At 45.9% G+C, this 114285-nt stretch overlaps 1 protein-coding gene across 4 annotated transcripts; it reads right to left on the bottom strand.

Annotated features, from left to right (window-relative positions):
• Positions 1–11599: 11599 nt before the first annotated feature.
• Positions 11600–100839, bottom strand: GPATCH8 (G-patch domain containing 8). 4 transcript variants are annotated; one of them, XM_054014162.1, is made up of 9 exons: positions 70945–71017; positions 63803–63820; positions 59583–59655; positions 45318–45362; positions 43265–43332; positions 42706–42792; positions 29183–29326; positions 18194–18324; positions 11600–17694 (listed from the first exon to the last, which is right to left on the bottom strand). In XM_054014162.1, the coding sequence occupies exons 5-9, from the start codon at positions 43289–43291 to the stop codon at positions 13818–13820; spliced, it is 4266 nt and encodes a 1421-aa protein (XP_053870137.1). In that variant the 5' UTR covers positions 43292–43332; positions 45318–45362; positions 59583–59655; positions 63803–63820; positions 70945–71017; the 3' UTR covers positions 11600–13817. The 4 variants fall into 4 exon arrangements, with proteins under 4 accessions (XP_053870137.1, XP_053870134.1, XP_053870135.1 ...); XM_054014159.1 differs by lacking the exons at positions 45318–45362; positions 63803–63820 and adding an exon at positions 100732–100839 and having other exon boundaries at positions 70945–71019; XM_054014160.1 differs by lacking the exon at positions 45318–45362.
• Positions 100840–114285: the final 13446 nt, after the last annotated feature.

The raw sequence follows: 114285 nt of genomic DNA, 5'->3' as shown, positions 1-114285 counted from the left end.
CACCAGGCGCAGCCTCACCCTCACCACGGTGTCGCCACCGCACTGGCAGGTGGAGAAAAGGGCCAAAGTGGCCCAAAGCCAGGAGTGATTTGGGGTTCCCAGCTTGAGGCACCCCCAGGGACCCGCGCTGGCCAAGGGGGCTGGTCAGCAGGCCTGTCTCCTTGTCCCCCTGGGACTCGCCCAGCAGGCTCACAGGGTGGGTGTCCCCAGGGGGCAGATGGGGAGCTGAGGCAGAGGGTGACTTGCTCCAGGTCACACCTGGGTGAGCTGGGAATCGCTCCCCTTCACCCAAGCTGGGCCAGCTGCCCTAGCCCTGGCCACGCCCCCAGAACTCAGCCAGGCACGGAGCAACACTGGCACGGAAAGTAGCACCAGGAGGCCAGCAAGGGGTGGCCTGGGGACCCTTCCTCAGAGCAGCAGGGGGCCCGGCTCCAGGACCAGGCAAAACTGCCGGGGAGGGTCAGGGTGCAGTGGTGCCCTGGGATTCCTGCTCAGAGCGGGAGCTCGCACGGCAGAAGTCACAAGACCCTGGGGTGGGGGGAGCCGTTGTGCCTGCTGCTAGAGTCCCAGTGGGCCCCAGAGCCACGTCGTCGGGCAGCTGCAAGGCAAAGCCAGACGCTGGAGTCGGGGGCTCTCCCTGTCCCCTCATCGCACCCCCAGGAAGCTGCTTTGCTGCCAGCACGGAAGCTCCTGCAGCACCTCGTCTGAGGTGAATGGTGCAGCTGGAGCTGTGCTGAGCTCAGGCTGCCAGGTTCTCCTTCCCCTCCTAGCCCAAACGCTGTGTCGGGGGGTGCTCTCACCCAGGGGTGGCTGTGTCTGGTGGGTGGTGTGGGGCTAGGTGTCGGGGGGTGCTCTCACCCAGGGGTGTCTGTGTCTGGTGGGTGGGGTGGGGCTGTCTGGGGTGGGGCTAGGTGTCGGGGGGTGCTCTCACCCAGGGGTGGCTGTGTCTGGTGGGTGGTGTGGGGCTGTCTGGGGTGGGGCTAGGTGTCGGGGGGTGCTCTCACCCAGGGGTGGCTGTGTCTGGTGGGTGGTGTGGGGCTGTCTGGGGTGGGGGTCTGTGTCGGGGGTGCTCTCACCCAGGGGTGGCTGTGTCTGGTGGGTGGTGTGGGGCTAGGTGTCGGAGGGTGCTCTCACCCAGGGGTGTCTGTGTCTGGTGGGTGGTGTGGGGCTGTCTGGGGTGGGGCTAGGTGTCGGGGGGTGCTCTCACCCAGGGGTGGCTGTGTCTGGTGGGTGGTGTGGGGCTGTCTGGGGTGGGGCTAGGTGTCGGGGGGTGCTCTCACCCAGGGGTGTCTGTGTCTGGTGGGTGGTGTGGGGCTGTCTGGGGTGGGGCTAAGTGTCGGGGGGTGCTCTCACCCAGGGGTGGCTGTGTCTGGTGGGTGGTGTGGGGGTCTGTGTCGGGGGGTGCTCTCACCCAGGGGTGTCTGTGTCTGGTGGGTGGTGTGGGGCTGTCTGGGGTGGGGCTAAGTGTCGGGGGGTGCTCTCACCCAGGGGTGGCTGTGTCTGGTGGGTGGTGTGGGGCTGTCTGGGGTGGGGGTCTGTGTCGGGGGTGCTCTCACCCAGGGGTGGCTGTGTCTGGTGGGTGGTGTGGGGCTAGGTGTCGGGGGGTGCTCTCACCCAGGGGTGTCTGTGTCTGGTGGGTGGGGTGGGGCTGTCTGGGGTGGGGCTAGGTGTCGGGGGGTGCTCTCACCCAGGGGTGGCTGTGTCTGGTGGGTGGTGTGGGGGTCTGTGTTGGGGGGTGCTCTCACCCAGGGGTGGCTGTGTCTGGTGGGTGGTGTGGGGCTGTCTGGGGTGGGGCTAGGTGTCGGGGGGTGCTCTCACCCAGGGGTGGCTGTGTCTGGTGGGTGGTGTGGGGGTCTGTGTCGGGGGGTGCTCTCACCCAGGGGTGGCTGTGTCTGGTGGGTGGTGTGGGGCTAGGTGTCGGGGGGTGCTCTCACCCAGGGGTGTCTGTGACTGGTGGGTGGGGTGGGGCTAGGTGTCGGGGGGTGCTCTCACCCAGGGGTGGCTGTGTCTGGTGGGTGGTGTGGGGCTGTCTGGGGTGGGGCTAGGTGTTGGGGGGTGCTCTCACCCAGGGGTGGCTGTGTCTGGTGGGTGGTGTGGGGGTCTGTGTCGGGGGGTGCTCTCACCCAGGGGTGGCTGTGTCTGGTGGGTGGTGTGGGGCTGTCTGGGGTGGGGGTCTGTGTCGGGGGTGCTCTCACCCAGGGGTGGCTGTGTCTGGTGGGTGGTGTGGGGCTAGGTGTCGGGGGGTGCTCTCACCCAGGGGTGGCTGTGTCTGGTGGGTGGTGTGGGGCTGTCTGGGGTGGGGCTAAGTGTCGGGGGGTGCTCTCACCCAGGGGTGGCTGTGTCTGGTGGGTGGTGTGGGGCTGTCTGGGGTGGGGCTAGGTGTCGGGGGGTGCTCTCACCCAGGGGTGGCTGTGTCTGGTGGGTGGTGTGGGGCTGTCTGGGGTGGGGGTCTGTGTCGGGGGTGCTCTCACCCAGGGGTGGCTGTGTCTGGTGGGTGGTGTGGGGCTAGGTGTCGGGGGGTGCTCTCACCCAGGGGTGTCTGTGTCTGGTGGGTGGGGTGGGGCTGTCTGGGGTGGGGCTAGGTGTCGGGGGGTGCTCTCACCCAGGGGTGGCTGTGTCTGGTGGGTGGTGTGGGGGTCTGTGTCGGGGGTTGCTCTCACCCAGGGGTGGCTGTGTCTGGTGGGTGGTGTGGGGCTGTCTGGGGTGGGGGTCTATGTCGGGGGGTGCTCTCACCCAGGGGTGGCTGTGTCTGGTGGGTGGTGTGGGGCTGTCTGGGGTGGGGCTAGGTGTCGGGGGGTGCTCTCACCCAGGGGTGGCTGTGTCTGGTGGGTGGTGTGGGGCTGTCTGGGGTGGGGCTAGGTGTCGGGGGGTGCTCTCACCCAGGGGTGGCTGTGTCTGGTGGGTGGTGTGGGGGTCTGTGTCGGGGGGTGCTCTCACACAGGGGTGTCTGTGTCTGGTGGGTGATGTGGGGCTGTCTGGGGTGGGGCTAGGTGTCGGGGGGTGCTCTCACCCAGGGGTGGCTGTGTCTGGTGGGTGGTGTGGGGCTGTCTGGGGTGGGGCTAGGTGTCGGGGGGTGCTCTCACCCAGGGGTGGCTGTGTCTGGTGGGTGGTGTGGGGCTAGGTGTCGGGGGGTGCTCTCACCCAGGGGTGGCTGTGTCTGGTGGGTGGTGTGGGGCTGTCTGGGGTGGGGCTAGGTGTCGGGGGGTGCTCTCACCCAGGGGTGGCTGTGTCTGGTGGGTGGTGTGGGGGTCTGTGTCGGGGGGTGCTCTCACCCAGGGGTGGCTGTGTCTGGTGGGTGGTGTGGGGCTGTCTGGGGTGGGGCTAGGTGTCGGGGGGTGCTCTCACCCAGGGGTGGCTGTGTCTGGTGGGTGGTGTGGGGGTCTGTGTCGGGGGGTGCTCTCACCCAGGGGTGGCTGTGTCTGGTGGGTGGTGTGGGGCTGTCTGGGGTGGGGCTAGGTGTCGGGGGGTGCTCTCACCCAGGGGTGGCTGTGTCTGGTGGGTGGTGTGGGGGTCTGTGTCGGGGGGTGCTCTCACCCAGGGGTGGCTGTGTCTGGTGGGTGGTGTGGGGCTGTCTGGGGTGGGGGTCTGTGTCGGGGGTGCTCTCACCCAGGGGTGGCTGTGGCTGGTGGGTGGTGTGGGGCTAGGTGTCGGGGGGTGCTCTCACCCAGGGGTGTCTGTGTCTGGTGGGTGGGGTGGGGCTAGGTGTCGGGGGGTGCTCTCACCCAGGGGTGGCTGTGTCTGGTGGGTGGTGTGGGGCTGTCTGGGGTGGGGCTAGGTGTTGGGGGGTGCTCTCACCCAGGGGTGGCTGTGTCTGGTGGGTGGTGTGGGGGTCTGTGTCGGGGGGTGCTCTCACCCAGGGGTGGCTGTGTCTGGTGGGTGGTGTGGGGCTGTCTGGGGTGGGGGTCTGTGTCGGGGGTGCTCTCACCCAGGGGTGGCTGTGTCTGGTGGGTGGTGTGGGGCTAGGTGTCGGGGGGTGCTCTCACCCAGGGGTGGCTGTGTCTGGTGGGTGGTGTGGGGCTGTCTGGGGTGGGGCTAAGTGTCGGGGGGTGCTCTCACCCAGGGGTGGCTGTGTCTGGTGGGTGGTGTGGGGCTGTCTGGGGTGGGGCTAGGTGTCGGGGGGTGCTCTCACCCAGGGGTGGCTGTGTCTGGTGGGTGGTGTGGGGCTGTCTGGGGTGGGGGTCTGTGTCGGGGGTGCTCTCACCCAGGGGTGGCTGTGTCTGGTGGGTGGTGTGGGGCTAGGTGTCGGGGGGTGCTCTCACCCAGGGGTGTCTGTGTCTGGTGGGTGGGGTGGGGCTGTCTGGGGTGGGGCTAGGTGTCGGGGGGTGCTCTCACCCAGGGGTGGCTGTGTCTGGTGGGTGGTGTGGGGGTCTGTGTCGGGGGTTGCTCTCACCCAGGGGTGGCTGTGTCTGGTGGGTGGTGTGGGGCTGTCTGGGGTGGGGGTCTATGTCGGGGGGTGCTCTCACCCAGGGGTGGCTGTGTCTGGTGGGTGGTGTGGGGCTGTCTGGGGTGGGGCTAGGTGTCGGGGGGTGCTCTCACCCAGGGGTGGCTGTGTCTGGTGGGTGGTGTGGGGCTGTCTGGGGTGGGGCTAGGTGTCGGGGGGTGCTCTCACCCAGGGGTGGCTGTGTCTGGTGGGTGGTGTGGGGGTCTGTGTCGGGGGGTGCTCTCACACAGGGGTGTCTGTGTCTGGTGGGTGATGTGGGGCTGTCTGGGGTGGGGCTAGGTGTCGGGGGGTGCTCTCACCCAGGGGTGGCTGTGTCTGGTGGGTGGTGTGGGGCTGTCTGGGGTGGGGCTAGGTGTCGGGGGGTGCTCTCACCCAGGGGTGGCTGTGTCTGGTGGGTGGTGTGGGGCTAGGTGTCGGGGGGTGCTCTCACCCAGGGGTGGCTGTGTCTGGTGGGTGGTGTGGGGCTGTCTGGGGTGGGGCTAGGTGTCGGGGGGTGCTCTCACCCAGGGGTGGCTGTGTCTGGTGGGTGGTGTGGGGGTCTGTGTCGGGGGGTGCTCTCACACAGGGGTGTCTGTGTCTGGTGGGTGATGTGGGGCTGTCTGGGGTGGGGCTAGGTGTCGGTGGGTGCTCTCAAACGAGTGGCTGTGTCTGGTGGGTGGTGTGGGGCTGTCTGGGGTGGGGCTAGGTGTCGGGGGGTGCTCTCACCCAGGGGTGTCTGTGTCTGGTGGGTGGTGTGGGGCTGCTCTCACACTGCACCCCAGAGATGGCTGCATTTCAGGGTGTGGCTGAAACTCTCCATAGCCGGGGCTGACATGCCCAGCATATGGATGGAGGGACGGGGCTACTGGCGGAGTTGGGGATTTCAGGCTGCCCGGGGTGAGCCCAGAGTGGGGCTGACGGGGAAGGTTAGCCATGGAGCAGGATCTCACTGCCACGGAAGCTGCATGGAGAATCCTCCATCCAAGGCAGGGGGAGGCAATTGCTCTCGGACCTGTAAGACCCAGTGCCCGGTCTCCTGAGCCAGACTGGGTTAAATATAATCCTGGCCTGGCCTAGCTTCCTGCCCCCCCGGCTGTGAGAGAGAGAGCAGCACGGTTTGCCTATCGCGCCACTCCAGCCGGCTTCTACCCGGGCAAAGAGGAAACCTCAGCGCAGCGGCTGCAGGAATTGCTTCTATTTTTAAACAGGTCTCTCCCCCCTCCCCCTACTGTGCACTTAGCCATGGGCCAGCTGCAATGCATGGAGCAGCCGGGCCCTGTGGGCAGGACACCTGTGCTCTATTCCCAGGTCTGCCATGGACCTTGCGCAAGTCCCTTCACCTCTCTGAGCCCCTTTCCCCTCTCACCTTCTGTCTTACCTAGAGAGATTTTGAGCTGGGGGTGGCGTGGGGGGGCACAGATCCAGTGCAGTGTGGCCCTCATCACACTGGGGACCTCTCCTGCTGGGCACTAGTGTAGTAATACGGTGCTTGTGGCTGAGGGAAACTGAGGCACACAGCAGGGCCATGACTTGCCCTAGATCATGCAGCAGTCCCATGGCAGAGCCAGGAACAGACCCTAGGAGTGCTGATTGCGCTAACTGGTGGCCACGCTGCAGCACTCCTTCCTCGGGGCCAGCCGAATGCAGGGCCCCGCTGGCAGCGAGTGCTCGGACCCGAAATGGACAGCGATTAGGACCAGTCTAGCCCCAGCCCTCAGGGTGGCCCAGGATGGAGCTGGGGGGTCAAGAGACCTGGGCGCTACTCCCGGCTGGGTGACTTGGCAAGTTGCTGCCCCTCTCCCTCCTTAGGGCGAGGTCTGGGGCACCGGGGGGCCCTAGGAACTGCTGTAATCCACCAACCGACAGGCTGGGCCGGGGATGATGTGCGCGGGAACAAGCTGGGGGCACTGAGGGTGCCCCACTCATGCCATGCAATGAGCTGCAGCGCTGTCCTGCTGCCACCCCCCAAGCTCACCTGCACTGGCTCCAGCACAGCAGCTGCCCACGCTGGGTGAAAGGGTGGGAACACCCCCCAGGTCCAGCCTAGCTTCCACTTTTGGATTTGCTGCAGTAAGGGACCCCTCCCATGTTCACCGGGGTGGCGTGGGGGGGGGGGGTGGTCAGTGCTGGGAAATGCTGGCTTCCTTTCCAAGGAGGGACGGGTAAGGAAGGGTAGAAAAACGGCCAGTAAATCCAGTCTAGTACATGCACAACCTAAGCCAGGGTACACGAGACAGAGGAGACAGCAGGGGGGCACAACACCCCAGGCCACCCCGGTCCGCAGGATAGGCAGCAGCCCCGGCACACCGTCTGCCTGACCCCGGGCGAGCCTCAGGCGTCCCAGCCTCAGGGGGTGCTATGGCGGCCGTAGGAGGTGTCACGGAGTCCCCGGGCGATGTGCTGGAACTGCTCCCCACAAAGCCAGTCAGGACTTTGGGGAGCCTCCTCTCCCTTGGAGCAGACTATCTTCAGGGCAAGAAGCTCACACGGCTTCACCTCCTGGGTCTGACCTTGGAGCATTCAGCTTCCTCTGCCCCCTCCATGTGCTTCCCACAGCGAGTCCGCCCAGGCGGGGTCCTGCACCCCCACTTCACAGTCAGACGTGACTCTCAGCCAGCCAGTAACACAGAGGTTTATTAGATGACAGGAACACGGTCTAAAACAGAGCTTGTAGGTACAGAGAACAGGACCCCTCAGCTGGGTCCATTCTGGGGCCCAGCGAGCCAGACAACCCCATTTGCCCTCAGTTCCCGTCTCCAGCCAGCTCACAACTGAACCCCCTCCAGCCCCTCCTTTCTGGCCTTTGTCTCTTTCCCGGGCCAGGAGGTCACCTGATCTCTTTGTTCACCTTTAGCTATTCCCTTGCAGGGAGAAGGGCCCCAGCCATTTGTTGCCAGGAGACAGAGTGTCAGCCATTTATGCACACTGGAAACTTAAGAAATACATAGGGGAAACTGAGGCACCCACACAGTATTCAGAGGAAACATTAAGAACAGTCCCACTCCGTCACAGGAGGACACCGGGTTTGATGGGGAGCTCCCGCCCACAGAGGGGGCAGGATGGTACTTGTTGGGAAGTACTAGCGGGACAGGAGCAGGGGCCAATGGCTGGACAGGAGCCAATGGCAGGGCAAGGACCGGAAAAGCCTTGAGAATGAGGCTGTCACGTGGGCTTGATGGGGTGGCACAGGGGGAGCCCATGAGCACCTGGCAGCTGCACCCAGGGCTGGAGTCAGTACTGACAATTTCTAGCCCACGAAAGCTTATGCCCAAATAAATTTGTGTGTCTCTAAAGGTGCCCCAAGGACTCCATTTTTTCCCTCTCTTCCCTGCTGCCTAAAGAGGGGCCCGGCCCACACAGCTGGCCTTGCTCTGTGCTCAGACACTAGCATGTGTTCTGCATTAGCATGAGACACAGAGAAAACAACAGGACACAAGCTGGGCATTGAAAAGGGAATTTGAGCATCACAGTCCAGGCACAGATTAAGACAGTGGGGAAGGCCAGTGCCAGCCTCCGTCATGCAACCTACAAGCACATCACAGAAAACAAACAAGGGTCTTGGTTTTATTTCCCGGGGTGGTGTGGGGGAGGGAGGAGAACCTTTGGCTCCAAACTCCCCCCAGGCTTTGCCACTCATAGCAGGGCACTGGCAGGAACTCGCTGTTAATAAAAGCAGGTGAGAACTTTGTCCTGCTGCTTCAGCAGCTTGCCAGGGCAGCCTGAGTTGCACCAGGGAGATGTAGGCCCCTGCCCATGGAGTCGGCTTCGGCTCTCTACCGCAGAAGCAGCCAGCATGTAAAATGCCACCCACCTGCACGTGCCCAGGGTCCTACATACAGTGGTCAAGAGCAGGAGGGAGGAGACAGGGATGCACACGAAGAACGTGTGCAGGGGAAGGTACAGGCCAGGTAGCATTGGCTTGTGATGTACTGGCACCATGGGAAGGCTGCAGACAACGAAGAGAAGCTGTGGGTAAATGAACTCTCTGGGATGGTCTCGTTGAGGTGGCTGTGAAATCAGGGCCGGTTGCTGAATCCCAGCTGGAGTCCCTCACCAATACCCCCTGGAGAATGGCTTGAAAATGAGAAGATATGAACCCCCCAAGTCATTCCTAATTAATTTCACACCAGGGTTCCCAGCCCAGGTGCTCCACACGCAGGTTAAGATGGTGCCATTGTGGCAGCACCCACAGCCAAAAGCTCACATAGGCACAACACTTTACACACAGCCTGCGGCTCCCCTGGCCGAGATGCTGCGTGGCCCAAGGCAGCTCCCTGGAACCCTCCAAGAAGGCCTTCTCATGCACCATTAGTCTGGGCTGAGTGCCCAAGCCACAAGCAGCGCATTCTTCACCCAAGCCTATTCTTAGGTCAGCCTCCTGACGTGGGAGTGCATCCGTCCCACACAGGAAGAAGCACGGGCCTGAGGCCGTGACAGCGAAGAGACTTATGGTGGAGATCTCTCATCCAACCAACAGGGAGGGGGAGGAGGCTAGTCTGAGCAGCTCTTCTCCAAGGCTGCAGGGAGCTAGAAGTGGCACAGCCCCCTTCAGGAGCTTCTCGTGCAAACGGCAGCAATTCATTCCCCTTCCCAAATCTCTGCCACCAGGACACCCTGCTGGAAACCTGGCTGCTCCTGGGGAACACACTTAGCATGGGACTAGCGGCAACTGAGAGAGGCTGCGGGCCACCCTAGCACTGCAGGGCCTGACCCAGTACTTCTCAGCCACAAAGCATGGCGGAGAAAAGTGGAAGGGGATGGCTCTGCTCCCAGAGAGAAACAGCAGCCGTGAGGACAGAGGGATGGGGGAATGGACAGTCCTGGGGCAGGAAAAAAGCTGCATTAAGTAGTACCTGGTTGTGGGTGAGAGCAACACTCCTCGCCAGTGCTGCTACCTGGAAGGAAGCTGCAGTGTCTCTCCAGTGTTCATTTCCTGGACTTCCTGCACATTGCTCCTTTCATGGCAATGGGCAACTAGTCACCCCCAGGGCCATAAACTCGGAGTGTAGGACAGCCGGCAAGCATTGTCTAGAGCACAGGTCTTCAACCTCTCTCATTTGTGGACGCCTAAAAATTTGACTGGAAGTGCAAACCCCTTTGGAAATCTTAGACAGTCTGTGGACCCCAGGTTAAAAACCACTGGTCTAGAGCCTCTAGAAATTCCCTGAAAGAATGGGCAGATAAAGCCTGAGGGTCTGAGATAAGCAATGGACCTTGGAAACCGTGGCCCCTGATTTAAGGAAGATGAGAGGAACGCCTGCTCACAGCCAAGGTGATCTGGAAATCATGGCCTTGCAGGTGTCATGCAACCGTGCCACTCCCAAACCACACTTGTGGACTAGATAAAAAAAATCACACTTGTCTGCACCTTCTTCCACTCCATCCCCTGCCCACTGGAGGCTAGTTACACTCTGAGGCTGTGGCAGGTACTGAATGCAAGTGGGATCGTGTTGGAAGAGCTCTCGCCCCTTCAGACAGACTGCTTGCATGGTCACCTGCTCATCGAGATGGAAATCCCTTGTCATCAACTGAATGCAGTCAGATGCCATGGGGAAGTGCCCTTCCCAAATGGTTTGAAAGGTTGCCCACTGAAAGCAACATCTGTGGCTAAGAAATGATCCTCTGCACACTAGGCACAAAGATGATGTGAAAGGCCCAGGGTTGTGTAGGATCATGGTAAACTTCTAGTGAAATTGAGGCTGTGATAAAGGTCTGGAACTGCAGGACTCCCTTCACACAGAAAGTGTGTTATGGAGTAAGGCCAAGCCAGCAGGCCTCATTCCTTGCCCAGCTGCTGAATACATCAGCCACAGCCACCCATGTTCCAGAGTGGGGGAAGGACTGAACATGTTCATTTTGAAGCCTGATCCAGATTAGATATTTCGGATACACTAGGAGAAGTGGGAAGTTGGCTATGGCCCAGTGTAGCAGGAATCAAAAACCAAGTACATTTCTCCAAACAAGCAACCCTTTAGAGGAATTTCCATCTTTCTAAACTGCATTTGGTGACATTAAAAATTGGGTATCTGATCTCCATGCTCTCATCTGAGTCCGAGTCTGGGCACTGAACTAACCATGAGAGTTTGAAGACAGCCCGAAGCAGTGACCTGACTGATTCTCCCTCCCCAGAGGAGGGAACCTAGGACTTTCATTTGCAGCCTTCCATAAGCTTCCAGCACCTAATGGCTGTAATTTAAAGCCAGCCCGGCCTGGCGGAGGATGCAACCGTGAGGGGCATTTTCAAAAGGAAGATCCAGTTCTCTCCTTGAAGCCCAAGGTACTAAGAAACAGGTGCTGCTGAAGGCCTAAAGAAAGCAACTTCTTTGATTAAGGAACGATCAGTTTGGGCTTTTTGTCCTCCACCTCCCCATCTCTACACACCAGAGAGACACACACTGCTGGCAAGGCAGGGAACGGGTGGAAAGTAGCAGCTAAAGCTCTGGGAGGCAAGGCTCAGACCAGCAGCAGAGGTTTTTCTGCAGATGTAATTTCTACATAAATCTGGACTCTTAAGAACCCCCTCCCCCCACATGCCAAGAAGGCCAGAGACCACATTTACAAACTGTGTCCTACCACTTGGTAGGAAATGCTTGCGCTCACTGAGCAGCGAGCGCTGGAAGACAGAGGTCTTTACATGATCCAGCAGTTCTTACTAGCAATAGTCTCAGTTCTCCTCTGTTGCAATGAACGTTTAAAACAGCTGAAATTCAGACTACTGAGAATGCTAGAAGACGACCCAAATTCCACCCCCAACTTCTCCATTTATCTAGATTAACCACTAGCTGCAAGAGCTTGTCTTGTGTTTTTGGGAAGAACTACACCATTTTTCCACAAATCATTGGTTTATTAGAAAGTTTCTTTTCCCTCATTTTACAGCATATATATATATATATATATATATATATATATATATGACAAAGTTAAATACAGTCTGTTTATGCTTGTTAGGTTAATTTTTAGCACTATTCTGAAAGTCAACCCCCTCCCCCCACTGCAGTGCGTCGGGTGCCAGAACACGCATACTGAATCTAAAAGCTAATGAAGCTCAGCATTGAAACATTAACATTAATACTGTATCTGTTAAATATTTACATCAATTAAAAAACTGAGTCCCTTTATTTTAACAGGTGATTTTTTTCAGTGCTATTTGTTCAAAATGCAAATTCCTCTCTTTTTAACTAGCGAGCAATCTCAGGGCTTCAAATCCTTTGCATTTACACTCCAGATTTCTCAGTTCTACAGTGCTCAGGGAGTATGGGGAGGAAAGGGAAGAACAGGAATGCTAGTTATGCTTGTAGCCACAGCATGCTTGTTGCTTCATCTCAGAGCAGGCCTGTCTCGGCCTGGGTCTGACAGCACAGAGCATGGAATCTGGCCATGTTTCCAATCTAATCACAAGGGAGTTACTGTGAACTGTGAGAGGGTATGGAGCCCCGCACATTTGAAAAATGCATTAAACCAGAGAGTGGACTTTCACTCCTCCAAACCAAGCAGGAGAGCTCCTGTTTTAGGGCTGATGCAATGGGAACAGCAATTTAGCAGAGGGACTGAACTTCCAGAGTTCGTATTCTCTGAAGTAATGGGGCTGATATGTGAACAAATCCCTTCAGAAAAAGGTCACAGGTGGGAGGAGTCTAAATGAATTAGTGATCAACCAAAAAACTTCACTCAAAATAAAGAGCCACATTTTAAAGCTAACGGTTCTTTTATCATTGGAATATTGGACTTGTGCCTGACAAGTAGGTAGGGTGACATCTGCAAGTCAGTGGTTCAAACCCAGGAATGAACATGGGCATTTTGTTCTATACGGGACTTAGCCCAATTTCCTGACACTCCTGAATCTGCCATCAGGATCAGGTTCCTATGAAGCTGGCAGCTTAGCTCCAGATCACAAGCATGCAATATATACCTATGTTGCTTCCATCTGTACAGCATTTTACAAATCCAGCAGTCGTCACCTTCCAACGTGATACAATTCATTAGCTGTTAGAGTCATCAGTGTCTTCAATGCACCGCATTTATTCCAAATCTCACATTTTTCTTCTGCAAAATGCTAAATGAAGATTTTTTTTTTTTTACATTTTATAGTCCATAAAAACTCCAAAAATACATGAGCTTGATAAAATATACATGCTTAGTCATTTTGTATCTAGCTGAAACGGTAAGGTTAGCCTTTACAAGTGTCTTATTTCAACTACAGCAAACATATTTACACAAAAGCCACCAGAACAAGTACCACTAAAAGAACTGGCTGTAAAAAATATTATTGCAGTATACTACAAATATGTAACCTTTTTTATAGGAGCTACAAAAAGCAGCATTTTTACGTTTACAGAGTTCAGTGCAAGTCTTTACATTTAAAAAAATCCTATAAATTAATAAACAAACATCAATATTACAGAGAAAGGAATACACTTTACATATTCTGGTTAATTTCTCCAGATTGTTATTGGGTTCCGGTCCTCCATATTGCTTCAACTCAGGAAGGGATTTTTCTTTCATTCTCAATCAAATGCCTCTTTTTTACACCACTTTGGGAGATCGGAGCATGAAAGATCTCTCTCAAGAGTACAGTGGTCAAAGGCTAGACCAAAGTCACAAGCCAGCAATCTGAGAACACCTCTCTGTTTCACACAAAAGGCTTCAGCGCACAGTCCTCACCTGAGAGCAGAATGTTAACGCAGGATGGAGAAGTGCCCAGCTTTGAACCGTTAGCTCTTTTGTTCAGTAAAGCTTTAAAATTAAATCCTATTTCCACCTTCACTGCGTACGTCAGACAGTGGGGGATGTGACATCAGGTACCAAGAACTCTTCTGCAATGTCTGCTAACTGGTTACTGCCCCAGCAAAACCAAGAGTGGCCATGACCTTCCAGCAAAGTCCTCTTGGCAGGACACAGCTGTCAGTTACTAAATGTTTTATGCATGCAGCATCACTGATTACAACCAGGATTCAATCATGTAGACCATTTTAATTAGATGACCTCATTACAAGGATTTGAGAGAGACAACCATTAGCCAGAGTATGAAACCCTGTATGTAATTTACAAGAGAGCAGAAGGAAGATGAATAAAGATGTAAGAATACAGGGAAAAAAGCCTTTCACAAAGCATCTTGTCTCTCTGAATTTGAGAGGACTCATCTGGGCCATGATGATGCTACATAAATATGTTCTCTCAGATGTGGAAATGTGAGAAAATCCCTAATAGTAAACAAATGCACACAACACGCACAAAACTGAACTGCTGCACCACAGGTCTGGCCTTCAAGCCAGAACCCACCTCCTCAGCTGCTACGAGTGAAAGGAAATTCTCAGATCTCACCTGTCAGCTGGATCACCTTCCCCCCCCTTTTCGAAATGTGCAAGTCTCCATTCTCGGAGGCGGAGTTACTTTCTCTTCATGTGCCATGACTGGGAGGGTGCTGTAAGTCCTGACCTGAGAAAATGGGGTGCAGCAAAGGGTGAAGATGTAACGCTGTAGCAGCTGCAGCAGCAGCTGGTCGAGGGGCAAGAAGGGTTGGATAAAGAGCAGCATGGTGAACAGGATGAAAGGTAAAGGGGCCTGGATGGAGAGCAGACGCAGGAATGATATGTATGGGATGGCTGGCTAGAAATGTAGCAGGGTGCCCTGGAATAATGGAATGGGTTAAATGGGACAATGAAATGGGGGTCAAATGGGGCTGGGGTATATGATGAACCTGAGCCAGAGGCTGGGGGTGAGGGTGCGGGTGAATCCCGATAGCTGCAGCCGCCGCAGCGGCATGGTGCTGCAGAATGGCATGCTGCACAGTGGTGATGGATGTTGCGGACGCGGCTGCCGGCTGCTGAATGTGGATCGGCTGCAGCGCAGGTGCTGCTGGGGCCAGCGCTGCTGAAGCAGGGAAGGTTTTGACCTGCTTTGCTAGAAGCTGTTGCTGAATGTGCTGCTGAGCTGCTTGCTGAAGCTTACTGTACTTCTCCATTTCTTCAGGTGTGAAAGTGATTGGTTGGCTCTCAAGTGGTGCCAGGGAGGAATCTTCTGCTCCTTCCGGCTCTCCATCCATGCTTGGCTCCCCACTCTGAGTCACGTACCCAGGAAAGTGTTCAACATCTGGAACTAAAGGCATCATGCTGGTTTCTACAGGGACAGGCGGGTTACCACTCTCCACGGCTTCTAATGCATCACCATCGTTGGGATCAGAGAGATAGTTGTGGGGCATAATTAGTTCTCCAGAACTGTAGCATTCGGGAAGTGCCTGCGGTTCAAGAGGAACTGGTGGCGTTTCCACAGCAGGTTCAGCAGGTTTCTGTTCTTCCAGCGGTTTGTCCTGCAGCAGCATCACCACCTCCTCCTCCAGCAGAGGCTGGACTGCCAACTGACTCTCCATGCTACCCTGGGGGACTTCCTCAGCCTCTGACAGCTCCTGTTCCTCACCCCTCTCTACTCCCAGCTCTTCATACCTCTTGGCATTTGGTTTTCGGATCGTAGGGAGCTTCCCAATTAAAGGGAGAACTGGTTTGTTGCCTAATGAGGGGGGAAGCTTAGGGCCAAAGTACCCCTGTGGAGGATCTTTAAGTTTTATCCCAACCTTGTTCGTCCCTGCTAGCATTTCATCATTAGCACTGGGCTTCTTTTCAACCTTCCTGGACTGAACCTTTTCTAGCAGCAGTTTTGCTGTGACCGAGTTCTTTTCTTCTGGACCACAATCACTTTCAGGAGCTTTTAACAAGCCAGAACTACAGCTATTTTGAGGGAGAGAACTAGTTACCTTTGTTTCATCTCCTCTGCTCTCTTTTTTCAAAGCCCCTTCACTTCGGCCTGCTCTGAAATAGTGCGGAGACTGCGAGCGATATATTTTGGATCTGATGAAGTCTCTTCGCCCAGATCTCCTGTCTTCAGGGCTCTCATGATCCCGAGAGCCCTTTCTTGAAAGAGATCTCTGTGAATGGCTTCTTGTGCTCCGGCTGCGATCTCTGCTGTAGCTCCGACTCCGTTTCCAACTGCGGCCAGTTACGCTTCGACTTCTCCTCTTGCTTCGACTACGGCTACAACTGCTGCTCCGTGTTCTACCCCGACTTCTTGTTCTTGACCTTCCCCTAGTGTGGGTTCGGCTCCTGCTTCGACTTCTAGACCTGCTTCTACTTAGACTGTAGTCATCTTCTGAGGAGGAGTACTTGTGCCTTTTTGATCTGTGTTTTGAGCTGTTGTAGTCAGAATCCTCTGAATCATGAGACCTCTTTGAATGACACCTTGATCTGTCACTGTAGTCAGTATAGCTATCATCTGAATAACTTCTCCTGCGACTATACCTACTGTGGTCTGAAGAGGCATCAGAACTCGTTGAATATGACCTTCGAGAGGACCTGCGAGAAGAATGTCTTCGCCCTGATCTGGAACGGCTTCTGGAGTGGTCGCTACCAGAGTCATAGTCATCACTGTACTGTGACATGGATTTCTGTCGGAAGTCTTTTCGGTGAGAGCCTTCATCACTTTCATAGTCCCCACTACTCTGCCGGCTCCTATGGCTGGACCTGCCAAAAGAAGGAGCAGAACACCGCTTCTTTGAGGCAGAAGATGATAGCTGCAGGTCAGTCTTGTGTTTTTTGCTGCTGTGCTCTTGGGAAGAGTTACCACTGTCCTCTTTTTTGCCACTAGTCCCCTCTTCCGCAGAGAGTGCCTTCCGCTGAGGGTCCTGAAAGCAGTGTTTTTTTTTCTGCAGATGGCTCCCCTCCTCGGGCACGTCAGGTTTCAGCACCCGCTCAGATTCAGTAGGAAGAGACGATTTGCTTTTTTTGTGTTTGTGTTTTTTCCGTTTCTTGGGTTTCTCCTCCCTCGTGTCAGTTTTTCGGCTTTTCTCTTCAGCTTCTTCCTTGTGTTTACGTTTGTGCTTGCTGGACTTTTTGTGCTTCTTTTTCTTTTTATGTCTGTGGGATTTCCCAGCCTTGTCTTTTTTACTGGTTAGAGTTTTACTACTGTCATCTGTTTCTTCCACTTTGCCAACGCTTGCCAAGCTGGACTCCTGCTTGCTCTGGGTACCACAGACAGAGACAAGTTTATTTTCTGGTTTTGCAGCAGAACTGTTAGCTGTGCTTCCTCTTTCTTTGCTTTTGCTTATGTGACTAAATTCTGTGGACTGTATATTTTCCTTAGAAAGGCCTAATGTGTCTCTAGGTTTTTCTGCTCCTTTCGCTTTAGCATCTTTGTTACGTGACAGCTTAAAATCAAAATACAAGGGATTACAACTGTATGAAACAGATGGCTCTGCCCTGGTGAATATAAGAAGTTCTGATGGCCACTGCAAAGTAGTGCTTTCATCTTTACTCAAAACTGGGAAAAAGGGTCCCATTGGATGCTTTGGTCCCTCGATGACTTCTTTACAACCAGGGACAGGCTGAGTGGCTTCTTTAGTAGTGTCTTGATCTGGGGGATTGCTTTCTGTAGACAGCTTGCTTTCTTGTACACTTGCATTTTCTGGAATTTCTTTTGCTTCTGTTTTGCTTCTGTGATCTGCAAGTTCAGTTGTACTTGGCTCCTTCTGCTGCAAAGTGCACTCGGCTGCCTTTTCTGTGTGCTTGCCAGCTTTGGGTTTTGGAGAATTACTCTTTTTACTTTCATGCACCGTTTTTTTGCTTGCATTTTCTGCTTCCATTTGCTCTGTGGACTTCATGAAAAGCAGGAACTGAAAGTTCGGTTTTACTTTACAATGGGCTGGGGGAATATAATGATAATATTCTGGCTCTAGTGGCACTGGTCCTTCTTCTCTTCTCATCTTTTTTAACTTAGATAATGTAGTGGCAAGAGATCCATTGTCTTTTTCGTGCTGGTCATCATCTTCAACTCTGTTGTCAGGACTATTTGTGGTCTCGGCCTCACCGGTCTTCTGCAAAGTCCCTTGATCGGAGGAGGCTCTCTCCTCAGTTTTTGTTCCATCTGCAGGACTCGATTCCTCCACATGGTCCTTGAAAACAGATGCTATAGACTCAAGCTTTACTGGAGCCTTCTTGGCAAAGGAGAATGACACTCCTATCTTCTGCAGTGGAGTTCCCAAATTATTCTTAATGCCAAAACTGATTGCCTGTGTTGCCTGGATTGGCATCTGGCCGCCTGACGGAACAGTGCTGCTGACTTGTCCAGTGTTCAGAATGACTCCCCTGTCCATGGTTATTTCTGTAGCCTGGCTAGAAGTTGTTTGGATGGAAGAACTGCTGATAGCTGCTGAATCATTATCATCATCACCACCTTCTTCATCTACAGCCACAGTGGTCGTTTTGAACATGGGCCCGCTTCCAGGAGCGCTATGGAATGTTTTAAAATAGAGGGGAAGGCTGATTAGACAGATTCACATAAGATTATAGGTGGCATCATACCTCAATTTAAACAATTTTGCTCCTGCCCATGCTTAATTTTTAATGCCCTTAGGCCTGTTCTTAGCATAATTAAGTATATGGTAAATATATTAAAACAATGGCTTTACACTCTTTTCAGGGTAACTTTTACCCAATACTGCCCAATGTCTTGCATTCTTTAATATTATGAAGAGCTGTGGGCTACATCTGGTATGAAAGACAAATACAACTGTTTTGCATAGTGATTAATTTACTCATCTGAATGTCAATGGAAAGAAGGCTGAGGCCCCAGCCTTGCTATTTACAAACACATCACTTCGCAATGGCTCAGATGCACAGCAGCAAGAATGATGTACAGGTTACAAGCAGTAGTTTTTGTAACCTTTTTATTTCAGGCGAAACCCATTTCTGTGCTGTCTAGCCATGGCCACAGATCTCTACCACTCACCATTCAGGTTGCTTTCTCTGCTCAGCCAGTTCGTGTAGACGCCGGAGGGCTCTCTCTTGCTTCTTCTCATCTTTACGTGATCTTGAAGAGACATTGCGAGCAAACTCCCTTTGCTTGAGATCTTTCAACCTCTGTGGCAAGAGACAGTGAGAGAGATCAGATGAAAATGGCAAGTGAATCAGTGCATTAGAGAGTTTCTCTGCTGTAACACTGGAAAGTGTGTTGTCATCCCACCCCACCACCAACCAGTACAAATTTACTAAGCTAAGATGGAGTGACAGCATCTTAGTCCAACAAGCCAAATAGAACACATTCCATTTAACTATTGGGAGGATGGCAAAGACAACTGTTGATCACTTTTGGCTACTACTTCATATCTAATATCTGCAGTTCTAATCAGTGTTTATACATTTTCTTTAGCATGTATAATAAAGCTGATTTCAAAGCAACAAGCAAATTCTGGAAGGAAAAAAAATGACTTTACTCTGCTGTTCTTGCAGGGTGCAAATATACTTGACAGTGCATGACAGAAGTCTTGATAGTATGCGCCAAAGAATGAAAAGGGATTAGCTAGTGCAGAAAAATTATCCAGGTACATATCTCGAAAAGCAATGTACAAGTTACAGCTGGGGAGGTGGAGTGTAACTAGAACTGAACTCATTATGAAAGTGATTGTTTAATCAACAAAATGGAATATACCTTTTACCATGAGCAGTAACTCATTTTCCTGTATGTAGTGTTTGGACAGTGTGGAAAAATTTCCAATATTAGCAAGAATGCAGCATGGCTTTGCCAGTTTCTTAGAAAGTCCACTGAAAAGAGAATCCGAAGTGGCACTGGATACCAGAGAGGCATGGACTGGAAGCTTGGGGTGGAATGGGGAAACAGAGCTAGGTCCAAGTAGTTTAACACTTTCTTGACCTAGGATGTGATTTTCAAAGCCCCTAGGAGAGCTTGATCCCCAAAGCCCATTAACTTTAATAGGCTGGGTGTTCAAACCCATTGGACAGCTTTGAAAAATCTCAGTCTTAAACCTTAGGGAAAAAATGCTTTTTCCACTGATTAGCTTGCAAAAATACACAATTAGTTTAAGAGTGCTGTCCTGATCCACAGAGAAAACCAACAAGCAGCTCTGGCTAAGATTTTCAAAAGGGACTAGTGATTTTGGCTGCCTGTTTTTTAGTGCTAAACCTGAGACACTTTAAAAGGGCCTGATTTTCAGAAAGCACTGAGCACTTCCTCTGAAAAACAGATCCCTGTAAGGTGTGTCACATTGAGCTCCTAAAAATTGGGGCATTCAATAATCAGTAGTCACTTTTGAAAAACCTTGGCCTATAATTTAACAATTGTTTACTTCAAAATATAACCTTTACCAAAGGCTGATTCTTGATTAGAACAGAACTGCAGAGATATTCGTCACATGCTAGGATCTGAAAAATCCATCAAACGGATCAGGTTTGAGGAACTGATTTGACCCAATGTAAAGTGAACATTGCTTTGTGAAAAAGATGAAGATTTGACAAGATGGGGGATTCTCTTACCTAATAATATTTACTAAATGTGATTGAGCTTTATCAAAATCAGAAGGGAGGACACGCGCACACACACAAAATTAAAAAAAAAAAAAGAAAAAGAAATACAGCTACAGACACTAGTAGAAGGAAACTCACTCTTGTGATCTGGACTCCAAAATTAGAAGGATTTGCTTTCAACACATCAGCTGAAAATGTCACATCACAAAGAAAAAAGAAAGTAAAAATATAACAAGAGTGGAAAAGAGAAAAAATAAAAGCAAGCATTACTACACAAGCGCTCAGTATATCTGCAAACTATTATATTGACTAAGGAGCTGATCCATCAAAGCTAAAAGGTTCAGTTTCAGGGGTAAGAGGAAGGGAATGCACGTACATACACACACAGCGCAATGATCCCACCTACTTTGACCAGGATGAAAAAGGCTTAGGGTTTGGGGGAAGGTAATATGTTAAATAATGAATAGTAAATTTCTTTCTAGAGGAAGAACAGGCTAAGCAATAGTATCAGCTTTTTCATGCTGATTAAAACTGCTTATCTAAATGCTCCAGGAAGTTAAAAGTCACCAACAGCTGGCAAAACAATTTAACTGGGGTTCGATGCCAAGTTTCCGGATTTTTCATCCATTTGGGGAAAAAATGACCCAGCTATTTACAATAAAAATGAATTACAACTTTTCACTTTGTATGAGTAAATGGAGGGTGCAAACACTGAACTCCCAGAAACCCACTGCCATCCTTCAGATGTGGCTTTAAACACCCATCTTTGAAACTTAAAGCAGGCTCACTAGAGTCGCAGGCTCAAATTTGGTGGTGTTGCCCACAGTGTAATCTTGTTTTCATTACACACAGTTTAACCAGACAACTAATGCTTCCTTCAATGCTGCTCTTCCCCCCCCCCCCCAGACACCACCACTTTTGATTCTGAAGTGAGATATGCAATGCAAAGCACTAGGAAGTGCAGTAACATTATACTATACTAATATACTGCAGACTACGTAAAGGAAGGGAATGACAGATAGCGAAGTTGGATCTTTACCTGTGATTTGGGTAGACAACAGTAATTACACCGTTTTCAAGAGCCAAACCGACAGTATCCTAAAGACTGCTATCCCCCACCTCCAGAAAAACTATCATCTGATTTTACATGAACTCTACATAACATGTCCCAATCCACAGTGTATTCCAGACGCTCTAGCTATCAACATAAAAACATCCGTGTATTGTCAACTATTCTCAATCAGTAAGAAAGTCTAAGTAAATATTAGTGCAATGGGAAATTCATTTACAGTATGTTCTTGATAACTATGACCTGTGAATACTGGACTACAGGACACGTGGCATAATTCCTTTAATACCAACAGACAATGGTCAGGTTAAACTTCAACTTAATTCAGCAACAGTGTACATTTACTTTATTCACTGGATGTAAGGATAATCTCACTGCTAGCTTTAGCATTTTAAACTGTCTCACAGCACTGCACCATCATTCTTCAGGGTTGTACCAAATAAGATGTAAAATGAGGAATATTATGTACCGGTAGTTAGTCTCTGGCTCTATGAAAGATGCTTTTTCAAGCAAAAAAGTTTGGAAATAGCCAAAATGCCAAGAAATCTGGCTAAATTGCTAACAAGTTTCACATACAAGTAATCGTGGAAAAACAAAAGACCAGTTTACAAACCTATAAAAACAAATTACTATGGACACAAGATCCAAAAGTCCTTGTTCACAGGCAATTTGGTAAGTGCAAAACAACTTGTGGAGTGGTCTTATACAAAGTCCTGCCATGGGATGAACAATTAGCCCCTCCTTTCCAAGTCCAGAATTGAACTAAGTAGCACATATGAACACACCAATGGAGGTCAGTGGTGTCAATGGAACACACTGATGGACCAGTCAATGAAATTACAATACTAATAAAACCACCCACCTACCCAAACACATAATTGGGATAGAGACAACCAAAACTGTCAAGGCCTAAATCTAGAGGAATCCATGATTATGGGATGCCAATTTAAATTTTTCAACACACAAGGCCTTAACTTTCACAGAAAGCTATTCAATAAACAATCTGCCTTAATTTTTCCATCTAAAATCCCTAAACAAATGCTCATCTAATTGTAAAGTCCCTAAACTCATCACTCCTTTCTTAAATACTGATTAATAAGAGACTTTTCTGTTATGAACTTTACTAAACCAAATTACAATTTCATGCTACAAGAGGATGTAGAGATCAGGAAATATTTTTTCCTGAAAAGAAAGGGGAGGGGAAAAAAAAAAAAAAAAGAGAGGCATGGCTTGAGGAATTGGCTTTCCTAGGAAGCAGCAATGCTTTCCAAGTAGCAAAACATGTACTGACCTACTTCAGAATGATACTTACCAGAAAACCAGGAGTATTAGTCACCACTTTATTAATCAAAATGCAGTAATGGTTATACTGAGAGATCACTTTCACAAAAATCGCTTAAACTGGCCAATCAAGAAACACACAAGTCTCCAGGCCTTGAAATGAATTTTACCAGAATGTAGACACTTCAGCACTGAGAACATCATAAAACACTCTGAAATGCTTCATCCCATGGGACTGGTGGTGTTTTCATCCACAGCCACCAACCTCAGCTTGGATGGAGTGTGTGAATATTTTCATCTGTGACTTAGGTCTTGATCCTGTGCCCACGGAAGTCAATGGCAAAACTCCCATTGATTTCAAAGGGGCATGATCAGGTGCTTTCAGAACAGGTTTTCTAGAGCTCTATAGTTACCATAGTAATCTGGTGCACAGAGAGACGATTGGTAAAGGATGCCATGAGATGCTGGCATTTAAAGCAACTAATTTACAAAATATGCCCACAGACTTCTCGAACTAGCTCAAATAGGCTACATTCCTGGATGATTTAAAATTTATGTTACATACAAGACTCTGGAGATATGCCCATCATAGGCACGTAAGGAAGACACAGTCAAGACAAACAGCCGCTCAGTAGACCGTGTAAGAATGAACAATAAAGCCAGAACTCTGGCCCATTATGTAACCAAAGCATTCCAGGCTGAAGTTCACTTTACATCATTTAATCTGGTACTTATTTTATTAGGGTACAAAGACAGTTGAGTCTGCTGAGTATTTATTTTCAGCTCAGAACTCTTTGAACAGAAGGAGAAGGCTAATCTGAAATAAAATCATGCATAGATCTCAGTTGTGGGGAGAGAGGAGAAAAGTTTACTCATGTTCTTTAGCATGTATCTGCCTTTAGATAGAACTCAAGTACAGAGGACTTCACAAAGTGAAGAGAATATCCTGAAGCTACTCGGTGTTATAAAGTAGAGACTCTGGCAACACTAAAGCAGTAATAGTCTGCCCTCAAAATGAAACAAATATCTTAGAACCAACTGAAATATGAGAATGTAGGTGATTTTATGAAGAAAGGCACATTTTGGAAGGCTCTTCTGTTAGTTCTCTCAGTGCAGTGATGCTCTTCCCCTTGTGTCTCTGCATTTATTCCATATATAACACAGGAAGTTATTTAGCAGAATTGGATCCCCACTGCTATGGGCATACTACAGAACTATATCTTAGTCTACGCCACCTCTGGCATTTGTTGCTTTGTGAATGCTACGAATATCAGCGAAGGGCAACAGTTTTCAGTGTCACAGGGTTACAGGTATCCCCTTAGCTTTAGGGGTCATTTTCATAAATTGAAAAAGAAATGCGAAGGGAGACAAAGATGAAATGAGAATCCATGCCTGTGTCCGTCTAACACACAAGTTGATGCAAAAACACTTGTCTTGCTAGATGAGCATAAAAAACAAGTGCAATGTTATAATAATTTTTATGAAATGAAATACAGAATCTCTAAACGTATGCACAATAAATGACAGACCATACAGTTCTCTCCCAGAAGCGTATACAATACAGAACAAACTCATGTAAAAGGTTCAGAAAACCAGTATCTGCTGTTATATACTAAAAAGTACACTAATTTTATTTAATAGCAGTTGGCAGAGAGATGAGGACAGTAGCCTGGAAGGGATAGGTTCTCTAGTCGGATCATACTGTTGCATGAGTTGCATTCTATTTAAAGTACATCTGCAATCCTCACACGTGTGAGCATTCTGGGGCCCTCGCATTTGAAGACAAGACTTGCCACAGAATACTCAACTCTCCTGTGCTTTTAGGGCACTAGACGGGGAGCACTTTCCTTTCTGCTGGGTGGTGCAATGGTGCTTCTCCTCTTACTTGGTACAGTAGCGATGGAAAACTGACTAGTGGATATAGATATGAAAGTTCAGAAAACATTTGATCAATGCAATGTTAAAGAACTTAAACGTTCCTGGAATCAAATGAGAGGATGATTTAAAAAAAAAAAAAAAAAAAAAGCCAGAAGCTGTAAGATTTAAGAGACGGTTACAGGTTCTGGAGTTTTGAAAAGCTGTAGTGTATGATCATACACAATTCAGAAGATACAGGATCCCTGTCTGACTGATAACCATCAAGATTGTATAGGGCCTTAAGAAAGGAGAACATTAATATAAATATAGAATATTTGAGTGCTGAGTCTAGAAAGCTACATGCATCATTCCAAGCCAAATAGAGCTGGTTTAATTCAAAGGTGACTGATGTAGCATCACAAAGAAAGGGAGAAATCTGCCACCCCCATAAAACACAAGGGCTTTGGTGCCCCCCCTAGATGCCTAGTGGCATACATTTGAGTTGAGGGATTAACTGCGAGGGGTTCTTTTCTATATCACTAAATCAGCTGCTAGCTTCCAAAGTTTTCCCTTCATCTAACCCTTTTCTTTTTGAATTTGAACCTTTAATAAAAGGCTGTCTTCAGGATTCCTACAGCTTCAGAGGTGGGACAGTTCACACGTAACCGTTAACTTTTGGTTGCTGCACCCAATAGCTCTCCCCTCATTTAGAAATCTCCATTAAAAATTACAGTAACTTTCCATGGTACAAAGCAAAATTAACACTTTTTAACTGCTCTTTGAATGTACTCAAAAAGGCTTAATTTATGAGAGTCGTTTTTCCCCTTCTGTATGAATATCAGTTGCCATAACAAGTCTTCTCAAGTTTTTCCTCAGAGGAATTTACTACTCTGAGGATGGGGGTATACTCTTTAAAACATCCATTACATCTTCTTATTTTCCAAATGTTAACCTTATTTTTAAGGACAAAAGAGTGTTATTTCCCAGATATTCTGGTTAAAAACAGAGAATTAAACCAGCCAATGGGTCTTGGCAGTCACAGGAATATGTATTTCACAATTTAATGCACAATTCAAAATCTGAAAAACTGAAAAATTCCAGATAGAGAATTCCTGGTATTTTGAATTTGGTTGTGCAGCTGGAGAACTCAAATATGTCCCTCCATTAACAAACATAACCAGGACTTTCCCTTTATACTTTTAGTGTCGACAACTTGGTGGCAGGTCCAAAATTTATTGGGTAGGGATCAATACACTTACCTATTGTCCCTGATTCGCAATAATCCTGAGTTCCTTCCTGGAATACAAGACAGTGTCTTTATATCTTGGGAATAGAAGGGGATGTAGGGATGGAAGATCTATTTAATAGGGATAAAGTAATGTCCACTGAGCAGTTTTAGAAATAAGCAAACTGCCATTTTAAATTATTTAAAAGCAATGACTATTCCCAAAGGAAATTTACTCTTGACAGGTAATACGCTATGGAAAATGTAAACTAAACTTATTGTCTTAAGAATTTCTCCCCCTCACACATCTGTATCGGATCACTGCTGCCAGATATTGCCAAGCACACCAAACTCCAGTGACTACAGAGGTTTGGTATATTTATCACTAAGGATGTTGTGGGATCTTGTTTTCCCCAGCAATAAAGCCAAATGGGAAATACAAGTTCCCAGCCTCTGTCATATTCAAGTTTTAGTTGAGAAGAAAAATGATCCAAAGAAAGTATGAATTAGGAAATCAAGTCTGCAAGTGCTTTATTTAATCTCAGTCCCCTATACATTCTGGCAACAGGCAGAAGGTGATTCTCCTTAACTGTATCTTCTGTTTTCCTATTGGAATCTCTCTGCTTTATAGAATTAGATAATAAAAAGTCAATCTCCGTTCTAAAATGTCTTCTCTACCCCACCTTCATTATTTCTTTGAAAGGTAACTATCACTGCTGCCTTTTCCTTGAAGAGACTGCGCAACTAAGGAAAAATATTCTAAAAAAATGGGAGAGCTTTTAAAAAAAAATAATTTTCAGCTTCAACTAAAGGTTACGCAGAACAACTTACACTTGGTTTACTTAGCACACTAGTTGTCCTTTTGGGCTCATTAACTAACCTTAATAACTACTTGCATAAGTCAATGCTCAAGAAGAATAAATGCTTTTGTCTTCACGTCACTTTGCTTCCTTCACTGATCAAAGATGATTCTAGGAAAGCTGACCTGTCAACATACGGTACCTTCTATTGTTTGACAACAAAACTACAGACTAGTATTTTAAAAGCTATCCTCAAAAAGGATAAATCTGCCCCTCAGAAGTGACCCTACCTTCAATCGTAATTCGTAAAGGCAATGGGACATGCTAAGATACAGTTATCTACTGCAAGATTCTATTTCAATTATTCCCAGGCAGTTTCAAATTTGCTGCTAGACTCAGACCTTCTTAACAAGGCCACCTGCACCTTAACACTGCACAGTCCAATCTCCTAAATGCAGCTTGATTTCTTCTGCCTTTAACTTTCTAAAGACGACTTCCTGAACTGTTTATTGGATGATTTCCCATAAAAAAAATCTGGAGGTTCATAAACTCCAGGACTCATTTAATACTGGTGTAACAGCTGCAAATTATCCAGTGGTGGTATCCATTCAGATGGCCAACACCAAAGAGTTTTTCACCAAAAGCAGAAATCCATTTGTATGGATGAGAAGATTGTGCCAGCATAAAGTTTTCCCCAAGCAGCTTTTACTTCTGCCACCCTGTTCTCGCACACTAGTGGTGGACAGTTCTTCCACCACCATGAGGTTGGCCCGTGCTCTGCAGGTCAGTTATTCCTCTCTAAGTCTCTCTAAGCAGTGGCTGAAGTATGTCAGTTCAGTCACTCTCCTGTAGATCTCTCTGTTAATTGTTCAGATACACTTATCAAGAGCTGCCATTAATATATCATCACACAAAGATATGGTATTAAACAGGCCCCCCCTGTTGCCATGCACTCAAATTTCAGCCAAACTGATGAAAAGTCCAAAGTATATTAAATCAGAAGGTTGCAACAACTTCATCTATTAGCAATCTAATGTGCCCATCAACTTAGTCAAAATAGCCCTTGTATAGCTGTTTTCCATAATACAATAGAAACTCACTAATCTGTACTTTGCTACTCTGTAAACCTCATAATTTACTGCACTATTGTTTTCGGAGAATTGAGGAGTGCTATAGTGAGGTTTCATATTAAAACTTTGTTACTTTTCTACACTTAAATGAACAAAGTATATTTTGTGATGCATTCTCCTTGGTTTTAAAACTGTATTTGTATTTATTGCTCACTTGCTGTTTTACAAAAGTCAATAATGCACAATATATCTTCCAGTCATCAGCACAAATTAATGATGTTCTATTAGATGTAATCTTACAGAAGACCAAAATCCCTTCTCTCTGAGAAGTGATATCTCTAGACGGAGTTGTTGTAGCTGTGTTGGTCCCAGTATATTGGAGAGAGAAGGTGGGGGAGGTAATAGCTTTTATTGGACCAACTTCTGTTGGTGAGAGAGGCTTTCGAGCTACACACAGCTCTTCTTCAGCTTGTCTCTTTCACCAACAGAAGTTGGTCCAATTCAAGATATTACCTCACCCACCTGGTCTATCTATAGACACACATTTAAAACAGAAAGTTATGTAATGCCTAAAACTCAGTTGGTCTAAAGCAGGGGTTCTCAAACTAGGGGTCATGACCGCTCAGAGGCTTGCAAGGTGGTTACATGGGGGTTGCAAGCTATCAGCTCCTTGGGGCTGACAGCTCCCAGCCCCCCTTAAATTAAATTGCCCCTCCCATTTTTAATGTAAAAGGGGGGGAGGGAGGGAGGAGTCCACACTCAGAGGCTTGCTGTGTGAAAGGGGTCACGAATACAAAAAGTTTGAAAACCACTGGTATAGTGTGTGAACAGACTAAGGGCATGGCTACACTTGTAGATGTAGAGCGCTTTAAGTTAAACTGGCCTTCAGAGAGAGCAGAAGGGAAAGCGCTGTGGTCTGTCCACACTGACAGCTTCCAGTGGCCACATTTGCGGCACTTGCAGTGGCATTGGGAGCAGTGCATTATCCCAGCATGCAAGTGACTGCAATGTGCTTTCAAATGGGGAGGGTGGGGTGGAGTGTGACAGGGAGGGTGTTGTGTATATGGGGGGGGGGGGGGAAGAGAGTGGGTTTTTGGGGGGCTGAGAGCATGTCAGCATGCTGTCTTGTAAGTTCAGACAGCAGCAGACCTCCTCCTCCCCCCACACCTCTCTCTCACACAGCATTCCACAGTAATGGTTGCTTTGTCTCGGAGCAGATAAGCATGCCGGCTGTCAGAAAAGGAGCTTTGAAAGGGCATATCCGCATTCCTGCAGCGATTCAAAAACAATGACAAGAGTGGCCACATGACTTAAGGGGATTATGGGATGTTTCCGGAGGCTGATCAGAGCGCAGTAATACAACACCTCGTTCACACTGGCGTTGTAGCCAAGGCACAGCAAACGTTATTCCACTCGCCGAGGTGGAGTACCAGACGCGTTCCAGCTGCAGAGTCAGAGCGCTCTACGTGCCTTGCCAGTATGGACGGGTAGTGAGCTAGGGTGCCCGGGGCTGCTTTAATGCGCTCTAACTTGCAAGTATAGCCAAACCCTAAGTCTGAGGCCTGAACTTTTAGTAATGAACATACAAGATGTCTATAGACATCACAACATAGGCCACCTTTTGAAATTCAATCTGTTTCAACAGAGAATGTTTTTAGAATTTGCCAGCTCAGTGGAGTTACAGGACTTGGATATTATTCCTAATGACTTTTTCCTTGCTGCAACGGCCATTCTTATTATGAAACCTATTATGTCACCCAGAATCACAATTCTCTATTCCATTTGAAGTCTAGTACATGAAGCCAGATATCCCAGTTATTGGAATTCACCATAGGGCCTATTACTTGGGCCTCAAAAGCTCCACTGTTCATTCCAAAGTATTGATGACTTAAGTGGGAGCCATCCATACACACCTAATCTCCTTTTCAGTCTGACTGCCACCTGCTCCTGAACATGGTTAGTTCAAAGCTTAACCCCCTTGATGCCATCAGTTACATTTCTTTCAATGAGTATTCCAATGTTGGCAATGGAACACATCTCAACCAAGAGCAGCAAGAAGCTTCCATGGGGATATAGGGACATTCAAAATATTAACACGCGAGGCTCTGCAATGAGAATATCATGGTACTTATCTGCAGTAACAGCAGCTGTTTACCTGTTTGTGAGCATGGTCATAAGAGTTTATGTGGTTGTCAAACTCCTGATGTTTTTGATACTGCTTGTCACAGAGTTCACAGTAAAAGTTTGCTCGGAGGTCTTCCAGGGCCTTGGCAATTGCCTTTTCTTTGTCGACATAATCCTGCAATATTAATGAAAGTCAGTACTGTTAAGTTCCTGTAAAATAATCAGTGAAGCTGAACAATTCCATTAAGGAAAAAAGCCTTCACATGGAAACTTTAACATGACGCTGGTTAAAATAGAAACATTGTTTTAGAGCAACTTGATACACCCATGTTCTCCTACAAACTAAAATATATGTGAGTGTTGTGAAAACTAACTAGAATACATTCTTTTTTTAATTTGGCCTTTATATGTTCTACAACAGAAAACAGTATTCTTATAAAGTAATGCATTTGTTAAGTGGTCACATGCTCACCACCGTAGAGAACAGCGCCTTCCCAAGGAATTTACAATCTAGAATTTGGGGTTCTATAGCTGGAGACTGACAAAATGTTTAGTATGACTACTTAATAAACCCACCTTATGGCTGCAAATGAAGTGCATCGGATGAGCTGAGCTCACATGAGAAAAACAATTTAAATTTCCAAGCCAATTAATAAAATAATTAAAAAACTGGCAGCTGTTCACATAAAGCTATGACCAAAATGCCGACTGAACCTCCTTAACCTGCCCAAAGATCAACCTCTCTGCTGTGGAACAGAAAACTCCATCTACAAGTACTGACATTCCCTGTTTCAAGGGATACCTGGAGCTTTTCTATCTGATCTTAACTGGCATGTAATTCAATAAGGATGAATACAAGCACAAACTAAGAAAAGCAATGCAGTAACACCTCCAGATCAAGTTCATCCCTGGTGTATTTCGACCAAATTCTATTAAACTATACCAAGAATGAGGATGCCAACTATATGTAGTTAAAGCAAATGAAGTTGTGCCCCAGTAGGATGATGGTTGCACGAAAAGGTGCACAGGTAGTTGCAGTTTACCAGAAATAATAGGGAAACAATTTTTAAAATGAAGATGTATGCACAGCAATCTCTGGCAAAATGAGTCTACAATCAAATGCACATGAATTTAACATCCCAACGGTGGTGGTGATTTTTTTGGGTTGATATCTCTGTAAGTGATTAGTTACCACCCCTTAGAGAGGATGGTTTTTTTTTGTACTGGGACGATGCCAAAAGGCTCTGGGTCCCGTTGTTCCATTCTCTCCTCTCACAGTACAAATTCTAATCCAGCCAATTAATCTCATAGCACAAAGACCACTGTTTAAGTCCATGGTGCTCCAACCAGGATTTGCTGGAATCAGGCTATAAGGCGGCTTTCCTACTATACATCAGTGATCTGGACACCAGTTATTCAATGATCAGCCAAACTGGCTGCTGTAATTATTCTGAAATGTAGTTTTGAGCTGGACCTGCTATTGGAAATGAAAGGCCAATCTACTACCTAAAACCCTGGGCCTACCCACCCTACTTCACAAACCAAATTATTCCAATTGGTACATTAATACCAATGCCAAACTCAAGAATGATTTTAAGAAGTTTTGCCCTTCAGGAGCTGAGAAGAAAGTGTTTATTTTAGGGCTGTCGATTAATCACTGTTAATTCAAAAATTAATCATGGTTAAAAAAATTAGTTGCGATTAATTGCAGTTTTAATCGCACTGTTAAACAATAGAATACCAATTTAAATTTATTAAATATTTTGGATGTTTCTCTACATTGTATTCTGTGTTGTAATATACACTTTGATTTCAATTATTTTTGATTACAAATATTTGCATTGTAAAAATGATAAAATATAAACAGTATTTTTCAGTTCACCTCATACAAGTACTGGAGTGCAATCTCGGTCATGAAAGTGCAATTTACAAATGTAGATTTTTGTGTGTTACATAACTGCACTCAAAACCAAAACAATGCAAAACTTTAGAGCCTACAAGTCCACTCAGTCCTACTTCTTGTTCAGCCAATCGCTAAGACAAACAAGTTTGTTTACATTTACAGGAGATAATGTTGCCGCCTTCTTATTTACAATGTCACCAGAAAGTGAGAACAGGCATTTGCATGGCACTTCTGTAGCCAGCATTGCAAGGTATTTACGTGCCAGATATGCTAAACATTCGTATGCCCTTTCATGCTTTGGGCACCATTCCAGAGGACATCCTAATGACACTCATTAAAACAATAATGCATTAATTAAATTTGTGACTCAACTCCTTGGGGGAGAATTGTATGTCCCCTGCTCTGTTTTACCCACATTCTGCCATATATTTCATGTTATAGCAGTCTCAAATACTGACCCAGCACGTTGTTCATTTTAAGAACACTGTCACTGCAGATTTGACAAAATGCAAAGAAGGTACTAATGTGAGATTCCTAAAGATAGTTATAGCACACGACCTAAGGTTTAAGAATCTGAAGTGCCTTCCAAAATCTGAGAGTGATGAGATGTGGAGCATGCTTTCAAAAGTCTTAAAAGAGCAACACTCCAGTGCAGAAACTACAGAACCTGAACCACCAAAAAAGAAAATCAACCTTTTACTGGTGGCATCTGACTCAGATGATGAAAATGAACATGCATCGGTCCGCACTGCTTTGGATGGTTATTGAGCAGAACTCCTCATCAGCATGGATGCATGTCCCCTGGAATGGTGGGTGAAAACTTGAAGGGACATATGAATCTTTAGCAAATCTGGCCTGTACATATCTTGCGACGCCAGCTACAACAGTGTCATGCCTGTTCTCACTTTCAGGTGACAATGCTGCCCACTTTTTGTTTACCATATCTCCAGAAAGTCTAAACAAACTTGTTTGTCTGAGCAATTGGCTGAACAAGAAATAGGACTGAGTGGACTTGCCGGCTCTAAAATTTTAGATTGTTTTATTTTTGAATGCAGTTTTTTGTAAATAATTCTACATTTGTAAGTTCAACTTACATGATAAAGAGATTGCACTACAGTACTTGTATTAGGTGAATTGAAAAATACAATTTCTTCTGTTTTTCCACACTGGAAATACTTATAACCAAAAATATAAAGTGAGCACTGGTACACTTTATATTTTGTTGTAACTGAAATTAATATACTTGAAAAATGCAGAAAACATACAAAACTATTTAAATAAATGGTATTCCATTATTAACAGTGCGATTAATTTTTTTAATTGCTTGACAGACCTAGTTTATTTCGAACAGGAGCGGCTAACGGGAGTTTGGCAAGTGAGTTTACAGGGGGAGTGTGAGCAGGGGCTAAGTGCTACACCTAACATTCTTTGCACTTAAAGGTCAAAACACCGCTTGATAAAAACAAAGCACCAACAAGGGAACAAGTTTTAGGAGTAAAAAGAGAATGCAGGCAGAAGTCCAGCAACAGAGTGGGGGCTACCCAGGTTATTGCACCCAATGCAGCATGTATGTATGTATTTGGTGCAAGGAGCTCCTGGCCCTCAGAGACGGTGTACGGACTTTGGAGACCAGGGTGGCTGAGCTGGAGGAGGTAAGGGAGACAGAGAGGTACACAGATGAGACTTTCCGGGACACAGTAGAACGGTCCCACCCCTGGTCTGACAGCCTCTGTGCTGTTGAGGAGGATGAAAGCCTCAGGGAAGGAGAACATCCAATTGAAGCAGAGGGAAACGAACCCATAGTTGGGACCCTCCTCCCAGATGGTGCTGTGGTATCCTCTCGCACTGAGGATACTTCTCTGGGGGAGGGAACTCCAGTTATTAGGAAGAGACAGGTATTAGTAATGGGCGATTCGATCATTAGAAACATAGATAGCTGGGTTTGTGATGATCGGGAGAACTGCATGGTGACTTGCCTGCCTGGTGTGAAGGTTGTGGATCTCTCGAGACATCTAGACAGACTTATGTGTAGTGCTGAGGAGCCAGTGACCGTGGTACATGTAGGTACCAATGACATGGGGAAGGATAGGAGAGAGGTACTGGAGGCCAAATTTAAGCTGCTAGGTAAGAGATTGAAGTCCAGTTGAAAAGCTTCCAGTTCCACGTGCAGGGCCAGTTAGACAGGCAGAACTGCAGGGTCTCAATGCTTGGATGAGATGATGGTGTAGGCAGGAGGGGTTTAGATTTATTAGGAAGTTGGGAAGCTTTTGGGAGAGGGGGAGCCTTACAGGAAGGGTTCCACCTAAACCAAAACGGAACCAGATACTTGGCGCTTAGAATTAAAAAGGTTGAAGAACAATTTTTAAACTAACGGCTGGGGGAAAGCAGACAGGCACGGAGAAGCATGTGGTTCGGACATCCCTTAGGGGAGGATCTATAAATGGAGATTCCCTATGACCTAATAAGGAGTAGAAGATGGAAAATGATAAAATACAGGGAGGATCTGATGAGAAACAGTCAAATGAAAAAAAAAATCCCCATTCAATTACATCATAGAATCACAGAATATCAGCGTTGGAAGGGACCTCAGGAGGTATCTAGTCCAATCCCCAACTAAATCATCCTGCCAGGGCTTTGTCAAGCCTGACCTTAAAAACCTCTAAGGAAGGAGATTCCACCACCTCCCTAGGTAACCCATTCTAGTGCTTCACCACCCTCCTAGTGAAAAAGTTTCTCTTAATATCCAACCTAAACCTCCCCCACTGCAACTTGAGACCATTACTCCTTGTTCTGTCATCTGCTACCACGGAGAACAGTGTAGATCCATCCTCTTTGGAACCCCCTTTCAGGTAGCTGAAAGCAGCTATCAAATCCCCCCTCATTCTTCTCTTCTGCAGACTAAACAATCCCAGTTCCCTCAGCCTCTCCTCATAAATCATGTGCTCCAGCCCCCTAATCATTTTTGTTGCCCTCCGCTGGACTCTTTCCAATTTTTCCACATCCTTCTTGCAGCGTGGGGCCCAAAACTGGACACAGTATTCCAGATGAGGCCTCATCAACGTAGAATAGAGGAGAATGATCACGTCCCTCGATCTGCTGGCAATGCCCCCATCTTATACAGTCCAAAATGCCATTAGCCTTCTTGGCAAGAAGTGCATACTGTCGACTCATATCCAACTTCTCGTCCACTGTAACCCCTAGGTCCTTTTCTGCAGAACTGCTGCCTAGCCACTCGGTCCCTAGTCTGTAGCAGTGCATGGGATTCTTCCGTCCTAAGTGCAGGACTCTGCACTTATCCTTGTTGAACCTCATCAGATTTCTTTTGGCTCAATCTTCTAATTTGTCTAGGTCCCTCTGTATCCTATCCCTACCCTCCAGCGTATCTACCACTCCTCCCAGTTTAGTGTCATCTGCAAACTTGCTGAGAGTGCAGTCCATGCCATCCTCCAGATCATTAATGAAGATACTGAACGAAACTGGCCACAGAACTGACCCTTGGGGAACTCCGCTTGATGTCGGCTGCCAACTAGACATGGAGCCATTGATCACTACCCGTTGATCCAGACAATCTAGCCTTCTTTCTATCCACCTTATAGTCCATTCATCCAACCCATACTACTTTAACTTGCCAGAAACAGGGGACAGCCAAAAAAATGACAAGTTTTTAAAATGCTTATATACCAATGCTAGAAGTCTATATATATACCAACAATAAGATGGGTGAACTAGAGTGCCCAGTATTAAATGAGGATATTGATATAATAGGCATTACAGAAACCTGGTGGAATGAGAATAATCAATGGGACACAGTAATACCAGGGTACAAAATATATCGGAAGGACATAACAGGTCGTGCTGGTGGGGGAGTGACACTATATGTGAAAGAAAGCATTGAATCCAATGAAGTACAAATCTTAAATGAACTAAATTGTACTATAGAATCTCTATGGATAGTAATTCCATGCTTGAAAAATAAGAATATAGCAGTCGGACTATATTACAGACCACCTGACCAGGATGGTGTTAGTGACTCTGAAATGCTCAAAGAGATTAGAGAGGCTATTAAAATAAAAAACTCAATAACAATGGGGGATTTCAACTATCCCCATATTGACTGGGTACATATCACCTCAGGCCGGGATGCAAAGATAAAGTTTCTTGACACCTTAAATGACTGCTTCTTGGAGCAGCTGGTCCTGCAACCCACATGAGGAGAGGCAATTCTTGATATAGCCCTAAGTGGAGCACAGGATCAGGTCCAAGAGGTGAATATAGCTGGACCACTTGGTAATAGTGACTGTAATATAATTAAATTTAACATCCCTGTGGCAGGGGAAACTCCACAGTGGCCCAACACTGTAGCATTTAATTTCAGAAAGGGGAACTATACAAAAATGAGGAGGTTAGTGAAACAGAAAATAAAAGGTACAGTATCAAAAGTAAAATCCCTGCAAGCTGCATGGAAACTTTTTAAAGGCACCATAATAGAGGCCCAACTTAAATGTATACTCCAATTTAAAAAAAACACAGTAAGAGAACCAAAAAAGAGCTACTGTGGTTAAACAACAAAGTAAAAGAAGCAGTGAGAGGCAAAAAGGCATCCATTAAAAAGTGGAAGATAAATCCTAATGAGGAAAACAGAAAAGAGCATAAACTCTGGCAAATGAAGTGTAAAAATATAATTAGAAAGACCCAAAAAGAATTTGAAGAACAGCTAGCCAAAGACTCCAAAAGTAATAGCAAATTTTTTTTAAAATACATCAGAAGCAGAAAGCCTGCTAAACAACCAGTGGGGCCACTGGACGATCGAGATGCTAAAGGAGCACGCAAAGACGATAAGGCCATTGCGGAGAAACTAAATGAATTCTTTGCATCGGTCTTCACTGTGGAGGACGTGAGGGAGATTCCCAAACCTGAGCCATTCTTTTTGGGTGACAGATCTGAGGATCTATCCCAAATTGGGGTGTCATTAGGAGGTGGTTTTGGAACAAATTGATAAACTAAACAGTAATAAATCACCAGGACCTGATGGTATTCACCCAAGAGTTCTGAAGGAACTCAAATGTGAAATTGCAGGACTATTAACTGTCATCTGTAACCTATCATTTAAATCAGCTTCTGTACCAAATAACTGGAGGATAGCTAATGTGATGCCAATTTTTAAAAATGGCTCCAAAGGTGACCCTGGCAACTACAGGCCAGTAAGCCTCACTTCAGTACTGGGCAAACTGATTGAAACTAGCGTAAAGAACAAAATTGTCAGACACATAGATGAACGTAATTTGTTGGGAAATAGTCAACATGGCTTTTATAAAGGACAATCATGCCTCACCAATCTACTAGAATTCTTTGAGGGGGGTCAACAAGCATGTGGACAAAGGAGATCCAGTGGATATAGTGTATTTAGATTATCAGAAAGCCTTTGACAAGGTCCCTCACCAAATGCTCTTTAACAAAATAAGCAGTCATGGGATAAGAGGGAAGGCTCTCTCATGGATTGGTAACTGGTTAAAAGACAGGAAACAAAGTGTAGGAATAAATGGTCAGTTTTCAGAATGGAGAGAGGTAAATAGTGGTGTCCCCCAGGGATCTGTACTGGGCCCAGTCCTATTTAACATATTCATAAATGAGCTGGAAAAAGGGGTAAACAGTGAGGTGGCAACATTTGCAGATGATACAAAACTACTCAAGATAGTTAAGTCCCAGGCAGACTGCGAAGAGCTACAAAAGGATCTCACAAAACTGGGTGACTGGGCAACAAAATGGCAGATGAAATTTAATGTTGATAAATGCAAAGTAATGCACATTGGAAAACAATCCTAAACTATAAATATACAATGATGGGGTCTAAATTAGCTGTTACCACTCAAGAAAGACATCTTGGAGTCATTGTGGATAGTTCTCTGAAATCATCCACTCAATGTGCAGCTGCAGTCAAAAAAGCAAACAATGTTGGGAATCATCAAGAAAGGGATAGATAATAAGACAGAAAATATCATATTGCCTCTATATAAATCCATGCTACGTCCAAACCTTGAACACTGCGTGCAGATGTGCTCGCCCCACCTCAAAAAAGCTATACTGGAATAGGAAAAGGTTCAGAAAAGGGCAACAAAAATGATTAGGGGTATAGAACAGCTTCCGTATGAGGAGAGATTAATAAGACTGGGACTTTTCAGCTTGGAAAAGAGGCAAGTAAGGGGGGATATGATAGAGAAAGTAAATAAGGAAGTGTTATTTACTCCTCATAATACAAGAACAAGGGGCCACCAAATGAAATTAATAGATAGTAGGTTTAAAACAAACAAAAGGAAGTATTTCTTCACACAACGCAGAGTCAACCTGTGGAACTCCTTGCCAGAGGGTGTTGTGAAGGCCAATACTATAACAGGAGTCAAAAGGGAGCTAGATAGATTTATGGAAGATTGATGAACCTATGTTTGCCAGAAGCTGGGACTGAGTGACAGGCATGGATCACTTGATAACTTGTCTGTTCATTCCCTTTGGGGTACCTGCCATTGGCCACTGTCAGAGGACAGGGTACTAGGCTTGATGGACCTTTGGTCTGACCCAGTATGACCGCTCTTATGTTCTTAAACAAGACTGACTGGAAACTTTTGTACTAACATATACTAAAGAATAAATTTCCCTTGTGTTACATGATAAAGCATGCAATGGCAACAATATCATCTCTGGTATATTCCTGGTGACTATTAAACTCTGGGGTAAAACAAAACATAAGCACTCTGAAGAGTGAAAGTGTATTGTAGCACCTTGGAAATGGCACCTGCAAGAAGCTGATCAACATAAAATGAAATTCAGGTTGATTTTCTGTATTACAGAAGCAACCCTTAGTATCATAGAGATTAGGGTTTGCTAGCATTTCCAAAAATGAAATCCTATTTTTAACTGTTTAAAAATAATGTGTCTGTGTTGCATTCAATCTGTTGGGGAGCAGTATTCTAGACCGTCAATTAGTTTTACTTTAATCATGTTCTGAATAACTAATGTATACATTCACTTTTGTTAATTATTATTATATAGTGAAGGTCTTATGTCTTAAACTAACACTGGCACAAGAGAGACTGGTACTCAAACTGACATTGGATTTCACAAAGGACTCCTGGTAACAATCCACTTTTCAGCAAGATAGCAACCACCAGCTAAGGGATCAGAAGTATCGGTTTTAATAAGAAACAGTGGGCCAAATTCACCACTGGAATAAGCAGGCACAGCTCCACTGAAGTTACTGCCAATGCACCTGCAATGCATGTGGCCTTCTAGGGCTCACACAGTTCAAAACATCATGTAATATTTATGCTGGGTTCAGTCCATGGTGAGCAGTGGTCACCAACCTTTCCCAGTTGTTCCATTATTTTATCCTCTCACAAAATCTGTAAGAAATATTAAGATTATTATATGTAAGAATACTATATGCATAAGTGTATCCAGGCAAGAAAATGACCCATGATTGAGGGCTGCAACCCAGTAAAATTCAAATGAAGGCTTATCCTCATTTGAGATTTATTTATGAACTTGAACCAGGAACGCTGCATCACAAAACAGTAGCTTCACTTACTGAGCTGACACACATTCTCCATTAGCTGTAAGAACCTGAAAGCCAGATATTCTTTATATCAAGTACAGGTCGGTGGATAGATTCCTCCATTCCTTCAATCCTGAGCTACAAACATCATCCACAACGTGCTTATGCACACACACATTCTGTTTTACTTATCCAGCTTATACATAAAAATTTTGGGTGACCATTTTGAGATTCATAAGGCCAGATTTTTCAGAGTAGTTAACATTTTTACACCACTTTATATGCTCAAAGCACAGCTTTCAGCTTGAAAGGATTATTTTTGTTAAAATTGTAGCTTCAAGGTTGAGAAGAGGTTTCTAAACAAAACCTACATTCTGAACTAAAGTCTAATGCAGTGCTGAAATTATGCATTTATGTGAGACGAGAACCCTTGTTTCCTCAGAGTTCATCTGCACCAGCTGCTCCTCTGAAGTTACAGTTTAAATTTGTAACCTCAATTCTTTCTACCACAAACCAGTTGTGATGTCACTAAAACAAGCTTATGACTCTTTACAGGGAATAAATACCTGGGGCAGATTAGCTCTGAATCCTCATGCTAATATCTTTAAAGAACAGAAAATACAGGAAATAGAAAAACCACCAGCATACATGCAAAAATGCTTCTAAATACACTGGCTAGGATTTTCTCCAAGAGGAATTAGCTGCTTTTTAATGTCTTGACTCCTCATGTGTGAATTAAGTTTTTTAAACTGCTAAAGGTGAGCATTATACAGGCTGACATATTACTATAGTGCAAAATTAAGTTAAAATATTTCTTAGAGCACACAGGAAAAAATCCTCACTTAGATCTTATTGTTACAAGGTTTTACAATTTTTTTTCAAGGGATTTTGAACATTTAGGTAAAAATCTATTCTAAACCATAGCTTCAATATGAAGAATGTGTCTATCATCTAAGGACACTGATATGAAAAAAGTAAGGGTTTGAGTCTAGAGCTGTTCAATATGAAGACACTAGAAAAGGAAAGTAAAACATGAGGTTTGGAGAACAATGGTATTTAAAGTTCTGCTTCTGAAACCATGAGCACACTTCCTCCCCTGAATCAACGTTTAAAAAAAGGTTAAAAAAACATCCTGTGGCCGAACAAAATAACTCTTCAAATAGTCTTGTTCAGAATCTACACCAGTGAAGGAAATTAAACAGTTTCTTGCTTCACTTTTGGTTGGAGAGCTATTTGAAATTCCTTTGAGACCCCGTGAATGGCTAATAATAATGTGGCCACAGTTGGCAATTACATAATTGTTTGCTCTAAAGCAGTGAAACTTGTGCTTGAGGAGACTTCCATAGATTAATACAGAAATGCAATGGCCTAGTGATAAAGCATGATAATAAAACAAATCTGTGTTGGGAGAAACTTGTCAGTGCTCTCAATAACAGTTTCTTAAAGAACATGCTCTGAATGCTGGCAAAAAGATAGATTTAAAAAATAGTTACAAAGGCAATACACATTCAATTGTAAAAGCAATACACATTCAATTGCATCCGAAAAGGTAATAGGAAAAACTAAGAACTCTGCTATGAAAACAGCAATGCAGACTAAGACAAGACATCGTTACACAATTCACAGAAGAGAAGGGCTTCCTGCCCACCAATATGTAAAGAAGATATACACGTATAGCCTTCAGCTGTTGTTGCCTGCAGATCCTTGGCAGCACAGCTTGGGGTAGATCGTAGAGAAACCACCAACAAGGAAAACAAATTCCAGCTTTTAGTCACACATTGCTTTTGAACAGCTAATGTCAGAAATAACCGCCCACTCCTTCTGCAGTGTGTGAATGGTTTGTCGGACAGTATGCTACACCAAAATGAAAGACAGAAACATTTTTACTATATTAAAGTAGAAATGTGCCAAAGGGACATAAGGAAATGTACTGTTTACTATAATTTGCAAATGACCATTTAAAAACATACCATTCTTTTAAATATGACAAAAGACCTGTTTAACTGCACTTCAGTTCAGAACTAAGGGGTAAATTAAAAAAAATAATTAACATGCTGTTTATTTTTATAATGATTAAATATCATAGACGTTCATGTAACAGGCAAGTTAAGGTCTTAATAAAGAAAAACAAAGCAAGAGGGAGCATACAGCTATTACTGTTGAATAAACTGCTTTCAGTGCCACCTACCTCACCAATGAAGTGATAAGTATTTTATAATTGACATAGCTTTGTTTTACTTTAAAGCAGTTGGACCTTTGTCCACCACTCCCAAAAGCAAGGTTCTCAAACTGGGGGTCAGTACACCTAGGGTTACCATACGTCCTCTTTTTCCCCGGACATGTCCGGCTTTTCGGCACTCAAACCCCCATCCGGGGGGAATTGCCAAAAAGCCGAACATGTCTGGGAAAATGCCGGCCAGGCACTTCCCCTCCCGCAGCGGCTCTTCTCCTCCCCTGACTCTTCGGCTCTGTTTAAGAGCCGAGCTGCCCGAGCGCTATGGGCTTCAGGCAGCCTCCTTGCCTCTGGACCCCAGCCGCCGGCCGGACACTTCCCCTCCCAGGCTCCGGCGGCGCAGGTCCGGAAGCAAGGGGGCTGCCCGAAGCCCAAGCGCTACTGGCTTCACGGTTTGCCGGGCAGCCTCCAGACCCTGCGCCCCCGGCTGGGCGCTTCCCCTCCTGGGCTCCAGCTGCGCTGGGGAAGCGCCGGCCGGGGACGCAGAGTCTGGGGGCTGCCCGGCAAACCTTGAAGCCGGTAGCGCTCAGGCAGCCCTTTCCGCGTGGCTGGGAGTGGGAGGGAGGAGGGGGCGGAGTTAGGGCGGGGAAGGGGCGGAGTTAGGGCAAGGAAGGGGCGGGGAAATGGGCAGGGCCGGGGCCCGTGGAGGGTCCTCTTTTTTTATTTGTTAGATATGGTAACCCTAGTACATCTCAGGGGATCGCGAGGTTATTACATGGGACGTCGCGAGCTGTCAGCCTCCAGCCCAAACCCCGTTTTGCCTCCAGAATTTATAATGGAGTTAAATATATAAAAAAGTGGTTTTAATTGGGGGGGGGGGGGTCACACTCAGACTTGCTATGTGAAAGGGGTCACCAGTAAAAAACTTTGACAGCCAATGCCCAAAAGCATCAAACTTTAGGTGAAACGGATGCCTTAAATCTAGTATCTGCTACTTTTCTTCATCCTTATCACCTCTGATGTCCCAGGACAGCTGAATGAGCAAGTTTTCCCAAGATTTAATGTGCTTCACAGGAAATGGCTGGTAAGCAGAAGAAGGGGTATGGAACAGTGCAATACGCTGGAGACAACACACTCTCCATTGGCCTCAAAACAGGAAAGTCAGTTGCTGGTCCTGAACCCAGATACATTGCAATGGAGCATGTTCAGTGCCAGTAGGGTGGTCCAATATTCTTATTAAAACACAGTAGCGCATTGGCTTGCTAAACACAGGCTTTTGCAGACTATATAACAGGAAAAATTCTTGCTTCAGAACTGACACTATAATACTGTATATCGGCAGCATATAAAAATTCTGCTAAGTAGATGCAGTCAATCAATTTTTTCCTACACCCGAGCAGTGTTGCTGCCTTCTAATAAAGCCAGCATTGATGCAACATTACAGTGATATTCCATTTACTGAGGGAATCAGAGGCAATACAAAGAGGTCTCCTCCGTTTTCCAGTTGAGCAATGTTAATATGAACTCCACCTGTTGATTTTGCACTAATTAGCCTTCCGTGGGCACCTTCAGCAGAAAGCCAAGGGCTATAAATAGGCCACAGAGACTGACACTTCCTTTTTGCCATCCAGATCAGGGATGAGGCACAGTGGAAGGAGGCAGTGTTGTGGAAGCTTGCATAGCTGTTGCCCATGCAGTAGCTGTTCTGTGACTAAACAGGGGGCCTTCAATTGGCAACGCTGCATTCAGCAGCACAGCATTCATATTTAAAAAAAGGACAGCAGCAAAGCACAAGATTTTATACAACCAAGGGGTAACTAATTAGTGCCATCAGTACTGGAGTTGAATGACCAGACTGCTCGGTCCTATCAGAACTAAGTCTCTCCCATTCAGCCCACAGAAACTTAGGCATCAATGTGTTCATTTAAGTACCTTGTACTTCTGCCTCAGCTCTTCAGTGTCTTCTTTCTCCACCTCCAGTACACGCCTCCGTTCAGTGGCATCTTCGGCATAATCAAGCTTAGCAACAAGAACAGATGCAATTACTCCCGTAAATTCTTGGTGGTACCCAAATAGCCAAGAAAATGTCATTTATTCAACTGTTTGAAAACGGAATCTTTGTGAGTATTGTGCTTAACTTTCCTTGCTTTGTCATCCCATTGTCTACAAAATAGTTCATTAATCCTTCCACGCGGCTGGTTCCCAGCAGGCACGTCCATTGCCAGTAATGACTTAGCTTTACGGAAATCCAACTCACACAGCCAAGGAATTAAAGAAAAGACTCCAGGCCTCAAAAATCAGTTAACCACGGGTGACTAAAGTATACGTTTTGAGGAGAAAAGCTTTTCCTATAGTTCGGATTTAAGGCAAAGTTTTTCTCCAGCTTTGTTGCTCCAAGTTCTTACTTTTAAATCACTCTCCAATTGCACTTTTGGACCCAATGTAAATTAAGCAATGTGTTTCAGAGTAAGATGGATCAGGATCAACTTACCTCCATTTCCATCCGGCCCATGCCCATGACATCATACTTGACGACGATAGGGATGGGATCTGTTCTACCTGTAACAGAAACACACAAACAAGGTGAGAGGCCACGTCTGCTCCAACAGCTCACTTTACACATTAGGTTTGGGTGGTTAGAGATCTTGCCTTTGAGTGCAGAGACCAGAAAGCTACAGTGAACCAAACACAAGCCATTCTCACAGCTTACATCCAAACCTGCTTCTCTCAAACCTGTTAAGGTTAAAGGTACTCATTAGCCCTTTGGTGCTTATTACGGAGATTCTCAGAACATTAACCACAAGTACATTTTGCATAACTGGTTAATGTTCAACATTGCCAAGTCCTGGCACCAGGAGATTAAAAGGATCTTTCCTCATTACCCTCACACTATTAGATCATAACCCTGATCTTCTGACTCCTCAGTGGAAAAACAAGTACCAAACATGTTTTATTGTACAACTCATTAGTTTCCCACCAAGTTTTGCATCTTATTAAATAAAAAAATTAACAGATGCCATGGTAGGCCAGAATTCTCTCATAAAAAAAAAAAAAAGAGCACTAATTCCAGAACGGGTATTTAATCACAACTTGCTTCCTAATGTTCCCACTAAGAAATGCTCTATTACTTACTGTGTAACCTGTAAGCTGTGAAAAGGACTAGTAGCGAAGAAAATTGACTTTGAACTAATCAAACTATGCTGGAGATTTTTACATATCTTTAATCCACTCATAACCAGCCAAACAAAGCAAAATGGGGCAGACAAGCACTTTACTACCACAGCTTTTTTACATCACAACTTGCACTGTTTGTTGTGATGTAAGCCCGCTGAAAAGTACTTACCTTATCCGGTGCATACCTTGAGTAAAAAAACAGAATGTTTACTTCCCTTATTATGATTCTTGGGTCGGTGTAAACAATTGTTTTGTTATACACACATATACACATATATTATACCTTTGGGCTAAAAGATCTAGTTTTAATCATGCCAAAATTAAGACACTATTTCAATCCACATGCACAAAAAAGGCTCAGTTCTTAAAACCACGCCAGAAAAGCCTCTGATTCACATCAAGTTTCTCTGTTCTCCAAGGGAAACTCTTTCTAGCTCCTTCAAAAACTATTAATCCATGGACCTCCAACTCCACAGGGACATCAAGGAGATCCTAAGGATTGTTAAAAACAGGTGTATTTTTAATAATTAAACTAGTAAATAAGTACGAGTAATTTCCACTTCAGACATGTATTTAGTTTTATATTTATAACTGCATTTTTATATTTTTGTACATATGCCCAGAGACCGTTTAGTTGGGCATGTTACAAGTCCAAAGATAAAAGATAAAAATATTTATTAAGCCATCTCAGCCAACCCAAAACAGCTTTTAGCTTTCATGTAGGTATTTAACAGTAAAATTTTCACCCAGATTAAGTTTCTCTTACGCCCAATGGTATAATAAGTAAGCAGTGACTGCAATCTTTAGCAAAAGGACCAAATTAAAGACAGGTTATAAAAATGACTTCCTAGGTGCAATATCACTTTCATAACGTCTCAGCCAGGGATTTACTGGTAAAAGGTAGACCCAATAGAATGATTGAGACCAAGTGCAAAAATAATTTATTTTGTTTTGTTTACCAGTTTTTGTTTTGTTTCTGCAAGAATCATGATCTTTATATGCCAGCTCATTACCTTGGTAAACCCCTGTATACAAACAATGAGTCAGTACTTTTGCCTTCTAAGGCAGTCAAAGTTTTTAAAATTCATAAATTGCAGTAGCAAGTGCTAGTGCCCATCATGTTGGGGAAAATCAAGTTTGGACAGTATTAGAATTTTATGTTTAAACTGATTTTTGGCAGTTCTAACAAACAGAAACATCCCTTCTTAGCAATACCCTTTAATGAACAAGGATCAGACAAGTGTGCATAAAGAAAGGAAAGGAAATGAAAGACCAAGCAGAAGGATGAAGGCTACAACAGAGAAAGTAAGCCTAACATATTGGTGCACTGATGACAAAAGGAGTAATTCAGTCTGAAAATAAAAAATTACCACTGCTAAGTTTACCATCACCACAACAAGTCCAGGATCAAAATGCTGTAAAAAAGAAACACCATTTGTTAGGCAGAAACCTTTAGGGGCAGAAAATAGGCCGCTTGCAGTAGGCAGACAGGATGGGTTAAAGGCTTCTTCCTCACCCCTCCAACCCCACTGCCACACTTTGTCCTGTGGAGTGGGGGAGATAGGAGGTGGTCAGTTTTGAGCAGCTATTGTTTGTTATCACAACTGCTCTCGCTTATGATTTAGCAGGTGTTGGAAAATGTTTAGATCCTGGTGATGAATCAGTTTTAAAAGATGCTGCATTTTTTCAAATTCAAAGATGCAGATTTTAAAAATCAAGATCTTAAGATAATAAAAAATATTTTAAAGGGCATGAAGTCAACAAGGCATTCCATAAATGTATGGCATGTTCATACAAGAAAAGGGAAATGTTAAAAAGTAACTACTCAAAGTGCCGCCTTTGTTTTAAATATAACCATTATTATTTCATTAGGAGTGAGAGCTGGCCGACCCTGGCAGCTGGCCAAGCAGGCACCAGATTCTAGCAGTTCAAGCACAAATTGCAACTACATACAGCAGTGACTGCTTCTATCACCAAAATAACGAAGGCACACCCAATGGTGTAGGGTGCATGCAACCTGCTGCCAGACAGAAGACCAGAATTTGGGTCCCCAGCTCTGAGCCCATAGGAACTAGGAGAGTCCAGTTTCATGTTAACAGGTTTCAGAGTGGTAGCCGTGTTAGGACTTGGCTACAGTGCATTAAGGGAGCCCCGGGCGCCCTAGCTCACTACCCGTCCACACTGGCAAGGCACGTAGAGTGTTCCGACTCCACAGCTAGAGAGCTCCTGGTACTCCACCTTGGCGAGTAGAATAACGTTTGATGCACCCCTGCTGGAGCACCCCAGCGTCAGTGTGAACGAGGTGTTGCATTACTGCGCTCTGATCAGCCACCGGAAACGTCCCATAATCCCCTTAAGTCAAGTGGCCACGCTTGGCATTGTTTTGGATATGCCCTTTGAAAGCTCCGTTTCTGACAGCCGGCTGCTTATCTGCTCTGAGACAAAGCAACCATTACTGTGGAATGCTGTGTGTGAGAGAGAGGGGCACGGGGGGAGGAGGAGGTCTGCTGTTCTCTGAACTTACAAGACAGCATGCTGACATGCTCTCAGCACCCCAAAAACCCACTCTCCCCCCCCCCATACACACAATATACTCCGACACACTCCACCCCACTCCCCCCCATTTGAAAAGCACGTTGCAGCCACTTGCATGCTGGGATAGCTACCACAATGCACTGCTCTCTGTAGCCATTGCAAGAGTTGCTAATGTGGCCACACCAGTGCACTGGCAGCTGGCAGTGTGGACAGATTGCAGCACTTTCCCTACTGCGCTCTCCGAAGGCTGGTTTAACTCAAAGCGCTCTACATCTGCAAGTGTAGCCATGCCCTTAGTCTGTATCATCAAAAACAACAAGGAGTCCTTGTGGCACCTTAGAGATTAACAAATGTATTTGATTTGTTAGTCTCTAACGTGCCACAAGGACTCCTTATTTTTTTCAGTTTCATGCTAGTAAGCCACTTTGGCTGACTGCAGAGAAATGTAATGACTAGCTTGGGAACAAAAACACATCTAACCCCACTGACTGCAATGTGAAGCCTAGTGGGGTAGGATAGAGGACAGTCAAAGGGAAAAGGTGAGGGATCTCTAACGACCAGTGCAAAAAAACCAAACACATCATAGGTTAGCTCACGCCAATGTGATCTTTAGCATTTCACAAGTAGCCACAGATTTGGGTTCTCTCAGATTTTAAGTGAATCTCCTTAGAGCCGTGTTTAGTTCCTACCCCTCTAAATAGATTGTTGGTGAGTTCAAGGAAGGGCAGGAACTCAAACTGTTATATGGCTATATAAGATTGGCACCAACAACTAGTCCACTTCAGAAAGTAACAGAGGGTCCTGTGGCACCTTTGAGACTAACAGAAGTACTGGGAGCATAAGCTTTCGTGGGTAAGAACCTCAGTCTTGCATCTGAAGAAGTGAGGTTCTTACCCACGAAAGCTTATGCTCCCAGTACTTCTGTTAGTCTCAAAGGTGCCACAGGACCCTCTGTTGTTTTTTTTACAGATTCAGACTAACATGGCTACCCCTCTGATACTTCAGAAAGTGAATCACACAGATGACAATCTTTTTCTCCAAACAAATCAGAGAAGTTGTACTCTCTCTAGAGCAGAGTCACAATCCCTTTTCTTTTCAGACAGTATTCATAGCAAGGATGATGTGACCAAAGCCACAAGGGGGATGGGAAATGTTTTGACCTAGTAGGAATGCCCTGGCATAGGTTTACTACAGACTCCCCAGTGGGGGAAGGGAAAAGCGTGTTTGAGAGTTATACTCTAGGAAGGTCAATCTCGGAGGGCATGGCTACACTTGCAGATGTAGAGCGCTTTGAGTTAAACCAGCCTTCGGAGAGCACAGTAGGGAAAGTGCTGCAATCTGTCCACGCTGCCAGTGCACTGGCGCGGCCACATTAGCAGCTCTTGCAATGGCCACAGAGAGTACTGCATTGTGGTAGCTATCCCAGCATGCAAGTGGCTGCAACGTACTTTTCAAATGAGGGGGATGGGGTGGAGTGTGACAGGGAGTGTGTTGTGTGTATGTGGGGGGGGGAGGGGTTTTTTTTTTGGGGGGGGGGGGGGGCTGAGAGCATGTCAGCATGCTGTCTTGTAAATTCAGACAGCAACAGACCCCCCCCAGCATTCCACAGTAATGGCTGCTTTGTCTTGGAGCAGATAAGCATGCCGGCTGTCAGAAATGGAGCTTTCAAAGGGCATATTGGCATGTCTGCAGTGATTCCAAAACAATGACAGGAGTGGCCACTTGATTTAAGGGAATTATGGGACCTTTCCAGAGGCTGATCAGAACGCAGTAATGCAACACCTCGTTCACACTGACGCCTGGGCGTTTCAGCCAATGCGCACCAAGTGTTAATCTTCTCGCCGAGGTGGAGTACCAGGAGTGCTCTAGCCGTGGAGTCAGAGCGCTCTACATGCCTTGCCAGTGCGGACGGGTAGTGAGCTAGGGCGCCCGGGGCCACTTTAATGCGCTCTAATTCACAACTGTAGCCAAGCCCTGAAATTAAAGTAAATGCAAGATGTTTAATTATTTCTTTGTTTCAAGAATGCAAGTAGCATTTCAGAACTCGTTAGGTATACCAAATATCTACTCCCCCTCCCCCACCAAAAAAGAGAGCAGGACTTTTCTCCGGATCTCTGAACATTGTTCAGCCTTTAAATCTGTACTGCAAGTTACATTCTCTGCTGAGGCACTGCATCTGCTCAGTGATCTGCAAATGTCTGAAAGATAATCCAACAAGCGTGAGGGGAGCGGAGGAAATGGATTGAAGGAAGACACCTTGTGGAATCTCAAAAGGTGTCAGTTCCTCTGAATTCAGTTATTTTTATCACACAAACATTTCTTAAAGGAGAGTGTGATAAAGTCACTGACAAACTATTTGATACTATTTACTAGCACAACTTTTGGTCTACACAAATTTTGGAAGGGATATTAAACCTCATGCTTCAGGGTTTAAGCCTCTCTCTAAACTAATAGAGACCAAGATGAGACCTATTGTTGAGAGATAGCCCCCATATCTGATATTGGAGGGTTTTGCACCTTCCTCTGAAGCATCTGGTGCTGGCCACCGTCTGAGACAAGATACTCAACTAGTTTACTTCGAGATGGATCCAGCCTGGCAGTTCCCATGTTCCTAATATTAATGCAGATTTATTTCTAACACATAAAAGAGAGGCATTGAAGCTAATGGATAACAATACACCCTCAATACTTTTCTGACTGGTATTAACCTCCTAGAAGTTCAGAAAAAGAGATCGTTCCCATTGGAACTAACTTGGATCCCACCAGGTCTTGTAAATATTTTTTCTGGTAATATGCAACGTCTTATGCCTTCAATTTTAAAAAAATAGGTTTAATATAAAAATCAGGAAGTTCCAGCTAACAAACACGAAAATATCATGAGAGCTATTTGTGATCAGATTTTCATGCCATTTAATCAAATATGTTCTCCTTACTAGAAACCCTTTAATGCCTGGTATGAATACATATCCAGCAAAAGGGTACTGGCCTGCTCCTGATTGCTATATGCCACTCTTAAGTAGACTTGATGTCGGTTAACCACTTGATACCAAAAGTCTGGGATTTTTTGCCACAAAGTGCATTAGTGCTTAGGTCTAATTCACATAGACTAATCTTTAAAAATAGCCAACTTCTAGATATACTATAAAACAGAAGATGACCACACTGAGTTCAGAGGATTTTTTGCTTTTATTGTTATCCTCACAACACTAATGCAAATGAAACAGGAGATATGTTTTTCAGGGGGTTCTTAATTGGGTGTGCTTAAAAAGTACTAAAACTTGGAAACATAGTAAAAGCTAAGACGCAAAGCTGTCTAAAGGTAGCTTTGAAAAGTTAATGATGCCATTATCAAGCATGCTTATGTTCTATGTTTACTGTGTCAATTAATTTGAATTTGCACAACCCACAAGTAAACAGTTATTTTGAACTACTCATTCCACAAATTCAACGTGGGCTCTGAAAGTCAAACTGGCTGTCTCAGTCACGCATGAACACTAGTAGCACTTATCCTGTGGTGGTTAGACCTCTAATTACTATACCATACTGCCCCTAAAAAAGGATTTTATTTTCATAGTTGAAGACTGATTTTCTTTCTTTATTTTTACTCTAAAATGAAAATTTTGCCAGCACTTAGGACTCGTGTCTACAATAACTATATGACCACAAATGTGCTGCCAAGTGGGAAATTCCAATTCTCTCATTTTGCACACCAGTAAGGGACTACCAGGAGGGTGGCACAGTCAATTCTTGTTGGAGGGCAACCCTTCAAAGGCTCAACAACTCCTCCTACTGCCCAACCACAAGCAGTATTGTTGGGCTCAGAAGAGCACCATTTACTACTTTAACTCTTGCAACACAAAGCAGATGAAAAGAAAAGGCAAGCCTTTTTTAATACGGTGTATAGATGTGATCTAGCCCAAGCAGGAGCTCTGGATATCCTGTCCAAATCATGAAGCCCTGCAATGAAGGGCATAACCTGGGAAGCATATCATAGTAGGTATGCATGTCTATTTGGATTGTATTGAGCATTCCTTTCCTTATATAAAATATAAGCTCTTCAGGGAAGGAGCAGGGTCTTCCTTTGTATGTTGTACAACTGCGAGCACGGTGTTGGTGCTTGGTAAGCAGACAGAGCCAAGCAGTGGTTGTGTGGGTCTGAAACTACTTCGTGGGGCTGGGGGGCAGTTCATCTGTGGCCAAAACCAGAAATGGCCATTTGCACAATTTTATTGTATTATGAATAGTTCTGGCAGCATCTCAGGCCCAAAACACACCAAAGTCTGATATTAAGTCAAGAGAAGATCATTTCTCTCCATTATGATGTACTCATGTCACTGAAAGAATAATGGATCAATTTATTATATTGTGTTCAAAGGATCCACAAAACCATCATTAAGGGAAGGATCTTGTACATTATAAACAAGAGTGGCAACAGTTTTGCTCTCAGAAGGAGGCTCAGACCTGATGCATAAAGTCAAATCTCCCTTTGGGCCCTGTCATAACTCATGTATTTTGACACAGTAATGGAGACAGCTATTGTAATGGAAATGTTTAAAGGTGTGTTTTCCAGTTTCTTTACTTCCTAATTTTAAGCAGGAATCTATTAAAAGCATTTAGGTTGCAATGTCACGCACCTGGAAATCAGAGTACGTCAGAAGTTAGGCTGCCCATGCAAGTTTCATTCTGCCGCTGGTGATATGCTTTTGGTACAGTCCTTAATTACAATACTATTTTTTTCTATAGGACATCTGTCTCGTTTAGTGCCCAGGAGAGACAGCGCTCTGGGAATAAGGCAGCAGTTCAATATTTTTATCCTCATCATTCGTAATGCATGCGTTATTTATTCTACATCGGAGCAGCAACAAATGTTAAATTCATTGCCTCATGGTCTTTCTAGGGAGCTCATCACAGTAGTATTTGAGGGCCTCACAAACTTTTTTTCCCCATTGTGAGATGACAGCATTTTTACCTCCATTTTATAGCTGGGCAAACTGAGACAAGTATTTTCCTCAGCATTCAGTGAATCAGTAACAGAGCCAGGACTAGAATTCAGGACCTCCTGACTCATTTCCCCAGACCACGCTACTTTACTGCCAGAGGTGCTGAGCATCCACCGCTTCCATTGACTTCAGCTGCTTGAGTGCTCAGAACTTCTGCCTATCAGTCTCCAGGCATCTCAAAGGTGGGTACCCAGAAAATGAGGTATACACAATTAGTGGAAACCTGCCAAAATCTGGTACTAGTGACTTGTTCAGTAGAATACCAGAAGATGGCCATTAGAGGCAGAGAGAGAACTGGTTTCTCCTGTGAAGCACTCACCTATCTTAATCACAAGACCATCCTTTCTTCTTTCAGTCCCCTGCCTTGCTCCCTACACACCTTTGAACTTCTCATGTTAATGAGGCAGGAATCTTTCAAAAAGCTTAAATCAATACACAACTGCGATTCTTTCCTTTAGCACAGGGGTGGGAAAACTTTTTGGCTCGAGGGCCACATCTGGGTATGGAAATTGTATGGCAGGCCATGAATGCTCACGAAATTGGGGTTGGGGTGCAGGAGAGGGTGAGGGCTGGGGGTGTAGGCTCTGGGGTGGGGCCAGAAATGAGGAGTTCAGGGTGCAGGAGGGGGCTCCAGGTTTGGGTGCGGGGGTGAGGTCTCCGGCTGGAGGTGCAGGCTCTGGGGTGGAGCTGGGGATGAGGGATTTGGCATGTAGGAGGGTGCTCCAGGCTGGGACTGAGGAGTTCAGAAGGTGGGAGGGGGATCAGAGCTGGGGCTAGGGCATGGGAGGGGCTCGGGGGTGCAGCCTCCAGCAGCTCCTGGAAGCAGCGGCACGTCTCCCCTTCAGCTCCTATGCGGAGGCGAGGCCAGGTGGCTCTGCGCACTGCCCCATCTGCAGGCACTGCCACCTGCAGCTCCCACTGGCCAGGAGCTGCAGCCAATGGGAGCTGCAAGGGCGGCATGCAGAGGCACTTGGCCATGCCTCCGCGTAGGAGCTGGAGGGAGGACATGCTGCTGTTTCCGGGAGATGTGTGGAGCTGGGGTACACGCATGCGAAGTGGCCCTTGACCCCACACCCCAGCTGGAGCGCAGCAAGCCCCAGGCCCCGCTCCCCAGCGGAAGCTCAAGGGCCGGATTAAATCGGCTGGCGGGCCGAATGTGGCCTGCAGGCCGTAGTTTGCTCACCCCTGCTTTAGCACCATATACCTTGTGCTTTGAATGAGGAAAGGGTCCTGTACAAAAAACAGGCCTTGTCTATACACAGTTTTTGTACTGACTTAGTAGAGATCATGTAAATAAAAACTATCGTAATGCATATGCACAAGAGCCAGAAGTAAGGTTGCATACACAACCTAAATCCTGACATTTTCTAACTTTCAACTGTTTGACTTTGCAACCCAAATAACATTCTTTTAACAGTTTAAACAGTTGTGTGTGTGTAATTCACTAGGTTTTTATAGAAGGAAAAAGCTAAAAACACTAAGTGTTGCTGTAATACCTCCCCACCCCATGCAACATCAGGAAGGTTTGAACCATGAACCTTCAGCACACCTTGGGTTACAGGAATATTAGCTGTGCAGCAGGTAGAGGCAGTTTATCCTGGGGAAAGGAGCTCATGGCCTCATGTGGTCACGAGGCACATATGCTAGGTTCAGAAGGGTGGGCTATCCAAAAGAGCCCAGCAATCCCAGAGAGGCTGTCTGCTCCTAGATTCCCAGTGCAGTGTGTGTTGCTGCTGTGGAGGCAGGTGTGGCTGACCTTTCAGAACAGTCACGTTCAGTGATTTTGACATGTCAAAATGTTGCTGACAACATAAGCAACAAAAAGAATTACGACTTTCCACAGCATCTCAACTAAATGCCGTGAAACAGAAAAGGCATTTCTCTGGGCCAAGGACCTTCTCCCTATTGCATGCAAAGGTGTTTGCACTCCCTGCCCCCCTCCCCTCAAGGTCTCCATTTTATAACAAAGTATTAGGAAACCTAAATACTACTAGTTCCTTCTGTAATTGAATAATGAACTGACTTAAGCAAAGAACCCCAAAGGCTGCCACTTTCCTCAATGCATCCCCCATTTATTATTACCACCATATATTTCAGGTCCCTATGTAACTGATATGAGAATAGAGACATCACTAGGTGTAGCTATACCATCTTTAAATAAGAGGCTTGCACATTAAACCCATTTTCCGCTCTCTACAGTGACTTCCCACAGAATATCAAATCATGTTCAGGGTCTTGGTTCTTATTTTCAAGGAACTCTCCAGTCTACATGAAGATTTCTGTTGATAATTTTGCTCCTCTGGCCCAATGGAACGCTCTACAAGACGACAGGTAAAGCTCATCTTTGGGGGAGACGGCACTTTCGTGGGGGCTGATCCAAGACTGTGAAATGAACACCCTTCACAGGAACTAAGGACCATCACAAACCGCCTCCTTCTGCTGCCAGTGCATGACATTTCCTCGGTGTTGCTTTTTCTAACAAATACACAGCAACATTTGAAAAGACATCCTACCAAAACAAGGCACTCTACAGCACATACGTCTCCTCCAGGAGAAGAGATGAGAGAAAACACAAAACATGACAGATGTTGTGTCACTTTATGCACTACTGGAAGGCACTCAGATACTATGGTGATGAGCACAGTATATGTAGCTAAATATTTCTATGGCATCAGTAAAAGAGCACAAAGGAGCTGCCTCAGCCTCACACCAGACGATTTGAGAAGCCAACATAATTAAACACTCCAGAGCCCCAGATTTTTACCGACAAAACTCCCTTCTTGACCAAACAAGCAGAACCAAAATGATTTGATTCAGCAGAGAAATATTAACTTACACCTAAACAACCGTTACACTGACAAAGGGTACGTCTACACTTACTGGAGGATCCGGCGGCAGGCAATCGATGTTCTGGGATCGATCCCGGAAGTGCTCGCCATCGACACCAGTACTCCAGCTCGGCGAGAGGAGTACGCGGCATCGATGGGGGAGCCTCCCTGCCGCGTCTGGACCCGCGGTAAGTTCGGACTAAGGTACTTCGAATTCAGCTACGTTATTAACGTAGCTGAATTTGCGTACCTTAGTCCGAAGTGGGGGGGTTAGTGGGGACCAGGCCAAAGTTATCAGTTAGCTATTGGTTAGCATAGCAAGATACTAAATTCTGATTCACGTATCTCTGAGGCACCAGATTAATATTCTCTTGGACAAAATATATGAAAGTCATCAACTAGATCTGGTATCTCCAATCCAGTGGGAGCAGTTTAAATCAATACTACTACAAGCTTCAGGTATGCTAACTGCCTACATTTATACACAATATTGCAGTTTGAGTAATTTCTACTAAAGGGAAGTTTAACATGACTTCTTTAAGACATTAATTTCTGTGTTCTGCATAGAAAGGAGTTAAGAAAATGCACATGCTGCTAATAATACTTAAAATAAGTGAATCTACTAAAGAAATGTTGAAGGATCGTTATAATTACGACACTTTGCTCACAAAAGCAACTGGACAATGGCAACGTTATTCAAGTGTGAACCTGAGGCAGGTACTCAAGGCAGAGTCAGTAAATACTCCTGTAGAATCATCATTTATAGGACAAGAACAGATCACTTACGCCATCCAGGCTTATTACCTACATTTTCCACATTGCTCAACATTTCAGCCAATATTTTACCCACTGGTTCTCAACCTCTTCCATTCCACGATCCCATGTTACTAAAGAAAAATGTTTTGCAACACCTGAATTGAGTGTTCTCTCAAGCTGCTTTTGTGATCCTATATAGCCTCTAACAGAAAAGATTCTCAACTCCTGAGAGGTAGCACACTGTTCTAATCTCCTTGTCTTAGTTTATGGTTAGTCAGCTTCACAGCACTGATTACCACTGGGAAAACCTGTTCTTCCCCTCTAGATTCAGCTTAGCCTCCTCACAGTCCTCTTCCAGATCTCTTGCATTCCTTTTCTGGTTCATTCAGAATCCTCAATCTGTGCTTAGTTCTCTCCTATTCAATCTCACTTATCAGGTTTTCAGTGTCTCAAAATGAAAATTAGTGGGAGCCCCTCTCACATACCTATTCTGTATCTTTATAGAGAGTTGTTCCTATACTGAGTTTACTGACTAGGTATCTATTGGTCCCAGGTGCTGAGTTGTATTTTTCCAGGTGGGTGCTCCACCCCCACTCCACCTCGAGACCCCACCCTCATTCTGCCTCTTCCCACCCCCACTCTGCCCCCTCCCTCAAGTGCTCCCACCAGCAGCTGAAAAGCTGATCAACAGCCCCTGCCAAACAGCTGTGGCTGGTGGGTTCTGGGCACTCCCTTTTTTTCTTCTGTGGGGCTTGAGCCCCAGAGCACCCACGGAGTTGGCGCCTATGCTATTGGTGATCTAACTAGCCCAAGCCCCTGAATCATCTCTTACACATACACACACACTCCCCCCACTCTCCTCTCCCAGAAAAAAGGAGAAATGGTTTGCAATTGCCATGATGTTGCTCCTGACAAAACCACCCTTTTACAATCTCTGGAGCAAAATACCTTCCCAAGCCACTCTTTATTGTCAGTGCTGAAGGTGTTGCTAGGCAACTGATGAGCTCTATTCTGGTTTTTTTTGTTTTTTTCATGTTTGTTGGCTATTGGTTTGGCTAACATGCCGTTACTGTGTATAATAATGAAACCTGTTTACCAAAAATGTGTCAACATGAGAGAGATATAGGGCTGAATGTGTGTATGTATGCTTTGAACCAAACAAATGTTAAACAGTTAGCTTCATAATGTTAGTAGAGTCACAGGTGGCAGCCCTGATCAGAGCAGATATTTGATATACCCAAGTATATTCTTCAATTTTAAATCTACTATTTTAAATACATAAGTTAAGAGAAGCTATATTTTAACCCTATGAAAGTCCTTTTAGGACAGCGGTCTTCGAACACTAAGCATGTGAATTATCACTTAATAGGGACATCAGACAGACATGTTTGCTTATGCAAGCAATTCTAGATTTCCTCTCAGCGTTACACAACTCCACTATGCGCAGTATTGTCCTGCTTTAGGAACTTTGTGGAGAATGAGCTACCATATGAAAGAATCAGTACTACAACAGCTATAGTTAATTCTGCCACTGGCCATTGCCAAGTGTGAATTTGGGAACTCCCAGCTACTATCCAGGCTGGGAAGATGCAGAATTATGCACTCTCAACTTGCTGGCTTTGAACCATGTTACAAACACAGACAAAGCCAATATACCTCAGAGAGACAGCGGTGGCATAGAAAACTGTTCGTAAAGGAACTCAGGAGGAAGGTGCGGGTGAAAATAATGTTCTGACCCGATTTGAGGGGGTATACCATTTAATGATTGGCCAGGATATTGTGACGTGCACCTATTCCCTACTCTGTTAATTGGAAGTCCAGGGAAGCCCTTGCTCAGATGCCTAGAATCAGACTTAAAAACTACATAAAAATGAAAAAGCATGTTGAAAAGTATCAACTTTGTAACCTGCAGAAGTTAATCATGTGATTAGATGCACAAAGTCATCCCAGCTGATAACACATGATTAGTTCTCATGTGTTGCTTAGACAATGTAGAGACCACTAAAAGTATTACGCACTTTCATGCTGTGCTGTCCTGAGCCAAACTTAATGTGTTACAGGATAGGATGCCTGTGAGAGATAGGTGTCTGTTGACACAATCCAGCCATCGTGTTTTAGATCTTCTGGTAAGTATTTTTCATCCTGCTTTCAGTGGGTCAAAGTCTAATCGGATTCTTGCAGGGAGGTTGGTAGGCTTTCAGAGCAGATGACCATACCATTTTAGAGAGCAGGACTTGGCAGTATAAACAAAAGAAATATTCAAAAACCTTTTAAAGGGTTGCACCCTTGTAAAAATGGCATTCTGCAGCCAAGGCCAGGTGTTAATCTGCACCCATAACTGCTGATGGTAAGGAACAGTTAAAAAGTGGATCTCCTTTGACTACTTTAGCTAAATCTGATAATGGCCATAGAATGTCTTTTTAATGTTTAGCTTCATTTACTAAATGTTTTAGCTGTTTTAATTCTGCACTAAGCAAATAGTCAGCATGGATAAGGTAATCAATGCTCTGTGTTTCTTATTCCTAACATGCTTGGAAATCTGCTTTGCTCATTTTTGTCTGTTTTCCTAGCAATTCTCTTCCATCTCCAGCGCATTGTGGAAGTGGTTTTACTTCTCAAGCTTACAAAGCAAGCGTGAAGGTAAGGCCCAGCTACTCCTTTTCCTGGATGTAGCTACTTGAATTTTAGATCATTCAAAAATTAAATAAAAACAAAGAAAAAATACAACTTGCCAGTGGGATAGAAAAATACTCAAAATGAACAGTGTCAGTGCCATGGATATTCTGTACAAGTTCTCTTGTTAGCTATCGCCATGAGGGAGGGACCTTGATAGAACATCATACATTGATCAAGCAATACTGGGACAAAAAAGTTCTCCTCTCCCTGAGCTCCTGTTTAATGTTATCTATATAAAACAATTCTTTGCACCTCAATAGCACCTTTCGGCCACAAATTTCGATATGCTCAGAAAAGAATGCATTAAATTGACTCAGACTTGGTTGGATGGTTTTTTCCCTTCACCTTAATTACAAAAGAAGAGGGAGATGTGAGAATATCCCCATGACTGAGATCCACAATTTCCCTGCAACTCCAAGTCAGTTTCAATTACCACCCGAGATCCAAATACCCATCACAGAAGGCAGGGAGAAGATTCAAAGGCTCACAAACTACGATGTGCAAATCTCAGTTTGGATAAAAATTAAAAAGTTAAGATGCTTGCGTGAACCTATGGAGGCCCCTGGCCTCTGTGGTACCTCTCCTCTGCCTCACGCTTAAGCATCTGCTTTTAAACTCAATGGCAGCGAGGGGTGTATCTAGCTTCCTCTCTGATCCCTGGTACCTCTATATTTATTTGTGAGGCACCATGAAGTCTTGGGCATAACAGGAACAGATTTGATCAAAACTTTCCTGTGTGTGGTAAACTCCGTTCCAATACAGAAGCCCAAGGTACGTCAATTACAACAGGTTCCTGAACTGGGGCTACAACACTAGTACAAGAGAACTGTATAAATACCATGCATTAACAAGAGAAAATTGAGTTTAAACTGAGATCAGTTAGAGGAAATGAAAAGTGTTTTGATCATTAGGTGCAGCCTTGTTTATGTACACACACTGGAGAAGTTAGAGCGCCTTTCATTTCTACAGGCTTTTAGTATACATTTCCACAGTTCAAAAGGACTTAATTCCTCTCCAATAGCCTTCTGCAGCAGAGAACACTTATCTCTAGTGGGGTCATTGCAAGGATACAGGTCCCAAATTGCAAATTCCCAGATCTTTACCAAATAAATAAGGACCATTGCAAAGCAGATAAAGGAGCCAGAGCTAATTTCCCCCCTCAATTAAACTGGTGCAACCATCCACACTGATTTGAGTCAGGCTTCTCTAGTATAATTGGTGGAAGAATTTGGACTAGGCACAGCAAGAGAATGTAAGACGCATATTGGCACCAACTAGCACCAAAAATGTCTGAAATAGACATGTTATACCCATAGAAACTATTTATTGCTAGAGTTATGGAAATGAGTAAAATTCTTGAATGAAATAAGCCTGTCCCATCCATACAAAACCTCTGCCACCACTTCAGTCTTCAGTGGGCCCTTTTACTCGCCTTCTAATGGCTTCTGACACCATCAAATGTTCACAGAAGTCATTACATCTATTTTTTATTTGCAAGTTCCCCTTAACACCAAACATCTGCATGTTCCAGCCAGACAAATATCATCGTAATTTGATAAGCTGCACAAACTACCTGTTACTAGATAGGCAGTTAATTCCTCTCCCTCCAAAAACAACAAACAAGGTGATTCACAAACCTACATATCACACACCTGTATATTTAAGGGAGGCAGCAGCTTCCACTTGCAATTTGCTAAACATGAAAATTAAACAGTGCGTTTGTTTGGATACATTAGCATTTGGGGAAATCTAAACTAGAAAAACAGCAGAAATAATTAACAATTAAAAAAAATGAATCTGGCATTGAATCTGTTTCTCAAATACAAACTTTTGAACTTACCCTGAAGTGATTTTCCCAATCCCTGGCCCAGCTTCCACCCATGTTTCTGGAGTAAGCGGTGTCCAATATTATCCTGACAGACAGAACAGAGAAAACAAACCAAAAATATTCCAATAATATATTCTTCCCTTCCCACTGACATTTAAACATGAGACGAGCAAGAGATTTTCTACATATGTGCATGCAAAAAAATGCTACTGAAAAGGCAATATATGCCCAATAAAAGGGAAGACAAATGTCAAAAAATTGCTGGCTAGAATTTTACAAGGGGGACAGGGTATTGGGGTGGGTCACTTTCTGATGGTGTTCTGGGCAACTTTTGTGCATAACATTTAAAATAAAAAAAGCAATATGGGAGAAAATAAAGTGTACCAATAAAAAAATTGACACTAAAAAGCATTTAAAAAGCATAACATCAAGTTATTTATACAATCATATCCATCACCTAGACAGCACCACTTTTAGATTGTTTTTGTAAAGAAAATCTACATCGTGTTTAGTCATTTTGTTTGTGTGTCAGGCTTTTATAATACTGAGTAAGTTGTAAGTGCAAGACTGCCCCACCACTAGAAACCAAAACACAATCATAGCAAAATCCAGGCTAAACTTGATTGGGTTTTTTTATATATATGTATATATATAAACTAGCATGCAGCCAATATTAAACTGAAAAAAAGTGAGGTTAGTGAAACAAAACAAAAAAAATCAATTAAATAAAATAAAATGAGCTCAAGCACAGACTGGTGATGCATTTCACATGTACTAACAAAAATACTAAGATGTTAGAATGAAACAGGCCTAGCAATAAGTTAACAGCAAGGAACCATTAGTGCATGTAGGGAAACAATAAGCAGAATGTCTCATCTTCCTAAAGAAAAAGAGCTATTGCATGATCAAATAAGTTTAAAGGTATTGGTGCAGCAATAAATGTCAGCTTTTGACTTGGACTAAAGAAAAAGGGTTCATTACATTTTACAAAAAAAATCCTTCACAGAAAACAAAATACAAGAAAGAACGTAAGAATAGCTATATTGGGTCAAACCAATGGTCCGTCTAGCCTAGCAATCTGTCTCTGACAATGGCCAGTGCCAGACAGTTCAGAGGGAATGAACAAAACAGGCAATTTATTGAGTGATCCATCCCCCATCAAGGGCAGCTTCTGGAAGTCAGAGATTTAGAGACACCCAAGAGCAAAGGGTTGAGTCAGCGACTATCTTGGCTAAGAGCCTACATTAACTTATCTAATTCTTTTTTGAACCCAGTTATACCTTTGGCCTTCACAACATCCCCTGGAAGAGAGTTCCACAGGTTGCCTATGCGTTGTGTGAAGAAGTACATCCTTATGTTTGTTTTAAATCCGCTATTAATTTCATTGGGTGACCCCTGCTTCATGTGTGATGTGATGGGGGTAAATATTATATTACTTTCTGCACACTATTCATGATGTTATAAACCTCTAGCGCAGAGGTTGGCAACGTTCGGCACGCGGCTCGCCAGGGTAAGCACCCTGACGGGCTGGGCCAGTTTTATTTACCTGCTGATGCGGCAGGTTCGGCCGATCGTGGCCCCCAGCACATCGCTCACCCACGCTGGCCCGGGACGGTGAACCGCGGCCAGTGGGGGCCGTGATCGGCCGAACCTGCCGCATCAGCAGGTAAATAAAACTGGCCTGGCCCGCCAGGGCGCTTACCCTGGCGAGCCGCGTGCCGAACATTGCCGACCCCTGCTCTAGCGTATCCCCCTTAGTCATCTCTTTTCTAACTGAGCAGTCCCAGGCTTTAAATCTCTCCTCAAATGGAAGCTGCGCCATACCCCTAATCATTCCATTGCCGCTCCCTGAACTTTTTCCAATTTTAATATAACTTTTTTGAGATGGGGCAACCAGAACTGCACGCAGTATTCAAGGTGTAGGTGCACCAAAGGTTTATATAGTGGCATTATGATCTTTTTTCATCTATCTATGCCTTTCCTAATGGTTTCTAACATGTTAGCTTTTTTGATTGCCACAGCACATTGAGCAGATGTTTTTAGAGCACTATCCACGATGACTCCAAGATCTCTTTCTTGAGTGGTAACAGCTAATTTAGACCCCATTGTTTTGGATGTAGAGTTGGGATTATGTTTTCCAATGTGCATCACTTTGCATTTATCAACATTGAATTTCACCTGCCATTTTCTTGCCCAGTCACCCAGTTTAGTGAGATCTCTTTGTAATTCTTTGCCGTCAGCTTTAGATTTAAACATTGGGAAATGGGGGGGGTGCTGGTAAGTCAAAAATTCCAGTTAACTAAGAGGGAGGAAGTTTGGGTGCGGGAGGGGGCCAGGGCAGGGGGTTGGGGCATGGAAGAGGTTTCGGGGTGCCAGATCTGGGTGATGCTCACCTCGAGCAGCTCCCCAGAAGCAGTGACATGTCCTTGCTGCTCCTAGGCAGAGGTGCATCCAGGTGGCTCTGCACGCTGCCTCCACCCACAGGCGCCACGCCACCCCTGAAATTTCCATTGGCCAAAGTTCCTGGCCAATGGGAGCTGCTGAGCCAGTGCTTGGGGTGGGGACAGCGCACTGAGCCCCCATGACTGTTCCTCCGCCTAAGAGCAGCAGGGACATGTCGCCGCTTCCAGAGAGCCACGCGGAGTTAGGTAGGGAGCCTGCTGGCCCTGTTCCAACTGGACCCTATTGAAGATCAGAAATGCCGGTTCATAGAGCTTTCTGGTTGGTAAAGTGCTGGATAACGCAGCTTTTACTGCCTCTTAAGTAATTTTGTGTTGTCTACAAACTTTGCCACCTAACTGTTTACCCCTTTTTCCAGATTATCTATGACTAAACTGAACAGCACTGGTCCCAGAACAGATCTTTGGGGGACCCTAGTGACCTCTCATTCCTACTCTTTGTTTCCTATCTTTTAACCAGTTACTGATCCATGAGAGGACCTTCCCTCTTATCCCATGACTGCTTACTCTGCTTAAGAGCATTCAGTGAACAGTCAAAGGCTTTCTGAACGTCCAACTACACTATAGCTACTGGATCACCCTTGTCCACATGATTGTTGTCACCCTCAAAGAATTCCAATAGATTGGTGAGGCACGATTTCCCTTTACAAAAGCCATGTTGACTCTTCCTCAGTGTATCATGTTCATCTGATAATTCTGTTCACTATAATTTCGATCAATTTGCCTGCTACTGAAGTTACGCTTTACTGGCCTGTAATTTCCAGGATTCCCTAAAGAGCCTTTTTTTTTTTTTTTTTTAAAGTGTCTTTAAACTCCATATACAGTTTGTGGTCATAAATTCTTCTAATTATGCAACCCATTACAACTCATAATATTACAGAATATCCCGAATTGTAATGAGTTGTCTGGTTGTGACACTGAATGATGCATTGTATCCAAAAGTCAGCTAATAAAAATGCTACAATTTTAGTTTAATTCAGTATTAAAAAAAAATCCGAGTCAGAACAGCAGTTCTCATTGGTGTAAATGACTGAAAAATGTGACCACCACTGGTGCATCAGACCTAAAGAGCACAAGAGTTTGAGATTTAGTGTGCCTGGATGTATTCTCCCCCCCCCCCCCAAAAAAAATTCTAGTGACTAGAAACCTTTTTCTTCTGCTCTGCAGGTAAAACAAGACATTTTAGTCTCACTAACTTTTTCAAGACAAAAGTGTACAACAATGTCCTTCCCATATTATGGGATCGCTCTATGAAGTAGTAGTTAGTTCTACATTGAAAAACAATGAGGAGGAGTAAGGATATGCCAAGATATAAATGTTTAAATCAATATGAGTGAAAGAAAATGAACAAATACAGTTTCCAACCATGAATACCGTGGAAGAGTATCTTAGACTAAGATTTACGAGAACTTACCTGTGAGTGTAACCGCTGCAGACCATTTATGCCACAACAATTGCATGTTCCTCTTGTAAAATGGGGCCACAGATCACCAATTATTTTGTGGCTATTACACTGTAATTGTTCCTTCTACATTAACATATTAACTGTATCTGACAAAGGATTATGGGAATAAAATTTTAAAAGCTGATGCTGACAAAAATGACTGCATTTTTAAAAAAGGACAAGAACTACCGTACAATCTTTTGTTAAGTGGAGATGAGACATTGTGCTGACTGTGTTGTGTCATGAATGCACTAAAATAAACAGACAGATGAAGCAGTATGCTATTTCCAAAAGCAGTGCAAGTGGAGTGAAAGCATTTCCATACGAACCTGGCTTTAAAAACTGGGCTGTCAAAAGAACAGTTAAATGTAACACAAAGTAAGAAACTGTCCAATCACTAATAGTTTTTCTTTTGCTGTGTTTTCAATTCACTGCTTGCAAGTAATGTATTTATTAAAGAAGAATGAAAGCATAAAATAAATTTAACGAGTCAAGACCAGCAGGGAGATTCAAGAGTGGTGTTGTGACTGACACAGTGAAACAAATATTAAAGGGGGAAAAAAGAAAAATTCAGAAGAGTTATACACATTAGCACCACTTTTACAAAGCCACTCAAGAGGACGGTCATGTTTTTCAACTTGCAACAAACCTGCATCTCAGTTCCCAGGAAAAAGATGGCATTTTCTCCCAATAACATTGAATGTATAGATAGCTTCTGATGTCAAATTAGTTACACACAATTTTTGGCATCGACTAAGCAGTGAAAAGGCTGGATAGTTTAAAAACAGGCAGCTGAAATGGCATATTTTCTGTTGCTATTGTGACGATAACATTCCGAAGAGTCAGGTATTAAATTCCAGTGAGGTCCACACACTGAAGAGATTAATGATGATCTCCTCCCATTTTCCATCTGTCCCTTCATTCCACATCATTGTGACAGACCTCTGGCTAAGGAAGACTGGCATGAACTCTCTTCACAGTTTAAATGCTGCTCTTAAAATTAGAGGTTGAATTGCTTGGGTCACAAATGGGAACTGAGCTAGTGTAGCTTTGCAGTGCTATTAGCTCCTATTGGCCTCTGGAGTGAGACGCAATATTAATAAATCAGAATCTCTCATTCAGCAACACAAAGCACTGCTGCTAGGCTGCTGGCCTGTGATCTTTTTCTGGAATAATATTTTAATTTTGTTCATCTCTAGAGGAAAATCCCTTTTACTTACAGGGGTGTTCCTCTCTGTGTCAAGAACTGATGCTCCCTTTGAATAAATCAAGCCCATTTTGTAGTAGTTCTCCTTTCTGTACTTTTCTAAGCATGTGTGCCGGTTCCCAAACATGCCATTGGCCAGTCTAAGGAAACAACTCCTTCCTCAGAGTATAGGCAGATATTACTTTTATAATTCACTAGCTATGCTACAAGGAGCTCTGAAGTGAAAGTCACATTAAAAGCTGTCAAGTCAGCCAAGTGAACAAAATCACTCATATGCTTTTGACTAAAATGAGACAGTAAAACCCACAGGCAATCAAGACAGTATATCAGGACTAGCCAGATACATATGCAAGAGCCATGCTATTTGTCCTCTTAATCAATGATGTGGTGTCACATTACTGTAACAGATTAGTGAATGGTTAACAGTATCTTTTCATGTGTTTTACTAAGGTATTTTAACATTACTTTGACACTTTTACAGCACATTTCATCCCAAGATCAGAAAGCGCTAACAAAAGAGAGATCATTCACATTTTTCAGATGGGGAACTCTGGGACACAGATTAAGCGTAATATTTTCAGATTGGCTTAAATGATTTAGAAGCCTAAATCTCACTGAAAGTCAATGGGACTTGTCACTTGGCTAAGTCACTTTTTGAAAATTTTATCTCCAGTGACTTGTCCAAGAGGACACAACTGGTCTGTGAGAGCCCACAGAACAGAACTCAGGCTTCCCAACGCAGTCTTGTACTCTAACCACTACACAAAACTGCCTTATTTAATTACTTTTCACATGTACCAATGATACTTGATCATGGTTCCTGCAGTAAGTTTCCAGCAATGGCCCTGGCAGATGTAAACTGACACGTATACAAGGTTTTGATGGCACTGTGTGAGGAATATCGTAACTAATGATTACAACAAATAGATGTTGAACTGTTACAAATATGCACAAAGGCTAATTTTGCCTAACACCCCCTCTCCTCCCAAAGTCCCCTCCACCCCAGAGACATTCCTTTTATACTATTAATTGGATTTCAGCATAAACAAAAACCATACATCTCTTGAGTGGATTGTAAACTGTGCTGACTGTGTATCAAGTTACCTATAAGCAAGGACTGGATGCCACTGGGTGAACCCATGCAAACAAGAGGTTGTGTTGGGAATCTTTACAAAACCTATAGCTCACTACAGATGACACAAAGAAAACTAGAGAGAAAAGCCAAACAGTAATGCTACACCATTCAGCTTCAAGATGCATATTATTTATAGCGCTGACCACTTATGGCTACTGCTAAATGTCAAATCAGCAGCCTTATCAGGTTACGCTTTGGAACTAGTGGAGTCCACAGATCTGCACAGATATGCCATGTGACAAAAGCCAACCTCAGAGAAGCTATTGTAGACTTCTAGATGAGAGGACTGAATTGTGATCTTCAACAAGCAACACCTGGAATCTGAACCCCAGCAGGGTTTTAAAGAGCCTACTAAGGCAACTGAGCAGAACTATATAGGAAAAGGATATTTGTTAGTGATGACAAGGACAAACTAACAAAAAGCTTAAGAGTAAGTGAATGATGTGCAGTCTCACTTCCAACCTGTGACAATGACAACTTGATTTAACTCGAACATTCTGCATACTGTGTGTAGTGGGAGAGGACAGTGGATTTTATGTAGTCAATCTAAGGGCATGTCTACACTACAGACTTAAGTTGACTATGTTAGGTTGACTTACAGCCACTCTCAGCTCTGTGCAGGTTCCTGCTGGGAGTCCAGCTTCCCCTCACTCCCAACTGGGCTTTCTTGTCAATTTTACAGCTCCAGTATGGAGCCCTGAAATTGACAAGACTGTCAACAGCAGATGTAAGTAAACCCTAACTATATCGACATAAGCCCTACCTCTGGTGGAGTTATGTTGGTGTAGTAGGGCACTTACATCAGCAGGACAAGGCTGTAGTGTGTACACTGACATAATTAGGTCAACATAAGCCGCTCATGTCGAACTAACTATGTAGTGTAGACCAGGCCTAAGACTAATACTGAACTCCTGAAGTTGTATTACCATAACAAAAAACTAGAACGGTCTAAAACAAATTTCCTTAGTAAAACATTAAGGACAATAAGGATTCTAGTAAATCAGCATACTTGGTAACTGCCCACGGCACACCCTAGACATAGTGCACTTTCCTACAATGTGCAGCTCATTACATAGCTGAAAATCAGACTGCTTGTTTCAAAACTTAAATGGTTCTGAGTGCCAACAATTCCCATTTACTTCAGCAGGAGGAGCTGAGAGTGCCCAGAACCTTTTAAAACAGGACAACAATATTTACTTGTAAAAACTAGGATCTAATGCCTTAAAGATAAGTTCATCGTTGCTTTTTTTTTTTTTTAATTAAAAAAAAATCTGATTCCAATTCCATAGCCATCTGATTTATAAATATGACCAATGACTTGCACTTTTGCACAAATCTATATTGAATATTTTCTCCCTTTTCTGAAATGTAGACTAACTGGTTCTCATTTAGCCCAACAAAAATTTGTTTTTTTCTTTAAAGAATTTCTTCTAATAAAAAACCTTTCAAATAATTAATTATAAATATATTTTCCTGTTTTGGTTTGAAGGAAAAATAAATCTTGGTATCATTTCACTAACTTGTAACATTTTGGAAATTTAAGTCCTCTTAAGGCTTTACCTTTATTGTCCTACCTCTGACTTCCAAGCCACTAGCTTCCTCTAATTCTGCTTTCTACTAGCTTGTTCTAATCCTACTTTTCCGTAAGATATACCTGAGTTATATTCTCATAATGCCTCAGTCCAGAGACATCTTTGCAGTACAATGTAGGATTTCCATGGACACTAGCTACTGCAGACTGCTTTTTTTAAATATGTAGTACAGTAATTCAAAACAGTTAAACAGTGTAATGATCTGTAGACTCCCAAACCTATGAGATTTCAGCCACCTTAGAGTTGCATGCTGTAGCAGTACAGTCAGCATCTCTCAACAGATAATGCTGCAGAGATGGATCTAAATTCAGCAATGATACTCCAAAATGTATGCTCCAAGCAAAGCCATTTTCCCTAAGCATTTCCAAAAGTGGTCTACAGTTACTAGGCTTCAAATAGTTTTCAGATTCCTAGAAGATCTGAAAATCTTTTAAAGAATCCCACTTATTTTTAATAGGATGTACTTTAATTCTGTTAATTCTCTATACTAACCCTAAAATTTAACTGAAAAATGCTTTAACATATTCACTGCTATAAAACAGGTTTTCTTTATTAATGAACACACTTAGGGGTTCAGGTCTGGCTTCCATTGTAATAAATGGCAAAACTTGCATTGACTTCAATGGTGCAGGATTCGGTTGTTAGTGCTACCAGCTAAATTTCTTTCCAAAAGGTGAGTTGAAATACTAACAGAGAATTGTTTAAGATCATAAATCATTAATACAACAAATTGGTAAACTTCAAAACTGCAAATACAGCACATTTTAAAACTAAATATTTAAAATTATTTCCTTTTACTTACCTCTCATGATCTAAGTTCATGGTTGTTATTCTCTCTTCTGGAAGAGCCAATGATATAACACACACCCAAAGCAGAGAGAGAAATCTGATGCCCCATGCTGCTTTAGGTATGAAATCCAACTCTTGCAGGAGGAACACAGAACCCTAATCTCTGGTTTTAGCAGGTAAAAAACCCACTCCCATTTACTTAAAAAATATTTGTAATTTTGCAATTGTAAAGATTACAAACATACTCTGTTAAACAATTTGGGAGCTTAAGCAATTTTTAATAATTTCAGTTTATGTAATAAATTATACTAAATTTAATAGCTGTAGATTATCTTAAACACCAACAACATATTTAGTGGAGAGAACAGAAAGATGAACCATCTTTTTCAAAAGTAAAATTTGGTTCCCAATCTAAAATGAGATTGGTTCCCCTCCCCTCTCCCCCGCTTTTTTCTTTTAAATTCCTGTCTTCATAGAAAAATGTATTTTTTTAAAAAGCCTATCTCCCCAAAAATAATTACTAGCCAGTCCTCTGATATATACTATGAAGATACAGCAGACAACTGGTCACTAAATATTTTTGAGTAGATAAATATTTTATTATAAACACACACCTGACCCAACTGATCATAAAATAGAATTTAGTAGTCTGTCCTCTAAAGAATATATTACTCTCTCTTTGATGCAACATAATTCAAATTCCTGAATTCCCAATGTTTATGCTTTTTTATTTTTTTAAAAGCCTTTCTACAGACAGAAGGGAAAAAAATTTAACCAATAGGGTGATAGGGTAGGAATTATTTTGGAGTTTTTTGGTTTTCCCTCCCAAAAAGGCAGATCATCTTCTTGTCTTCTCCACTAAATGTGTTTTTTACTATTGGTCATGAGACTTCAAATTGTGTACATTTTATATATTAAAATAAAAACCTGCCCAAGTTAAAGTATTTAGATTTGATAATGTCTCTATATTTGCACTACAATGTATGTAATAATAATTAATACTTGTGCTGTAATTTAACCTAAGGTTTCTGCTGCTGTTGAAACTCCTCAAACTACAGCCAAATATTATATACACTGGTCATCCAGTGACTATCTTCCTAGGCATTGTGTACAATTGGGCATATGAGGTACTTACATTTTCTGTATAATTTTATATATCTGACTATTCCATAATAATGGCCAGAAGAGATTTAAATTTTGAACATACATGCAGTATTTTAATTTGTCACCCACATGCTTTGTTCCTCTATTCTGGAAAAAACAAACACTTGTAAAAATAAGATCTTGGTCTAGCCTGTAGATAACATTTGAATAATCTGTCTAATGATAATCCCCAATGTGGTATGGAATAGATGCCAACTCTAGCTATTTCTCATGACATTTACATAGGGAAGTAGGCTTGGCATGTCAGTTAAGATTCTCATGTCACAACACAAGATTGAACTATTCAGCAGAACATCGAATGCAAATTCCCCCCTCTGCAGCATTATCTCATGCGTCATCTATTACTGCCATGCCTAAATCTAGCATCATGCCAGCACATGAAGACAATAGGTACTATATGCAGTGTTCACTGGACCAGAAGAACAGAAATAAGAAGGGGGAAAGGAAACCCTAAAGAAATTTAAAAAGGCAGACCGTGCAATACAAACCAGATCATGGCTGCTTAGCTAATATGGGCCAACTGCTGCGGAAGAAAAATGTCGAACACCCCAAGTTGTGTAAATTTCTGTAAACATCTAAACACGCACACAGACACACACAACACCAACCTACATAGGATGCAAATATATATTGATCCTTTGCTAACACTACGGTTTAAAAAGTGCACGTTAGCGTGATGAAACTTCAGAGCCAATTTTAGTTTCTTCAGGGAAAAAACTATCTGAAAAGTGCTAATCTTTAATAAAAATCTAGCCTAAATCAGACCACCAGTAAGCTTCCCTTTATTTTTCCATCACAGGTTTCACATCACTAAGACTATAAATGAATATTTGCATCTAAGCACTAATGTTAAATGCTGAACCTCCAGGAGAAATTTACGTAGCATAATAAGAAATGTTACTGAACGTCAGACTAGCAAGTGATACTGTGCAAAGTTAAAAGATTCAGAAGCTTAAAAGAAAAGCTATCCAAAAATCTACCTTCCCCCATTCTACAGTCTGATATTATTAATTGCCATACCTAATTCAACAAAATAAAATGACCTTTTAAAACATTCCTGTGTAGTTCAGGTGAAATATAATTTTACGGGCAGGTTTTATCATTACCGAAGCATGTCAATTAAAATTCAGTTCTCTTCACTGGTAACGGTAGTTCTAGCATTTATTAAGTTGTTATACACACTAGTTGATCTGACTATTCAGGAAATGTAAGCTAAAAGGATCAAAATACATTTTACTCCTCTGTTTCATTAGGTTCACAAAAATAAACTAACTTCTCAACAAAATGTATTAATATTTAGCAAACTAACTTTCCATAAATAATGTATTTCAAACAGTTTCTCAAATATCAATCTGAACTATTTTTACAGTAACCTAGATTATAAAAATTACTATTTAAAGCTTAAAGCCCAAGCCCACTTAACATTAATGCAGGACATGCAAACATATTAGAAAAGAATATCCCTGAACTGCTATTTACACACTAGTGCCTGGTCCTGTCAAATTTAACTGCATTCACATCAAGTCCCATCCGATCACTGTCTAATTTGCTGGTGGGCCAATGGTGATGATATGTGTATCTTACCGATTCTATTGGCTTGTCTAGAGATGCCTGTTCAATCTCCAAGTGTCCTTCTTCATATTGATCAAAATGATTACCCTGCAAAAGAATAATATTTTTGTTATTTCTCTATGGTAATCAAGACATTTCCCAAAACTATCCAATTCCCACTCTCAATATAAATTGAGCCCCAAACTCATTATACTAGACAGCAAAAGAAATCAACTAATTAAATAAGACTCCAATAATTAGGACATAAAAATGTCAGTCCGATGTAATCCTAGCTATGCTGGACTGATGACCTTCATAAACTAGGAAGGTTTCAGAATGTCAGACAATTATTTAAACTGACACCACATGCTACTTTTAGTAAAGTAAGTGAAAGTGCTGATCATAAACATTGGGTTGGAGGAAATAACGTAGAATAAAAATCACAGTAAAATTAAAATTACTCTTACATACAACAGATACAGTCCACATAGGCCACAGATGGAATGCATCACTGAAATCTGCGACTGGATGAATCTAAACTGTTTGAAATTGAATCTCAGCAAAAACAAAATTACACACATTGTTTCAAATAGAAAATGTGAGCAGAAAGCCATCTCCAATATTTGATAGCGAGTCACTTCAGAAACCTGACATTGGTCATAGTCAAAAGGCTGCAAGATTTTGTTCTCTAAAGCAAGTCACCAGATTAATGCCACCTCTCTTCTCTTGTGTATCCAACCACCATCATAGCTGTCCTTTTTGACATCAGAGTCGAATTGCTACAATGTACCTTGAGGGCTACCAAAGAGGCTGATTTGTTACCTGCAGACAACCAGGCAATTACCAGGGGTTGGCAGAAGGGCTTCCCTGCCTACCTACCATTTCCTCATCTGCACTGCCTGCCAAGACATGGATAAAGTCTAACATTTTGGTTATAAAGGGACATGGTCAACTTGAAATCTAGCCAATTTCAAAAGAACTTCCCTGCCAATTTTTGAGGCCTTCCAACTATATTTTCCTATAGTTAAAAATGTCCCTCCACCTGCAGCTGTGTGAAAGGCTCATAAGAACATGGGAAAAATCAACTATGCAGAGAGTTTTGTCAAATGCATTAATCAAATAAGATGAAAAATAAAGAAAAATACTAGTCTAATCTCAGTTGCAATAACTTTTTTTTATAATTAGTAGGTAACAGCTGGGGTTATATCAAACTGAAGTGTAATTTTTAAGATAACTGTTACCCATTAATATTTGAAGCTTTTAATGGACAGGGTCTTCTTGAACTCCTAGACAACTAAATACTCATTGCCTTAGATGTTTCAGTGCTTTTGGAGCTTGGAGTTGGCAAGAGTAGAAGCAGCACTGTTCATCTCTTTCCCGCCACAGCCCTTGGAGTTGGTGGAATACCCTTTCTATTGACTTTAGGGGGGAGGAGGGGAAATCAACTTCAATCTGTTTTTTAATGTCCAAAACTCTTCTATGTGGCACATTAAACTCATGTATTTTATACTTCTGTTTTTATTGTGTCTAGAATCAGTCACAGACATCAAATATTGTAACTTTAAATCTTTAATGGAAGTACACACACTTAATTATACCATAAACAAACAATTTACACACATGTGCAGAATAATTGGCATTTATTACAACCTGGTAAAAAGGAAATATTCAACTGACCCCATTGTATCTGAATTCTTCCCATATCTTTTGTGGACTCAAGCGGTGTCACAAAGGATGCTCTTCCTATTTCACAGTGCCAATTAATTACCGCGGATTAGAGCTTCACTGTAAATGAGCTCTCTGGCACAAAATAAAGGCTGGATATAAAAATGTTATTCCACTCATAATAACCAAGTCCTAATCCCAAACTTCCTCTTATTATAAAGATCATTAATCTGAAAATCTAGAGTGACATCGTGGCCCCATTAAATTCTCAACTACAATGGCTCTAGAATTCCACACCTAAAGTAAAATATTCCTGAACCCATCTGATGAAATATCCTACCATCCAACTCTTTCTTATCCCTTCTCCTGTCTGGCATTTTCATAGACGCAGACTTTAAAGCCAGAAGGGACCTCCTGCACATTGGGGGCATAGAACCTCACCCACCATCTCCTGCATAATTCCCATAACCTCTGGCTGAGTTACTGAAGTCATGATTTAAAGACTTCAAGTTACAGAGAACCCACCATTTACTTTAGTTTAAACTTGCGAGTGACCCATGCCCATGCTGCAGAAGAAAGTGAAAAATTTCTAGGGTCTCTGCCAATCTGTCCTGGGAGAAAATTCTTTCCCAACCCCAAATATGGCAAATCAGTTAGACTCCATATTTGTTTTGTGTAGTTGGGATTGTGTTTTCCAATGTACATCACTTTGCATTTATCAACACTGAATTTCATCTGCCATTTTTGGACTTAACTATCTTGAGTATTTTTTCATTGTTTGCAAATTTTGCCACCATGATGTTTACCCCCTTTTTCAGATAGTTTATAACTATGTTGAACAGCATTGGTCCCAGTACAGATCCTTGAGGGACCATGCTATTGACCTCTCTTCATTGTGAAAACTGATCATTTATTCCTATCCTTTGTCTTCTATATTTTAAGCAGTTACTGATGCATGACAGGATCTCCCATGACTGCATGCTTTGCTTAAGAGACTTTGGTGTGCAATCTTGTCAAAGGCTTTCTGAAAGTCCAAGTACACTGGACCAATATAAGACGGTTACTCACCTTTAACTGTTGTTCTTCGAGATGCGTTGCTCATATCCATTCCAATTAGGTGTGTGCGCGCCGCGTGCACGATTTTTCTACCCTAGCAACACCCGGTGGGTCGACTGTGGAGCCCCCTGGAGTGGCGCCTTAATGGAGCTGGATATATACCCCAGCCGACCCAGCGCCCCCTCAGTTCCTTCTTGCCGGCTACAGTGGGGACGGGTTTGGAATGGATATGAGCAACACATCTCGAAGAACAACAGTTACAAAGGTGAGTAACCGTCTTTTCTTCTTCGAGTGCTTGCTCATATCGATTCCAATTAGGTGACTGCCAAGCCTTACCTAGGCGGTGGGGTCGGAGTGAGACATTGCCGTGTGCAAAACCACTGATCCGAATGCAGCATCGTCTCTGGATTGCTGTACAAGCGCGTAGTGAGCGGCGAAGGTGTGGACTGACGACCAAACTGCAGCTCTACAAATGTCCTGGATCGGAACTTGAGCCAGGAAGGCAGTCGAGGAGGCCTGGGCCCCTGTGGAGTGAGTGCTGAGGCGCGGCGTCGGGACACCGGCCAGGTAGTAGCAAGCACGAATGCAGGACGTGATCCAAGAAGAGAGACGTTGGGAGGAGACTGGTAGGCCCTTCATCCGGTCGGCTACTGCAATGAAAAGTTGTGTCATATTTCGAAATGGTTTCGTACGTTCAATATAGAAAGCAAGGGCCCTGCGCACGTCCAAGGAGTGCGTACGCTGGTCTTGATGCGTGGCTTAGGATGGAAGACCGGGAGGAATATATCCTGGTTCACATGAAAAGCTGATACCACCTTGGGAAGGAAGGCAGGGTGGGGGCAAAGCTGCACCTTGTCTTTATGGAAGACTGTATACGGAGACTCAGACATGAGCGCCCTGAGTTCAGAAACACACCTTGCTGAAGTGATGGCTACAAGAAAGACTGTCTTCCAAGATAGGTAAAGGACCGAGCAGGTAGCCAATGGCTCAAACGGGGGTCCTGTGAGCTTGGAGAGGACCAGATTAAGATCCCACGCCAGAACAGGTTGGCGTTGCTGCGGGTAAAGGCGGTCTAAGCCCTTGAGGAATCTGACAACCATCGGGTTAGAGAAGACCGAGGAAGCGTGTTCTCCTGGGTGGAACGCCGATATAGCAGCCAGGTGAACTCTGACTGAAGATATCGCCAAGCCCTGCTGTCTCAGGGACAGGAACTACTCGAGTATGAGGGGAATAGACACCTGCAAGGGGGGACGTGGCCCGCTGTTTGCGCCAACAGGAGAACCACTTCCACTTGGCTAAGTAGGTGGTCCGTGTAGAGGGCTTTCTACTTCCCAGCAGAATCTGTTGCACAGGATGCGAGCATTGCAGTTCTGTCCGATTCAGCCATGGAGCATCCACGCTGTAAGGTGGAGCGATTGCAGGTCGGGGTGACACAATCGACCGTGGTCCTGGGAGATCAAGTCTGGGCACAAGGGAAGCGTGATCGGAGTTTGAATCGATAGCTCCAGAAGCGTGGTGTACCAGTGCTGTCTTGGCCAAGCTGGAGCGACTAGAATCATATGCACCTGGTCTCTGCGTAGTTTGAGCAGTACCCTGTGGACCAGTGGGAATGGAGGGAAAGCGTAGAACAGCTGGTCCTTCCACGTTAGAAGGAAGGCGTCGGACAGGGAGCCCGGAGATCGCCCTTGTAGGGAGCAGAACGCATGGCACTTCCTGTTGGCTCGAGATGCTAACAGGTTGACCTGGGCAAATCCCCACCTTTGGAAGATGGAATAGATGATGTCCGGCGAATCGACCACTTGTGCGTCTGGAAGGATCTGCTGAGATGGTCCGCCAGAGTGTTCTGGACTCCAGGGAGGAACGATGCCATGAGATGTATCGAGTGGGCAAAGTAGAACTCCCACAGGCGAATGGCCTCTTGGCATAGGGGAGACGACCGGGCTCCTCCTTGCTTGTTGATGTAGAACATGGCCGTGGTGTTGTCTGTGAGGACTAACACGCAGCAGCCATGTAGGAGACCGAGAAATGCCTGACAGGCTAGGCGCTCCCGAACATTGATGTGCAGAGCTAGTTGGGATGCGGTCCACAGGCCTTGGGTATGGTGCTCCCCGAGGTGAGCCCCCCAACCTAGAGATGAGGCATCCGTGACTAGGTGCAGGGAGGGCTGTGGGGCATGAAACGGCATTCCTGCACAAACTGCCTTGTGATCCAGCCACCAGGTGAGAGAGGTCAAGACCAAGCTTGGAATCGTGACCACCATGTTCAGGCTGTCCAGAGAAGGGCGGTACACCGACGAGACCCAGGCCTGAAGTTGACTAAGCCGAAGTCTGACATGTCTGGTTACGTAAGTACAAGAGGCCATGTGACCCAACAGACCGAGACACGTCCTTACAGTGGTAATCGGGAAGGCCTGGAGTCAGTGGATGATGTTCGCGATGGTGCGAAACCGAGTGTCTGGAAGAAGAGCTCAGGCGAGTGTGGAGTCTCGGACTGCCCCGATAAACTCTATTCTCTGGGTTGGCTCCAGAGTGGACTTCTTTTTGTTGAGTAGAATGCCTAAGTCATGGAATGTTTGTAGTATTATGCGGACATGCGCCCGAACTTGCTCCCTGGTACGGCCGCGGACCAGCCAGTCGTCTAGGTACGGGAACACCTGTATCCTTTGTTGACGAAGGTATGCTGCCACGACGGCCATACATTTGGTGAACGCTCTCGGAGCCACGGACAGTCCGAAGGGAAGGACAGCAAACTGGTAGTGTACCTTGTTTACTACAAAACGAAGAAAGCGCCTGTGAGGGGGGTAGATCACTATATGAAAATAAGCGTCCTTCATGTCGAGGGTGGCGTACCAGTCCCCAGGATCCAGGGAAGGGATGATGGTCCCCAAGGAGACCATGCGGAACTTCAACTTTACTATGAATTTGTTGAGTCCGCGTAAGTCTAAGATGGGTCGCAGACCTCCTTTTGCTTTGGGGATCAGGAAGTAGCGGGAGTAAAACCCCTTGCCCCTTAACTCTGGGGAAACCTCCTCTATGGCCCCCATAGAGAGGAGCCCAAAAACCTCCTGTATAAGGAGATGCTCGTGAGAGGGGTCCCTGAAGAGGGACGGGGAGGGGGGGGAAAACGAAGAAAACTGGAGAGCGTATCCCCTCTCCACCGTGCGAAGGACCCAACAGTCCGAAGTTATAAGGGACCAAGCACGGTGGAAACGGGAGAGGCGATCCCGAAAGGAAGGAAATGGATCCTGGGTAATGGCTGGTGTGCCGTCCTCGGGCGCAGCTTCAAAAGTTTTGCCTAGGGCCTGAAGGCGGCCTAGGCGGGCCCTGATTCTGACCCTGTTGAGGGCCGGTCGACCTCCATCTACCACCTCGTCCCTGCCTTCTGGGGAAGTCCTGTCTCGGACGAGGAGGAGGGTAGAATCTTTGTGGCTGGGGCCTAAATGGCCTGCGTTGGGGTCCTGGGACATGCATCCCCAGGGAGCGCATCATGGTTCTCGAGTCCTTGAGGCTCTGTAACCTAGAATCCGTCTTGTCCGAGAACAAGCCTTGGCCGTCAAATGGTAGATCCTGCAGGGTCTGCTGCAGTTCTGGCGGCAACCCCGAAACCTGGAGCCAGGAGACACGTCGCATGACTATCCCCGACACTAGTGTCCTGGCGGCCGAGTCCGCAATGTCGAGGGAGGCCTGTAAGGAGGTTCTAGCCACCTTTTTGCCCTCCTCCACCAGGGCCCCGAACTCCTCCCTCGAGTCCTGGGGGACCAACTCTTTAAATTTCCCCATGGAGTTCCACGAGTTATACTTATATCGACTTAAGAGCGCCTGTTGGTTTGCAGCCCTGAGCTGCAGACCCCCCGCCGAATAAACCTTGCGTCCAAACAAATCAAAGCGCTTAGCGTCCTTTGATTTGGGCGCTGCCGCCTGCTGGCCATGGCGCTCTCTGGCGTTCACTGATGAGACTACCAGTGAACATGGTGGGGGATGTGTGTAGAGGTACCCATGGTCTTTAGAAGGAACAAAGTACTTCCTCTCTACACCCCTGGCAGTGGGAGGGATGGAGGCCGGGGTTTACCATAGGGCCGTAGTGTTAGCCTGAATTGTTCTGATAATGGGTAAGGCCACCCGGGTTGGGGCATCAGATGAAAGGATGCTCCCCACCGGGTCCTGCACCTCCACTAGCTCCTCGGCCTGTAAGTCCATATTTCGTGCCACCGTATGTAACAAGTCTTGGTGGGCACGAAGATCTATAGGAGGTGGGCCTGCGGGTGTTGTACCCGCCACTGCCTCATCTGGGGAAGATGAGGACGACGCCTCAGGGGGTAAAGGACTTGTGTGGGGGTCCGGCTCCACGGGACTCGGAGGTGCAGGATCCCCTGCACCAGGGTCTGGCTCCTGGCTGGGCGTCAGGGCCAAAGCCTCCATACCCCCTGGGGGAGGACGGGAGATGGTGGCCTCAGGAGCCCTGTGCTCAGAGCGAGCCGAGCGAGAGGTCGCTAGTGGAGCCCCTTGAGCCTGGTGATACGCCCAAGGGGTCCAGAAAGACCGATGCGTAGGGTCTTGTCGCAGGTTTTCTGCCCCCTCCTGCCAATGACCCAAGTCGTCTGCAGCTTGACCCTGAGCAGGGTACGCTGAACGGGGGGCCCCTTCAGACGAGTGAGACGCCGATCTCGAGGGCCAGGGCGGTGCCGAGCGTGGGTGTAGAGAATCGTCCTGGTACGGTGCTGAGCGGTGCCGATCCAACGGCGAGCGACCTCTGCGTGGTGCCGGTGAACTGTACCGGGATTGAGAACTGTGCTGATGTCCATGTCGGTACCGGGACCCGGATCTGGATGACTAAGACAGTCTGTAACCTCGGTGCCGGGAGCGGCCTCGCGAATGTGAGCGGCGCTCATACCAGTGCCGGGAGCTGCGCCTTGACTCCGACCGGTACCGATGCTCGGGTCGGTGCCGAGAAGAAGACTGGTGCCGGGAGGTAGATCTGTGCCACGAGTACGACCGGCGCCGAGATGGAGATCAGTGCAGGGACTGCGAGCGGCGTTGAGACCTGCTCCGAGACCGGGAGCGGTGCCGCAAGTCCACGCCTGGAGACGGCGGGCGTATCAGGGTAGGCTTGCCCCTGGACTACACTGTACGAAGGGCATGCGGTGCCACAGGTTGAGAAGGCGCCAGCTCCGTGAGGGCAATGAGGTCTCTCGCCGTGGCAAACGTCTCCCATGTGGAAGGGAGACAGGGCTCCACCACTTGACGAGGCGGTGAGCCAGTCCGCGCTGGACTCAACGGCTCCACACCCGGTGCCGGAGTCAACTGTGCTGATGATACTTGCACCCTCTGGCGTTCGGAAGCCGGGCGCGGCTCTACCACCGGTGCGGGGGGAGCCGGTGCCTGTTGGACGGCAGCGTCCTGAGTCTTACGGGGCCTTTTATGTCCCGGAGACAGGGATCAGCGCCGAGGGGCTTGCGGTGCCGAGGCGCCTTTTCCACATCTGCCCGCAGTGCAGTACCGGAAGGTGCCACTGGGGCGCTACGCACCAAGGCGCTCGGTGCCAGAACCTGGTGTGCCGAAGGAGGATCCAGGCTAAGTGGATCCATGAGGAGCTGCTTAAGCCTGAAGTCCCGCTCCTTTTTCGTCCTTGGCCTGAAAGCCTTGCAAATCTTGCACTTGTCCGTTTGGTGAGACACCCCTAAGCACTTCAGACAAGATTCATGGGGATCTCCCGTTGGCATAGGCCTAGCACATGTCGCACACGGCTTAAAGCCGGGAGCCTTGGTCATGAGCCCGGCTGTGCGCCAGGGGAGGGGAAGGGGGGAATAAGAGCCCCCTTAACCTCCGCTAACTATGAAAACTATTTATAACTATTAACAACTACTAATCTAAAGAACACAATTAACTATCTACAAGAAACAACGGGTAAAGCTGGGAGAGTGGAGAACAGCTATGCCGCGCTCCACAGTTCCAACGACCATCACGGGCAGTAAGAAGGAACTGAGGGGGCGCTGGGTCTGCTGGGGTATATAACCAGCGCCATGAAGACACCACTCCAGGGGGCTCCACAGCCGACCCGAGTGTTGCTAAGGTATAAAAATTTCTCCGACGATCGTGCACGCAGCACGCACACACCTAATTGGAATAGATATGAGCAAGCACTCGAAGAGCCACTGGATCCCTCTTATTCATGTTTGACTCTCTCAAAGAATTCTAATAGATTGGTGAGGCATGATTTCCCTTTACGAAAGCCATGCTGACTCTTCCTCAGCATGTCCTCTTCCTCCTCGAGGGTTTATCACATCATTCAAGTGTCCTCACATCATTCAAGCGTCGGATATTTCTGTTCTTTACTGTCGTTTCAACCAATTTGCATGGTACTGACGTGAGACTTACTGGCCTGCAATTGCCAGGATTGCCTCTGTAGCCTTTTCAAAAAAACAGGCATTACATTAGCTACCCTCCATTAAACTGGTATAAAGGTTGATTTAAGTGACAGGTTACATACCAGTTAGTAGTTCTGCAATTTCATATGAATTCCTTCACCTCTTGGGTGAATACCATCTGTCCTGGTAACTTATTATTGCTTAATTTAACAATTTGTTCCAAAACCTTCTCTAATGACACCTCAATCTGGGACTGTTCCTCAGATCTGTCACCTAAAAAGAATGGTTCAGGTGTAGGAATCTCCTTCACATCCATTACTGCTTTAGGTCCTGGTTCAACATGGCATTTAGGCACATATTCAGTTTTAGCACAAGTAGTCCTATTGACTTTCGTGGGACTAGGTACCAAGGTAAATGGATTTAAATCACCAATTTCAATCAATTTAAATCAGCAAGGAGGAAACCTTGATTTTAAACGATCTATTTTAGTAGTTTATAGTTATTTTCTCAAAGAGATGTTGATTCTAATTCATTGTTGGTAACCATTAAAACATGCTGATTTGCAACTACCGTATATATTCGTTAATAAGCTGAATATTTTTGGTAAAAAAGTGACATATCAAAGAGTGGGGGGTCAGCTTATAAACGGATCTACACTAAAATTTGTCTAGTATCAGAGGGGTAGCCGTGTTAGTCTGAATCTGTAAAACGCAACAGAGGGTCCTGTGGCACCTTTAAGACTAACAGAAGTATTGGAGCATAAGCATTCACCCACAAAAGCTTATGCTCCAATACTTCTGTTAGTCTTAAAGGTGCCACAGGACCCTCTGTTGCTTTTTACTAAAATTTGATGATTTTAAACTCTATGGCAGGGATCAGCAACCTTTGGCACGCGGCTCACAGGGTAAGCACCTTGGCAGGCTGGGCCGGTTTGTTTACCTGCCACGTCCGCAGGTTTGGGCGACTGTGGCTCCCATTGGCTGCGGTTCGCCACTCCAGGCCAATGGAGGCTGTGGGAAGCGGTGCGGGCCGAGGGATGTGCTGGCTGGGAACAGCGAACTGCAGCCACAGGGAGCTGAGGGGCTCCATGCCTGCAAATGCTCCAGGTAAACAAAACGCCCCGACCCGCCCTGCCCGCAGCTTACCCTGACAGGCGGGGAGCCAAAGTTTTCCAACCCCTGAAATATAGGGTCAGCTAATGAAAGGGTCATACAGTTTTCGCTATTTTCACTTATCCGCCGGGGTGGGGTGGGGTGGGGGGGGCTGTCGGCTTATAAACGAACGGGCTAATGAACGAGTATATACAACAATTGCTTACGGTTCAAGGATTGCTTCAGCTAGTTTTTTAAGTAACCTAGGATGAATTTCATCAGGTTCCACTGTCTTGAATACATATAATTTACCTAAATAATCTTTAACCTGTTCTTTCCCCCATGTTGTTAATATTAATTGTTGAGTATGTGGTCACCTTTAACCTTTTCAATGAAGACTGAAGCAAAATAGGCATTAAGCATCTCAGCCTTCTTGATGTCATCAATTAGCTCCCCCCCCCCAGCATAGTAGAAGACCTACATTTTCTTTTGTCCTTTCTTTGGGTTCCTAATGTTTTTAAAGAACCTCTTCTTACTGTCTTTTATATCCCGTTCTGGTGTAACTCATTTGATGCCTCAGCCTTTCTGATTTGTCCCTATATGCTTGTGCTACTCTTGACTTCCTCAGTTATGTGTCCATGTTTCCACTTTTTGTAGGATTCCTTTTTTAATTTTGGGTCATTACAAAGCTCCTGAGAGAACCATAATGGCCTCACACTATTCTTATCTTTTCTTTGCATCAGGATAGTTTGCAGTTATGCCTTTAATACTGTTTACTTGAGAAACTGCCATCTCCCTGAACTCCTTTTTCCCCTTTGACTCTTCCCATGGGACCTTACCTACCAGTTCTCTGATTTTGCTGAAGTCCACTTTTTTGAAGTCCATTGTTCTTATTCTGCTGCTCTCACTACTTTCTTTCCTTAGAAATCATAACATTATCATTGCATGATCTCTTTCACCCAAGTTACCTTCCACCTTCAGAATTCACAACCAATTCCTCCCTCTTGGTCAGAATCAAGTGTAAAATGGCGGTCCCCTGGTTACCTCCTCCACTTTCTGAAACAAAAAGTTATCCCCAATACATACCAAGGACTTACTGGAAATTTTGTCTTTTGCCCTATGACTTTTCTAACTGATATCTAGGTAGGTAAAGTCCCCCATTACTACCACATCTTCTGTTTTGGTTATTTCTGCTATTTGTTCTAGAAATGCCTCATCCCCCTCCTTTTCCTGATTTAGTGGTCTATAGAAGACCCAGACCATAGGGTCACCCCCCTCTTTTATCCCTTTTATCATTACCCAGAGATTTTCAACTGGTCTACCTCTCACTTTCTTCTGGACCTCAGAACAACTTTATATACTTTTGACGCATGATACACAGGTAACTCTTCTGATCCTAGAGAAGAGATAGGATCTGCATCAAGGAGAGCAGAGTTACAAGGGGGTGAAACCTTTTTTAAAAAGTCAGAGAGCTCTAAGGCAGAGAGCAAGTATGGAAAATTTCTGCTTAAAGACTGGTAAGGATATAAGCAATGGAAAACAGGGGCTTATAATGGAAAACAAAGTTAGACATGCCCACAGTGAATATATGAGCTCTATTATATGTGAAGCCCTCTTCAAAGTAGTTTTTGGAATGTTTATGCAGCTCCCACAAGCCAAGTATGATCATAATGAGTCAATAGGCAGACAGGAGACCTCCAATACCTAACTGATGTAAGAAGTGGTGTCGGTGTTATAGAAAAATCACGTCTAGAGACGTGTGAAATATTCACAAGGAAAACAAAGTTTAGAAGTGCTGTATATACTCGATCATAAGCCGATTCGTTTATAAGCCGATCCCCCCAAGATGGATAAGTAAAAATGGAAAATTTTTATGACCCGTTCATAAGCCGACCCTATAATTCAGGGGTCGGCAAACTTTGGCTCCCAGGACGTGAGGATAAGCCGCTGGTGGGCTGAGATGGTTTGTTTACCTCGAGCGTCCACAGGCACGGAGGTAAACCTAAGTAAACAAAGTGTCCCGGCGCGCCAGCTGCTTACCCTGATGGGCCGGGACAGCAACTAGTGGGGAAATTTGGGGGGGGGGGGGGAGAAGCTGGAGGCCAGGGGAGTAACCCTTGTGACCACCCCCATGACCCCACTCCTAGCCTGGGACCCCCACTCTCCCCCCATCCCATCCCTTCCCACCTTATCTGGGGAGGATGTCTCTGGCCTGGCTGGAACTGCTCCGGCAGGCTGGGCAGCATGGCCGCAGCCTACTCTGGCGGACCAGGTGGCACGGCTGCAGCCTGCTCTGGGGGGCGGGGCCGAGCAGCACACCTGCAGCCTGCCAGCCCCGGAGCTGCAGCTGCTTCGGAGGCTGGGGGGAGAGCAGCATGGCCAGAAGCGGAGAGACTCTGGCCCCGCCTCTTCCCTTCTGGCTCTGCTGCCTCTCCTTGCTCCCTCTGTTGGGGGGAGGGGCTGTGTCCCACCTCTCCCTCTCTACCCGTTCATAAGCCGACCCCCTTCTCTGGTGCTTCCCTTTTTTACTAAAAAAATTCAGCTTATGAATGAGTATATATGTTAGGTTTTCTACAACACTCATTATCTAGTCAGAGTAATAGATATTACTCTTTAAAAGCAAAAATTAAACTCAATCTATGAAGGCAAATGTATCCCATCCATTGTTGCATTAGAACTACTCTCAGTATTTTTAGAAGTCAAGTACATCTCTACCCCGATATAACGCTGTCCTCGGGAGCCAAAAAAATCTTACTGCATTATAAGTGAAACCACGTTATATCGAACTTGCTTTGATCCGCCAGAGCGCGCAGGCCCCCCAGCAGAAGGCAACAGCTAGTTTTCTTATGCCACCCAGGGCATTTATTATTAAAATACATTTCTTTATTTCTGTTGTAAATAAGCAGAGTACAAGTATTGACAATGCATACCTATAGACAAAAATAATTTTAAAAATATATGCAGTCAGGTTTTTTTGTGAAAGCTGCAGCAAGCCTTTGAGTTTTAGATAAGCGAATGTACCATAATTACATTTTGAGAATGCTTAAAATGCGAGAGAATTTTAATACAACAAAAGCGATCTAATTACTTACGATTCAGTATGAATTTAAAATGCCCATTTTTCTTTACAAGCACCTTGTAATTACCTATTTAAGATGATACTGTTGACATTACAAAACAACCTGAAGTAAAAAAAATAACTGACACGAAATGAAGAATTGAGATTTAAGTCATTAAGCACCAAGAGAAATCAACACCATCAAAACAGTCACATCTTGAAACAAGTTGAGACCCTTAAGCTAGAAAAATGTATTACTAAAAATATTCGGGTACAAAATGGCCCAGATGAAAAGAGAAATACAGTGGGGTCTAAGCAAAAGACTAGAAGCCAAGACCTTGAGCACGTTTCTTTGCCTCTCTATGCCTCAACTACCTTAGTGTAAAATGGTGATAATGCCATGTCTTGACAAATATCCTCCCTTCACTTACCAATCGCAAGAGAGAATTTTACTCCTGGGGGAATTCTGTGCCACTGCGCAAGTGCAGAATTTATGTCCCTTGCAGATTTATTTGATTCCCTGCAGAAAAATGACTTTCTGATCGGGAAGCAAAGGGAAGCCACAAGAGCGGCCATGCGACCCAACCCAACAGTAGGTTTCGGGTGCCCAGGGCAGCCGGCATAGAGGTAATTCACTGTTGGACAGGAAGCAGGACTGGAGTAGACCCAGCTGGTGGCTCCTACCCTGCGCCAGGCTCAGCTGCTAGTGTGGACAGGGCTGGGGAGGACAGGACTTCCTCTTCCCCTGCACGGCATCCGGAGCCAGGTCAGACCCACCCCAGATTTCTCCCCAGGCTGCAGGAAGCTCTACAACCCCCCTCCCTCCCCGTCCTCTCACACACACCTACCGCCACTTCCTGCGCCCACCGCGCCTCAGCTACAGGGGCAGGGATCCCTGTACAAGGAGCTACTCCCCTATTCCACCCAACCCCTGTGCATCCAGACCCCCTCACACCCAGACCCTCTTCTTGCCAAGCCTCACCAACAACTCTGCACTCAGAACCCCCCCAATGAGCCCCACTCCCCCTGCACCACCCCGACAAGCCACCTGTACCTAGATCGCCACCCCACTGAGCCCCAACCAGTTGCAGCTGGATTCCCACCACTCTGAGCCAAAACCAATCAGTTCAACTTACTACACTACTAATAGTACTTCCTTTGTTTAATAAATCTGTTAATTTTAAATGCAAAACATGCTTGGATAAAAACTTTTTTTTGGTATGCATTCAGCACATACAGTAGTTTTATATAACTAATAAAAACAATTTTAAAATGCTATTTGTGCATGTTAATTGAATTATTTCCATCCAAATGCATCAGACATCGACATGTACAAAATTAAACAAACATGCATTCACCATTTTCTAACAAACTGTATAAATTAATCTGAATAAAAGTACATACATTAAGCTATATAATGGCTTATATAAGTGCATACAGAATTAGTGTGTCTTCCCGGTTTGCAAAATGTACCAAATTTAGTGTAAAGTCTACATGTATTTGCAAATCAACATGTTTTAATGTTTCCAAACAATGAGAATTCACTTTTCTTTAGGAAAAATTACTAAAAAGGTATAAGTGCGATACAGGATTAAAACTGTATGCAGTGTTTTTGTAGCCGTGTTGGTCCCAGGATATTAGAGAGACACGGTGGGTGAGGTAATATCTTTCATTTGACCAACTTCTGTTGGTGAGAGAGACCGACTGTTTCACCTTGCATTTTGCTGTGACACTGGGAGTACTTTTTCCAGACCAGAAGAGCAGCTCTGTTTGGGTCAAAAGCTTGTCTCTCTCATCAACAGAGGTTGATCCAATAAAAGATATTACTTCATCCACCTTGTCTCTCTAAGACTAAATCCAATTATTTAAAACAAGGTTTCCCGCTTGTTGAATTAAAGCAAACCACCCTGAAGTGCAAGCTGGTCTTTAGCTCTTCAACACAGCCCAGCAACGGCTACTGAGAAGGGGCAGCATTGGTCTGGTCAAAAGGGGGGGATAGAGGAGACACTCCTATGCTAGACTGCCTCATCGATTTTTTAACACATAGTCTCTACTCACAAGAGTGGAGACAGTGCAGTAGATGATTCCGAAGCCTGGCAGCTCGCAGGGACAGGAATATCTGAGTGAGAGACTGAGAAAGGGGGATGTCTGCATGACTTAGGGCTTATCTACATAGAAAAGTTGCAGTGGTTTAACTAAGGATACGATTTTAAACCTATTTATTTAAACTGTCCGGACACTTATTTTACTTTAAAAAAAGAATTATTTTAGTTTAGCTTAAATTGATTAGGAATCAGTTTAAACAAAACCATCACTCAAACTGAAACAGAAGGTGCAGACGGTCTGCAAAGGTGTATACACTGGTTTAAAATTACATCTTTAGTTAAACCACTACAAATTTTCTCATACAGACAATGCCTAGGTGAGGGTAAGTGAAGGGGAGGAGAGAGGTTAAAGGGGAAAAGGAAGAAAAGTCTGGGAAGAGGAAAGAAATAAAGATGTTGATGAGTTATCCTGAGTTATTTAGCTATTTACTAGCCAAGACATACAAAAAGATGCTTCTTCCCCCACCCAAAGGGTCCTGGGGCAACAATCTTTAGGAAGTCCGCAACACAACCCTCCCAACATGCACAGGTGGAGGACTGCATGCTTGGCTTCTCAGCAGACTGCTTCCCCTACCTCCCACTAAACCCTCTCATGTTTCTCTGGCTCCCTCTCTGTTTCTGAATAACAGGCTGAGATTTCTGGCAAGCAGGTGTCTTGTAAGATTTTCAAGCCCTGATAGTGTTAGGATTAGTTGCTTGTAAAGCCCTCTGAAGATGAAAAGCACTAGAAGAACTATTATTAATTTTAAATTTGTTTTAGTCCAACCTCATGGAAAAGAAATTTCCACGAAGAATGAGAAGAGAAAATGGTTAAAAAAGTAATCAAGCTTTTTGATCAGATTCACACTTAATGCTCTACAAGCCATCTTCATAGTGAATTTCTAATTTGGTGCTACCTTACAAAATTGAAATTCGAGTACCACTGAAAGATATACTACACCAACTGGTTTTTAAGCTGCTTGCTTTGGCCTTTTAGAAAGTGGACTATAGGCCATATTCCTGTACATGGGAATCTCCCCTCCATTGCACCCACATAACAGGATGAGAAACAGTTTCATTTCCAAGTTTCCTGACTGTTCAATATCCCCCACCAATTCTCTCACCAGGAGGCCACCTGGGCTCAGGCTCCTCCCTCCCCCCCTTCCCCTCCCAGGGTGGCAGTAGCAGCGCATAAGTAAGGGTGGCAATGGGGCGCTAAGTCTGCCATGAAAAGAGATATTGATGAATATCTATCACCCAGCTAGGAGCTGCTGCTTTCCGCTCTGCTTTCAGAGCTTGGTGATGTTATATGTACTTGGGGGGAGGGGCGCGATCAAATAAGTTTGAGAACCTTGTTCTAGGGCATATGTGATTACCGCCTTTGAAGGAGCAAGGAGACATGTTGAACAACTTGTGTACAGTCTATCTGGCTAGTGATGTAAGGGCAATACCTGTAGGCAAAGGAAATTATTGTAGAGGCGCACACAGGATTACACAACCTGCAATTCCTATGCTTCATTGGGGAATGAAAAGGAGGATAACAGGAAAATGGAATTCACTGAAAATCTAGGGGGTATCCTCTCTTTCCACTCCCACACCATCTCCACTCTGAGCTGGAAGCCAAAGTCTCTTCCCATCCCATTCCCTTTGTAGCCATCTTTCGGGAGGCAGTTCGGTCTAAGGGATAAAAGTAAAGGAACTGGGATTCCTAAATTTTATTCTCAGCTCTTCCACAGATTGACTGCCCTTCCTTGGCCAAGTCACTTAACTTGGAGCTCCATCTCCCTGTTTCTGAAATTAGTAACATTTTGGCTCCATTACCCTTAATCTCCATCCCCTCAGTTTCATTTCCTGTTTTTTGTGAGCAGGGCATTGGCACACAGCACATTGCATGGTTGTATTTCTCATAGTGGATCTGCACAGATTTCCATGCTACTCTACAAAACACAGACATGATATACTGTACTATGAAATATTTTGTTTAGAAATGTAAGCATCAATCAATATAGCACAGGAACAAATCTACACAGACACACCCCTAGAGCCTGAACCAGGGGTATTCTATCTGCTACCCAAGATCCATAAACCTGGAAATCCTGGACACCCCATCATCTCAGCAACATGTTAGCAACAAGAAGAAAATCAAGGAAAGTGTGGGCCCCTTACTGAATGAGGGAGGCAACCTAGTGACCGAGGATGTGGAAAAAGCTAATGTACTCAATGCTTTTTTTGCCTCTGTCTTCACGCACAAGGTCAGCACCCAGATTGCTGCACTGGGCAGTACAGCATGGGGAGAAGGTGACCAACCCTCTTTGGAGAAAGAAGTGGTTCGGGACTATTTAGAAAAACTGGACGTGCGCAAGTCCATGGGGCCGGATGCGCTGCATCCAAGGCTGCTAAAGGAGTTGGTGGGTGAGATTGCAGAGCCATTAGCCATTATTTTTGAAAACTCATGGCGATCAGGGGAGGTCCCAGATGACTGGAAAAAGGCTAATGTAGTGCCCATCTTTAAAAAAGGGAAGGAGGAGGATCCGGGGAACTACAGGCCAGTCAGCCTCACCTCAGTCCCTGGAAAAATCATGGAGCAGGTCCTCAAGGAATCAATTATGAAACATTTAGAGGAGAGGAAAGTGATCAGGAACAGTCAGCATGGATTCACGAAGGGGAAGTCGTGCCTGACTAATCTAATTGCCTTTTATGATGAGATAACTGGCTCTGTGGATGAGGGGAAAGCAGTGGATGTGTTATTCCTTGACTTTAGCAAAGCTTTTGATACGGTCTCCCACAGTATTCTTGCCGCCAAGTTAAAGAAGTATGGGCTGGATGAATGGACTGTAAGGTGGATAGAAAGCTGGCTAGATCGTCGGGCTCAACGGGTAGTGATCAATGGCTCCATGTCTAGTTGGCAGCCGGTTTCAAGCGGAGTGCCCCAAGGGTCGGTCCTGGGGCCGGTTTTGTTTAATATCTTTATTAATGATCTGGAGGATGGTGTGGACTGCACTCTCAGCAAGTTTGCAGATGACACTAAACTAGGAGGCGTGGTAGATACACTAGAGGGTAGGGATCGGATACAGAGGGACCTAGACAAATTAGAGGATTGGGCCAAAAAAAACCTGATGAGGTTCAACAAGGACAAATGCAGAGTCCTGCACTTAGGACGGAAGAATCCCATGCACTGCTACAGACTAGGGACCGAATGGCTAGGTAGCAGTTCTGCAGAAAAGGACCTGGGGGTCACAGTGGACGAGAAGCTGGATATGAGTCAACAGTGTGCTCTTGTTGCCAAGAAGGCTAACGGCATTTTGGGCTGTATAAGTAGGGGCATTGCCAGCAGATCGAGGAATGTGATCGTTCCCCTTTATTCGACATTGGTGAGGCCTCATCTGGAATACTGTGTCCAGTTTTGGGCCCCACACTACAAGAAGGATGTGGAAAAATTGGAAAGAGTCCAGCGGAGGGCAACAAAAATGATTAGGGGTCTGGAGCACATGACTTATGAGGAGAGGCTGAGGGAACTGGGATTGTTTAGTCTCCAGAAGAGAAGAATGAGGGGGGATTTGATAGCAGACTTCAACTACCTGAAGGGGGGTTCCAAAGAGGATGGAGCTCGGCTGTTCTCAGTGGTGGCAGGTGACAGAACAAGGAGCAATGGTCTCAAGTTGCAGTGGGGGAGGTCCAGGTTGTATATCAGGATAAACTATTTCACTAGGAGGGTTGTGAAACACTGGAATGCGTTACCTAGGGAAGTGGTGGAGTCTCCTTCCTTGGAGTTTTTTAAGGCCCGGCTTGACAAAGCCCTGTCTGGGATGATTTAGCTGGGAATTGGTCCTGCTTTGAGCAGGGGGTTGGACTAGATGACCTCTTGAGGTCCCTTCCAACTCTGATATTCTATGATTCTATGATTCAGGCATTGGCACTCTTACAGCAGAATTATCTGGCTATTTGGAGTCTCTCCTCAGACCCTATGCGACCAGCACTCTTACCAGCTATCTTCAGGACACCACCGACTTACTGAGGAAACTACAATGCATTGGTGATCTTCCTGAAAACACCATCCTGGCCACCATGGATGTAGAAGCTCTTTACACCAGTATTCCACACGAGGATGGACTACAAGCTGTCAGGAACAGTATCCCTGACGAGGCCATGACACCTGGTGGCTGAGCTTTGTGACTTTGTCCTCACCCACAACCATTTCAGATTTGGGGACAACTTATACCTTCAAGTCAGCGGCACTGCTATGAGTACCCGCATGGCCTCACAATATGCCAACATTTTTATGGTGGACTTAGAACAACGCTTCCCCAGCTCTCATACCCTAGCGTCCCTCCTCTACTTGCGCTACATTGATGACATCATCATATGGACCCACAGGAAGGGGGCCCTTGAAGAATTCCACCTGGATTTCAACAATTTCCACCCCATCATCAACCTCAGTCTGGACCAGTCCACACAAGGGATCCACTTCCTGGACACTACAGTGCAAATAAGTGATGGTCACAAACATATACCGGAAACCTACTGACGACTATCATAGAATATCAGGCTTGGAAGGGACCTCAGGAGGTCATCTAGTCCAACCCCCTGCTCAAAGAAGGACCAATTCCCAGATTTTTGCCCCAGATCCCTAAATGGCCCCCCCTCAAGGATTGAATTCACAACCCTGGGTTTAGCAGGCCAATGCTCAAACCACTGAGCTATCCCTCCCCCCCCATACTTACCTACGTGCCTTCAGCTTCCATCCAGGACACCTCACACCATCCACTGTCTACAGCCAAGCCCCAAGATACAACCGCATTTGCTCCAATTCTTCAGTCAGAGACAAACACCTACAAGATCTTTATCAAGCATTCTTAAAACTACAATACCCACCTGGGGAAGTGAGGAAACAGGGGAGTCACATCTTATGCGGGGGTTAGGTTCTGAAGTCAGCGAGTTAGGCGAAAATCACATATAGTCAAACGCTCATTGAGTGGAATGGTGGGCAGAATCGCCCGCACTACAGGTACAGTATTTAAATGGCTATTTCTCTCTTTTTGCCGAGCGCGTATAGTTAAAATCACGTAAGTTAAATGCGCCTATGATGCGACTCCACTGTATTGACAGAGCGAAACAGGTACCCAAAGTCACCTATTACACGACAGGTCCAACAAGGAAACTAACAGAACACCACTGGCCATTATGTACAGCCCCCAGGTAAATCCTCTCCAGCACATCATCAACCATATACAACCTATCCTGGAAAACGATCCCACACTCTCACGGATCTTGGGAGGCAAGCCAGTCCTCGCTTACAGTCCCCCAACCTGAAGCAAATACTCACCAGCACTACACACCACATCACAGAAACACTAACCCAGGAACCAATCCCTGAAACAAACCTCATTGCCTACTCTGTCCCCATATCTACTCTAGCGACACCATCAGAGGACCCAACAATCAGCCACACTATCAGGGGCTCATTCACCTGCACATCAACTAATGTGATATATGCCATCATGTGCCAGCAATGCCGCTCTGCCATGTACATTGGCCAAACTGGACAGTCTCTACGTAAAAGAATAAATGGACACAAATCAGACATCAGGATTGGGAACATACAAAAGCCAGTAGGAGAACACTTCATAGAATCATAGAATATCAGGGTTGGAAGGGACCTCGGGAGGTCATCTAGTCCAACCCCCTGCTCAAAGCAGGACCAATCCCCAACTAAATCATCCCAGCCAGGGCTTTGTCAAGCCTGACCTTAAAAACCTCTAAGGAAGGAGATTCCATCACCTCCCTAGGTAACTCATTCCAGTGCTTCACCACCCTCCTAGTGAAGAAGTTTTTCCTAATATCCAACCTAAATCTCCCCCACTGCAACTTGAGACATTACCTTGAGACATTACTCCTTGTTCTGTCATCTGCTACCACTGAGAACAGTCTAGATCAGGGGTAGGCAATCTGCGGCACGCGAGCTGATTTTCAGTGGCACTCACACTGCCCAGGTCCTGGCCACTGGTCCGGGGGATTCTGCATTTTCATTTAATTTTAAATGAAGCTTCTTAAACATTTTAACAACCTTATTTACTTTCCGTACAACAATAGTTTAGTTATACAATATTGTTTACGTTTAACATTAAAATGTATTACTGGCATGCGAAATCTTAAATTAGAGTGAATAAATGAAGACTCAGCACACCACTTCTGAAAGGTTGCCGACCTCTGGTCTACATCCATCCTCTTTGAAACCCCCTTTCAGGTAGTTGAAAGCTGAAATTAAATCCCCCCCCATATTCTTCAAATCCCCCCCATATTCTTCTCTTCTGCAGACTAAATAATCCCAGTTTCCTCAGCCTCTCCTCATAAATCACATGCTCCAGCCCCCTAATCATTTTTGTTGCCCTCCGCTGGACTCTTTCCAATTTTTCCACATTCTTCTTGTAGTGTGGGGCCCAAAACTGGACACAGTACTCCAGATGAGGCCTCACCAATGCCAAATAGAGGGGAATGATCACGTCCCTCGATCTGCTGGCAATGCTCCTACTTATACAGCTCAAAATATCCAATTTCCCTGGACATTCAACAACAGATTTAAAAGTAGCCATCCTTCAACAAAAAAATTTCAAAAACAGACTTCAAAGAGAAACTGCAGAGCTACAATTCCTTTGCAAACTTAACACCATTAATTTGGGCTTGAAAAGGGACTGGGAGAGGCTGGCTCACTACAAAAGAAATTTTCCCTGTCTTGGTATTGACACTTCCTCATCAATTATTGGGAGTGGACCACATCCATCCTGACTGAAATCCCCTTGTCAACACTAGTTCTCCACTTGTAAGGTAACTCCCTTCTCTTCATGTGTCGGTATATCTATGCCTGTATCTGTAATTTTCACTCCATGCATCTGAAGAAGTGGGGGTTTTTACCCACAAAAGCTCATGCCCAAATAAATCTGTTAGTCTTTAAGGTGCCACCGGACTCCTCGTTTTTTTAATCAATACATATCTTGGAATTATTTATGTTACATTACATAGAGAAATCTCTCAGATTCCTCTCTGCTAACACACTCACCTCACAGGCTCCATTCTTAGTTTGAATCCCAGTCTATGCCTGTGCTGTCCGTCCCCCAGCCCAACCTATTTCCTTCTCTCTCTGGAATTTCTGCCCCATTTCCAATAAAGCCATTAAAATGTATAATCTACATTTTCCATTCCTTCAATCCCCTTGACAGCTTCCCCAGCTACGCTTCTCACTCCCCTGCCCTGTAGGATGCAGAAGCCATTTCAGGCCCTATTTTCCTGCAGCTCTCAATGCCTCCCTCCCTTCTCTCATTCCACAATCATTCCTCCAACCGACGCTTGGCTCTTTCTTCCTGACACCAGCTGCCCCCCTTCTTTTCCTCCCCTCCAGGAAACTTCTGCTTCCATGCTAGTCAGCTCTCAGCCCACTCCTGCAGCCATCACTTCAGTCACTCAACTGCATGTTCATCCAGCATCATAGTCCCTCTGATCTATCCATTTCTGAGTTGGCACCATCCTCCACACACCCGGGTAAGCTATCTTTCCACAACTTCCAGTCTATTAATATCTTCTATTACTCTCCTGCTCTCAGCACAGTCCTTCTTGAACTGACCTCCCTCCAACATTCAGCTATGTTTTCCACCCTCAGTCAACAATTTTGCTCCTCTTTCACTCTGTGCATCTAACAATCCCCAATTCCAACCCTCCTCTTTAATCCCTTTCCTCTGCAGAGCATCTACAAAGAAAGCCCAAAGACCATGCAGATTTCCTCTACATTTGTTCCTTTGTCAATTGTAAAATGCTAAGCAGCTCTCTTGACTTATAGCTACCCTTCCTTCATTGACTCCAACCCTCTATTGCAGTGGTTCTCAGACTTTTTTACTGGCGACCCCTTTCACATAGCAAGCCTTTGAGTGCAACCACCCCTTATAAATTAAAAACACTTTTTAATGTATTTAACACCATTATACATGCTGGAGGCAAAGTGGGGTTGGGGTGGAGGTTGACAGCTTGCGACCCCCCATGTAATAACCTCACAACCCCCAGTTTGAGAACCCCTGCTCTATTGTCGATCTAATGCCCCACTTCCATGCCAACTCGAAAGTCCCTCCAATTTCTTTCCACGAAAAAAAATGATACAATTTACAGAGAATTTTCCTATACTGCTCCTTTTCACACCCCCATCTTCCTTTGGCCTCCTCTAACTCCAGAATATCCCTCTTGTCCTCTTCCAACCCATTAAGTATTCCCTTGACCTATCCCCTCTTACATACTTCCACTGCCTCTACTTCCTCTCTCAACTCTTTTCAGTATCTTTTGCAATGTGGCTTCTCCCTGCTCCACTTCTTTAAGACTATCACCAAGATCCCAAATAAGCTGCTCACAGCCAAGTCTCAGGGCCTCCTCCATAACCCCCTCTCACTTTTATCATCCCATGCTGTTCAATGCTTATTTTAGATTGTTTGATCTTTGGCGCAAGGGCTTGCCTTTATCAAGCTCAACTATGACACCACAGGAGTAGTAACGACAAGTGGCCAAACTGACAGCTAGTATTAGCTGATAAACTCTATTGATGGCTATGGTGTTGCACCTGCTAACATTAGTAGAGAATTCGGCCCCAAATCTCAAATATTTGTTTAAGATTAAATTGGTTGGAGAACAATCCACACACAAAGGCACCCAGCAAAAATCCAGGCATTTGCTTTCTAAATTGCCAGGCAATGCAGTGCTCAACAAAATAAACTGTAGATTTTTAACTAAGACCCACTTGTACACTACAGAGATGCAGAGATCCTGAAACTAATCTGTTCTTGTTGCTGCACACCTCTGTGAAATACTTTTTAAATGGCCATTGGAACCAGTAGTGAAGATAGGCTTCTAAAGAGAGTATTTAGAACAAATTAAGTTAGCTACCACACTATAGCAATCAGGGAAGGAAGTTTTTCTCTTTTTGATTCTAAGGTCATTATTGAAAATTGCTTATCGAAAATTAAGAAAATGCAGACCGCTGCCTGTTTTTACATATACTCAACTACAAGGTAACTTTTCACAGTATATTTTGCTATTAAAAGGTTGAAAATATTGAATTGCTTCCTCTTCAACTGAGTTTACTCCACCCCAATCTTATAGCTGGAATGACCCTAATCAGAGTTCAGAAAAAAAAATGTAGAAACATGCTTTTATCAGATGCAGTTATCTTGAACGCTAAAGATGAGTGCAACTGAGAAACGATAAACAAGACTAAATGTCTTAACATGAAACAGATATTCTAAAGGAGGGATGTGATTAGAACAAACTACTAGGAATCAGGATTCCTGGGCAAAATTCCCCACTCTGCCACCAATTCAGTGTGACCTTGGTCAAGACACTTCACCTCATTTTCCCCCATGAATATAATTTTCTTTTATAGCCATCCACTTTCATAATCTCAGTTTTCTGTAACCTCCAACTGAGAGGCCGAATTATTCCATGCTAGGTCTCTTTCCAAAGTCGACTGATTCCCTTGGAGGTGGGTAAGTTTAAAGGCATAAGAGAAAATTCCTCCATCAATTTGCAATTTTTGGGAGAGGCTAGGAAAAGTAGTTCTACCACACTAACAATAACGCTAACCTCCCTTTATTTTTTAAGCAGGGCTGCAGCAAAAGTTGCTGGAGCTAGAAACTTGGCATGGATGTAGTCCTCACGAAGGACTAGTGTCTTTTCTTAGTTTTATAGGAAAATAAAATTGACTGAATAATAACCCCCTCCCTAACCCACATCAACACTGAGCATGATCTGCTGACTTTAGCAGATGGTTAATGGAGATCTGCCTCCTTTTTGACATTACTACACATTTTCCCAGCATGACCAGAACTAGGGAATGAAGCAATAACAGAACTTGCTGAGACAATTTTCATGAAGGAAGCTGTCTCACTGACATCAAAAATCCTTCCTTAGGAAAGCAAGAAAACTGCAAGCACAGAAAAAATTGTGGAACCCATGATTTTAGGGTCTGAACAATTTTTTGGCTGAATTCTGCAATATTTTTCCATCATCTACATGGCTTTCAAAAGATAAATAAAAATCTGCCTCCAACCAAACGTTGAAATTCACCCTACCCATCACCCCCAGAAAGGAACTTGAAAGTCTTAATTGGATTGCTTAAATATTAAGTATTTTTAATTTTTAAATTAAAAAAACAAGAAAATTATGAAAAAAAACCTAGGTTAATGAAGCATTTAAAGCACATGGTTAAAATTTACAAAAAAAGTCAGAAAATGCAAGAGCTGACGATCCAACAGCAAAGTCAACTTAGGTTTGCACATTTTATTTTCCATTCTTTTTGTTTCTAAACACATACATAAAACATGTTAAGCTAGTAAAACATACAATTACATACACAGGATACATAGCATGACTGAATTACTGTTGTATTTCCTGGTTGTTTTTACATGTATAATCTTAATAATGCATTAACTAGATTGTGTGGGTTTTGATCTGTTGTTTATAGAGGCTTCAGGCTTCTTGGATGAAAGGCAGTATTATATAAGCGCAAAACGCCATTTCAAGAACCTTAAATCAACATAAAGATGACCTCATACGTAAAAATTAATCAATATATGCTCTCTAATTGACATTCACATTGAATAATAATTATACGTTTTATTATAAACTAGAATTTTTCATTATGCTTCCGCTAGGAAATACCAATTGTCATTTCCTGCAAAACAATGCCAATTTCTTTTTAAAATACATATTCATTTACTTTCAAACTGTATTAAAAATTCAGTTTAACATATGGCAGCAAATGTTAATTTTATGGAATGAATGAATCAATTAATTTTTATACAAGAATAAAGAATGCTCTTCCCCATAGGTTAGGGACCTTAGCACATGCTGAAGACAGCTGGAGAAACAGCGAAGGTTTCTTTTTGCTTTCCCCAAATAGAAGTGTAAATACCATTCTGTAAGAAAGCAGGAAACAAGTTGAGAAGCAGATGAGAACGTTAGGTAACCCAGTCAGGAAACTGAACAGCCTCTCCTTAGAAATCCTGATCTGTTGTAGCATTCATCATGAATAACAGAATCAAAATGATCAAAGAAGAAAGCCAGTTTAAACACATTCTAATCTGTTGTTTTTGAAGGAGAAACTAAAATGAGTGAATTTCTGAATAACTTCACTGTCAATGTTCAGGTCTTCTCTTCACAAAGATGTTTACCAACCCTTAAACTGTTTCAGTATGTGTTTGCTATATTAGTTTAAAGAACTCTATCTTAATTCCTCAATAATTTTAATTTCCTAATATTTAAATTGTACCCATTCCTAGTTTAACTTCCTTCCATCTGCAAAGTTAAATTTCTGAAGTCTTGTTTAAACCCCTTTATAATTTGAATTCTTTCATTAGGTCACCTTGCCATCCTCTAGGATGAGAAGCAGCTTACCCCTCTTTAGCCTTTAAGTATACTGTTAAAAATTATAATAATCCCAGGTTACACGTTCTTCACAAAAAACTCTCCACCGCACCCAATGAAAGACCATATTTTACATTAGGGCACAAAGCACAGTAATTTTATTTTGAGTTGAATTCTCTGTTAATAAATCCCAGTATCATTTTTACAGAAGGCTCATAACTGCAAGGATTTCCAACCATTGTTTTCATGCTCAATATACTGCATAAATGTTCCTGTGTATACTCTTTTGCTCTAGCACGGTCAGACTTATTTAACAGTTATCTATGCTAAACTGCATTTTCCATTTACTGCCCGTTACCTAAAGATCCCAAATCCCTCTTAATCTGGTTGCCTGAACACAGCTATTTTCATACTCCTCTAAAAAAAGAGCCTGCAGTCTGATGAAAAAAATTCAGTGCCAGTGTTCATCCCCTGACCCAAATTCCTGTTGCCAGGATAGGCAGCAGTAATGCAGTACTTTCTTTGAGATTCAGAGGGTTCATTTTATGCAGGGAACAGGCAAACTCTATTTAGTCTTATTATTCAATATTTTCCACAGTGACATTGCTCAACAGTAAGATATTTGAAAGAGCAAGTGCGGACAGATTTTTAAGGCTCATTTCAGAAAGATAGCTAGCTAATATACAGTGTTTTGCACATGAATGCTTAACATTTCCAAGAAAAAAAAAACAACTAAATTATTTACCCCTATTCCAGAAACTTCAATCAACAGACAAGCATACCCAGTGATAGCTTCCATCTGGAAATGTCTGTCCTCAGATGATGTCACGTATAGAATTCATTAGAATGTTATTAATAAAGCATCTCACTACCATGGCACTCAAGCAGCAAACATTTAAACCAATATAAAAAAAATCAAGTACTAAAAAGCCAGACAAAGGATCAAGTAAATAATTAAAAAACCAGATTAGGGAACATATTTCTGAAGCACCACTTCTAACCCCCTCCCTACCCCACATCAACACTGACCCTCTCCAGGGAGAGTCACTGGTTGGAATGTCTCTTAGGACTGAAAACCAGGATTTGGAAAGATGACACGGGAACCTTCAAGCCACTGCAGTGGACAATGATTCCAATCCTCCAATATCATGGCCTGAGAGGGAAGGAGATCGGGGGAGCAGAGGACGGTGATATCTATACATATTAAAGAGTCCAGAATGAGCGGGGGAAAGGGTGTACAGACTAGTGAACTCCATGATGAGTTTCAGGACACAAGGGAGAAGGGTGGACCCCCCCAAAGCCCCCCGGGGTCAGCTTGAAAGAAGAGTGCAGAGGCCAACAAATCCCTCACACTGGATTCTCTGTGGGGAGGAGAAGGGGAAAGAGGACAGTGCATGCCCCTGCCCCATTAGAGTCTCTGCAGAAAAGGGATAAAAGGAGATGAATTCTCCCCCACGCTGGGCTCCAGAGGAGGAGGAGTTGCAGTGACCAAAGAGCCTCGGGGGGGGGGGGGAGGCAGAAGAGCGCAGAGGTGCTCAGGGGAAGACGCAGAAGCCGCCGCCGCCCCCCCCCCGTTGGGCTCGGAGGAGGGGGGCAGAAGGGCGCAGAGCCCGGGACCCCCCCACACACACGTTGGGCTCGGAGGGGGGGCAGAAGGGCGCAGAGGCCGGGACCCCCCCCACGCTGGGCTCGGAGGGGGGGCAGAAGGGCGCAGAGGCCGGGACCCCCCCACACACACGTTGGGCTCGGAGGAGGGGGGGCAGAAGGGCGCAAAGGCCGGGACCCCCCCACACACACGTTGGGCTCGGAGGGGGGGCAGAAGGGCGCAGAGGCCGGGACCCCCCCCACGCTGGGCTCGGAGGGGGGGCAGAAGGGCGCAGAGGCCGGGGCCCCCCCCACACACGTTGGGCTCGGAGGAGGGGGGGCAGAAGGGCGCAAAGGCCGGGACCCCCCCACACACACGTTGGGCTCGGAGGGGGGGCAGAAGGGCGCAGAGGCCGGGACCCCCCCCACACACACGCTGGGCTCGGAGGGGGGGGCAGAAGGGCGCAGAGCCCGGGGCCCCCCCCACACACGTTGGGCTCGGAGGGGGGGGCAGAAGGGCGCAGAGCCCGGGGCCCCCCCCACACACGTTGGGCTCGGAGGGGGGGGGCAGAAGGGCGCAGAGCCCGGGACCCCCCCCCACGCTGGGCTCGGAGGGGGGGCAGAAGGGCGCAGAGCCCGGGACCCCCCCCCCACGCTGGGCTCGGAGGGGGGGCAGAAGGGCGCAGAGCCCGGGGACCCCCCCCCACGCTGGGCTCGGAGGGGGGGCAGAAGGGCGCAGAGCCCGGGGCCCCCCACACACACGCTAGGCTCGGAGGGGGGGCAGAAGGGCGCAGAGGCCGGGACCCCCCCCCACGCTGGGCTCGGAGGGGGGGGGGGGCAGAAGGGCGCAGAGGCCGGGGCCCCCCCCACACACGTTGGGCTCGGGGGGGGGGGGGGGCAGAAGGGCGCAGAGGCCGGGACCCCCCCCCACGTTGGGCTCGGGGGGGGGGGCAGAAGGGCGCAGAGGCCGGGACCCCCCCACACACACGTTGGGCTCGGGGGGGGGGGGGCAGAAGGGCGCAGAGGCCGGGGCCCCCCCACACACGTTGGGCTCGGGGGGGGGGCAGAAGGGCGCAGAGCCCGGGGCCCCCCCCACACACGTTGGGCTCGGAGGGGGGGGAGAAGGGCGCAGAGCCCGGGACCCCCCCCCCACGCTGGGCTCGGAGGGGGGGCAGAAGGGCGCAGAGGCCGGGACCCCCCCACACACACGTTGGGCTCGGAGGAGGGGGGGCAGAAGGGCGCAGAGCCCGGGACCCCCCCCACACACGTTGGGCTCGGAGGGGGGGCAGAAGGGCGCAGAGCCCGGGGCCCCCCCCACACACGTTGGGCTCGGAGGGGGGGGGCAGAAGGGCGCAGAGCCCGGGACCCCATGCCAGGAACAGGCTGTAACAACCCCCTCGATCGCCACCTTCCGCCCCAAACACGCCCCCGGCCGGGAGGGGCGGAGGGAGGGGGACCGGCGGAGGCCCCGCGGGAGGGGTGCGGGCCGGGGAGGGGCCGCGGGGGGTCTGGGCCGGGCGTTACCTGGAAGTCCCTGTCCTCGTTGAAGCGGGAGAACCGGTCCGCCATTTTCTGCTGCCGTCTCCTCCGCAGCCACCGCCTCGGCCCGGCCCGGCCTCGCTCTCAGCGCCGCCCGCGGGAGCGCGCCTCACCAGCCGCGGGAGCGCGCCTGCGCGGCCCCCGCTCCTCCCTTAGGCCTCCGCGCGCATGCGCGCTGAGCTGAGCGGCTGCCCCCAGGGCTTGCGGGTGGGGGTTTGCCCTCTGCTCCCCTGCCGTGGGAGGGGGCGGGGTAATGAGTGCAGGGCTGGGGGAGAGGGGAGAGGGGAGTGAGCAGAGCCTCAGGCGATGTGGGGCTGAGGGGGAAGGGGTGGGGGAGAGGGGGAGGGAGGGGATTGGGGCAGGAAAATAACAGGTGGACGGGAGAGGAGGATTGATGGGGGAGAAGGTGGAAGTGGATGGGGCCGTTCGGCCTTGTCTGGCTTTTCACAGCTTCACCTTCCCATTGGAGTTGTCGGTGGTGCTACTACAAATTATCTGTATTGCCGTAGTGCTTAGCCCCCCAGTAATGGGGAGGTGAAGCTGTGAAAACCCAGACTCCGTTGCGCTAGGTGCTGTACAAACAGAACAATAAGACAGTCACCGCCCCAAAGAACTGACAAGCTGGTGCTGGTCTCAGCTGCGCCTCTGATATTTTTTACTATCATCTCTAATGCTGACAGTCATGGTGGCCCGCCTACAGTGGTGTTAGCACAGGTGAGCCCATAATAGCGGGAAAACTTTTGGAAATCCCGCATGTAGACACAGCCTGCAGGTTAATAAGTTTAAGGAGCAAGGAAACTTCAGAGCAAAAATAAACTCATAATGGATCTATGTGCCTTAAAATCAGGAATTGTGTAAAAAAAGTAAGATGGGAGAGAAAATGCGGATGGTGAAAGCAGACAGTGAAGCTGACTCAAGACTAGAAACTGTCTTGAAGAGAGAGAGAAGGAGGGGGGGCAACATGCTCCAAACCATCCAAAAGCTGGCTGAGGAGGGGCTCTAACAAAAGAGGGTGGAACCTGCCCCCTCAATACAGTAACACACATTTCAGCTGATAGACCAGGGTGGGCAAACTACGGCCCATGGGCCAGATCTGCCCACCAGCTGTTTTAAGCCAGTCCTTGAGCTCCCGCTGGGGAGCGGGGTCTGGGGCTTGCCCCGCTCTGGTGCTCCAGCAGGGTCAAGGGCCACTCCACACGGCTCCTGGAAGCCGCGGCACGGCCCCCCTCTGGCTCCTACGGGCTCCAATGGCCCCCTCCGGTGCTCCAGTGGGAGCTGCCGGGGCAGTGCCTGTGGACGGGGCAGCATGCAGAGCCGCTTGGCCTCACCTCCGCATAGGAGCCAGAGGAGGGACATGCTGCTGCTTCTGGGAGCCACTTGAGGTAAGCACCGCCTGGAGCCTGCACCCCTGAGCCTCTCCCCACACCCCAACCTCCTGCCCTGATCCCTCTCCCACCCTCCGAACCCCTCAATCCCAGCCTGGAGCACCCTCCTGCACTCCAAACCCCTCATCCCCAGCCCCACCCCTGAGCCCACACACCCAGCCGGAGCCTGCACCCCTTCCCCCCTTCCCGCACACCAACCGCCTGCCCTGATCCTCCTCCCGCCCTCCAAACCCCTCAGTCCCAGCCCAGAGCACCCTCCTACACCCGAAACTCCTCATCCCCAGCCCCACCACAGAGCCATCACCCCAACACACACCCCACTCACCTGCCCAGCCCAGAGCCCCCTCCCACACCCTGAACTCATTTCTAGCCCAACCCCAATTTTGTGAGCATTCATGGCCCACCATACAATTTCTATTCCCAGATGTGGCCCTGGGGCCAAAATGTTTGCCCACTTCTGTGATAGACTGAAAGTAAGAGGCTTATTGCTAGGCAGAGCTTTCTGACCTAGGAGCTTTGGAGCCACCCGCAAGTGCTGTGCAGAGGAAGGAATTACGGTTCTATCTCATTTGCATAAAGCTATATCTGCCACGATTGTCAAGGTCCTCTGGAGCTGAGGAAAGATCCCAGTATCCTGAGGTTCAGCTGAGGAAGGAACAACACAGAACCTTTGGGCCACATGCCAAGTATCAATATTTCGTTATACTACTCTGTCAGTACAGCACAATGCCCTGCCTTATGGTACAGTATCTGCTGTAAGGACTGTGATAATAAATAAGGAGAAAGTAAATAAGGAAGTGTTATTTACTCCTTCTCATAACACAAGAGCTAGGGGTCACCAAATGAAATTAATAGGCAGCAGGTTTAAAATAAAAGGAAGTATATTTTCACACAACACATAGTCAACCAGTGGAACTCCTTCCCAGAGGATGTTGTGAAGGCCAAGACTATAACAGGGTTCAAAAAAGAACTAGATAAATTCATGGAGGATAGATCCATCAATGGCTATTAGCCAGGATGGGCAGGGATGGTGTCCCTAGCCTCTTGTTTGCCAGAAGCTGGGAATGGGCAACAGGGGATTATGTGATGATTACCTGTTCTGTTCATTCACTCTGGGGCACCTGGCATTGGCCGCTATCAGAAGACAGGACACTGGGCTAGATGGACCTTTGGTCTTACCCAGTGTAGCCATTCTTATGTTCTTAAATTGCTGTTTATCCGGAAGTGATCAGTCTACTACCCTGTCTTCATTCAAGTCTCTCCATAAGACACTTCCTCTGTGATAACTCAGCACTGGATAAGATACGCACACAGCCAAGGTAACCATATGATCTTACTGCTGTGATTCCAGTTAACACAAACACTGGACCTGGGGATTATGCTGTTAGGTTTATTTTCTAAAGCACATGTATACATGATATATATGACAACACTGAATTAAATATTTTGCTGCAGTACCAATAACTGGGTGAATCCTAGAGAATATATTAATGATTACTGGGGGTGAAAGGTGCAATACTATTTATAGTATTCCTTTGTATTTCAGAGGATCTTTGCTGATACAGAACCCTAATCTCAGTCTGATTAAGGATGGAGCACAGGAATTGCCAGACAGGATCAGACTTGTGATCCATTAAATCCAATGTCCGCTCTTTTGACAGTTGCCAGCATCAAATGCTTCAAAGGAAGGGCCAAGAACCCTGCACTAGGTAGATGTGCAATAATAATCTGCCCCACACACATTAGGTCACATCCTAATCTCTAACAGAGACTGGTTTAAACCCTGAATAATTGTTAAATAACCCTTCAAAAATTGTTAGGAATAACTAACAATGAGCTTAGCCTTTACTTGTAAAGCATACATGATTTTCAGCAAAAGTGGGCAACTCTGGGTCTCATACATAGAGAGCCACAATTAGACCTGTATTAAAGTTTAGCCCCACTGAACCCAGAAGTGCTGCACCCAGCTCTGAATTTCACCCACTGTACTGAACATTTTTACCACACTATGCTATGGAGAGGTGCTAGAAGGAAACTAGTTTCCCTGTCCTCCTCGCCAAAACAAAATAAACCTCTGGTCATTTGCCAAGACAAATGCAAAGATGTTCTAGAGCCTGTGGGAGGGAACATCAATCCATGGGGGCCACAAGGGTGCCAGTGCTCCTAGGGAGCCTGACTTGTACAGCCTGGGCCACACCCCCAAGAAGGCTGAAGCCAGTGGTGCTGGAACAACGTGTCCAGTGGGGTGCTAAGAGCCACTGACCCAAACTGTGTATTATGGAAACCACTGTAAGCCAGGGGAGCTGCCACACCCCTAGTTCCGGCCCCATCATCCACAGACCAGCTGAACCAGCTGCTCCCTGTGGGGGGCGCTTTGGGCTGTTGTCTGGGGTTCAAAGCTCCTTTCCCCCTAAGAATTCAGACCTTACCCCCCAGCAGGGGTTATGGCCTCGCGCGCATGTGCAGCATGTCCGTGATGCTGCGCATGCGCACCGGGTGCCTCCCCGCAGCGCAAACGTATGTCAACTGCGCACGCGCAACAGGAAGATCGCGCATTCGGCCCCTCCTTCCCAGTGCGGGCCAAGAGGCAGTCTCCTGCGCGTGCGCAGTACGGGGCCGGGGGGGGGGGGGGGAGAGAAGAAACGCCCCTAGTTATGGCGGTCGTGCCGAGGGGTCCCGCTGGCGGGAACACAGCGTCGCCCCGCAGGCCTGAGGAACCGACTCAAGCTGCGGCACGGACCCGCCCTGTCATGGTCTAGACAACAGGGCTCCGCTGCTGTTTGATTGACAACGGTCCAACCCAATGGGTGCCGGGATGAGCAACCCAGGGTGTGGGCTGTTGGCCCCGCCTTTCGGCGCGTGGGAAGTGAGTGCGCTTGCGCAGCCGCCTCTTAACTCTTGAGTGGCCCGGCGTTCCTGAGGGAGGTCAAAGGTCATCTTCCAGCATGGCCTTTCCCCTCCTGCGGTTGGGGGGAAGAAAAGAACCCAGTTGTCTAGGGTTACCATAGTTTGTGCCTCCCAAAGGAGGACACTCCACGGGGCCCCGGTAGGAAGAGTTTGTAGCCAGGCTCAGAGACTTACATGACCGCTTAGCGAGGTTGGTGGTACAATGCCATGTTATTTGCTGCACTCCCTTCCTGTAATATGAATGGAATCAAGTAATCTTGCAATGTTTATTTTATTTATTATGTTTCTTGCAGCAGTGCCTAGGGGCTAGGTGAGATTGGGGCCTGTTGTGCTGGGCACTGTGTGTAGCTCCAGCGCTTCACAACAGAACTAGAACAGTCTTCTGCCTATCAAATCTCCATTTCACTGACCAGGCTATTGGTTACCAGGTGGCTGCAAGCTCCCATTGCGTCTGCAGCAGGACAGTCAGATTCCATCTGTTTCTCCCAAAAGAGAGAAACTGGATGAGGGACTTGACAGAAACCCTGCTCCCTAAATCCCACTTGCAGGTCACCTCCTCTGGCTTTGCTGAGGAAGGGCGTGTACAGACTATTATTATTACAGAGTCGGTACCTGCTACCTTTGTAAGAAATCCGCAGGGCCAGTCCCTTGTGACACTTGTCCAGTTTGAAAAAACAGCACCCATTGAAATATATGCCCCACAGCAAGCACATAACTCATCTGCATTGCAAAACAGTCTTTCACTATATGGTCACTGTGGTTTCCCAAAGGACCTCTGCCTTCAGTGCACAGGTGGTAACCTAACTAATGTTCTTTGATTTAGTCTTTGTTTCTTCAGTGCCCCAAAGCCTAGATGACAGACATGCTGCTGAAGTTTTAACAAGGAGCTCCCTCAAACATTTCCTGCCTCTGTCAGTGAGTGTGATTCTCTGTGGGGAAAGTACTCCTCTCCTCCTCCCCTCCCCAGTACAGGCTCTTCAGACTCCACACTGAAACTGGGCAGGCTGTGGTGGGGGACAGGGGGACAGTTCAGCCCTGTCTCTGGGTGCTGCTAGAGCAGCCAGCTGGGAGGAAAGACTGAATTGTATCAGACTTAGGACCACAGCTCTGCCTGGTGCAGCCACTACACTGATAGCAACTGTATGAGCAACAGCCAGCTAAATCCCGACCTGTGGTTACCAGCCTTCTCTTAACAGGCCTCTGTATTTCCTGGTGGGTGTGCAGAACAACAGTCTACCAGCATGGCCCAAGGAGCTGAGGGAGGGGTAGGGAGCAGATGCCCCACATGTAACAGACTCATTCTATGTTAATGGATGTGTGTGAGGGAGGACTCTCTGGCCAGCATGGCCTTACCCCTGCTGCCAAAGTGGAGCCCAGCTGTTTGCTTCTCGCAGACCTAGCTAGGAGCTCATATTGGCCTCTGCTTCTGAGACTCCTCCGATACTTTATTTTGACTTTTGGGAGATTCCCATTCAAGAGGCCCAAGCTTTGGATCTCTGAGCAAGGGGCTCACCTGAGGCACCTCCAGCTGCTCAGTGAGCTAGGTGCCTTATTGTGGGGCTGGGGAGAATAGACGTGGCCCCATCCTTATGAGATTACACGGTGTCATGTGCGCCCCCCCCCCCCCCCCGATTTCTTGGGACGCCTCTCGCCGGGATGCCCAGCAGTGAGGCGGCAGCGGTTCCCTCTGGCTGCAGCACTCACCATGTCTGCGTGCACAGGGAGGGAGGAAGCAGCAGGGAGGCTGGTTGCGGGCTGAGCTCCCCTGCACGCTACATAGGGCGCCTTCTCCTTCCCTGCTGCTGGAGTCCCAGGGCTTCCCACTGCCTGCTTTGCAGACCACCTGCTGAGTGAGTCGGGTGTGGGGGCATCTTCGAGGTTGGGAGGAGGAATTGCGATGTGGTGCTCAGGGCCAGGTAGCTCAGGTGGAGTCCCATTCAGCCAGAGAGCCCTGGGAGTGAGGGGAGCAGGATGGGAATTTGGGGGGGGGCGGATCCTGCTGCTGCTGCTTCAGTGCACCCCCTGCTGGGGGTGCATTGAAACAGCCACACTCTCAAGGAGAAGGTGATGTGGGGTGCCACCTTCCCCCCTCCAACACAAAGTGACTCACAATTCTCCAACTTCTTGTTAACTGAGACGCTCCAGCCCCAGGCAACATCCAGCGAGGTGTCTGAGCCCTCCCCATGCCCAGCGTGGGGGCTGCAGACCACGGGGAAAGTGACCAAGTCACAGCATAGCATTTGCTGATTCCACTTCGGCTGTGATTGCCCAGCAAGGGGCTGCCTGTGGTTATGTGCTCTGTGGACAGACAGGTTTTGATGAGTATAGACAGCAAACCTGAGAAGCTCTAGCACTTGGAAGGCAGCTTTAACACTGACGGAATACACCCATGTCCACACCTTGCACCCAACAAACAATCTTCGTACAGGGTGTGCCTTGTCAGGGATCATTTGAAACTCATAATTTGCTGGTCAGCATTGTCCTGATAAAATGTGTGACAACATTGTATGTGAAGTTATAAGGTTCCCCTGTATCGTGTTATTAACCCATGTTCCAAACCCCACAGCCCTCCCCAGGCAGAAGTCAGGTCTGTCCTAAACAAAGAAAGGAATATATGTGTGCCTTAGTTTGCATTTAAGTACTAAGCAGAGTTATCGAGCAGGAAGGAAAACAAAGGAAGCTCAAACAGATGGGAAAAACCAGCAGGGATCATCCTACCACACAGACTCTTTGTCTCCTGGTGCCCAGGTGGAAATATTTTGCAAGAGCGGGACTAAAACTATGAAAAGGAGGGGCAAACACCCCGAGACACCCCTCTCTCTTTTCCTGCCCATCACATTCTCCGCACTTGAGAGGATAAAAGGAAACAGCTGTTGGATTCTGGGGGAGGGGTACTATCCTGAATGTTTGGTCAGTAATCTGTGGGAGCATGTCATGAGAAACAGGGCTTTGCAACTAAGATAGTTTCTTAAGTAGATACTAGGAAGTGTTTTATCTTTATTTTTCTTGTAACCATTTCTGACTTTTAATGCCTCATTACTCGTACTCACTTAAAATCTCTCTCTTTGTAGTTAATAAACTTGTTTTACTGTTTATCTAAGCCATTGTGTTTCAGTCAAGCGTCTGGGTAACTAAAATAATAAGCTGGCATATTACTGGCATAAAGGAATAATAGACTTCATATATTTGGACTGTCCAAGAGAGGGCTGCGCAGGACAGGACATATCTTTCTGGAGGAAGATCTGGGGCTGGGAGTATGTCGGGGTTGCCCTGCAGTATCACCAAAGCTGGTGGCAGAGTGTAACCTGAGAGTGGCTGGCAGGCTACAGTTACACACACACTCTCAGGCTGTGGCTTGCACGCTGGAGGCTGTTTGTGAGGGGCCCAGGTGAGAGCTACTTCAGCAGGGCCTGGTAAGGCACCCAAGGTGCAGGTCAAGGATGACACAGTCCCCACTAGTCTGGATTGTGCCCCAATGTGTATCAAACTCCCTGACCTGAAATCTAAGCCAGCTGCTGTCCCCTGGGAGGGAGCATTGTTAAAACAGGAGCGGGGAGTCAAGGTTCCTGGGTTTCATGCCACTTCTGACACCGACTCACACTGTGCAAGTCACTTGGGCCACAAGTAGCCCTGATTTGGGGCACATCCATTTGGGGGCACTCAGCTTGATTTTCAGAAGTGCTGAGCCCCACTTTGACGCGGGCAGGCGCTCAGGGTGCTCAGAGCCTCAGGAAGCCCAGCCCTTGCTGGCTCCGAATGAGACCTTAGACGACTTGTGAAAATCTAGCCTGTGACCTGTCAGCCCCTCGGTCTGGGGAGGGAGATCTCCCAGCCCACGCTGGGCTGTGCTGCAAGATCCACCACTGTAAGGTGCTAGAGAAAGGACAGGCCTCTGCTAACAGTGAGAAGAGGAGCCAAGCCCTGACCCAGCTCAGAAACCGACCCCCAGCTCCTTGGGTCTCACTAGGCACTGCTCTCTTCTCCCTCCCCAGCCACGTGGGAAAGGATCCCACCCCCCAGGATCCCCGTGCTGCCCTGCGTCTGAGGGTAGACACAGCTTGGGGAGCTGTCCCTCCGCCTGGGGGGATCTCTAAGCACTTGACAAAGAGGAGTAAATATCATTATCCCCTTTTACCGGTGGGAGCCCCAAGGCTCGGAAGGGGGAAGGGACTTGCCCAGGGTCATGGTTGGGGTATCCCAGAACAACTGTATTCAGAGCTTCAGCATTGGCACTCCACCACGTCCTGAGTGATCTGGGCACTGGGCATCCCTTTGGTAGCGAATTTGTACGAATCATCCAACAACTGGTTGATGCAGAATAAAAAATGTACAGTTCTTGGACAAATCCAAAAAAAGAAACACAACAATCCATGGCAGACTGGCCAACAACATTGAGTGTGTGTGCAGCTCATGGTATGTAATCAACCAAAGCATTGCACTCTTCTATCTTTGCCTGCATCCCTGAATATTTGCCACTCATATTACTTGCATTGTCATAGCTTTGGCTACGACAAAGGCTGATGTCAATCCCACTTTCAGTGAGGAAATCGAGTAGTTATGAGGCAAGTTTCTCCCCTGTGTGGCTGATGATGTTTATGAAGGTCATGAAATGCTCAACTGGTCCGCTGGGTAGCACATAATGCAAGCTGACAGTCATCTGAGCCACAAGTGACACATCCTGTGTTGAGTTGACGGACACTGAAAAATATCCCACATCTTTGATCTCATCTACAATGGCTGATAGCATCTTCTTTGCCAGCAGTACAATGAATTTATCACAAATAGTCTTTGATAGATATGATGTATGGCCTTTTCCACAATTTGTGTGTTCATTGATGTGCTGAGCTAAGAAACAGTCAAACTTAGTGATTAACTCTAGAACGCCAAGGTAATTGCCATTGTGTTTTGATCCAACAGTCTCATCTGAGCCATGGAATGGCAGGCCGCATTCAGCAAGAAAAACTATGGTTTCAGCTACCTGTCTGACAATGTTCTTCCAATAAGCACAAGCTTCCAAAAACTGGTTTTCTCTTTGAGTATCAATTTTGCCACTAACTTTCTTTTGGGCATGGTAGCTGCTAACTGACAATCATAGAATATCAGGGTTGGAAGGGACCTCAGGAGGTATCTAGTCCAACCCCCTGCTTGAAGCAGGACCAATTCCTAGATCCCTAAATGGCCCCCTGAAGAATTGAACTCACAACCCTGGGTTTAGCAGGCCAATGCTCAAACCACTGAGCTACCCCTCCCCCCTGCTCACTCACTGCATGATTGGTAATGTATGCAGTATTCTTCCAATCATTGAAGCCTCCACAGAACATTCCCCACGTTTTGGTATCAGAAAACAGGCGGCAATAAAAGCAGTTCCCTTTCTTCTTAGAAGGCGAATAGATGAGCCATTCTTACTTGCCAATCCGTTTGTTAGGCTTCACATATTCAAACATTGATTTGGTCAGATAACAATTCTGATTGGTGTACTCTTGCTTTGTCAATGAAAAGTCAGCATCTAGATTGTGGCATTTCTGTGAGCCCTTCTCAGTCTAATATGCCATGAGAGCTTGAGAAGTCATGTCCCACTCGCCTGGATCGCTGGAGAAGGATATGTTTGTATTACTATCACTGGGAAAGTCTTCAGAAGGGAGGGGCGAGACCGCAGCTAGAGAATTCACAGGAGGCTGCTCCTTTTTATCAGGTGCAGATGCAGCAGGTTCACTTGGGCTGGTATTTGCCTGGACTTCCTCACCACCAGACTTAGCAGGAGGAAAAAACACTAGGAGAGAAGAAGTTCCTTGCAGCACTGCAACTTGTCTTTGCCGTCTTTCTTTGGCCTCCTTCAATTTCGGCCATCCTCCTTTCTTCAACATGGGTTCTATTGTCCAGTGTAGGCCTACTGTGTACAAAGTTCAGTATTGCTTGGGCCACAAAGACTTACTTAGCCCACAAAGACAAAATCACAACCCCCCGACATTGAATTCACAATCTGGATGGATTAATTTGTACAAAGCAATATCTAATGAGACAAAATTTCTGGGGGTCCCACTACTGTTGCTCAGCTGTTACTTCAATATGGAATGTAGGGCCTAAGGCTATAGCCTTATTAGCCTATGGGTTAATCCGGGCCTGTCTGTGGCCAGGGCAAGCTTCACGCTGGGTCTGGGTGGGCTGGTTTGAGCCTGGGCCCATTGCTGAGCCAGTAGCTTCTGCTCTTTCCTCTTGGTTCTGATGCCTCTTTCCTCTTGCTTGGTCCTAGCCTTGGCTGGTTCTGATGCCTCTTTCCTCTCGCTCGGTCCTAGCCTTGCACGCATCCAGCGAGCGCAGGCGGGTCACGCCCAGCGCCTGCAGCCAGACACCAGTGCTGAGTGTGGCCGGCTGATGAGGGCAATGGCAGATGAACGCCTTTCCCTGGGATATGATCTAGCCTCAACCCCCCAGCCCCATGTGGCAGGTATCCCCCTTGTAGTGATGCTTCCCGTACGAGCTGATGGATTCCATCCCTTGCTGCTTCCTTGAATTCCTTCTGCATTTTCAGCAGGGAATATCATTTTTTGCTTAGCTTCCCACCCTAAGCTGTTGTGGCTTCGCTGTGTGCGGTTAGATGGCTGCCAGGCTTCACCCCAGCAGGAGCTGCATTTTAGCAATGGAGGGAGCCAGTAATTCACAGGTGTGGATAAAGCTACAGTGCGGCCTGGCCCGGGGTGGGATTCTCCAAAGAAGCCAGCTTTTGGAAGTCCCTGCGAGCAGCTAGCCCTCTTGTAAATCCAGCCATGGTGGCCCAGGAAATGGGTTTCTTCTGCATAGCAGGTGGTTTATGAGTTACATAGGGTGTGCTATGGGACACTAGCAAGTTTCCTGCAGCAACGGAAGGGTTAATGGTTCCCTCTTGTACTACAAGGGTGCATCCCTGCACTGTGTCCCCCTGCCCCCAATGCTGGTAGCAGTTCCTGACAGCAAAGTGTTCTCGTTTGCTGCTCTGCCACAGTTTGCTGTCAGGAACTGCTACCAGCATTGGGGGCAGGGGGATGCAGTGCAGGGGATGCACCCTTGTAGTACAAGAGGGAACCATTAACCCTTCCGTTGCTGCAGGAAACTTGCTAGTGTCCCACCCTTGTACCTCCTCATGGCCAGGGGTAGCGAACTGTGACAGATGCAGGCCTACCTGTCCCTAGCCTTCCCCATTCACCATCTCCTGATCCACGTTCCAGAGGATCACCAGTGCTGAGGGTTGGGGGGGACTCTGCCACAATTTGCTACCATTGGGAAATCTCCGTTTTAAATGTAGACACAAGGACAGACAGAGATGTTTGTAATTCGGAAAAGAATTAAACCGCAGGACTGCACGAAGGTGGTAGCTCCTTTCTTAGAGTATGTCTACACTGACAGAGTTACAGCGCCAGCAGCTACAGCGCTGCTCAGAGAGCGCTGAAGGGAAACTGCTGTTGTGTGTTCACACTGTCAACTGCCTGTGCAATTAGCGTGTTCACACTTGCGGCACTTGCAGCCCTACTCGGAGCGGTGCACTCTGGGCAGCTATCCCACAGAGCATCTCTCCCTCTTCTGCCGCTAAGAGTTATGGGAAGGCGGAGGGGGTTGCGGGGCATCCTGGGTCCTGTCCCAATGCCCCATGATGCATTGCTTCGCATCCTAGCAATCCCTGTGCTTCTGTGCGCGCTCTGCCTCTTCGGGCTGCAGGAATGGATCCCGAACTGCTGACCAGTATGCTGCTCGCTCTGACCAAAATGTCATGAGGGGCAGTGGAGTTATTCCTTAAACTACAAAGGCAAGAGGAGTGCGACATTGATCTCGCCATGCGTAGTAGCTGTCGGAGAAAACAGAGTTCTCACTCTCAGGTTGGGTGCAGCAAGTCAGATACTTTATTATCTCTAGCAATTGTGTGGAGGGAGAGAGCTAAACAGGTCTCTCTCCAGATAAACAATTACAGCAAGCATTTATACCTTTTGTTACAAACAATAAAGGGCAACAGCTGCATTTTGTTTATACATAGGTCATCCTGATATCTTATTTTTCTCACCAATTTAAACTATAGTCTACATTCCATACTTATCTAACTCAAGGTCGCAACAACTTCTCATACAGTTCTTTCCCACTCGCCTCACACAATCCTCGCTTCTACAAATCTTGCGTTATTAGGGTTACAGCTAGCCTGACTCTTGCTCACAGAGGGGACTGTTTGCATTGAAATCCCCTTCAAATCCCTGTCAGTTCCTTCTCTACTTTCACATAGCTATGACACGAGATTGCTTGTGGCATTCACAGAGGTGCTGACCACAGTGGAACGCTGCTTTTGGGCTCGGGAAACAAGCACTGAGTGGTGGGATCACATTGTGATGCACGTCTGGGATGACAAGCAGGGGCTTCAGAACTTTCGGATGAGGAAAGTCACATTCATGGGACTGTGTGATGAGCTTGCCCCAGCCCAGCGGCACAAGGACATGAGAATGAGAGCTGCCCTGTCATTGGAGAAGCGCATGGCGATTGCACTGTGGACGCTGGGTACTCCAGACTGCTACAGATCGGTTGCTAACCAGTTCGGAGTGGGAAAGTCGCCCGTTGGACTCGTGTTGATGGAAGTGTTCAGGGCCTTTAATAGTATCCTGCTCCGAAAGACCGTGACTCTGGACAATGTGCATGAGATTGTGGATGGCTTTGCACAAATGGGCTTCCCTAACTGCGGAGGGGTGATAGATGGTGCGCATTTTCCAATTCTGGCACCAGACCACCTAGCCACTGAGTACATTCATCAAAAGGGCTATTTCTCTAAGGTTCTCCAGGCGCTTGTGGATCACCGTGGGCATTTCACGGACATTAACGCAGGCATGACGCACGCATCTTTCAGAACACTGGCTTGTTCAGGAAGCTGCAAGCAGGGACTTTCTTCCCGGACCAGAAGATCACTGTAGGGGAAGTCGAAATGCCCATTGTGATCCTGGGAGACCCTGCCTACCCCTTAATGCCGTGGCTTATGAAGCCATACACGGGGCACCTTGACAGCAGCAAGGAGCAGTTCAACATCAGGCTGAGCAAGTGCAGAATGACTGTTGAGTGTGCTTTTGGCCGTTTAAAGGCCCGCTGTTGCTTCCACTGCCTAAATGGGAGGCTGGACCTGTCCAATGACAATATTCCTATGCTTATAGCTGCATGCTGTACGATCCATAATATTTGTGAAGGGAAGGGTGAAAGCTTCACTCAGGGCTGGACTGCTGAGGCTCAGTGCCTGGAGGCTGATTTT

Source organism: Malaclemys terrapin, chromosome 25 (genome assembly GCF_027887155.1).
Source record: "Malaclemys terrapin pileata isolate rMalTer1 chromosome 25, rMalTer1.hap1, whole genome shotgun sequence".
Taxonomy (NCBI): domain Eukaryota; kingdom Metazoa; phylum Chordata; order Testudines; family Emydidae; genus Malaclemys; species Malaclemys terrapin.
This window is presented reverse-complemented; position numbering and strand designations above follow the sequence as displayed.

Excerpts from the sequence above, each read along its gene's own strand:
- GPATCH8 (XM_054014159.1), bottom strand. The coding sequence starts at position 100,776 with ATGGCGGACCGGTTCTCCCGCTTCAACGAGGACAGGGACTTCCAG. Across the intron at positions 18,325-29,182 it reads ATGACCATGCTCACAAACAG|AGGTTGAAAGATCTCAAGCA; the intron begins GTAAACAGCTGC and ends CTCTTGCCACAG. Across the intron at positions 17,695-18,193 it reads CAGAGAAAGCAACCTGAATG|CGCTCCTGGAAGCGGGCCCA; the intron begins GTGAGTGGTAGA and ends AACATTCCATAG.